Source organism: Vanacampus margaritifer, chromosome 6 (genome assembly GCF_051991255.1).
Source record: "Vanacampus margaritifer isolate UIUO_Vmar chromosome 6, RoL_Vmar_1.0, whole genome shotgun sequence".
NCBI lineage: Eukaryota > Metazoa > Chordata > Actinopteri > Syngnathiformes > Syngnathidae > Vanacampus > Vanacampus margaritifer.
The window spans coordinates 9,114,706-9,235,371 of NC_135437.1; the positions used below are offsets into that span (position 1 = coordinate 9,114,706).

A 120,666-nucleotide genomic window follows, 5' to 3' on the forward strand; every position below is an offset into this window, starting at 1 on the left:
TACCATTTAACAAGGACCAACTACTCCCATTAAGGCCTTATTGATTTTGTTTGATTTTTAGCAAGCTCCTCATTTAGCTTCAGGATTGACTGATGCACAAAGGACTGTTTGAGCTTGACCCTGTTACAGTGTGGCACATGACCGGCGCCCGGATGGGAGAAGCACATATTCATTGCTTGGAGCAGGGCTGGGATCAAAGACATTAAATATCCTTTTTTAGAAATAAAAGCTCTACCATTTTTTATGAACACTTTTAAACTAATGTATTTTAACATAATACCAGATTATAATAATGTAACGACATTTTTACATGATTTTTTAAATTTAGTTTTTATTTCATTGCTGATTGTTGGGAGGAATCGCACAGTAACTACTGCCTTATAATGAAGTGTGAGGTAACATTTAAAGTTACCCAACATGGTATACCTTGTCCTATAAAAGTCAACCACAGAGATTAGTTTTCAGGAATAATAGATTTATCCAATATTCTAATTTTAATATTTTATTTCCAGCCAACTAATCCATCCCAAATGACTATTTTGGTGGAAGTTACCATTCCATGGCTCATATTTTCTCAGAAATGACTACATCACACAATTTCTGAAATGGGCAGGTGCAGCTCTTTACACCAATTCTGCAGTGAAATGTGGTAGGAAGAAGTATAGTGAAAAAGAAAACTCATGAGTCATTTCCATAAGCGCACTAATTCTCATTTACATAGAGATGAACCTAATGCAAATGAGCATGCTCTAAGTGGCACTCTTGTTGTAGCAAGGCAGCAAAACATGGAAATACCAACACCTAAGCATGTCAATCAATTGTCATGAAGCGCAAAACTGGTTGCTCGAATAAGTACTATAATCTTACCGTACTTACTATGAAGCTAATTTCACATTCTGCGAATGCAAACAACCACATACTAAACAACAACAACAAAGCAATAGTTTTATTTCCCTTGGCAACAAACTGCTTTATTTGCATTCTCAGTGGTATGTGTCAATGCCCGGTTGTGTGTTCATTTTGGCGGAATTTACTTCTTAATTGTTTAATAAATAATTGTTTTATACAAATTTCAAAATTTCCCATATGTGTCTGTGACTTATTCTGAATGTTGCTGTATTGCAACGTAACAGTGCACCTAGTTTAGATAATGCCGCCCTTGCACTAAGTTTCTGGCACCTAGACTGGGCAACGATCCGCCATTTTCGAGGATTAAACCGAAACAAATCTTTTTTTCTTTTTCTTTTTGCACTTTAAATAGACTGACTCATTGATTGATATCATGTCAAAGGCAACATCTGAGCACTATTAGCTAAGTTTACACAGGCTGGGCAATTTGAATGCTGGAGGGGGGCACACATTTTCGGCAGTGCTACTGGAGGGCACGTAGGACCACATTCTTCGTAACCAGATGTTTGACAAAAATGCTACTTTAAATATGGACAAAATACATTTTTAATATATTTCATCTTTGACACACTTGCATTGTATTGCATGTATAAAAGACCCATTATTGTAACCAACCCAATAAGAAAGGGTTTAAAGCAAACAACAAAATATTTTTCTCGCAAATGTGCGAGTGCATTTGTCTTAAATTTGTGAATTTCTTTCTCTTTAAAATTGCCCACTTTAAAAAGTCACAAATGTGCGACTTCAATTCATGTAAATTTGTGATTTTTTCTTGCAAATTTTCCACTTTATAATTTCACAAATTTGTGAGTTTATTTCTCATAAATTTGTGAGTTTTCGCTTGCAAATTTGCGACTTTATAATGTCGCAAATATTCAAGCTTTTTTCTCATAAATTTGTGAGATTTTTCTCAGAATATTACACCCTCTCTAAAAAAATTAATAAATATTTATACGTGACCCTAATACGCCGTCGTATTTTTGTACTCTCTTGCTTGTGGAAATAAATACAGTTTTTCCAGTATATAATTCTTCATATCAAAGCATTTACTTTATGTAAAAAAAAGGTTATATATTGTGACACTATTTTCCTTATGTGAAAAAGTGCAAATGTTTACATCCAATTAAATAAAAATGTCAACATTCTGCATGACATTTTGGAGACAGGCTTTGCAGGCTGAAGCATAACAAATAGGATGGAATTATATGTTGAAATTAATCAGGATTTATTTTGTGCAAAGACTACCATGAAGTAAATCGTATTAAGGGGAAAAAAGAGAGAATCTCAAATGAGGTTATAACAGGGCTTATTGTGATTACCGGGACGCAGATTTTTGCTGACTTGTACATACTGCAAGATGAATTATATTGAGTAGAAATATCAGTATTTTATAAATATAAGTATTTGCTTTTGCTGCTTTCACCAAAATACGTTTTTTTTTTAAACTCCTATTCAACTGTGATACAACAAATTGAGGAAAAAAGATTTATGTGAGGAAGAACTGATAAGTAGGGAGTAATCTTTTCCATAATCTGCAAGCATGGCATCACTGAAAGATTGGACAACATCTGTCTTTGTGTTTGCACTTACACACACATTCTCGAATCATTTTCATTTTGCTGTGTGACCTCCAGATAATGCAAAACTATAAAACTGCACTTGCTATAGATGAATACATCTGAGTTTGTATAGATAGCTCAAAGCTCAGTTCTATACTTGTAAGATGTAATGAAATGTCAAGCAGAAATATTTGGAGTTAATAAATAAGGCAAGACTTCAGGCAAATATTTGCAATTTAGTCATACTTTTTTTTTTTAGCTGAGGAATGTGTTGTTCTCTTTCTTGACTACAACTTCTGTCTTTCTTGAGGAACAAACCCAAAGGCCCTGACCTCATGTTTGTACCCCTGATTTGAACAGTCAGGCTTTGTGCCAGCTCTCCCAGCACACCAGCGCCTGGATGTCCGACCCACAATGTGAAAGCCCCTCTCGTCGTTGCCCCAGCCCCCCAATGATTGACCCTTTATGGACGGTATCCACTCAGCTGTGACTAAGTGACTCTCCTCCTATGTGCTGTGTTTTATAATGAAATTATTCAGCCATGCGCAGGAAGTCCCCTGCACTATGTAGCCTTGAAAGAATGCCAGTTACGTCTATCCACTCACACATGGTAAGTCCACTGAGGTGGGGAGACACCCCTTAGATAGTCACTTATTTCATGGCAAAATTCCTACACAGTCTTTGCCTATCCTTTTAATTTTGTAATTTTAATTTTGCTGGTTATTATCAAAGGGGAAGTCAACCCAACCCAATACCTTTCTTTTGCACCCCCTTAAGTCGAAACATGGCATTCTAATTAATATTGTTTTTGTGGAATATGAATTAGGCAGCAGAATCCACCTGTTTTGATCCATCTCAGGAGGCAGCCATTTTGCCACTTGCTGTCGACCGAAAATTATATCATAGTTGCTCAGGGCTCAGGTAACGACCAATCACGACTCAGCTTAAGAATGTCCCATAACCAAACTTAGAAAACAGGTGAGCCGTGAATGGTCGTTACCCGAGTGCTGAGCAACTGTGATGTCATTTTCAATCGACAGCAAATGGCAAAATCGTCGCCCGCCTGAGATAGAGAAAAATGGGTGTATTCTGCTACTTAAATGGGAATCCAACCCAAGCATTTTGTTTACAATAATATGTTGCACGTGCCCCCACTTTCTTATATTCAGGATAATATTGTGTTTATGGAATTAACCAGAAAAATCCACCTGTTTTTATGCATCTCAGAGGCGGCCATTTTGCCCCTTGAGCACTGTCGACTGAAAATGACATCACAGTGGATCAAGGCTCAGGTAACGTACTACTGACCAATCAGGGCCCACCTGTTTTCTAAAGCTGAGCTAGAATTGTAATACTTGAGCCCTGAGCAACTGTGACATCATTTTCAGTTGTCATCAAGTGACAAAATGGGCTGACATGGATAAAAACGGGTGGATTTTGCTGCTTATAACTCACAATACACAAACACAATACTAATCAGAATACCATGCTTAGACTAGTGGAGCTGCATAGAGCATGTTACTGTGTTACTGTAAAGACAATTTTGGGGTTGACTTCCCCTTTAAGTCATATTCCACAAATGCATTATTAATCAGAGTGCCGTTTTTAGACCCGAGCGGGCACATAGAACTTACTATTGTCGAGAAAATTGGGGAGTTGATGTCTCTTTTATTGTTAAAAAATAAAGTGTTATAAAAAATAATATCCAAATGAATCATTGCATTATGGTGGCAGTTATAAAAAGTGAGAGGAAAAAGTAATCAGGGTTCAAACCTTCAACATTAAAGACAGTCTGTGTACACAGCTGGTTCCTGTTTCATTTTCCTGTTGGAGAAATCGCTGCTTGCGTGTCCATGGAGATGATCCTCCCTCTGCTCCTCTGGAATGTTTGCAATGTGCACAAATAAGAGGAAGATGAGTTGAAGTACCTGCAGATCTGTGCTGCGGGTCTCAAGCTGCGTGACCGTCGGAGCCGGCGGCTCTTTGTACACACACACAAAAGTACCACATATGAAGAGAACCACGGCACACAAGCATTTCGGAGGGTGCAATTAAGTACCACATACTGCTTTAGTGCCATGAGCTATAGGAAAAGTTTCATTCATTGCAGTGTTACAGGATTTTTTTTCTGCCTGTGGAAGAGAATAAATTGGGTGTAGACCTGAAAAATCCTTAGGCATCGTTAACTAAAACAAACCAAGCAGAAAGTGTGAGCAATGCATAAAAAGTTATAAGGCTAGGCATGATTTATAAAGTGAACACATTTTTTAAAGTCATTGCAAAAACTGAGCTCATTATTTATTTTAGCTAACAAATAAGGAGACGGTGATGTGAACAGTGGAAATAGATGTGAGGCAAATGGTAAAAGGCATAAAAAGCTCGAGGGTTGTGAGTCTGGTTTACACATGCAGACCACAGTTAAACATTGTGTCTGCAAACCATCGTAAATCTCTTTGCAGGGTTCAGCATGAACAGGCATGCTTAGATGGTGCCCAGCTGTATGCACAGGCCACGTAACACCCCCGCCCTCCAATGAAACTCAAGTCGACAGTAGAACTAGCACCCAACCCATTACCGTGACCTCTTTTCCCCACAGTTAGCACACATATTGATCTACTAAGCATCTGAAGCAGGTGGTTGGACTGGGTGAAAGTGTTATACCTGCTTAACCCTGTTCACCGCATCGCTGCCATTGTGACCTAGCAGGCAAAAACACAAATTGCAAGCACGCGCCCCAAGCATAGAAAAACGACGGATAAATCTCATCCCACGAGCTGCACAAATAGCGATGCGCCCTGGAGTTGGCTGGACACACAGAAGTAGTAAAAGAAACCAGCTGCAGAATGGCGAGAGGCTGAAAATACGACTTTCCAAACATATATCATTGGTTTTTGCTCTGAAGATCAGAGAAGTCCAATCTGTTATGGAACTGATAAAGAATAAGCCTTTTTAAAACAGCCAAATAAAAAACACCTGTGGTGTTGTAGTGAAAACCTGTCAGTATTATTTCTTATAATAGTGACCTTCAGGCATTCATGCGCTTTGAATACTTTTCACAGTTCAAATTTAACCTTTGCAAAATGGTAAACAAAACTCTCATCTGAGTGAAAAGCATTAATTAATTAGCCTCTCAGCAGTGTGATCCCCCAAAAGGGGAGATGCTTTTTAACCTTAAATTGAACAGACAAACCTGTTTAATGAAGCCCTTGATTCAGGTAGAAGACAGAGATGAGAACTAATTTCAATTTAGTTAGGAAACAGCAAATCCTTTTGAAAACGTATATCAAATGATGTCACTTGTCTCCTCCTTCATAATTCCTGGTAAGATTATAAAGGATTAGCATTTTCCTGTTGTACCGTGCATTTGGCTGACAGCATGGCTCAGAGGGAACATTCATGCCAGTACCACGCATTTATGTAACACAATGAAAGCACTGTAATAATCAGCACAGCGGCTTGCGCAGGCTGCTAAATGTTTGACGCACCATATAATAACAGTTAAGCAGCACACAGTGTTTTAACATAAATTAGTGTATATTTAAAAAGGGGACAAAATATTTTGGAATGTTACAATGTACATTAAATTAGTGGACCTCTGACTTGCCAAAACAAGTTGGTGAGCAATATTTACAACATGTTACATGTACAGTTGAAATGCTACACTTTTAAGGCTGAATTAAAAAGAAAAATACAATTGCCATGCTGCCTGTATGGCAACTGACTGTGCAAAAAGATTTTCTATAAAAGCGACCAGATGTGAACAGAAACAAAGTATTAAATGTTGTACAGTAAACAGTAAGGCTTGGGAGTTTATCTTATCTAGATTAAAGACCATATGGCAATAATCCAAACACACTGAAAGCATGAGGGGCTATATGTTACCCCACGCAGTCACTATTATAGTCTTTACATGTGATCCTAATCAAGTGAGTGGGATTCATAGTGTGAACTAAATCAGCAGGGATTAAGCTGGCACAAATAGCTATAAAGTAGGCGTCACATTTTATCCGTAAGAGGTAGTTCAGTTGGATATTCCAGACAAAGCTGTCTGCTCATCTTTGGGCCAAAGTCCATCGTGGATGCTCATAGCTGGCCGTACTTCTCTTTGCAGCGTAGAATGTGCCTGTATACTCTGTCTATCCTGTCCTGGAGGACAGCGGCGTGCTCGTCTGAGAGGAAGCCCAGTTTTGCTGACAAAGGCTCGCTGTCCTTATAGAGCTCCAGCAGCCTTGTCTTGGAGTCTCTACGCCGGTGGAGCTCGGCCACGCGCTGCGCGGTCCTCTTCCTGAACACGCACACGGAGCTCAGCACCGTCTGGTGATATTGCTCCCACATGTTCAACACCCGGAAGCCGTGCACTAACCCGGCTTCGTTGTCGATAAAAACGAGGTCCCCGCGGGGCGTTTTCAGGAGATTGTTGGTGTCCCTTTCCATGACGCGCGCGTCCCACTGCAGGCTGAACAGATTGCTGACCAGCCGGTCAAAGTTGGCCGTCATGTAGTCGAATATGATCAGATCGCTCCACTGCATGAGATCCACGAGCTCCGCCGCGGTCTTGTTGAGGAGCTCCGGGTGCAGCCCATCGCTTTCCTGTCGTAGCGGAGCAGGTGTGACCACCCCGCTTAGGTTGGAGACCCACTCGGTGAGAGAAACCACGGCGTGGTCGCTCCATTGTAGTCCGCCGAGGCGCGTCTTCACCGCCCCCCATTGTTCGCTGTAGGTGTTCAGCTGGGACAGTACCAGAGGCGGCACGTTGGTGATGCCCAGCAAACAAGCAAGGTAATAAGTCAAAGTTTCACCTTGCACCTGATCCGGGTTGATCCCGTAGCGCACGCACGCTTTGGAGCCATCCGCGAAAGTGGCGAGCTGATTGGATATCCTGCCGCATCCTGGCTCCAGCCTCACGATCCGCGCTGCCCTCGCCCTCTCTCGCCAAGCCCGGGCGTATTCCTCCGTGAAGCCCACCGGGAGTAGATCCTCCAGCCAGGCGCTCCAAAATATGCCATCCTCCACGGGGGGGTTCAACTTGACCGACCCCCCCTGTGGAGTCGTCTTATTGTCATTCACGTGGTCATGGCGACTCCCCGCTGTGTTCTCACTTAGGTTGTGAGCCTTGAGTTGGGTTCTGTGTGTCGCCGGGACAGCAAGCAGAGTCCGGAAAGTTTTCGCGGAAAGATCCACGGGGAGTTTGGGGTAGAACGACCCACCGCCCGGCACCGTGAAGCCCCGTTTGTGTCGCTCCAAGCGGTCCTCGAGTGAGCTCCACACGTAGAAAACCCCCGCGAATGCGCCCAGGAAGAGAAGGGCGAACAAGTTGGATGTAAGTACCCTCATGGCGACTACACACACTCACACACAAAAAGATCCACTTCTATTCAATCCCCGGCTGAGCTGGGGCGGCCGAAAGCCTGCGCGCCCCCGAGCCCAGCGGCTGCCAGGCAGACTGTTTGAGAACGATGCTCCAAAGCGGTATGCCGCTCATCTCAGATGCTTATCAAAAGCCGGAGACGTTTTGGATGTGTCCTCTACTGAACCCTCTTCATCGCTGCTCTCTGGTGATGGAGTGGCTCTCTGCCCGTGAGCACCTCACTGCTTCTCATCCTCCCCTGGCTCGCTCTTCTCTTCTCTCCCTCTCTTTTTAACGGGTGCTGGGTGAGTTTGATTTGTGGCGGTGTTGGCTCGCTGAGAAGCTAGGCGGTAAGACACGTGACTCCAGTCCCGGGTTGGTGGGAGGGTCGTGTGGAGGAGGGCGCAGGGAGGAGCGGAGCAAGTGCACTAGCGTTGTGTGTGCGCGCGTGTTTCCATATTTCGGTAAATTTTTAATCCTCTCCTTTTAGAGAAGGAGAAAGTGTTTTCAGAAATAGACTCATCACCTAATGTTTTCACCCAGCTAAGCCACAAGTTATATTTTCAGCACCGAGGCTTATTCAACGACTTGATTCACATTTGCACAGAATGAAACAGCATAATGATGCAATTACAAAGGTGGCAAAAGTACTCAAACTTGTCTTTACTTCAGTCAAAATACTTTGGAAGTGTGGCACTGTCAATGTGGAAAAAACATTATTGTCTGGTAAATACAATAGAGTTCAAATGTACTTGCAAATATGTTTAGGCAAAGGTCAAACGCATTTCCAAATACGTTTAACCCTATCAACAAGTACAGCCTTTTTCCCATCAGGTCACGGCTATGCGCATGTGCAAGTCAATAGGGTAACCCATGGCATTATCCGAAAAAATACCAAATAGAAATTGTGCACTGCAGACATAATATAATAAATAATAAAAAATACGAATACTCAATGTTTATTTACTCATTTTTCAAACGTATTCTTATAATGTAGGCCACATATGACAAAAAAAAGTTTTTTTTTTGTTGCGCAAGTCAATGCCCGTAGCATTATGTAGGAAAAAAATGCTACATTTTAGCATTTCAAGTCAAGTCAAGTTTATTTATATAGCTCTTAATCACAAGAGTCTCAAAGGGCCACAGGCCCAGTTGACAAATATTAATGACATCCCTCTGATCAAACCACAAGAGAGCAAGGAAAAACGAAAAAAAAAAACATCAGGGGAAAATTGATAAACCTTGAGAAGGGACCGCAAATGTGCAAGCTAATGATGGCGCTAGACTCTGTGTGTCACCCGTTAAGCCTACAAGTATGTTTGAAGGTACCTGCAATATATGTATTTGCAGATATGTTTAAACGATAAACATACTTGCATGTTTGAGCATGCATGCAAACACAGTCGAACGTATTTTCAAATAAAAAATTAAAGTAAAGGCTCTGAAATGTACTTAACTCATTCACTGGCATTGACGGCTATAGACATAAAAAATTCATTTGAATTATTTCTATTAGTTAAACATTTTTTCCCACTTTTGTTAACAAGAGTGTGAAAACCTAGATTTTTTTTTACTGTACATAGATATAAAATTTGTGATTAATCGTGAGTTAACTAGTGAAGTCATGCGATTAATTACAATTAACATTTTAATCGCCTAACGCCCCTAATTTTTTATAATCTTTTCTCTTTTTTTTAAATCACGTCAGGTGAAATCAATTTTCATTGTAATTAATCACATGACTTCAATAATTAACTCACGATTAATAATCACAAATTTTATATCAGTTGTAAATGTACAATATTTTTTGTAGGTTTTCATACTCTTATTAACTAAAGTGGAAAAAGTGGAAAACTAATAGAAATAGTTCAAATGAATTTTTGACGTCTATAGCCGTCAATGGCAGTGAATGAGTTAATTATAAAGGTACAAATAAAAACGAAATTGTACTGTCAGTAAGTCAAAGTGTCCCAATAGTCAAGACTCCACACTATTGCATTTTCTGTGTCGTTTCAGGTATCAGTCGGACGGACGTGAGGCCATCAACATTTAACAGCTTAAGCTTGGCAGTGTAAGCCTATCATTCCCTTTGCTCACCAAGTGACACTGGAGCATCATTACAAAATTGCAGCCTGGCACCAAATACTTGGAACGTAACGCCTTTAGGTTGTTGAACATGATAATCTTCTGCTTGAAGCGTTTGAATAAAGAGAAGTTGGCACATGTTAGACTTTATCATTCACAGAAGCAATCCGCAGGATCAAGCTTTTGTTGATGCCTTGATTCAGTGCAGCCATACGGGCAAATTGTCCCTGACTTTGCATGAATGCCATCCTTAGGAGATTAGCGTTTTCGTCAGTGGACGTAGACCCTTCCGATGTATATTTTGTTAAAATACAAGTTTGAGCAGTGTGACAGTTAAAAAGCTTTTAAAACTGGCACTTAACCGAAAACGTCTTGGTCAGGCAGCAATTTTACAACACTTCTCCAATGTCAATGGGCAAGCCGGGGCAAAAGTGTGATAGGCTTATAAAAATTGCAGAGGTGAAGCTGTCAAATGCTGTCGGCTTCACATTCAAATGATACCTAGAACAAAATAGTGTATAGTTACTTTTGAGACACTATATGGTGTCTCTGCACACAAAATAGTTTTCCTCTTTTATTGACTTTCAAGGAAAAAGGCAAGCTAATGATGGCGCTAGACTCTGTGTGTCTCCAAAAATACCCAAACCCAGTCTAGCCTGCCCCTGTACAGATTTATAACTTGCCTCATGCTAGACTTGCAGTGGATGCACAAAATAGAGCCTCTGATGTTGTCTAATGGTACACTAATGTGCCGCCATCGCAGAGGGTTGGGAATTAAGAATGGGCATATCGATACTGTGGTATTGGTATAGTGACACTTTTATGCAATTCATATGGCATTGATTTCTTCACACTAATAATACAGTACATATTGATGTAAACTCGCAAGTAATAATTGGGGCGCATGGATCACTTTTGACTGTTTTAGATCACTATCTTCAATTACTATGTTTCGATTCACCTCCATTCATGTCAGTGTGTTGCACTGGTCCGCCCAACAACAACATTTGTGACGTGATGCCAAACGTGCGGCTTGTCTTCAACACAACCAGCATGGATGCGGACAGACATAGCTAAAAAAAAAAAAGAAAAAAGAAAAAAAGAGATATACAATTATACAAATATACAAAAAGGCAGTAGAATCCTTTATCGACCTGTCAATATGTTTAAAATAATTTTAAATGGTTTGTAATGACTACACGGGTAGCTCTCCCAAGATACAAAAGACACACATCAAACTTATTAACTCATACTATTAATAATCACAATTGGCCAAAATTGCTCATTATATAGTATTCTGATTTCTTCAAGTCCTAAACACAACGCTGCCTCACAGATCATTGTGTGTGCGTGTATGTGCGTGTTGGAGCAGAAGGCGAGGGATTGGGAGGATAGCCGTCAAGCAGGAAAAGTTTCAAAGGTGAAAGAGTTGGTGCGTGAAATCGCACTGAGCTTTTGTTTGTTTTTGTTGCTGTGTCTTAGGCTGGTAAGAGTTTCCAAGGAGAGACAATAATGTGTTTCCAACCATGCTCCACAGATTAGCCCTCTGCCAACCAACACATATATTATTTCTAATGCATAATATACTGTATATTTAAAAAAAGTTCCATATTACTGATTTATTCATTTATTTATAGAGTACTACTTTTGTATCACTGCCTGATTTTTTTTGTGCATACCTTTGTACCCTTGTATCTCTCTTCCACTTTCTGTTTCTTGGTTGAACTTCCTGGGTCACACTTGCCAAAACAATTAATTTTAATAACATGTTAGAATTTTTAAATGTCTACTTAATTTGAAAATACCAAGTGTAAACCTTATTTATATTTCGGATGTTTTTTGTTTGTTTTTTACTACAATGCCCTAATTTACTAGAATTAGAGGTGCACCGATCACAATTTTCTGGCCGATCACCGATATCTGATTTTTTAAAAAGTCTGAGCTGCCAATCCCGATTTTTGCCAATCTCAATTTTTTCATAACAAGCAACATACACCTTCAGAGTTCCAATCTTATTTTATTGGAAAACATTGAACAATATCTAATAAATAATAATACAATAATACAAACGGGTTGTTTTAACTGCAAATTAAGTAGTTCTCTGAAATAAAAATGAAAAGCCTATTAGTAATCCCGGCAGAAGAGGACATGAGCTGAATTTTTCAGACCCCTGAGGAGGGACATGAGATCGGTGGAAAAGATCGGCCGATCAGCGATCCCCCAAAACTAAGGAAATTGGGGCTGATAAATCGCCCGGCTGATCGGTGCACTCTTAACTACAATGCCATAATGTCAGGAGCACAGTGCATTCAAGGTTAGCATATCGGCTTCAGAGTTCTACGGGTCCATGTTTGGGTGGATTTTCTCCAGACAATCTGGCTTCCATTTGCAATTGCAAAAACTTGCATATTCGGTTAACAGATATGTGTGCGTGTGTGAATGGTGACTTATTTAACTTATTAAAGACGCATGTACCACAATTAACATGTTCTTGTTTCCATATGTGGTGTTATGATTGGTAAAATGTCTGGTTGATCATTTTATTTGAATAGGTTATTGTTATGGGAAAATCTATTGTGTGATGGGTTTTGTTTATTATTAATAACAAATGTGTTAGCTATATTAAATTAATAGCTTCGTTGGTACAAGGGAAGTTAATAATTTACTATGGCCAACAATTTACTGATATAAATAGCAAATACGTTTATTGTGCAAGTAATGTGTGTTGTATATGTATCACATTATACGTACGTAGGTAATAATTTATTACCCATGATTGTATGTCTGATTATTTATCAATTAAAAAATATGTTTTTTTTATACATGTTTGAAATAAACATAAACATCGGTCCTGTGATTGACTGGCGACCAATCCAGGGTGTACGCTGCCTTTCGCCCAAAGTCAGCTGAGGTAGTCTCTAGCTCACATGTGATCCTGGATAATAATAACTACAGGCATAGAAAACAATCTGATGTAGGGAGCCGTTTCAACCAAATTAGTCTGCAATGTGTCCCAGATAAGTAGATAGCAAGGCTCTTTAAAAGACGATCTAAATAACTGGCACAGACAAGGTCACTAAAATACTTGAAGCCATGCACATTGTATCTGAGCACATGACATGCTTTTTGTGTGTCTGCCGTCCAAAATCCTGCTGCACGTTGGCTCAGTTGCTTTCCTTTCACTGTGGAACTAAATAAGTAGCTAAATAACAGCAACAGTCTCCTGGGGTCTAGACACGGGAAATGAATGAGGCTTAAGTACATTGCTGGAATTCCGTCGGATGTGTGTTGGCTTTTCGGAGTATTCATGTATGGACGGGATCAGCGTGCAGAAGCAGCCCAGATTCTGGTGTCTCCTTCCCTCAGTGCAAGTGCGGGCATGTTCACATATCAAAGCGATCTGTTTCTTGCCATGTGTTATCTTGCAGGTCAGCAAACCTCGGAGCAACCGTCCCTCCTGCCGCATTCCTCCCCCATGCTTCCTCATAAAAACCCACAGCGCTCCCCAGAGGGCCGTAACACCGGGCTGGCCTTTCTCCACTAGTCGTGGTCAAGCGCTGCAGTGACACAAGAGAACCCAGGCCGTCTGTCATTCTGTCTGCAAAGACGCAGTGGACCCATCAGCAGCCGTCTGAGTGCGCCACAGCTGTGATGCGGTCTCGGGTTCTCTGCGTGGTGCCGCTCGGCCTGCGCAGATGGCCAGAAGAGGGGACATAAGACATATTGGGGGTCAGGACAGAGGAAGAGAGAGTGCACTGGACCTGTGTGGCTTCCTTTATAGTCTAAGGTTAGTTCACACACAGCAATAAGTCATAAGTCCCCTGACACTTTGCAGCACTTTATCTTCAGGACTGAATAATGAATGTGCAAGTTTCCCATTAGCGTTGAAAGCTACAATTATTTCACAGGGCTTGACAATTACTCATGCTCTGGGATTAAGGACAGGGGGGATCTATCGGGAGGAATTCATCGTCTTGAAGTTTTTATGGTTGTTGAAAAATTTGTTTCACTGTGTACGAAGTGCTTTTGCATCTCTTTTGCAAGTTTGAATGCAGGCTCTAAAAATTAAGACAGGATCGCTAAAAACCAAAACCAAAAAAGTAACCGGTTAGTGGGTGCGTTTCCATTAGTCTCAGTTTTGTGCAAGCTGGTAATGGAAACACAGGATTTTCGGAAAAAAACTCAAATATTGCAAAAAAAGGTTTTTGCACTCTCATGAGTTGGTTTTTGAGACATGTCGAAAAAGAAGTATTTCGCAAAAATGTAATGGAAACACTTTTTGCGCATTTCCTGTAGTCATGTGAAGGGAAAATAACCATGGTTTGATATGTCCTCATGTAACCTCTTATATAAGGATATGTTGTTGTCCTGAACTGTTGTACGAATCCAGGTGCCCAACAGTTTGTAAATAAAGGGCGGAATCAGCCTGGGAGTGAATGCCTTGTTTATACTACTGTACAGTCCTCCCTGCTTCGCAAACATGTTTTCGAGGGTGCCTGGGACAGGGCTTGGCCAGCCCGGTTTCTCACGCTCACAACTTTTTGTTAATGAATAAAAGACGGAGCGGCACACGGTCCGGGCAGAGTCAGCTGTGGAATACGTACGATTGCCCAGCCGTTTTGCAGCTCGTTCTACCCGGATCGTCCGCTCCACGGTCTAGTGTCAAGGTTAGCGCTGATGATGATCATATTATGCTGCTTAAAGTTGAAGTGTGTTGATTGCTGTTTGCGGGGAATAAAAGGTACAATTATTCTAGCACAGAACAGGTGTTGATTGCTGTTTGCGGGGAATAAAAGGCACAATTATTCTAGCAAAGTGAGGTGTGTTTATTGCTGTTTGCGGGGAATAAAAGGTACAATTATTCTAGCACAGTACAGGTGTTGATTGCTGTTTGCGGGGAATAAAAGGCACAATTATTCTAGCACAGTATATCAGTCTCTGTGTATTCATTGTTACCGCCGATCACTCACGATCTTGCATAAAAATATAAAAATCAAGTAGTGTTTTCCACAAAACATCATGTGACCCCCGCCCGGTCATGGAGTAAAGGAAATAGAAAGTACGGGGACATTTCTTGTCTGAACTGCCTCCCGAGGGGATAACAAGTCTTTTTAAGCACAAAGCGATTTAGCTATAGAGCCTAGGCCGCCGTTCCGTGCACGCTCCATATCGTTGAATGAGAAATGGCCGTTCCAAACGGGCAACGAGCAATCAAGCAACATACGGTGCACGTCGTCGTTGAAATCCGTTTTATCCTTCCGTAACCATAACATGGATACTAACACCAATGGCCTGAGCCCGCTCGATGAGGGGAGAGAGATAGTTTGAAAGTAATCCTAATAATTTCCGTCTTCCGTAAACATCATGAGCACCTCCTACAGAACTACACAAGATCTCACGAGACGGGACATTACGAGAATTGTGCCTCAGAAGCGAAACGCTCTTCAAGGGAAACACCTACAAGTCGTAATTGCACTTTATCAACATAGTACAATATCGCTTTTATTTTTGTGAAAAACTGTAATGGAATAGCAGCTAGTGTTTGTACCCTACTGGCAAGTATGCTGGAGCACCAAGTGCTCTATATTCGTGCCCAGTGCAAAATTGGCGTATAGGCAGGCTAGAACTTGTTTTAGTATTTTCGCAGTGGCACGCTGCTTGGCACAGATAGAAATGTGCGGTTTTGCCGTTGTGAGCATGAACAAAGCCGACCTGCTTCTCAGCCAACCGAAGCGGCTGCTCTCATTCTCTTTAAAACTGGCATACAAAGTGTGTGCGCCTCTTGCAAAATGAGTGAAAATTTATTTTTTTGTAATGTATTTTGACTAAGGAAAAGATAACTATATTTGTCAACCCTTGTCGTTCCAATGCTGATTAAATAGAAAGTAAAGAATTAAACAATTTGTGCGTCATGTTTAAGTCTTTGCAGTGCCTTCCTGTGTGCACAACTTGGTCACTGGGGGGCAGTATAACGGGCGTGTATGCACAAACGAATAAGTAAGCTAGAGTTATATTAGTTGATTGTCGCAGAAGATAAAGAAAAAATGCCTGTCGCTGTATTATTACATTGTCTGTCTACATGTTTTGCTGCACTGTCCATCCATCCAACCAACCATCTATCCATCCATCCAACCAACCAACCATCCATCCATCCATTTTACAAACATTGCTTAAAGCATGTTAACACCACCACAATAATGCAATTCTTCAACCCATCTATGACATGACCCAATATGTTGAATGCTAAGCTAGGCTAGTGGACAAAGTTATGTGGTTGTAATAAACAGACAGTGTTGTAATTCGTTTTGTTTTATGCTTAGAAGAAAGAAAAAAACTTTAACAGGTGGTGGCAATTAACAGCTTGAAGCCTCTTTTTGAAGAAGTGTTCTATCTGGCAAAACTGCTGATTGTTTTAAGTTGAGTTAGGGCTAGGATACACTACTCTTATATGAAATTGCTGCTCACAAGTCAAAACAAAAACATCAGTCAGAAGAGGGATCATACTTCGAAAAACCTAAGTTGGGTCACTCGTGTCTCTCGGCTCCCATGTATTTTAGTTTAATTCAGTTTTAAGGTGACATATTTTGGACTAATATTGCATCCTGTCTGTTTTTATTCACATTTATGTGAACCAATGTTTCATTTTAGTCTCTTGGCCTGTGACTTTCGGGTGTGTTTTATGTTTTGTCCCTCCCTTGTGATTGATTTTGACACACCTGGTCTAGCTCAACCCTAAAATGGAAAATTCATGAAATCGCATAATCATTCCTTTGTGTTTATGCCATGCAGTATGAATTTAAACATTTATTTTCGATTCACATTTGCTGTAGTTGGTTTGGCTGGTGTATACTGTGACCTCTGAGTGATCTGTACGTCTGCAGCCTTTAAATTCATGTTCCATCCCCATGTACATAAATTATCAGTCTAAACTAGGGAGGGTGGTACTGAATTCCTAGACAGAGGCCCAACTGATATAAGATAAGGACAACCTTGAAGGGCGAGTGTCTGTTTTCACAGGTGATTAATTAGAACACAATGCACGGCAATGTTTAAGAATAGTATAAGACTCGCCCCTTGACTCTTTTCCATTGTCAGATGGCTGCAGACTACACGCCACTGTGTACCCTTCAATTAGTTAATTATGTGGTATCTCTTTTCATCTCAGCAAATACTGAAAACTACATTGTTCGAAATTGGCAGAGAAATACATTCACAATTTTCAAAGTTTATTGTGCAGTTGTTGAATTCTCAATGCAGCGCTTGATGCGATCGTAAAACCAGCCTCCTGTCTGCTGTTATCTAGGTAGAAGCTCAAGTCTGAGCCACTGAGCAGAATGGGCAGGCAGCCCTACACAACGAATCAAACTATTTTGCCTTGCAGGGACATGAGCTTGGCATATAGCCAACAGAAACTTTCCCATTTTTTTCCTCTATTCAGTGCAATTTCAGTGCCCTGTCTTTGCCAATGTTCTCAAACTGAAGCTTAATGACCAATCAATTAAAGCTTGCTAATGAAAATTGAGATGTCACTCAATGCTGCATTACTCTCATACTCATGGAGGAAGACGAAGCATGCATTTGGTTGTCTTGTTGTGGCAGTAAGAACACGTTGGCGAGTGATGGTAATAACCAGCTGAAGAGTGAACGATTGTCATTCTGATGCACATGGGGGTTTCTAGCATGTGTGAGAAATCAGGAGAGCGTGTAGTATCCTGCCGCTTGATTAAAGAATCAGTGTCCAATCTCCTGGATTTCACCTCCTGACCTGAATGACAAAGCCCCTATTAAATAAATCAGTGAATTGTTCTACTTTACCATTCCTGTTAAATGACTTATTGACTCAAGTGCGCTTAGTGTGTTGTGCCAGTTCTCGTGTTTAAATGACTGTAGCGTTTTAAAGCATGCTTGTTAACATTTTATTTTATTTTTTTGTATTTAATGCATTGATGATTTTTACAGATAAAATGGCACAATGTCATACATATCGCTACAACTGTGTCTGCCGGCTCTCCAAGGGTTAGGCGGTCAGGAAGAATTTGAGATGGTGGTTTCATGTCCTAACATTTCAGCAATAATGTCACAGCTGGAACCTTAAAGGGTGAGCAGCATGAACTGCTTGCTCTCATCAGATAACACCGGAATGAATCTTTGGCATGTGCCATGTGCCATACGTATTCTTTTGTTACTCTTGCCGTCTGTAGATGTCAAACCAAGCGGCTATCGCAATAAATTGCGCTGAGAGCAGAAGGAGATCAGGCACTAAAGTATGATTTGCTAAATACAGAAGTATACTGTATGCAGACAGGTTGGATTTGTTGAGCAGTGCCAGAAGGACCATAGACACAGACATAAGAGGTAAAAACGTGTCTATTTACATATCAGTTGCTATCCTGGTTCATCGAGGTTCGGGTATGTATAATAATGTAAAAATTGCCCAATCTGTCACTATAAAATGAAAATATCTATTTGAACATGCCCAGTTTTCCGTTTTCTTTCTAAATCAATTTTTTGACTAGTTATTTTTAACTCATTCACTGCCATTGATGGCTATAGATGTCAAAAATTAATTTTAACTATTTCTATTAGTAATTTTTTTTCCACTTTTGTTAACAAGAGTATGAAAACCTAGGATTTTTTTACTGTACATTTAGAACAGATATAAAATTTGTGATTAATCGTGAGTTAACTATTTAAGTCATGCAATTAATTACGATGCCTGACGCGATTAAAAAATTATTATTTTTTAAAAATTAGGGGCGTCGTTAATCGTAATTAATCGCATGACTTTACTAGTTAACTCACAATTAGTCACAATTTTTTTAGATCTGTTCTAAATGTACAATAAAAAAAATTCTAGGTTTGCATACTCTTGTCAACAAAAGTGGGAAAAGACTAATTAATTAATTTGTTAAACTAATCCAAATAGTTAAAATGAATTTTTGACGTCTATAGCCGTCAATGGCAGTGAATGAGTTAAATTTATCTCCAATCTGGTACATTTCTTTATCACAAATGTAAGATTTAATATTTTGATCGTTTGTGGGAGATTAAAAAAAAAGATGCTTTTATGAGATTCTTCTGCTGCTCTCTCACAGCTTTATCTTCTCCATCTTCAAAATGGGTCGAACTGATAACCCCTTTAGCTCTGGAAACAAAAGGGGACAAAAAGTGTGTGTGTGGGGGGGGGCAAGAGGGAGCCAAGTCAGTTGACTAAGGAGGTTGTTCCAGCACTGCGATGTTTGGCAAGGAACATTTGGGGCATTTTGAGCCGGTGCGTTGTCATTGTGAAGCAGTCACAAGTTGTCTCACCTCTTCTTGCAAAAGTCACTGCTTGACATCTTGTTGTAAATGTGTTGGATGATGGTCTGCCCAACATGAAAGGAACAATTTGTAGTCAAAGTTTGAAATGTATTGTGACACCAACCATAGAACTTTCCCAAAAGACCAAGGTGTACCACACCTCTTGCTCACTGTCAGCTGGAATAGGTCACATGCAACCCTAATGAGGAGAAGTGGTTATCTATAATGGATGGATGTTAAATATAGACACAAATACTGTAACTCCATATTAGCCACTATTGTGACAAAATGGCTGCTTTGAAAAAGTGAATCTAAAATAGCACGTATAAAGCAACTAACCTAAAATGATAAAATACTTGAACAAGCATGTCATTATTATTAAGTGAGCAATGCGTGCCATTGGAATGATCGTAGGTAAAAACATCAATTAATATTGGGTTGGATTTATAATACAGTGCAAATACATTACATTCTAATGAAAGGTAATATAGACGTAAAAGTGCTCTGTTTTTATCATTTATCATTGCCGTCCTAATGATTGAGGAAGTAAGATGCCATATGTAAGGAACGCAAACATAACCTCTTTGACCCAAAAGGTGGACTGTGTTGACAACACCCTGCTGGGGTGACGGCTAGGCAAACAAATAAAAAAGCACATGGAAAAGTATTTTGTGTAACCAAATCAATCTGTTCAGTCTTGATAAGTTTAAGTGTAGTACAACGTGATTGAAGCTGTTTTCGTAAAATAAATATTTGCTCCCGAGCAGGAATTCATATTTCAGATTATTAAACTAGATCCGTCTGAAATATGCTGCCTGGTTGACATTCCTCTTTCCTTGCTAAATCGGACAAATTCATAAAACAGCATGTAAAACGTGTTTTCGTATTGCCACATGAGGTTGCTGAACAATTGGACTCAGCTTTATTTCACTCAAGGTGGGCGGTAGCTTTATGTCACTCATGGTGTCTGCCTTGTGGAACAAGCCTTAGCTATATGTAGGAGTTACACTTATTCTACCTCCATGTGCTTCTCTTGCGCCTGGAGTCTCACTTGTGATCGATTTCTGCCCCTCTGGACAAGTTTGTGTCACTGTTGGCTGTCACAACATAGATTAGGCCTGTTTAAGAAAGAGTGATTACTTCGATTAACAGCAAAGCAGGTTGAATTGAATAAATGGAAAGTTGTGGGTAGAATCAGTATACCGTATGGCGCTTTACTGATAAAAGGAGGGCGGAGAGACCAAACAGTCAGCCCACTAAGACAGAAGAGAATAAAAGTTGAAATAATGAAATCAAAGCTATTAGATATGCTACCTTAATTTCTCACTAGCTGGGATTGTAAACTCTTGTTTGCGCTTTCCTACTCTTATTGGCAATTTGATGTTGCGTAACAGATGGGAGAAAGAGAGAAAATATCAACAGTGATGTGCCATTGTATAATGGTTTTTTTCTTGATAGCTTTGATCAGTGAATGTTTTTATGGGTGAATAAAAGTCAAGGCATGGATTCCAGATTCTTTACTATCCAAGGCTATTTAGGATTCAGCTCATGTTCCCTTGAAGGCCGTTTTATAGATTTATAGTCTCTGACTCCCTCTAGAGGGAGAGGGGGAGAGTCAAACAACATAAAAATCTTGGATAGTGCTCATGAGAACGTTTTCATTGCTGCATGTTGCTGATTAAACATGACCTTTAATTAACGTTAGCGGAAAACTCAGTGTTCACCCATGGCTATTTGAAAAAATAAGTCTTTGTGGTCTCTTTAGTGAAAATATCAATACATTTCAAAGAGTCAATAGTTAGATTGGTCTCATTTTCTATGAGCAGGACTCGTTGTTCATTCATGCAACTTAAGCTACTACTTTTTATATGGAGTTGTGCTTGGACAACCTTGTGACAAATGGCCTTTTATTGCTGAGGGGAAGAGAACAGAGTGCATAAAAAGTGCATGTAAAGGCACCAAAATGACTCTGCAGCATGTTGCACTGCTGACAGTTTATGCGTAAGAAGAGCATGACGTAACAATTCTGTAAATGCAAATTAGAGAGGGAAATACATCAGCAGCGCTGTCAGGGAATTCCGTTTTGTTCCTCGAGAGCATGTAGTACTGCTATTTCTGGCAAATATCTTCAGCACTTGGAAATATCTCAGTTTGATCCAATAGCAGATTTTTTTTCAAGCACACTTTTTTTGTGTTTCTGAATGATTTGTAAAGGGGGTAAAGATTAAGCCTTTTGTTTTGGAAACTTTTGCATAGTATACACATTTAAATTCAACATGTACAAAGAGATATAAACAACACCCTTTGAAATTAGTAACTTGTGCAGAAAATATGTCTCAACCAGATATAAATATGCAATGCCATCCAATCCATTTAAAAATATGTAGCACTTGGCAATAATATTGCAGTTGCGTGTTGTTTGTTTAATTTGTAAGGTCAACACTTTGGCCCACTTTTCCAAACATGCGTGTTTCCATGTTTTGCCACAAGAGTCTGCTCTACTTCAGATAATTACATGAGTCTCTAAGGAGACGCTGATACTTAAAACAATCATTAGTTTTCACCAAGAATAAATTATTGAAAAAGAAAAAAAGGTATGTATTAAAAAGCCTGCATAACTTCAAAAACATATTGGCTACACATGGATATTTAAGTGGTATTATAATTACATGATTATCAATTACAGTGGTGTAGAAAAGAACACCAAGACGGTTACAATACAATTACATACTTTGTGATGATACTGTTTTACAACAAAGCAAACTACACCCATACTACTACTACTACTACTAATACTAATAATAATAACAACAACAACACTACTACTACTACTACTACTACTACTACTACTACTACTACTAATACTACTAATAATAATAATACAATCCCCTCCAGAAGTATCAATTCCTTTGTTGTTTGTTGTAAACTGAAGACATTTGGGTTTCAGATCAAAAGATGAATATGAGACAAAAAAATTCAAAATTACAGCTTTTATTTCATGGTACACTGTAAACCTGAACGCTCAAAATAATCAAATAGATTAAGTGCACAATACTCAAAGTTGTATGAAAACAACTACTAACTTAACTTTTTTAATTTGGTGTATTTTTGTATGCTTTTATGAGTAATTTGTACTAAATTGAACTATGCTAGTTTTTGGGTAACTTAAAAACATAAATTAGCTGATATTTCATAATTTACTTTACTTATTAATTTGTAATTTTATTTTAGCCCTATAGTTGACATTGTAAATGATCATTTGTTCTCAGTTTCCTATCTGGTTTAAAAAAAATGAATACTAATTTATGTTAGATTATATGCCCAGAGCAGGCGGCATGGCGGCCACTTGGTTAACATTTCTGCCTCCTAGTCCAGAGGTTGTGAGATCGAAACCGGCCCTCTGGCCTTCCTGGCTGGAGGTTGCACGTTCTCTACGTTCCTGCATGTTTTTTTTCGGGGTACTCCAGTTTCCACCCACATTCCCAAAAATATGCATGGTATGTTAATTGAACACTGACTTGTCGCTAGGTTGTCTGTGTGTGCCTTGCGATTGGCTGGCAACCAGTTCAGGGTGTACCCCGCCTACTTCCCGAAGACAGCTGGGATAGGCTCCAGCATTCCCGGGATTCTCGTGAGGACACACAGTGTACTTATGGTTTGGACTTCTGTTAACTTAATCCAGTGGTTTTATAACATTTATAAGTTAGTAACTGAGAATAATTGAGTTGCGGTAACAGAAAGCTTCTAAGTAACTATGTATCCAAAAAATGTAAAATGGTGTAATCAAACCATTCAAGTTCTGCAAAACTTGAACTTTTGAGTTGATCAACTCAAAAAAAGTGAGGCAACCGATCACTTCTCTTTTTTTGAGTTTTGCTAACTTATTCGGGTTAACAGTATAGTTACATCTACATATAATAAACTAAATTAAATAACAGGCATTATTTAATGAACTTAACGTGATAACATTTAGTATTAGTTACCAACCCATCCCTACTTAACAAGAGTCTATTTGCTTTGTTCTGTGCACCCACATTATGTTATCATTTGAGATGCCAGAGATTAAAGAATCATTTTTACTAATCAATAACTGTATACTGTACAATTTATCTTGCTAATCTAAAAACAGATATTTTATTTTCATTATTGAATTTTTGTGCCTTTTAAGGTGACCCAACTGGGAGTGAGTGCAGTGTCCTAGCAGAATGAAAATATTTCTGATGATGGATACAAAAATGATCATTAGTTTCTTTTCTGATTAGTCTCTGACACGGATATTGTAGCTGTGGTATTATTGTTAGCCACTAAGATCTAAAGGAATGATGTCTCTTCAATAACCATGTTGACGGTAAAAACGTGTCACGCATATCTGCTGGGTGTTTACCATATTAATGGTGGCTGCACAGTGAGTTGTAAAATACTTTGTCAGGCACTAAAAAAGTGATTTAAGAGAGTTGGTGCACACTTAATATTGAGGTTGCAGGCTGAAATCTCCTGTCTATAAAGTCACACACTAAACTTGCATCAAATGATTGGGTTACAGTATTACCTACGCCAGATCACTCATGAATGTAATGTCTTATAACCGGATTTTGGATGCGTCTGTATGAAATTAATGATCCTTTAGTTTTTGGTATCATCATCATTTATTTTATTTTCTTTCATTTTATTATATCATCGAGGCACTAGAAAGATCCGCCCCTGCACCCATTGTTGTTATTGTGGCGCGGGAGCAACAAAACCCTTCCATAAAATGATAAAAAGTTCTGGGGCACACCCCGTAGGATGAGACACACTCCTGTTTGTTTTCCAAAGTCTTGTTGAGTAGCTTCTTCTCGATCAGAGTGTGCTTTTTATTTTGAGTCAAGCGTAGCTCACACAACTCTTGAATTACAGAGAAGTGGTTGAGATCAGTGGCTCCTGTCTGTACACTCAAGAATTACAGGACAATAGAATGTTCTTATGTGAAGTCTGGAATGAGGAGGTGGATGTGCTGTAAAGTACGGAGTTTTTCTTCATGGACATTGAGAGTGTTTTTTTTCAATTTTATAGTCCAGTTCTGGTCCTTATTGACCTCAACTGCCCATTTCTCTATCTGTACCTCATTCTCTCTCATTTGTCTTTCTCCACACGTAACACGCTTTCCAACACGATACAGGAATGATGGCCTGATGGCTGATGGTGGAGGCAGGAAGAGTTAAAAAAAAATAGAAACCCACTTCAAACAGCTGGTTGTCATGGTTCACAAACAACACATTGTCATTGTGGGATACAGTAGCGGTCTGTTATTATTTGCCCCAATCACCCAGCAACCGTGGGTTTATGATAAACAAAGGCAAATGGAAGGAAGTGTGTATGTGATAAACAACAAGCCGAGGTCTGGATGTGTCTCTTATCAGAGACCTCACGCTCCGGGTTGCAGCCTGAGGGTGGACCTGGAAATGATCCTCCTCAGTGACATTCCCTTCTGCTTTAGTCTGAAATAGCCATTATAAGAATGACATCTTTCTTATTCTTCCTGTGTGTTGACATCATTCAAGCAGGGAGCTTAGTCAGCAATCCAAGGATTTGCAGTTATACTCATAAAACGCAGAAGCACAGAGCACAGCAGAATCTAAAGTCATCTTATAAACATGACTTCTTCAAGATTTACAGCCTTTAATTTGGTAAAAGGAGATGAGAATATAACCTTGGTGAAACGTTGTTTTTTTTTCTATAGAAGATGCTTACTGGGGGAATTGACTCTACTAAAATTATACACTATGTAGCCTACTATTAATTTGATATAAATAAGTACTTTACAAAATTGATGAGAACTTGCTCTGAAGGCAGGCTAGTGATGTCCAAATGAAATCATTGAGCTACTTATGAATCTTCCTACACTTTCGAGGCAAGCCCGTGTCTTTTCTCATTTATCCGTAGTTTTTGCATTGCCCATAAAATCCACAATACTGTGGCAATTGTGTTTTGATATTTTTTAAGTTGACATTGAAGATATATATAAATATGTATTTTAAAAAATTGTCCTTATACTAAATAATAAAACATACTTGTACAAGAAAGCTAAATATAAATAGTAAATGATGAAAAAGAGCAGATTATGCAAATTTTCTCTCCACTGCAGTCTGCTTGTTTAGTTAATTTAGTGTCGTAACTCATATAATAGTGACTACTAGAGTGATAACTAAACCAACATCTCTTTTTCTTCCAATTCATGCTCCTTGGCACTAAAATTGTAAATTTTAAAGAGTGAGTCATGATTCATATTGAAAGTGTTTGTATTTAAAAAACACTAATTAAAAAAAAGGACTCTAATTTTTCGCAGCGCATACTGCATCTAATTCTGCCTCTTTTTTTTCTTCTTCTTTTAGCTATAGACACGGCTCACTGCTGGAAAACAATATGACTGGTGTGGCAAACAGCCTACTGCAGGCTTTCGTCTTTCATGTCACCTGACTAAAGAGTTCCACCAATCTAATGGTGTTAGCAGGTTGAGCTGTAAGAATACAGTGGGGGAAGGTCTACTGTTTATCCTTTGTCAGTTGCATTGCCATAGAGACAGGAGAGATGTGATGATGTGATTATTTTCCTGGACATTAAAACCACTCTGTCATTTATTCTGTTTTTCTTGGAAACCTGGGCCACCAAGAGCAAAATACGTTTTAAAAATTTGGAAAATTATCAGCGGAAAACGTTGTCAAAAGCACACACATCTTGGGTATACAGATATTCTTTAAAATTTGTGGGATTTCTGCTTTGATGACAACAACAGCAATGTTTTCTGAAAGTGTGAGAATTGTAGTCAATAGCTTGCTGGATGAAAATCAATGTAATTATAATGCTGGGAAGCCAAACTTTTGTTGAGATAGGTCTGATATCTGCATTTCACAAATTTTTAGGTGCGTTATCCAAAATTTTACTCAGTTTTTCTCTATCATGTCAGGTTTTTGGATCTCTATTTTGTATGCAATGGTTACAATTTACAAGCTTTAAAATAATACTGAGGATTAATAACGTTCAAATTGAACGGGTTTATGAAAAAAAAAATCTGTGTCTGATTCTTGACAACAAAATCTGCTAGAAAGCCCATATAAAACATGTTAGGGCCAGACACATATTAAATGAGAAAACAATGTATATTTTTTATTGTTCATTAATATTACCATAATTGAATTACTGTGTAGAAATTTGGGGTAATTCCTACAAAACCACAATACAGTCATTATACACACTGCAATAAAAAAAAAAGCATACCTTGAAAACACCAATAAACTTTATTTTTATTTTTATTATGCACACTAAAGTTTAGGAATCTGGTGGATTTTAAAACTGTACGAAAAATGTATAAGGCAAATAATAAAATGCTGCCCGGCAACATACAAAAAATATTTACAGAGGGGGAGTTATTATTTGAGTGGGGAATTGAAATTTGAACAACTTTATGCTCGCACAAAACTCAAAAGTATGTGCATTTCAATCTGTGGAGCGGTTTTGTGGAATGGTCTTGAGGAAAACATCTACAGAAGTACAAGTATTTGTCAAATACTGTAAATGTAATTTCTGTGCTTTGATGATATCATGAGCTTTGTGAAACCATTTTATTTTACCTGGCAACACATTATTTCAACCTGAGATCAACATAAATTCACAAATATTGGTTTGTCATTGTCAGTATTATGGTAAAATATCTGTTTCAACACATTCAAGATCCATTGATGGCTGAGAAAAGACAGATTTATTTTTCGGGTGCTAAAGCTGTCTTATATAATTAATAATAAGTCATTGGTAGTAGTGTAATGAAAGGCATCACTTTATATTGGCTCTGGGAAATAAAGAATATGAAGAATAAGCTTTTTCAGCTGCGATAAGCAAAATAAGAAACCCAGCAACTGACACTGATGCCCAAAGTGCACCTTTGTCCATTTATTTATTTAATATAAAAATAGTTTGTAGTTAGTTTGTAGTTTGAAAGTAGTTTTTTTGCCTTTTAAAACAAAAATTCAACAACATAATTTACATAAAACAAATTATTATTACGTTATCCTTGGATGACGTCATATTACTAGACGAGCGCCCCATTCTGCCAGGTCGAGCGCCACTACACCTGCGGTCTCACAGTAAACAAAAGCCAAGGCCATAGAATGCAGAAAACTCAAGCAAAACCAATGCCTTTATTTTGATAGATCTAGTAGCCATGATCACAGAGCATGCTGCTTGCGTGCTAGCCTAGCTTCAATTGAAATGTTGTGACACATGACATGTGACAATGAGCCTCGCAACTACGAGGAAGTCTGACATTTGGGCGCAGTTGGCTCTGAGGACGCCAGGAAGATGTCCCCCTCCGTTTTATAAAGACCATGATCCTTCCCATCCACTTTCAGCAAAAATCTCAGGTAAAGCTAACGTTACTCTTCCATTGGGACAAAGCATGGAGCTTGTGTCGGGTGTACAGCTTCTGCTCTTACTACTGAAGTGTTTAAGGTACACAGAATATGTCGGAATTTGTAAATCTCGCTCAGAATTTTGATAAACTCTTCCTGAAAACTCCAACTTGTAGCAGGTACTCAATGATAGCTGAAATATACTTCAAAATATATGTGGAAAGTGCTACATGATCGTTGTTTTTATTTTAACTAACAGCTCGTTTTGGGGTAAGGTCCTAATAAGGAACAGGTAGCAGTGTGTTCAGAAATTAGGGGGACAATAAAGAACCAAAAAAGAGAAGAAGAAAAAACACTATCACAGCGTTTTAGCAAAAACAAACAATGTAGCTTGCTGAGATGTGGCAGTTACAGTAATTGTTGGGTACAGTCCCAATAATAAAATATTAACATTAACACCTGCAGAAAAATAATAAACTGCATTTGTTCTTACCTGAATCAAGCTAAATGTAAAGTAAGACATTTTTTATGCTACTTGCACTATAAGAAAATCCTTATTGTGTTATTTAAAAATGTCAGTTTCATGTACATTTGACATAAGCATTTCTATTTATGTAAATTTGTTGTTCATCAATGGTTTTTCATACACAAATGTCAACAAGTCTTTATGGTGATTGGCAGTGCAGACAAACAACAGTTTCATTATGTGTGATTTATTGTTTAGCCATTATTTCAATTAAAAATTTCACACACACAAACGTACGCATGCACATATCTACATCCACACCCTCTAAAATGTTCTGAGCTATTCACCCCCAATCCCCACACGGCGGCTCGGTGGTGACATGGGTTTGAACCCCGAGTTGGTGGATAGTGCAGGCACGTTATCATGTGCCCCATTTTTGTTGCTTTGAGCACCTGCCCCTCCAAAAGTCCCTGCACGCTCCTGTGGTAGGGGTAAAAGTAGAAGAAAGCCAACTGTTAGCTCATTTGCTAACTGCAAACTTGTCTTCTTGCATTTTTGTTTGTGGTAAATTACTTATGAAACACATTGTGGAAATACTCAACACAACCAGTAGTTTGTTTAAATTGGCTATTATTCCATTTCACATCACACACAGAATTCATTGCGGGGACAAACTCAGTGTCGACCATAAATAGTTCTTGTATATTGAACATGTTTAAATTTTACAATTGTCGGCTCTGAAGATTTTCCGAGTAGATCAGGGAGGATAAAATCAGTCTTGACACACCCTTCTCAAGAAAATATTTCAAAGACGTCCAAGTCATTAGCACAAACAAATGCAAAAGATGTGTAGAAGACTAAGACAACAATTATAAAGAATGTCTATAAGGTACACATACCATCACATAAAATTATTGTTTCACATTAGTGTCATTTCAGTCCACTCAATTTACATATTTTGGCCAAAACACACATACAGTGCAATCAGTCAGAACAATTCTATTCCAACCCCTCTCCTCGGACAATTTGGGCTGCCTCCAAAAGGCTGATTAAACACACCAGGGCCTTGTCAGTAGCAATCATGGGCGTGTTTCCATGACACCGCTGACTCAAACAATGACCTCAGAGAGAGACAATGATCAACAAACAATCCATAATCTTCCGAAGACCAAGATCTTAATGAATTGAATTTTACTAAAGGAATGTAACCAGTCCAGGATGTACCTCACTTCTGGCCCAAAGTCTACTGGGGTGAGCTCCAGCACACCCTAGTGAGGATGAAAACATGGATGGATGAATACATGAATGTGCAGTACGAAATTGGCAAGAATATTTACCAAAAGGAATTGAAATTTAATCATCAGACTATTCCAATTACAACTTCCTTACTTATTTAACAATAAACCTTTTATTTCTAATTAATCATATCAATTTCAAAGACAAGGGTGGGGGGTGCCCCAGGCGATAAACGGATGTTTTTTACACATTTTTACAAGCTTCTTACAGAAATCTACAAGCTTCTTTAGCAGTTAGTCCAAAAATATTTTTAGTTGTTCATTCTTGAATATTTGCATGATTTCTTTCACCAATTGTACAATTTGCAAGGAGTCTGGTGGCCAGTTCAAAAGCAGGGTTGGATCCAGGAGTTTTTCCTCTCTAAACGGGGGTTTGATCGATACATGACTATCCCACACAGTCCCCTGTGTTCTTTTTTTTTCTTTTCTTTATTCCATACATTGGACATGTCATACCATTGTAGCTCTTATATCTTTGCTTAGATATATTGCTGGCAGTGGGCCGAAACTTTGTACTGCCAAAATAGTCACTTCTTAGGAGACCCCCAAACTGGCATGTTTGTTCAACCATTAACTTTGCATCCATTATCAACACTTTAGTTTGGAAAATAATTTGTAAAAATAACACCCACACGTTTGGAATTACCAATAGTATTGATTTTTGAAAAAAAATATTGACTTAAAAAAAATTGTGACTTATGTGGCTTTGGCCCAACGCCAGCAATATGAACCTAAGCGCATTCCAATGTATAGTTGCCATTGTTTGTACATTGCGAAAATTGCTAACTAAATGTTAACTTGTGAAAAATGCTGCGGTCTTACAACTGTTTTCAGGATCAGACCCTTGAAGAAATTTAATTACACTCACGTTAAGTTTTTGGAGAACACTTGAGTAGTCCACCAGACATGAATTCCATCACATCATTTGTTTTACAGTACATAGCAGTTGTTTGCTTAGCTTCATTGTGTGTGTGTGTGGTCTTGTTTTTGTCACATAGTGGGGTCATCATTTCAGGATTTCACCGAGTTGTGGGGCCCACCCGTCCATGCGGGGCCATTTTAGACCTCTTTTTGAGGGTCAAGACTTGGTTTTAGAGTTTAGGTTTGAATTGGGTCATGGTTGAGGTTAGGGTAAGGATTAGGGGTAGGCAATCATTTTTGATGGTCGGGGTAAGGAGAAGCGGCTATGCATTATGTCAATGAGTTGGCCCCACTAGAAATGTAAGCCCAAGACGTGTGAGTGAGTGTGTTTGTGTGTGTGTGTGAGTGAGTAAGAGAATGTCAGACACAATGAGTTTTGCATAAAGGTTAGGGGCTGCGTTCATTCAAGAGTAATGCTTGTCAGTCGGTGTGGAAGGAGTGGAGACCACTGTGAGACCGGACTGTAACTTGAAACCAAGGATAATGAGAGAGAGAGAGAGAGAGAGAGAGAGAGAGAGAGAGAAAGAGAGCAAGAATGAGAATTAGAAAGAGAGCGAGAGAAAGAATTAGAAAGAGAGCGAGAGAGAGAGAGAGCAAGAGAGAGAGAGAATTAGAAAGAGGGGCGGGAAACATTGAAAGAGTTTGAGATGGTGATGTCAGCTGAGATCAGAAAGTAAACAGAGTTCCAGACTGCAGCATGCTGTCTGCGGAACCTGGACTGCAGCTGGGGCAGACCGATGGGGGCTCCCACGCAATTCCCGGGACCAGTGCAATTATCAGTGGGAGGGCAGGCTGGTTCCTTCTCATTTACCTCCTCATCTTTATCTTCGTACCTCAGGGGAGCTCCTGGCCCAACAGTAAGAGACCAAGTTTACTTGTATAGTTCACCCCTTTCTCTCTGTTGTGTTTGTTCTCAAAACATCTTTGTCTTGATCCAGTCTTTCTTTAAATCCGTTAATAGCACAAAAGCAGGACTGAAAAATGAAAGTCTTCAATAAGATTTATGGCACTTTTATTAACACATATGTTTTTGTTATCTATTGTAATAAGGACACAGTATGTTATGTGAGATTGTTTATCTGGTCTTACATAGTCATAATTTAATAAAAGTGCTGTTACAGCACATTCCTTTGTATGTAATTTGTTTCTTAAAATAACTATTTAGGCTTGGTATTCCTTTTGTGTGCAACAATTTCTCTGGAGCAGAAGCACTTGAAATAGTCTCTGCTGTAGTTGCCCTTAATGACTTCAACAGGACGCGGCAAGCAAAGTTCGAATCGATCATGCTGACTGCAGTGATGCGTGCGCCAAAATCTCCCCTGCCCTCCGACTCCACTTTGCAAAACTCCAAGTAGTCAAAACACAATAAAGTCGTGTTGGCCAGTGAACTTGTCTGTGCTGACTGGCAGTGATTAGAAGCGTTCCTTCTTTCATTCTGTGTTGTCAGCTGAGTCATTCTGGAGATGGTTTGTTGCATAATAGTGTGTAATTATCTGATGATTAATCCTTTCAGTGGAGCATCTTTATTGTTGTGTCCTTACCTGATCTGGTGTGTTAGGATCAACAGAGCTAAAACACGACAAAGGTCAATGTGTTTGAGAACAGAGAAATGTCAATTACAGGCAGCATGCACTCCTATGTTGTACCTTTTTTTTAAATGTCGAAATGGATAATAAAATAATATTACACTTAGTGTTTTTTTGTTTTGTTTTTTCTTTTAACAAAGGAAGTTCATTAGAGCGATGTACAGGATGAGCGGTGGGATAAGCCCACACTCAGATCTGCACTGCCCACAATGCTCCCCCGGGAGTTTCCTTGTTCCATGCTAGCTAAATCACACTGACCTCAAAATACCGGGCAGCTGCTGTGGAGACTATGCAAAGGGAACACATACGCACATTTGAAACTTTCCACAGTATGTCATGGTTAAAATAACCAAGATTTTGCCTTGAAAAAATTGTTTAATTGTGTATATATACTGTATAATATGACTGTGTAATGTCATTTACTTGACAAGGAGGTTTTGTACAAGTTTTTGCTCAATATAAATGCTCTCATTCGTGGGGTCATTATGCTTCTCAGCTTCCCATTTGTCTCTTGTGATGGTGAAGTTGTCAGTTGCGATGCGGCCACTCTTCGGTCCTATGTTTTAGGTACTGTATTTGCGACTCTTATTTTGTCATATAAGCCTTTATTCTTTCGTATAGAATTGTGCATTGCCCTAGCGAGAATTACTGAATGACTCTTTTGTCATTATATTGAGGTTCCTTAGCCGAGGTTTTCTCTCAGCATGTTGAGGTTTCCTTTTACTACTTTTCCATGCAAGTTGTACTTCCATGTGTTCGGGGTTGCTTCCATGCATTCAGCCCTGTTCCCTCTATTGAGGTTTCTCCGTCAAGTGTTTTCCTAGAGGCCATCTGAATCCAGCTCTTCTCTCAGTTGTTGTTTGCATTTTTTATATTTTTTTATATTATGTTTGCCAACTCAAGTGTCTTACCTGTGTTTGGGTTCTAATTCCACATCTCACATTATAGATGCTGGCAGTAGATTCATAATAGTAAGATTTACACTGCATTTGCACTTAATATTTAAAAAAAAATATTTGTATGGATACACTTGACAGTATATCAATATGTAATGGTAGTTTATGTGTGAGAGATAACAATTTTCTTGTTAAAAAATATATCGTCTTTTACTTTAGGCTGTCTGAAATAACTATAATTTTGTAAAATATGCAAAATAAGACACGTTGATTCAAGCGGTGAGCAAGAAAATGTCAATGATTGATATCATGTGCGAATGCCACAGATGGTTGGATGCACAGATGCATTTCTGATAACATTTGGGTATCAACATTGAATTATGCAAATTTGCGTACTGTGAGTCTTAATGCAGCTATTTTCCCTAAATGTCATCTGATGTTAAAGTCAATTATTGAAACAGCACAAACAAACTCTTGACTTCAGATTGAATCGTTAGGTTGCTAACTTCAAAATCTGCAGCACGTTGACTGTTTGATCTTTTGTCTAGACTTACTGCATTAGGGGTCAAACTGTGCTGATCCATGGAGCAACGTTTGTAATTTCCATGAGAACTTCTCTGGCTGTGTCAGCAATGATGTCAACGTCTGCATTTACATCAAAGGTGTGCAGCTGAGCGATAGACGCTAACATCTGTCATGTAGCACATGGAGGTCTCCACCAGGCGTTGGAGAGTTTAACAATGAGTGTTATTTCTCCAGTATGGCTTTTTCACATGCTTCTAAAGAGTCTCCAAAATCTGGAGGGGAAAAAAAAGCAAACACCACTTCCCATTTCCAAAAGCCACAGCAACACACACAATCTGCATTCAAGTTGAAGTGGAAACGACCATAATAACTACTTGTGCTAGCCTTCTAGTAGCGTTGGAGACCATGCAAACTCCATATTCAATTCTTGACAAGAAATTGGGACTTCACTGCAACTTAAGAAAATACATTCTGCCTTAAAGTGACTGATCAGTAATAAAAAAATCTCTGCAAAGAAACCAAATAAGAAAACCACAAAAAGAAACAGTGATGGTCCATTAATAATGCAACGTGCATCCCAAAATAATACTATTTTACTGTGTGTAAATATTGCTCTTCTTTCACACTCAGAGGAGGCAGAAGATAATGATCATGTTTCTACTTTCCCATAGAACGGCTTCTTCTTATATAAATCCAGCCATTTAAAAAAAAAAAATATCTATCATGTCCTTATTAGGGATGCATGCTGTTCCTATTAGGCCGACTTTGGGCGGCGTCATCATGTTCTTTGATAGCTTATTTAATAATATTCCGGTAACACTTTCCAATATAACTAGTTAGTAGTTATGAACTGTAAACTGTTTATTAATCAGTTATTAATGACTTGTTAAGTGCTTGTTAAAATTTTAGTCATTTATAATGATGCCTATAAATAGTTAATATATCATTAATAAACTGTTGGTAAATGAGTTATAAATGAGAAATTAACTGTATGTTGATGATTTATAATTATGTCTTAACAATTAGTAATAGATCATGTACAAGCTATTAGTAAATTACTTACTAATGACTTGCTAATTATCAGATAATAGTTTGTATGCAGTATGTTATTGGGACGTTATTATAAAGTTAGTTGCAACTTTAGAATAACGTCCCAATTACATATGTAAACTATTAACTAATACTTAGCAAGCCATTAGTAGGTAATTTACTAATAGTTTGCTTATGATAGTTACTAATTTATAAAGCACGGGAATATATCGTAAACATACAGTTAACAAGTCATTTATAACTTATTAATAGTTTTTGATGATATATTAACTATATATAGGTACCACTTTAAATCCTTTACAAACTGTTATTAAGTCATTAATTTATTAATTAACAGTTTACTAATGATCTATTAACTAGTTATAACGGATGGTTACCAATAGTTCAGTATAGCATTTTATTTGGATCTCTTTAATAACAAGTTTTCAGCAGACCAAAGACTGATCAGATCAACTGGGTCAAGATTTGTTTGTTTTGTTTTGTTTTTTTAACTCACTGATCGGCGATCAGTCCCAAAAATCCTGATCGTGTAAAGCCTACCGGTACTTTTCAGTATCATTTTTTTTCACCGAAAATTATACACCTCATACAACTTTTGGAGTTTTAGAATCAAACTGTCATGGTTTGGTGATTAAGTGCCACCATTATCATCCTCAAGTAAAGTTAATTAAGTCTAATTAACATGAAGAATACGTTTTACTTGAAGAACCCCCCACATTTGACCATGAACAAATGTGAATGTCAAATTGAATGTGTTTATTGGAGCTCAGGTGTGCCTTACTCTCTTTGACTCCCACATCATTCTGAATTTGGGATACGTGAGGCACAGTCGTTGAATCGCATAATTATTCACCTAAAAACAACAAACGAATTGACAGTTTGAATGTTTGCCAAAGATCAGAATATCTTCTGTTGGCCCCCCTGATAATTGACAGCATAGCTAGTTGTCTGACGTTAGCAGTAGAATAGCCTTAGGCATGCAGCTCAACTGTTGGCTTTTATTACATTACAAATGTAAAGGAAGGAATTGTAATAAAGTTCACTAAAATCTGGAACTTAATGTCATTTTCTTTTTGCATCAGTGGTGTGTTTTGTTTTAAATAACTTTCAAAACTCAGAACTCAGTAGACCCCCATGTTGAGTTTGGTTGTCTTTTCCTATGTAAATTGGCAGACTGCTTTCTGATTCATGGAGAATGACGTAAATGTTCGGATTACACGGAAAGGAAAGGCTATTTGCTTTGTGGGGTGGGAGGAATGTTTCAATTGTAAGCCAAATGGCAAAAAGAAAAAGAAAAACCTTGACCAAAGTGGAAATTTGCTTGTTTGTGTTTGTCACTTATTAATTAATATTCTACATTGATTAATGCAGAATGACATAACGTGGACCTCAGATGTTGGAATTTTCTTTTTACATTCTGGGGAAGTTCCTTGATTTACTTTTTCATACATTTTTGCAAAATACATTAATAATTTAATGTGATCCTGCTTAGCACATCAATATAATAAAGTAAAAATGTGACATTTTCAACCTGAAGCAGGGTTTCATTGAAGGCAACCGCGGGTCAGCTCTCTAGAGATACAGCACCATCCCGTCTAATGTCATTACCAGCCTAACTGAGGTCTTTTCATGTTCATGTCCAATATTTCAGGTTTTCAACTCCCATGGTCCAGTGTCCTTTACCGAGTAGGGAGGAAGCAAAGTGTTCTCATGAGAGATGGTGTCTGCATCCTCCATCTCAGACCCGCCCCCCTCAGATCACCATATGGCAGTCATCACACCTTTTAAATAAGTTTTTCATTCTGTGCTGGAAGCCATTGCTGCTGGTTAGAGGTCACAGTAAACAGAGTGAATGGTGACATTCGCCAGTAACTCGCTTGATGATGCGTTTAATCCACGGTGTACAATTGATGGGCAAGATACAAAACATCAGTCAACTGAAGTGTATTTGGTAGCAACCATTTTTTTTATTGTGAGTGAAAGCAGATGAATGTTAATGGTGTCCTTGTGCACAGACGGTTCCTCGATACATCACTTATTCCATTTTGGGGTCACATGCCAGGTAGAAGTTGCAAGGCAGGTTGAAGTATTTTAGTTATCCAGAAGAAGAGTGCAAATGTGTTATGTTTTAAATGACCACAAAAAAAAAAAAGATTTATTTGTGTTGGATGCTATTTTGTTTTGTCTGGTCAACTTTTCTATAAACAAGCCTTGTCCGCCCTTACAGTGCATGTCTGTGGTTCCAACATGGAAATCCCCAAAGGATGACCGTCTGGACATGAAGTGTAAGATGATCTTTTTAGTCAGACAATGCGAAATATAATGAGACAACACAAGGACGACAGTATACAAAAATAAAATTGATGTGTCTGTGAGTTTATATTTGTTGCCACAACAAGAACCTACAACTAGTGGCTGGTATGACAGTCTGAATAGTGTGAGTGCGTGTGTGAAGGGCCTGGTGTGTATGATCAATCATGTATTCTTGAGACCGCAGACAAATGTACTGCAGTCAGAAACTGGTGGAGCTGTCAAGGTTAAAGCACAAATTCAACCAAACCCACGTTGTCAAATAAAAAAACTGACTTCAGCAACTCGCAGTATAAAATAAAACAGCATAAAGCTCCAAGCAGCTTTGTGGAGCAGAAAATCTGCCATTTGAAAACCTGCAGTGAAATTAACCTTCTGGAAATACACTGGCCCAATTCTAGTTGATTGATATCAAATGCGTTGTACCTTTGGTTATGGAGGAAGAATAGCGGAAGATGCCAAGTATCTGCATCAGGCCGATACCAGGACACATTTCACAGACATAAAAAAGTCATTAATTTAAATCAAGCAATTTTAAAGAAATTTGCTATAAGTAGGATATATAGGTCTTTTAAAAAATATATCTGTCATTGTTTTGGGGGAAATATTATTTACGATTGGTATTGGCACTTGGTATCGGTGAGTACTGAAGATTTAAGTATCGTAGCAGTCTAAAAAAAGTAGTATCGAACATCCCTACTCATTTTAGTAGTGTACATTTAAAATGCACTTTTTAAGCACTGTGTAAAGTCAAGGCAAGTCAAGTTATTTAAAAAAAAAAAAAAAAAGTTTGATCAAATTAGGAAACATTAATAGCATTTGAAGTGACTTTGTCTGTTTTTAATATACAAATGACGTGTAATATAGGAATTAAAAGGATGAGCTAACTGTTGGAAGAACACTGTGCCAAGTTTAAAGTGCGGCATCTGTTAATTCTCCTTCTACCACAAGGACATTACCCTGTCTCTTTCCCAAATTAAACACAAAACCTTTACATAACCACACAAAAATGCTCAAAGGACCAAGAATGCTGTCTAATATCAGTCGTGGTGACTTTCATATTATAGCAGCTTGCATGATGTTTGATGTTCTTCACAGCATGCAAACGCACAGACGTGCTAACTCCAAAGAGTAGCTTGAGGCCTCATAGCTGTGGAAAAAGCCAGAGGCCAGTAGGCAGCCACTCGCATAAACACAGCAGCCCTCTGTGGACATTGAAGTCAAGTCTGCTCATGCAAATATCACATTTGACATCCTCCTTACTTTTCAACCACATTTACCGTCCTCTCTATTTTTGTTGGTAAATGAATTCCTTGTGGTTTAAAATAAGGCTTGTTGGTCTAAAGTACTGTATTATCTTATTTAGATTACAGGTATTTGTACAACCACTGCCCAGGTCCGGAGTGGAACGTCATGTGCAGGGGATGTTGCGAGTATGATGTGATCCGCTGCAAATGCCCCCTGCAGGGGACGTCGGTGGGCTACGCTGTGCCCTGCTGCCGCAACGCCCTCAATGAGTGTGACCCCTGCATCATCCATCCAGGTACAACTTTAACTGTAGCTGCCAGACAACTGGCACAAATGTGTAATGTTAGCATTTTGGCATTTGCCAACATGTTCTCAATTCAATTTTACTGCAAATAAACAATTAATTGTTTAACTTCATGCCCAGTATCAAGTCAGCTAATTTTAGAAAGATTTATTAGACAAATATGTCATTATCCAATTTTGCATGTACTTTCCATGATTGCTGGTTTTCTGCAGATTGTCCAGCTTCCTCCCTCATTTCAAAAACATGTATAACCCTATTTTATTTTATTTAGACAGGCATCCATACACTATGGATCTGGCAATTATTTGGAAATAAAAAAAGTAAGCTAGATTTTAAACTCGCTAAAGTCATGTCTAAGTGGTGGTGTAATCCATTTTGGTGGATTTGATCAAGGCACAGGTAGACTGTTGTGGATGTCACTGTGACAGCCGCATGGGATAATCCCCCTGACTCATTCTAGAAATCGATTAATTGAATGAATTATTATCATTATCATCTTAAAAATATTTCTCATTGCACACCACTGACCGCGCAGCACAATTATGGGTGGTGGTGGTTGGTTGGAGCAGGGGTGGTTGTCATACACAATCTCACAATCGCGATCTTCTTGCAATTCCTTTAATTCTGTGCTTCTCAATAATTTTTTGTTGCCCCCAAATTGAAAATGTGAAAATATTTCACACCCCCAAATGTCCGCCTTGGCTATGAATAGTATCATTTGTCTATTAAAGTGTTGTAAGTACACATCTGCAGAATAACTCATATTCCTTGCAAACTGCACTGCCATCTACTGTAGTGGATGTGCAATTACACCCTTTTCTTGTAAGGATACCAAAAAAATAAAATAAAATTCCACCATGGCATCACATGTCGCTTCGATTGGTGGGGAATCAAGTCAGCTGTCTTCAAATTTAAATCTAAATTTTTTCTGTGCTAGTCTGGCAAAATACCAACAGAAAGAAAACTCCACCCATATGCACAATTAAATTGCTGCTTTGTACTAGACTTGTGCTGGGCACAAAAATAAGACACTTTACATGGAATACTTTAAAATGACCTTATGTGTGAATGTGAGTGTGGATGGTTGTTTCTTTATAAGAGTTTCTTTATAACTTTATATCGGCTTGCAGCTACAGCCTTCAAAGTTTTAGCTCATAATCTTCATTTGTCCTCCCCGTTGTGACAAGAAAAGGTACTTCCTGACTTGTGTGTCGTTGAAATAATAGACATGGCTTTCCTTCCCATCTGTGGTATAATCAGGAGCCATACAGAGCCAGTCTATGATACTAAAACAAATTGAGACAGCTGGCTGCTACTCCTACAGGAACTGAAAATGGAAGCTAATACCGCTTCCATTCTTCTGGGTAGAATTTCAACAAGATGTTGTGAGTGTCAGAGTGGGATTTATTGTCCATTCATCCCGAAGAACAAAACAGTCAGACGTCACTTATGTTGGTTCCTAGAAAGAGCCTGGCCCACAATCAAGGTTCCAGCTCCAGAAGCAACCATGCCAAGCCTCTCATTGAGAAATTAATGTTGTATTCATATAGTGGAGATTGTCGAATGTACCCCAACTGTCCCATATTGGCTAATCCAACTCTGGCCACATAGTTTAAAAAACAACAACTTTGCGGCCCTCTTTGTAAAATATCCCCAAACGACTATTTTACTTTTTTTTTGTAATATGTGGATTACGCAACATATTCGCTGGCGACAAGAGCCAATTCATCATGTGAATGTGCTGTTTGACACATGAGTGGCATGCTTTTAGACAAGAAAATAGGAGATTGTGACGCTATGTTGATTTTAGTCAGTCCTGCCTGCCATGTATTTGGCACAACACCAAGAGCTGTCTGCCTCCTTTGGCTTTTACACTGCAGGGAGACAAATAGGTGTGATGGAAAACCTGGAAAACAGTTTAATTATGTCTGATCTTATTTGTTTCCAGGCCAACCTTACATCCAAACATCTCTTGTGAATCAAGACTGTTTTAATGTGACTCAAGCTGTTTATGTTTGTTCTTGCAGGAGCTATACATAATTTTGTGCTGGCAATACTGTACAGTACTGGCCATTTCAGCACACATATTCAGTTTGCTGCTAAGTCAGTTGTTTTCTGAAATGCCATTTTCCTTCAGAAGAATGTCATGTTTTCTACACAGAATGAATGTGCTTTTATAGAGAAAAAACAGATGTTGAGAATTAAAATGGATACAAGTACCTTGTGTTCGGCTGTAAAGCACTAAATGCACTCAAAGGGGCTGTGTACAGTCATAATTGACCATGTGTTCAAATTCATACCTGTCATACTTTGCCTTCCTCCCCCTCCATTTGACCAAGCAGCCACTTAAGTGAAAATCCGTTCGCTCAGGAAACTAAAGGTGTAAAAATGTTTCAGCATCCTTTTGCAGTGAAAGATGAGCGTAATGAGTTTAGCAGAGTTCATGTACGTAAAGGAAATGTAGTGAATCTGCATTACGAGGATGGAGGCCCAGCAGAACAAGCAGATGCTGTGTGGGAGGGGGAGGCATGCGCTAAGGAAGAAGCTATGTATGCCATTTTGATGAGGACATCAAATAGCATTGTAGACTCAAAATGTGTTTTTCCAAGGATACTGTATGCCCGACATGATTCATTCCCTTCCCAATTTTGAGTTGACTACCCCCCCCCCCCCCCCACACACACACACACACACGCACTCACAAAATTATTAGCAGGAAATGATAAAAGAATGTGACAGAAGACTATAGAACATTGTGGTACGACGGCGCCTTGCACGGCTTACAAGTTGTTCGAGATCCGACCCATTATTAAGCCAGTTTTTTGCTTTGACTTAAGAGCAACAAAATTTAGGATATGGGTGCTGTATGGTGGCAGTGAACTTACTTTGCAAATGGCAACATTTGACTGATAGTGAATAAGTCTTCCAAAAAAGTATCAAGCGAGGTTATTTTAGTTAACAAAAACTAATGAAAAAACTAAAACTAAAATTCAAAAAAAAAAATTTGTTAACGAAACAAAATAAAAACGAAAAGGCTTTTTAAAAACGAAACTAAAATTACCAATAATTATAGCAAAAAGGTCCTTTGTTTTAGTCTTTGGTAATTAATTTAATGCATGAACCATTGAGGATAATTAAATGTGATTTAAATGTGATTTTAAGTAGATTTATTTTGACCATTGTGCCTTTTGAATATTGCGCACAAGTAATCCACATTTTTTCTTAAATAAAAAAACAAAAACTAATACTGAAACTAACTAAAACTAAATTAAAGCTAAGTATTTATTAAATAACTAAAGTTAATAAAAACTAACAGAACCATCCTGAAAACTAATTAAAACTAACTAAATTTAAAAAACAAAACTCCAAAAGAAATCAAAACTAACTAAAATGAAAATTCTAAAACTATAATAACCCTTGTATCAAGCTGTTAATTTCCACTAGTTAAAGTTCAGTGCCAAATTAATCAGTGCAAAGACAATTACATGTTGTGACAAAAGTACCTTTCTTTTTAGCATAATGCTAACAAACAATGCAAAATGTCATAGACAAGCTAACAAATAACATTGGTGTCATCACTGGTTATGCAACATATATTTGAACGCTAACAGTATACATACCATGTAGGCAGATAAATACTCACAGGCATATAGTATATTCTTTATCCCTGCAAAGAATGACTAATATTATTAATAATCAATTATATTCATTCATGTGAATACACTGATGATGTTTAGGATTTCTCACAGTAATTAGGAAATAGATCATATACAACGCTTCATTTTCATAAAATCTCTGTCAGTGTTTACAATTTTGAATGATCATTTCCACAACATTCCTCGAGCATGTTGTCTCATCACAGGTGAGCCATTTTTAAAACACTCATTTGCTCCTTGCGGACTACCTTGTGCCCGTGTGCACCACGTTGGTGAATCCCTGTTGTGGGTTGTGAATGATAGCGGGTTTGAGGTTCATCTTTTGGTCCCATTCTACGTTTCTTTCAGGTTGCAGTATTTTTGAAAACTGCAAGCGGTGCAACAACGGGACATGGGGTCCTAAAGATGACTTTTTCATCCGGGGCCAATACTGTGCTCAGTGTCGTCCTGGATGGTCTGGTGGAGACTGCATGAGTAAGTGAGATCATTTTCTTAAGGAACACATGACTATACACGCATGTACATTTCTGTGGCATGAAGTAAATGCTTTTTCCTTCCCTTTGGCCATACTGACATCTGGCATGACTATGCCCTCTTGGAAGAGTGCCCATGCCCAGGAGGGCTTCTTGACAGTCAGAAATCAAGATACTTAAAACCATTTCATATGTAACATTTGGACTCCACAGCTTTACCAGGATAAAAATGTTCCACACAAAATAACAGTGTTTTATTTATTATTTTTTTAAAAAAGAAGAAAAAAACATCTTCATGTTTGTTGTATGATACATTCTCCTTGGTTTATTTATGTGAAGTATATTAGAACTTTGGAATCTTGTAATTTGGCAATACTGAGTCCTGCTAAAATCAGATGCATGTGCAGCCTATAGACCAACATAGTAGTTAGTCCCTCATTAAAAGCTTGTAAAATTTTATTTGCAAGCCACTTTCTGTGCAAGCGCCCAAATACAGTAAGCCCTTTCTGTTGTATTAGAGTGTGGTGGAGTGATCCGCAAACGTCAGGGTCACTTAGTTCTGGAGAGCTACCCCAACAACGCTAGGTGTGACTGGACCATACAGGTGGACCAACCCTTTACAATAGAACTCAGGTAAGGAGGCCGTTCTGTTGTTATGGAGCACACAGAAACCATCTATTTACTAGACAATTATAACTTCTCTCTCTGGATTTTTATGTGTTGTACAAGATTGCAGTTATTAGCCCTGTGGAATAAAAGGACATAAAATAAATAATAATAATAATGAAATGACAGTACAGATCAAGACTTGTCCTGGACTGGCATGAAAGCATTCATTTGAATATGAATTGGCCACCTGTCATAGTGATTAATCGCTGGCAAAATATCAAATGTCTGTTCAGCTCAGATCTTTTTGAAATATGTGTCATTAAGAATGGCAAGTTTAAAGGTTTGGATAACGCAGCAGGCCTGCTCCCTTTAAATACTTTCCAGCTGAATGATTTACAGGCAGTCAATATTCTGTCTGAGGCTAAATTTTTGTTTTTAAAACATTCAAGATAAATTGCTTACATGCGTGAGTAGACTGAGATAACTCCCACATACATATTGCAATCTAAACCGCAACAAATGGATAACATCCTTACACAAAGAGACGTCATTTCCGCTTTTTACTTTCTCCGGTCAATCAAAGACATATATAGTATATAATATATTCATGTCACTCACTACACTGTTAAATAGTCGTTTTCCTCCTTGCTGCAAAAGTGTGGTTCTGTCCTGCGTCGCCATGTTTCACCATTTTTGTTTACCTCTGCTTGTATTTCCGCTGGGTTGCATGCCAGACGCATGGACTCATATGCAGACGTGTGAGACACTGTGGCATTGTCGCCGTAGAGACAGAAAATAACGTGAAACCGCCGCAGAGAAATCAATACCTACTCAATTTCGGCTCATTTAGCGACCGAATAGAGCATGCGCAAAACACAAAAAAAATTCAATTTAAAGGAGGTACGCCGATCCGCGTTTGTATGACCAATATTCGGGTTAGGTAGTTGTAATGCAGGGGTCTTATTGGGGTTTTAAAAAATGTGCATAAGATTACTTGGCCTTTCAAAACCCGAATATTGTAAACGTTCGTCGTTTGAAAGGGTTATTGACGGCATGCAAGCGTAGTCATTGAATGCTTTCTTGTAAGATATGTTTTTTTATCTAAAGGTTAAACTATGTCAAAAGTAATACAGAATGACTTCTCCTTTGAAGATAATATAAGAATTAAAAGTCAGTCTTCACCATTTGCCCCAAGTGATATAGAAAATGGATGGATGTATTATAAATATTAGTTCTGAAGGCTTCTAATGTCGTTCCTACATCACTTGCATCTTTTATACACCCTTGGTGTGTTAAGGCACCGACTTGGTACTAAAATAGTTGATGTTTTTATAAACGTCCAACCAATTAATGGTTGAAGTTTTATAGTCATTTAACAGCTACGGATCAGACATAATTAAGAAGTTTATCCAGGCTAGAGCCATCATGCTGTTTATCAGCAGTAATTATCATCAGTCACACAAATGGAAAAGTATTTATATGTGCATACTTTCTGTTTAACCCTGGAGAACCCAAGAACCCTTTTCTTCTTTGAAAAAGTATGAATTATACATTAAATGACTGCTATAAGTTCACTGAACACCAAATTATATGTTTGTTTTTTTTAACCCTTGTTTTTTGAACTAGTTCAGAGTTGCTAATTTATCAAAAATATATATATAAAACATACTCCTAGGCATTCTGCAACATGATATGAAATAAATTAACAAAAAAAACACAATTTTACCATCTGATGGTTTGCTGAGAAGATGGTTTTGTTTGGATTGATTTCCAGCTCAACAAAACAGCATGTTGCCAGCCATCTTGTCACCACCACCCTGGCTCATGTAAGTGCAATATCTAGGGGTCAGAAGTGTCACTCTGGACTTTTAAAGTTAAATTTGTAAAAAAGAAAAGAAAAAAAAAGGTATTTTTTTATTTAAGTAGCAGAATTTATAGGGGCCAAATTTGACCCCGTGGGTTCTCCAGGGTTAATAGGCGCAAAAGGTGTGTTAATGATAAATATCCTTGTAATGTTAAGGGTGATAAAATTCATTGAGCTTTCCAAAGCAAAAGCCCAATGCAAGGTTTGTAAATTGTTTTCCTAAGAAAGAAATGTGTTGGCACTACATGGATGCTGCGACAAGAAGAGTACAAAAATAAGTAGATTCTTGCATATGTATGAGCAATATAATACATTTAAGTATTAAATTGCACTATGCCAAGTACAATGGAACACGCATTTGACTCACCTTTCACATCAGCAAAGCATGTATTAGCAGTTCCAGTCACTTTCCGCAGCTGTCAGAGTAATTACTGTCATTCATGACTGCGCATTGCCTGTTTTCCTTCTGAGCGCTGTGAAGCATCACAACTGCGGTGGCAGCTGGTGGAGCGCTGCCAGATAACACAGGTGCTCGCATAAGGCGGGAGAGTGCGATCACGGCGGTTGCTAGGGTGTTGGATTGTGTTTGTTTTCTTATTGTATTCATCTTGATGCCAACAGGTTTATGATGCTGAGTTTGGAGGTACATCATTCTTGTCGCTATGACTTCGTGGAGGTCAGAGATGGTGACAGCATCAACTCTCGTGTTATAGGTCGGTTTTGTGGAAGCAACAGACCCGCTCCCATTCTGAGCACGGGCAACAGTCTACACATTCATTTTGAGTCTGATGGTCACAAGAATTTTGATGGCTTCTTTGCTACATTCCAAGAGAGTTCAGGTATGTCTGAAGCAATACTAAACTTGGTAGTTAAGTCGTTAAAAGGAAAATACTGTGAGGAGCACATTTTAAAAGGCACACTCACTAACAAAGTATGGCAGTCCTCCCAAATGACCAAATAACTTCATTCAGAACATGATTTTTAGAAAAATTGGAAAAAGTTTAGTTTTGAGACAAAATGAACAAAATAGCCTTTCATTGCAAATATTTTGGAATGTATGTGATTGGATCGTCTGTTCTGATTTTAGACAACATGATAATGCTGGGTGTAAGCCGAGTGACCAGTTATGATTCCAACATACCTTTTTATGTGAAATGACAGGCATCATATAGAGACAGACAAACTTTCCCACTCATTCACATTCATGCATTCATCGAGTGGGAATTGTACCCATGTTGTCTGCAAGTCAGTGACTCACCTAATTATCACAGACCGATCCTCTTGTCTTCATACGTTTGGGCAGTTTCATTGTCTTGTTGACAATGTGAAGATTTCTGTTTGTCACATGATTTAACTTGGCCTTCAGTTAGTAGCGGTACTACCCACTGGTGCCCACTGCCCACCCAAGTTCTCTTTGATACGGTGAGCCGGCACAATGGAACAAAGAGATGCTGTATGAAAAACCAACGCCTAACAACTATTCAGCTCTCCCAGAAGAATACATTATTACGTAATCAGATTTATGACATCCGCTTCTCAAATTCACTTAAAAGCTTTGTGGTGGCTGTGGTTATATTGTATGTCGAAATTGGTGATGGGAAAATGAAGCTTCATGAAGCAAGTGGTGTTTTTTTTTACTCTTCTAGATGGTGCTCTTGGTTTGAAGAAAAAGGCTAGGGCAATGGAACGTGATTACGTTTCCACTGCTTCTTTAAACCAAGAGTGCTGTCAACATGAGTAAAAAAAAAAAATCACACATGTTCATGAAGCTTCATTTGCACATCACTGGTGGCAACGAACTGAACTCTCACAGGAATACAATTGCAATGATTATCAAACTCAACTAAGTTGTATTTTCTGTGCTTAGGTCTCCTAGCCCACTTAATATCCTCCTCATTCATTTGTAGGACTACAACTGTTTAGTGACATGCTCATTCCCATACATTCAATATCAAATAAAAAACCCTGTTTTCAATATGTTTAAATAAACTCCAAAATTATTTAACAAATAAATATTTACGTGAATTTGTAATGCAACTGTCTCTTGGAGCTTCACTCCAGTTTCACAGAGCTCTGCAAAAATCACGACTGCAGTCGACAGTACTGGTTTCATCGATTTAACCTAATTTTAAAAAGCATCTTTAAGATGCACAACATGCCGGCAATAGCGAAAGACTGACACAACTGTCGACAGTAGTTTTATGTCAGAACATTCATAAAAATAAAAAAAACTGTACTGTTCTCAAAATCAGACACATTTGCTATACAAGCTGCAAAGCCGTATCTCATAAAATGAGCTTTATGTATTTCTCGACATGCCCACACACATTTAGAAATGGAAAGTGAAAATGACACTGAAATGGTGCCAGCTTTGAGTACACCCCCTTCCTCCCACTTCAGACTTTCCAATATGTACACGGTTTCTCCTTTAGATAAATACTTACTTACCTACAATACACACATGTACGCTGATATTATATTTCTTTTATGACAGCTTGCAGCTCCTCTCCTTGCCTACACGACGGGACTTGTATTCTTGACAGCTCTTACACGTATCACTGTGCCTGTCTGGCTGGCTATACAGGCAAGAGGTGTGAAAATGGTAAGTCTCCTGACACTTCATAAAAATGGACCAAACCCACTCACATCTGTTTTTAGTTGTTGCTGGGAGGGTACTGTTGACATTCATGCATGGGTCAAATGAGTCATCATTAGTCAATTGGTATCGCAGGAGCAATCCCTCTCGTCTGGTGTGATGCTACGAAATGGTGCGTGTTGCCTACACTCAGATGCCATTCTCACCATTAAGTACTATTTCCCTTAACTGTTGTCCATTGTTGCTGTTGCTAGTAATAAAACACGGATGTTTTACACCCTAAAAAAAACTCACGGATTTGTTTTCTGGTCTTATAATGACTATTTTTCATATAAATAAACATCAGCAATTTATTTTACTAACTACTCTCGACACTTGATGATACTTAAAAGCAAATTGTACGAATTGGAAAAAGTGATTCTTTTAAAAGTGGAGGAGGCTTTTATTTTGGGCTGGGCGGAGATGAGCTGTCTTGGAATTAAGATTTAAAAATAATCTGCAGTATGTCAAGTACATGCAGGAAGAGGAAAATTATACAGAATGTGTGTTGTTCTGTTAATATCACTAAGTTTTTCCCCAACACAGTGGAAGAAGTGAGTTAGTGCTTCCTCAGAGAGGCGAGAATCGTTTTGGTCCTTCATGGTCTTGCATTAATGGGTGTCTGGAACTTAACTTGTGTTTTTAATACCTTACACATCTCCCAGAAAAACCTGCAAAAACACTTTTGTTGTGGTGTCATTTTCAGGGTTACATTGAAGGCTATAAAATAAATGGTAAAACAAGTCTGCATCTCTCTTCTCTTGAACGAGCTTTCCCATAAAATGCCAAGCTGTTTATTTATCTGTCCTCCATTGGGAGTTCCAGCCTTTCAATTTTATTTCAGAAACATGAGTAATGTTACTATCTAACATTATAGCGAGAAATTGTCTTAAGTTTTATAAGGTAAAAAGACTTAAAGATATTTCATTGCACCGATGATGAATCCGATCTGCTGGAAGCCTGCATGTGTTAGTTAATCTGACATGCTGCCAAGGAAACCCAAAGTAGCTATCATTTTCTTGTAAGTGTTACATTTATAAAATGAAAGTTTTCCACTTGTGAACTGTGGTGGACAAACCTCCGATCTAAGAGACACTCACAACCCTGAAAAGAAGTCAACTGTGGAAATAGCACTACACCACTGGTTAGCCAACAACATTTTCTTCCATCAGGAAGTGAAAGATTAAAAAATTTAATTTGTTGGAAAATCCAAGATTATAGGGGCAAATAATTGGTTTGGATCTTAATAAATACAGCTAATACCACTGACCAGGTCAAACTAAAAGATAACAGCGCATTAAAGTGAGTCAGTGCATTGCAAGATAAACCTTGACTCCATTTGCAACAACAACTTCTGTATAACGTGTTTTCTTTTTGTAGCTATACAGATAATACTGTTTTGAAATATTCCCTAAACTGCTCATTAAATCATATTTTACTGCTCTTAAATGGAACACTTTGCTTAAAATCGTTTTTATTGCACCGACAGTATCTATGTTGGCGTTTACAAGCCATGTGCTCCAATTTGCGCTATAAACTGTTCATACAATTCAATAACGAGTCTGTGAGGTTTCAGCAATTTTGAATTAAGACTAACAAGTCTCACAGTTTTATTTTAAATGTTAACTTGTGGCCTACAAGCAACACAAGTCACACATTGGTGTATTTGTGTGGTCTGTTACAGCTGGGAAGTACACTTAATCAATGCTTGAGGGAGGGTACCGAAGTCTTTTGAAGTCTCCGTACACAATTTAGCATTTTCCTTACAGACAGACCATGTTTAGAAATGAACTGAGCATGCACTTTGTGTTTCTGTGCAGTGGTGGGATGCCGCAGGCCGCCTGTGCCCACCCATGGATCCACACAGGGAGTGTTTCATCACGCGGGGGCACGGATCACTTTCCACTGTGACGCAGGATTCGAATTGCAGGGATTACGGGCTGCCATCTGCTTAAGTGATGGCACCTGGAGTGCACCTGCCCCACAGTGTGGTAAAAAAAACAAAAATGGATTTAGTAGGAAATGATGATAGGAAATCAAAACCTCACCTAATGTATATGTTTTCTCTGTCATTAAGTTCCAGGGGAAAGAGTAGGCCTATGTGCTCTCCCACCAAAGCCAACACACGGAGACCACTTCTTGGTTTATGGCCCCAATGATGTTTTAATTGCTCTCCAGTACCTTTGCTATCAGCCCTATGAACTCAGTGGAGTCTCTCAAAGGACTTGCCTTCCTAATAACACCTGGAGTGGAATTCATCCTGTTTGTACCAAAGGTCAGGCCAAGTCACTGAAATATTGAATTTTCTTTTCCAAATCCTTTATTTATTATATTAGATGAAGTCCTCAAGGGCAAACAAGCGGATTTGCATTGCTAAAATAACTCAATTTCATGGTTCATAGTTTACTCTGCAGAAAGAGTCAAATCTAAGACCATCCTCTGAGTTTTTTTTTTATTATTTTTTTTAGCTTTAGTGGTACATAAAAAGGAAGACTATAATGATCAAGCATTCTCATAAGTTTTGAGAACATAACAAACTCTTAACTTGTACTGAAGGCAAGCGCTTTATTTCCTAAAATGTGTTGTCACTAAGGCTATCCATGTTTTGTATTTTGTTTAAAAAGAAGAAAACCTCCGCTAAACATAAAAGCCACATCTTGATAAAACACATCATCAACGTCAAGCAACAACATAACAGCTGTGATTTCCACATTTCCTAGTCTTTCCACACATTTTTGGAATTCGTTTTTTCTTTTCTTTTTTAAGTCACATCTACATCAAATAGCCTAAATGCCTGCTGTGCAATACACACACATTTGCCTGAGTTTTACCTGATTAACCCAAAATGGTTCAGAAGTTATCAAATTGCCTGTGAACCTTTTCTTTACAAAAAAAATAAAAAATCAGTTGCCACATATTAGCATGATACTGGATGACTTTTAGGCTTCCATTTTGTTGCATTTTTTTTGTTTTTGTTTTTTTGTTATTAACAACACATATTGACCAAGTCTCCAAGATCAATTTGGACCAGAATGTTCTTGTAAACAGTTTCCTTTTGTTCCGACTTCTACATTTCATTATGTGTCATAACCCCAATGATCCCAGATATTAATATTGGATTGCATGCTGCTGCATCATGTTGGATCACTGCCTCTTAGTGGATATTAGGAAAAATGCAGACAGCCTGCTGTACACTCTAAAAAGAGAATTGCTGAACCAACTTAAATAAAAATACATTTCAAATTGAATAGTTGACCAACTTAATAAAATCGCTTCAAGTGTTAACACTACAAGATTGAATTAAGTTAGTCCAAAGTTAATTATTAAGTTTAATTAATTATGAGTTCATTAAAATTAATATATTCACTTAAATTAAATTAATTAAATTAAATTAAATTAAATTAATTCAACAATTCTCTTTTTAGAGTGTAAATGTGTGCTGGAATTTCAAAAATGTCAAAACAAACCAAACATTTTAAGGATTCATACAAACGTGTTCCAGTCGGTGAAAGAGTTTATAATATGATGGCAATATTTGTTGTGAAATACGAAAATGTCCTGCGTGCCAATTTACACAACATTCAACACCAAAATGAAAATGTGCTAGATGAGGAGCAACAAACCTATAATTCTCTAATGAATCTTTTAACGTGTTCTTTGTCTGCAGTGAACAACACACTCACAGAGGCAGAAAGAGAAAATGAAACTGGCCAAGAGACAGCAAAAGGTACAGATAAAGATGAAATAGAAACACACAGTGAGAAAGATATCAGCAAAGCTCAAGAAAAAAGTCAGGAGAACACGGGTATAAAAAAAGAAAGTGATCGCTGGACTACATCACCAGAAGACACAAACATTGGTACTATTCCAGGGAAAACTCTTACTGAGGATTGGAAAGAAGAGGAAAAAAATAATAGCCGGGAGAAAACCACAAGCGGCAGTGAAGATAAAGTGGGTAGTGTCGGCCCAGACAATGGCCTGGACACAGACGAGAATAAAGAACCTGAAACAGTAAAACCTGGGAAGAAAGAAGACAGCCATTCCCCCAAGTCGGAGATGGATATCACTGACATAGTGGTGATAAAAGACAAAGGACAAGGCGAGAAGGAAAGAAAAGAGGAGCAAGTGAATGGAAAAAAAAACTCTGGCAAAGTTGGACCCAACGACACGAAGCCGCGGACGGCCGTCTCAGAGGAAATAAACACAGTAGACATCTCTGAGCAGGAAATGGCAAAGAACAACACAGTCACGGATGATATGACTGCCTTAAGGAAATACAATAACACAATAGCTTTACCAGAGAGGAAAATCATTCCCTCCAGAGTCAATATAACACAGTATACGCTGTACAGGTCAGGAGGTGAGGAAAGTGGCAAACCAAAGGAAGGCTCACCAATTAAAGATGACAAAGCAATGACAAGCCCTACTGAGAAACCAAAGGAACTTGACTTAGATCACAAGGAGAAGGAAGAAGAGAAGGACATAAACCAGAGCTTTATTGGTAAGACAGAATGCTAATGAATAAGTTTCCCCTTGCCCTCATACTCCCCTTGAACATGAAGTGCTCTTCTCCAGAAAGGAGCTGCCCGCCTCTCCCTCGCCTCTACCACGGTTATCACGTGGCGATGCCAGGGACCGAGCCTGAGACTGTGCAGTTCTTCTGCAATCACTCCTACGCTCTGAGTGGAGACGCCCTGCGAAGCTGCCAACCAGATGGTACCTGGAGTGGAAAACAGCCCCTGTGTGTTCGAGGTAACGACCTTGCTTTAGCATTTTTACTGGACGTAACTTACAGAGATGATGTAGAACTTTTGTTACGGATGCATGGGAGATTTTTACTTCATGTAAAATGAAGGTTAAGTCATTTCAACAACAAAAAATACAAATTTCTAGTACTCAATATACAAAATATTACATCAGCGTTAAGTAAGGGTGGGTGAGTGGTATCGGGCCGATACCCGGTCCTCTTTCAAGGTATCGATACCAGTATCCGCCAAACTCATGTGGTCGTTTTACGATCAGGCACAAGAAATTATACTCAACAAAAATATAAATGCAACACTTTTGTTTTTGCTCCCATTTTTATAAGATGAACTCAAAGATCTAATACTTCTTCCGCATACTAATAACACATACATATTAAGATATATGGTGCAATGTTTTGTACATACTCATGTGTGTGTATATATATATTTAGAGTGTGTATGTGTGTGTGTATATGGGTGTGTGCAATGTACTTCTCTACACATGTATACTTCGTGGAAGACTTCTGGGAAGTCTTCTACTTATTGCTGCACTTCTTATTTATTTAATTTTAATTTTATCTCTTTCTATTCTGTTGTTTTCTCTTTACTGTAAACTGCAGCTGGACGGAGTCCAGGAAAAAGTTCCCCACGGGGAAAATAAAAGTATATCGTATCGTATCGTATCGTATACACAATATCACCATTTCTCTCAAATATTGTTCACAAACCAGTCTAAACCTGTGATAGTGAGCACTTCTCCATTGCAGAGATAATCCATCCCACCATATCAAGATTATGTTTAGACACCATTATTAGTGCACAGGTGTGCCTTAGACTGCCCACAATAAAAGGGCACCCAGATCTCCCCCCTCCACCCCATCCAATTTTTAGATCTTTTGAGTTCATCTCATAAAAAATGGGAGCAAAAACAAAACAATGTGTTGCATTTATATTTTTGTTGGGTGTAAAAAGATACACATTTGGCATTAATTTCATGCAATTTTAAGGGAAAATACTATAGTGGTATATACAGGTCGTTCTGTTTTTTTGTGGGAATTTTTTTGGTAGGTTGCCCACTTATGTAAACTACAGTCTTGCTCACAATTATTGGCACCCATGAAGGTAAAGTACATAATGTGGAATATCTTCTGAAAAAAATGAATCAAGTAATTCATTTTATATTTTTATAGAGAACTTGTATTTCACCTGAAAGACCAAGTGATTAAAAAACTATTTAAAACAAAAATAGAATGGGCGGAAAAAATTGAGAAAACTTAAAATGTGCTCTTTCACCGGTAATGGCACCCTTCCCTGTAAATCAGTATGGAAACGCATTGTGACTCACCTTTGGTAAATCACAAATGAGAATTCCCTGTTCTAAATTGTCTGTGCCCAATTGACATGATTTAATCAATGAATGATGACCTTGATGTTATAAAAAAGCCACCTGTTATCCCCTTTTCCTTTGTTAAAATCGTGAAAACAAAAGGAGCTGTCTGAGGACGTCAGCAGTGCGATTATTCACACACACAAGACTTCCAAATGGTATAGAGCCATCTCCAAAGATTTTGGTAGCCCTGTTTCAGCAATGCGTAATCTTGTTAAGAAGTTTGACGAGCATTGAACTGTTAAGAACCTCCATGGACGTGGGGGGGAAAGAGAAATTGATCACAGAAGTCTTCAACGGTTGGTACGAATGCTGGAAAAAACACCACGTTAAAAATCCAAAGACTTGAAAGACAACCTGGAACAGTCTGGGATCATGGTTTTAAGAAGTACTATACGCCACACACTGAACCAAAAATAGGGCTAGAGTACCTGATCAAACCACAATTCTTTTGGGAATGTCCTGTGGACGGATGAACCAAAAATAGAGCTTTTCAGCAATGCACGCCAACAGTTTGTTTACAGACAGCGCAATGAAGCTTCCAAGGAAAATAACATCCTCCCTACAGTTAAGCATGGTGGAGGATCCATAATTATGTGGGTCTGCTTTGCTACATGTGATACTGGAGGCCTTGATCGTATCACAGGAATCATGAAATCAGAGAATAATCAACACATTCTAGGGGGACATGTCCTATCAATTGTTAAACAACTTGGGTGGAGTCGAAGGTCATGGGTCCTCCATTAAGACATAGACCCAAAGCACACATCCAAAAACACACATGAATGGTTAAAAAGGAAAAAAAAAATACTGTTTTAAAATGGCCAGCTATGACTCCTGATCTCAATCCTATTGAAAATCTTTGATATGAGCTGAAATTTGCCATTGAGAAAAGAAACCTGCCAACATTCAAGAGCTTGAACAATTTGCAAAGGAAGAATGGGGGGAAATACCAACGGATTAGTTTGTGGTTAAGAATTGGACAATGCCATGTAATGACTTATGAAAAAAAAACTAGCTTCATACTGAGATGTATTTTTGTAATTCAGCAGATTTATAGGAATATGTCTGTATGCTTCTTGATCAACAAATCTATTGGCCTGTCCTATATGAGCACCCCTTTTAAATTGAACCACTGAAATGAACATTTCCAATTTATTGAGATGTGTCTGCATGTACATGTGTGTTGCAGCATGTCGGGAGCCCAAAGTTTCAGAACTGGTCAGACAGAGAATTCTGCCCCCTCAAGCACCATTCAGGTTTGTATTTTGTTGTTGGTATTGTTGTTTAAAGTGTAGTTTAAATTGAATTAAAAAAACAAGAAGCCCCCCCCCCCCACCCACACCCCTGTAGATTATAAAACACAGTCCCACACTACGGAAGCGTATTGCATTCACTTAAAAAATAAAATATTTTTTTTCTGTTTTACTGAATTTTTTTTTCTGTCAAAAAAAAATCAGAAAAACAGGCAAAAAAAAGAAAAAAGAAAAAATGACATAAAATAATTCTGAAAAACAGAAAAATAATTATTTTATATAACAGGGAAAATTTACTCAGAAAAACTGAAAAAAATATTCAGAAAAACAGAGGAAAATATATTTTTTGAACAGAAAAAAAATACTCCGAAAAAAAAAACAGGGGAAAAAATTCAACAAAACAGAAAAAAAAAATACTCAAAAAAACAAAGCTCCCCCCAAAAATTAGTCAGAAAAACAGGAAGGACTTTTTTTCTTCAAGTGAATACAATACGCTTCCATACCACACAACAGCAAAAATAAAAAAAAAATAAAAAAAAAAATACTTCAATACATTTTCGTTGTTCACATTCAAAAGAAGAATACATGTGATCAAATGCTCTGCACGGGTGTATCTCTTGTTCTTGGCCTTCAGAAAGACTCCAGTGCACAAACTGTACTCTGTTGTGGGCCGGCACATCCAGTCTGACGGCCCCACCAAAGGGCCACCACTACCTTCGCAGTTGGCTCCTGGTTTCCATCACCTTTACACACACATCGAGTATGACTGTGTGTCTCCCTTCTACCAGCACAATGGCAGCCCTCGTCGTACTTGCCTCAAGACAGGCAAATGGAGTGGGCGCCATGTATCTTGTTCACCAGGTGAGGGCGGCAGAGGTCCATAATGTTATTGGGGTACGAGAAGCCATCATGTAACACTTGAAGCTACATTTCTGGTATTTGGACAATTTTGACCATTATTATTACTCAGGCTAAAGTCGGAAATGTGAGTAAATTTCTACATTTAGATACCAAGATGCAAGGAGACCATAATATACAAACAAGCACAATGGCAAAAAAGAAATTGACAATGTTAAGCACACAAAAACTTTTTAATGTTAATGTACTGCTAGGTGAAGTGGGTAGACCCCTGGGTGGTATTGTGACCTGTTTTGGGCTTTTTGATGCTTCTGACCAGGCAATTTCAAAATAAAATACCACCCACGGGTTAAAAGGTTATAATCTAATCTAGGAAAGGTTAATAAAACTTTGGTGAGATCAGCAATGTTGTTTGGTCTGGAGACAGTGCCACTGAGGAAAAGACAGGAGGCAGAGCTGGAGGTGGCAGAGATGAAGATGATGAGGTTCTCTCTGGGAGTGACCAGGATGGATAGAAAACGGAATGAGTACATCAGAGGGACAGCACAGGTTAGAGGTTTTGGAGATAAAGTCAGAGAGGCCAGACTGGGATTGTTTGGTCACAAGGAAGCTGAGTTTCCAAATGCCAGGCAGAAGGTCTAGAGGAAGACGAAAGAGGAGGTTTATGGGTGTAGTTAAAGAGGACATGAAGGCAGTTGGTGTGAGAGCAGAGGATGCAGAGAACAGGGTTAGATGGAGGCAACTGATTCGCTGTGGCGACCCCTGAAGGGAAAAGCCCAAAGGAAAAGAAGAATATGCCAACTCACCCGTATGGTAGAACAAATCTTTTTTAAAAATGTTTATGTTTGATCACACTTTTGTTATTGTGGAACTTTAAGAAACTTCAAGGAACTTCAGTTTCACCCAACAAAAATTAGATTTTTTTGTGTTTTTTGTTTTGCAATATATTACTGTATTGGTAGGTTCAAAATGCAATGAAATAATCCAAAGCAATCAAAAAATACAGTGAAATCTGTGTACATCTTTAAAAAGGTCACTTGTCTTTCTGTTTTTCCATTACATTATTATTATTATTATTATTATTAGTAGTAGTAGTAGTAGTATTTATGTATTAATTTACACCATCTAATGACATCTCAACCATTTTGGTGCAAGCATGTATTTTTGAAAATATAGATAAAAAAAATGTTCAAAGAAAATATAAAATGTAAATGTTTTTGAATTGGTTGTTTGAATTGCTTCACCATATCAAAAATATTATCCCTTAGCTGAATTTATGTACTTTAACAACATCTGCTGTAATAAAGTACTGTATAAGAAAAACAATTATAATAATACAATTAGAAATAACTATGGATGGATGGATAAACAAAATGTTCTGCACTATAAAAAGAGAAATGTTGACCAACTTAACAAAATTGCTTTAAGTAGTAACACACAATTCAATCCAAAGTGAATATATTAAGTTTAATGAACTCATAATTAATTAAACTTAATAATGTTATATTCACTTGGGATTAACTTAATTAACTAAATATATCACTTTGGATTAACTTAATTCAGTCGTGTGTTACCACTTGAAGCAAGTTTAAATTGGTCAACAACTCTCTGTTTAATCTTAAATTGGTTCAAAAATTCTCTTTCTAGAGTGTACTTGAATCACCATAACGCCGCTCACATTGGTACTTAGTACGAGAACATATTCTTCCTTCTTTATATTGAGAAACAGCCAGTGCCTCTGTGATATTAAACATTTATTTTATGAGAGACATAGGCTACATAATTTTGTGATTGATGAAATGTCTAAACAAGAACTACATTAAATTTTGTTATAGTAAAAGACATTCAGAAGTGAACTGAAAGAAGGTTCGACACTTTTGCGCCACATTTAACCTGTCCCCCCTCTTCATCATGGTCTTCCCTTTCTATCCTCTCTTCCTGTCACCTCCTCTTTGGCAGTATGTGGGAAGCATCCAACCTTTGACCCCGATAGGCCGGAAGAGGCTCATTGGCCTTGGCTAGTGGCCATCTACCGTCGCTCCACCAATGGTGCAGAGACCAAGTTGACCAAGGCAGATAGCCACACTGGATCTGTGAAGAAGAATGGCAGCGCTAGGTCTAGCAACCATATCCGGGCTTCTGACTGGCAGCTGGTGTGCAGTGGGGCTCTAGTGAATCAAAGGAGCGTTGTAGTTGCAGGCCATTGCATGACACAGCTGGGGAAGGTTTATCCTCTGGATGCAGCAAAAATCAAGGTGGTGGTAGGGAAACACTACCGTAGCGATCACAAGGAAAATAAAGGTCTCCAACACCTGAGGGTAAGCGCTCCAGAGATTCACCGGAGATCAACTTTTGTACCTTTGTGATTTCACTAACAATTACATTCCGTCTTTCTCCCAAAGGTGGCCAGCATCATTATTCACCCAAATTACGACCCCCATATTCTTGACTCGGACATAGCTGTCGTCAAGTTACTGGACAAAGCCAAGATTGGTGAGAAAGTGCAACCCCTCTGCCTGTCAGACATTCACAACGAGAGCGAGATGTCAGGAGAAGGGCTTGTGACAGGCTGGTCTCCGCTTCCTGACCCGGGTTTGGGTGCAGATGAAAAAGCACGAGTTGGCACTGTTCACCTCGCTGACATCGTCCCATGCGAGCAGCAATACGCCCGTAACGGGGTGCCAGTCAGTGTTACTGACAACATGCTGTGTGCAAGCCAGAAGCCAAACTACGGACCCTCGAACATATGTCCCTCTGACACTGGGGGAATCCTTATCCTCCCTGCACTCACTGACAACAAGGAGAATCCTTCCGTTGGCTTTACTCAAAAGGGAAGCAAAAGACTTTGGAGACTTCTGGGACTAGTAAGCTTCGGCTATGACCAAGGGGAGTGTGATCCTGAGCTCTATACAGTCTACACTCATGTTGCAAACTTCAAAGACTGGATAGAGAGTAGTATGAAATAGGCCTCTAATGCTACGTTCAGACTGAACCGAAAATGTCGCGATGCTACGCTGAACTGGCGTGTGTCTGTTCGCGGGGTTCTCAATGGATTTTTTTTTTTCGCTCAGCGCTGCAACAGGGGAATAGGAGGGATTTACGCTTTGGTAGGTGGCGCTAACTTTAGTGTAGCATTGCTAGCTTGTTTCACACTTCGACAATTAAACAAACAAACTCACCAGATAAGCCGACCTCCACATTTCTTCCTCCAAGCAATCTCCTTTTTGGCCCGGTCCTGGTACACGTAGATCGCCGTGTCGTACGGCTCCGGGTGCCTGCAAACCGCGATTGTCAAACTATCCTCTACACTACCGCTTCCTGTGTTTTGTATGCTGTGTGACGTATTTGGTGACATGGACTATCTCAACAGCGGCAAAAGTTCAATTCAGCCAACGCCGACGAAATGGGCGAAGTGGCAAAACGCTCGCCGGAAACGTCCCAAACGAAGTCAATTGACTACAAAGAAATTGCGCCGCCGAAAACGCCAGACCCACTTTTGGTCTGAACGTAGCATTAGTGTTTGACTCAAGGTTTTTCTGTACCATGTATCTTTCAGTCGTGTTACTTTTGTTTGCTTCATCTCATCTTAATGTCTTGCACAAGGGCAGCACTGGAGGACTGTTCAAGTGAAGAGATGCTCGCACATTAAATGTCTTTTGATCAGAAGACGTCTCGTTCCTCAGTCTAAGGTTTCACACTTGAAAATGACTAAAAGTTCATCCTTAAAATGAGGGTGTAATGTATTATATGCACATCGGTATGTACTGTATATACAGCATATTGTAATGTATTGACTTTTCTATTAACTAATATGACTGAAAGTGTTGTACATATTGTATTGAAAGACAGAAAAACAGGATGCTTTTAATTAAAGAAAGGAGGTGAGGTCTGGTCTGTTTGATTCTTTGTGTCAGTGTAAAATGCAATGCATGTACTCAACTATTCATAGGTCATCAAAGAGTGAATTACATGGATGCTAGGAGTAGAAAAACAAAACAAAACCCTGCTCGCTCTGTGAAGCACACTGTCTGTGTTATGAAGCAAATGAATCCAGGTCAGAGCAGCACCATTTCCACAACCATAAACGGAGCATATTATTCACATATCATTTAACTCCTCCGTGCTCAAATTAAATCAATTACTTCCAACCTGACCCGCTTCCATTATTCAGTTTGCGTATTGCAAGAGAGGCAATAAAAGTACATTTCCATTCTATGTTCAGGGACTGCTTGGTGATTTAAGGGATGCGTTCAAATTGCGAACTTCGGGAAAAATGTGTCATTAACTCTTTCACATCATCATACCTGCCTATTCCATTAAGGACAAACACCCATCCGTCATTGTTAAGAAAAAATACATTTTGTGGCCCCTGGACAGCAAAGTGGGGCCTGAGGTTGGCTTCACAATGAAAAAGGATCTGGTCTTGTATAGCTCTGTACTTTCTATGTTGAGTTTAAATGTTATCGCTTTGCTTGTGTTGAGTCAGTTGCGATTGATTGGTGGTCAGTCAAATTTACTTGCATCTCACCCCAAACTAAGCTGAGACAGCATTCACTGGCAACCCTGGACAGAATAAGGAAATGGATGATCGATCGCTGGTGGCACAACAGGCAAACTATAACATAGAGGTATACATTATGATCTTAGAACAAAACTATAATATTAACTTGGGAAGTGTCATATGCATATGAATGTGGTGGTGCATTCGGCGTTAATGTTATCCAAAATATTGCATGTTTTGTTCTTAAATTTTCAGACTATGATTATCACATGTTCACACATGAACATTTTAGTGACAATCAGTCACGTTTTTTTGGGACATAAAGTGATGTGTCTACAAGTCAGTGTGATAGCCAAACGTGAGTAGAATTAAGAAAAATAATGTGAGTTTTGCTCTAATATTTTCACACTATGAGTATTACGCCTACATTTTTTTGACAACTACAAATGTGCGTGTGTCGTAATATCCAGTCAAAACAAGCGACATGTATATGGTCTTGTCAGCGTTTAATCGCAAAACCTGTTTCCTTTGCCAAAATTCTCATTTTCCTTTTTTCGATTCAAAATCGAAAATCAAAATCAAATTCAAAATCAATTCAAAATCCATACCTTCCAAGCGTAAAATCTTTTTTGCGACTTTTGGTCCCTTTTTTGAATTTCTACCGTTTCCATTCAGTTTAATTTTTGCATTTCTTGAAAATCCGAATAAAAAATGGGTGGATGGAAACCCCACAAATCATATCTCAACAAGTTTTATCATGTCCACCAGTGCTGTCATCCTGGTCCCTCGTGCCATCCAATCAGCTCCCTCAGCCACTTATGTCTTGTCCAGGTGTCTCTTGTTGTCTCATTAGTATGTTTTCTGCTTTCTTTCAGCCCTTGTCGATGTCATGTCCATGTCCCATTGTGCTGTTTGCCGCCTCGAGTATTTGTTGGTTGGTTTATTACTTTGACTTTTGTTCTTGGACTTTGTTGATTTTGTGTTGGATAACTGTACCTGGTTTTCCGTTTTTGTTGTTTAATTAAAATACTTATTTTGAGCATACCTGCCTCTCCTCCCTGCTTCCCTGCATTTGGGTCCTCAACCCCACCTAAATGTGACAAATTGGCGCTCATCTCAACACACAATATGCTATTTTCTATCTTCTCAGACAGGACACAACCTTATAGGAAGCAAGCAAGAATTCCATTTTTTTTGTTGCGCCCTCTGGTGGAGAAGATAATTGTAATGTGACAACAAGCCCCGGGTCTCCCCTAATATAATATGTAACAAAATTAGAAACTGTTGAGCAAAAATCCTTCATATGGGGCTCTTTTTCATGAAGCGGCATCAATTCATACTTTGATTAACCATTTGAAAACGAAAAACCTGAATTACTCATATCTGCAGTATAGGGATGATTTGGCATGCAGAAAATGTTTGTTTCTTATTGTGTGATATTTTTCTATCCATCCATTTTACATACTGCTTCTTGTCACTAGGGTCATGGGTGAATTGGAGCCTCTGCCAGCTGACTATGGGCGAGAGCTACACCCTGAGCTGGTCACGAGTCAGTCAAAGGGCACATACTGTATAGATGCAAAATGAAAAAAACAAACATGATCACTTTTGAGTTATTAATTACGATAAGAAACATGTTTTAGACTTTGGAAGGAAACCAGAGTACACAGACAAAAGCCTTGGAAGTGTTGGGGTTGTGTAGTAGTTTTATGCTATTAAAAAAATCTTCTTGCTGTTGTTTTATGGATACATAATTGTTGTAAATCACAATATGAAATAACATATTATATACAAAACATCATAACATTAATGCAGCAGTGATTCTATGCTCCAGTTTTCTCATGGACAGCATCTTTAAAAGAGTTTCTGTCTTTCCTGAATCCATTTACTGAAGTGGTAAAATAGCCCAACATATTCCCATGATTCCCTGAGAAGAGTCCTGTCCACTTGGGCTGTTCACAGGCCCTTGTTGGCTCGCACAGCTTCTTCAGTAGAACTATGGGCTACAATTAGCCTACACAAAATGTGGCTGGCCTGGGAACTGGGATGAGCCCGGAGCAAAATGCCTTGATGATAATGAGCTGAATGAAATAGTTGCACACATAAGAAACGGAGGTGCAAAATACTTAACCTAAAATCTTTACATTTTAATGCAATTCCCTCCCCTGGCCTTGCTTACCATGTGAAATGTGATCTTAAGTATTATCTAATTATTTGTCTTTTTTGTGCTTAACAATGGTGGGATTACCATCCACCTATTTTTATTAGAATTTTCAAGAATTGTGAAAAAGAAAAAGAAACTGAATGGAAACACAACATTTGCACATACAAAAATTACGCTTGGAGGGGGTGGATTTTGAAGCGTATTGAAAAAAATAAAATGCACATTTTCGCTATGGAAACAGCTTTGGCCAATAAGCGACTAGAAGACCGATATATGTTATGTTATATTTAAATGGCGGATGATAAAGTAAGATATGTTTGGGAGACGAAGAAACACAATTCTTTTTTAAATTAATTAAAGAAAGAAACGCTACTGTTTATCAACAGTTACAAAACCAAATGATGGCGAAAGGTTTTGACAAGCCGCGGACAATACTCAGAAGCAAGTGGAAAAGTCTCAAACAGATATACATGGCTGAGAAGCGTCAGTATAGATCTATGATATATGATCAGACTCTTATATAACGTCATCTCACGGCGCAGTCTCCTCTCACTATTCACAAGCGAAGAACGGCTGGAAACGGGCACAAGCCGCATGTCCGTTTTGCACATTTTCACAAAATTCGCTTAAAATTTTCAAAACATTTGGATGAAGACCCCAGCCGCCCTCTAGCATTTGACAGACCAATCCCACTCTCTTTAGGTCAGCAATTTGATCACTTTCTGGAAGTTGGCACATTTTGGAATCTTTTCATCGATGTTTGTTGAAGTCTGTTGGACCGTGGCATTTTTCAACAGATTCCATACAACATTGAAATATGTGACGCAGTGACAGTATTAATTCAATAAAAAGTTGACATTCTTTTAGTGGGTGTCCCAGAGCTTGTGTGGCTAATCAAATAAATGGGTAAAATAGGATAGACCAGTCACATTTTAAATTGGCACAGAAAAGAAAGAAGAAGAAAAAGCAACATTGTTAAAATTGATGTATACCTGAAAACAGCATGTTGTGATTTAAGTCTTTCACTGCATGTCATAACCCAGTCCAGGTTGTCCAGACATTCTTGCCCCAAGTCAGCTTCTTTCACCTAGGATTAGGATAAGTGGTAAAAAAAAAAAAAAAATGAATGGATGGATCGACAGTATATCATAGACCAGGGATGTGTAACTTCAAGCCTGTGACTTCAGTGACACTTTGAATAAAAAATACAAATGAAATATAAAAATAAAAAATGTCAGCATGTTTTTACAAACCAGAAAACAAACACTTATAAACATACCATTTACATAAAAAAATACCAGAAAAAAATGAAAAAATCAAATATTAAAAAAATATTTAATACAAAAAAAAAATCAGCGAATGTGCGAATTCGCCAGTACTGATCTGCATAGATGCATTGACTATATTTTTAAGTTGTAGTATCACTATTCACCACTAGATGGCAGACATGGCTTAGTTGCACTTATTTTGATTATCGTTTTGGCGTAAGAAATTTCCTTTACCTATCCTATTTGAGTGAAATGCCATTGAAAATCTTGGTGGACAGGATCGTTCAAATTCTACAAATGCTTAGGAAAGGTACCTGTATGTAACCTTTAAGCCACCTTTAGCAAAGGTTATTCCTGACCAACCTTTATGAAAGGATTCACACATTTTCAACAGTGCATCTCCACAGCAACAGTGTGGGGTGAAATAAAAAAGCTTTCCATAACTTTTCATCTTAAACATATTAAGATGAAACATGTCAGGTTTAAAGATGATCGGATACATTTTGTAGGAGGAGTTTGTTAACAACCTCTATAAAAGGCCCCAAAAATGGGAACAAATAAAATCAAAGTAAATCAAAATGGCCGACTTGTTTGGTTTAGCATGTGGCTCCAAAAGACTTTTTTTTGTACATCGAGGGCTGTTGCATAGACCTCCAAGTTTTCATGGCTTTTTACAGTATTTAACCGCTATATACACTCATATATACCCATAATGCATTAGTTTTACCCATACAGTTAAAAAAAACAAGATAATGCTGTAATTTTTCACTGCAGATTTTACAAAAACTTGTGTATTTGATTTGACAGTAACTTAGATTCATGCAACTATAGTGCGTGTGTTGGGCTTCAACTTGAAGATATCCTAAAATGGTCATCTAGGACTTTTACTTGAGGACCCCCGACCTGCTGCAAGCGAGCCGCTGTTTATGGTTGGGTTTGTATCAACTTTCAACGGGATGCAAATGTACGCGCGAGTGAGAGAGGTATAGGGTAGGTGGAGAACAGGTAGCCTATAGGCTGCATCTTTCACCAACTGGAGCTGCATCCTCATTAAGAGGACACAAAGAGGAGGGGGCGGGCGCAGGCGAGTGGGGCAGTCAAGCGCCGAGGGGTGAGGTGAGGCATAGCTCATTCCGTGGGCTCGTTTAGCTGCACAGCTCCTCGGATTCTACTGAGACAAAAAGCCTCACCGCGATCTCTCCGTCAAGCGCTCCTGTGGTGGAACCGCAGTGGCTCGCTGTGTTTGCCTCAGCCTCCGTGACGCGGATGCAACAAGACCCTGCAAAGGGGCTGCACCGAAAACTTTCTTCCTTGAGGTTTGGAATCAAGGTAAAATGCTGCTTTTGATCTCTTGAAGGAACACTTTGCGATGCTTAATAGAAACAGCAATTTCAACCCGATTGGAGCGTGCATTAATTGCAATTAATTTTCTTGCTCCTTTTTCTGTACGCGCAGCGCGCATATTAAAGATGTAGAGGCGCGCGACACATTCCATCAGAGCTGCGCTGACTTTCATCCATCTGTGTTCATTCATTTAAAATGATCAGACATGCATGTAGAATTGCAAGCAATTTGTTGCAGATGATTGATGCGCGTTAACCTTTATGTCCATGGAACTATTTAAATTGGACGTGTGTGTGTGTATTATTGGTTGCCACTTTGTTATTGGAGCACTTTGTGCTGGACTTGTTTATTGACTGCTTCATTTTAGACATCAAACCTCATTTTGCGCTATCTTAATAGCAAAGAAAGTTGTTTGTGGTTAATTAATTCAGCCTTTAACCATGAGTAGTATGTTTGTTTTCGTGAAAATACCGTGATTTTGTGGCAATGGGATGATTGATTAATTGAATTAGGCTTCTTTTTTTTTAAGGTGCATCTGCATCGTTTCTGTCAGGTGTTTTCTGATGAGCATTCTGATCATCAACAAGTTGGCTCAATATCTGTTTGTGGTAAAGGCAATTCATCAATGAAAAATGTAACTGCCTTAACAGGAAAATAATAGTGGTTTTAGCCTTCTGTGTATGTAAAACAACAGCGTTTTATTAACACACAAAAGAAGGAAGCACTCCATGCAAAGACAAATAATCCTAACCTTACTAATGTACACCACCCACTTTAGGAGCCAATGGTTACTCCCCATTCACCCTTTCATTTAAAAAACACAGGCACTACAATAGGCATGCGCACACACATACACATCACAGTTTCCTAACAGCAGCACCAGTGTCACCATGGAAACCAACACTCTCAGTTGATCACTCACTCCCTGCTCATCAATTTCGAAAACGTGCACGGGGTGTGTGAGGAGGCTTCTGTCAACAGCACATTGACGGATGCGTCCATGGAGGAGATCAGTGTGGATGTTGGATGATTAACAAGACCTTCTTCCCGGTGAGACATACTGGCTGGACCATGGCCATTTTGTCACAGGGGCGGAATCTGAAGGGAGCTGGCGTTCAGTGTAATTGCCGGGAGAATCCGTATTGAAAAGTGTCCATGCAGCTAATGCGTTTTGTCCTTTTCCCAGAGGCCAAACTACTGTACTGTGGCCTTTTCTGCCTTACATGAACGAGCACAGACATCCAAGGCACATACTGAAAGGCGGGATGAGTCATTTTGATGTATAAATGTCCTATATCTGAGTGTGTGTGTGTGTGTGTGTGTGTGTGTCATCATCAGATCAAAAATCACATCAATGGGACTCAGAGATCATTATGCGCATATATTAAATACCTCTCATTGAGAATAAAGACACTACTCTAAGACAAACTGTTCACTTGTCAAGGTTGCCACTTTAATATTCAATTTACATTTGTTCAAGTTATGATGTGAAGCTTTGCTCATGTCAAATATGAACATTTGAAGTGTTTATAGATTAAACAGACTAACATAAATTAAAGCAAATACACTATATGAACATTTAGCATCTCAAGAATTCCAATTAGACAACGAGAGATGCAGCATTTGTGTGTGGGCATTATACATGCACAAATGCTGATAACAGCAACCATAATAAACAAAGATAATAAAATCAGTATGTATGAACATGTCAACCCTACGGAGCGTCCACATTCATGCCAGCCATCTGGGTAAACAGTGCTTTAATTAGGGGAGACATTGCTCAGGGTAGCTTGTGTGTTTACATGAATGTGTGTGCGTGTGTGCGCGCACACATTTTGTGTGTTTATGTCAAAAGCTGTATAGTAAGACATACAAGAGAAGCTTTGATTGGAGAAAAAAAATATGCAAGTTAATGTCAACAAAAATAGGAAACAAGAACTTAGTGGTGAAGAAATGTAACATGCAAGTACCGATACCAGGTATGAGTATTGGGCTGATACCTGGCTTTATTTCAAGTTATCGGTACTCGCGATGGTGACAAAAGACGGTGACCGATTCCGGTATCGACTGCCCTCTTGTGGTCGTGGTACGATGAAGAACTTGAAACTAGAAAATAGAAGAGTTTTTTTTTTTTATGCCATCAATTTCATGCAATTTTAAGGAAAAATGTATTTTGGGGGTATACAGGTGTTTCTCTAAAATTATCTGAGTTTTTGTGTGTGTTTTTAGTGGTATCCGTACTTGGTAATAGTATCGATTACTACTCAAGACTTGAATACTTGTGCTGGTATTGGTTTGGGGGAAAAAAATGGTATTGAACATCCCTAGTGATATATTTTATGCATCATATAAGATCGTAACTTTACCTCAAATTATTATTTTTATTTATTTTTGCATTTGAATGTATTATTTTTTTTAAATATTTTTTTATATCAACAATTATTTGAGCTATACTGTATAATGTTTAATTTGGCAGCTGAAATAATTGTTTCTTCTGTCTAATGGCTAAGACAGTTTTCTAAAGATTTACTTTAAAATAATAGTCAAACCTTTCGGCAAATAAAGTGAGCTAAGACTTGTTTCTGCCAGATGAACTGAGATGTACGTAGGAGTGCCAGGCGTTTGACCAAGAGTAGGTGACAAAGTGGGTGTGACACAAAAGGTGTGCAAACATTAAAATAAGAATATTTTTAATTTATTTTTATCTAAGTGTGAATGATAAAATAGGGATTTATTGTCAAGATCGTGGAGGCTTCTTCTCCGTGGACATGGAGAGGTAAAAGGGCAGCAAAGGCAGCATGAAGATGCAACATATGTTACCTGCCTGGAGGGAGCCAGCACCTTTTCTCGCTTCTGCTGTCAGGCCGCTTAAAACGAACCAGGAAAATATAAATGAAGCTGGATAAAAAGTGACACGGCATTTGAAATAGTCACAGGAATTCACCATCCATGTAAATGTGGGAGCTTTCCATTCATGGAGTTCCTACTGTCATTGTGTGGCTTCCACTGCTTGTGTAATCCTCCTGGGAACACACGGAGGATGCCAAAGTAGCATCCAACTCTTGTTTCATTCTGTAACATCCTACTGTTTGTCTATACGGATTTGCATTTTCTCATGTCTCTACTAGGGAAATATCTCACTTGTTATCATTTTGTTGCTCTTTTGTTTGATATAATATTAATGACATTTAATTTCTAATTGCATTTCCTGGGGCTTAAAGTCTTTGAATTTATGTTCACTGGATTCCTAGTATGGATCTTCCAATCCACTCTGTGGCCTTTCTTTTTTATTTTGCGAATGTCGTCCTGCCTATAGAATCAGTGTTTTAGTTCTCAGAGGTCTGCACAGAGTGGGGTCTTTCCCATGGGTTGACCAAACAAAGAGCCTGGCTCGCTTCACTTCTGTTTGACTGCACAGGAACAGGACAACACAAGCATTCACCACAGTGCCTGCTGTTCGGCGGCAAAATCATAGCGCTCTTGATGGCCACGGTTAAGGCATTGCTTGAGCGTTGCGACATTGAAATGTCATGTTATTTTCATAACGTCAACACATGAGACATTTCTTTGCCGATAAAAATACCAGTGCAGGATACACACCCCATCTGAAGAACTCAACAAAAATATGCACTACAATAGAGAGGGAGATGGATATGTACAATATTGGACATCCTTTTTCTATAGTGTGCATCCTGTCTAGACTACAGAATGGAGCATATTTTCTGGTTCGAGATGAAAAGCAAATTAAACCCTGGACTGGTTGCCAATCAATTACAGTGTAATGGCGAATGGGGCATAAGTGGGCATTGATCCATTTGCAGCAGCACAAAACACTTGCACCAATAAACGGTCAAAGATATATGAGAACACAAATTATTCCGAAAAAAATTGTTCAGTGGTCAGTAAAAAAAAATCAGCTTGGGGACAATTCACATTCTGACTATATAGAATATTTATATAGCCCACACGGAAACCTGAAATTATTCACACTGGCCAAATGGTGAATCAAAGGAACTTTCATTTGCTGAAAGGATATTTCTGGCTAGAAAACATTTGATTAAAAAAAAAGGACTCAGAGCATAAATAATTGTCAAAATAATGAAAATAGCTCAGAGACTTTTACATTAACACGTCTTTCCTGCATCATTACAAACCACCAAATTCACTTTTACTAGAAATCTGGCAAATTTCCAAATGATCAACATGAGTGAGTCACTCACAAATTTAGACACTGGGTGGGATGTTTTTCTCTCTACTAACACCAAAGGCCAAGCTCCTAATAACAATCTACACATTGCGCTGGAATCAAGAATCGTAATTGAAGGTCAGTCATTGATTTGTTCAAAACAAAAGGAAGACTTGAACTTTTACAGGTGTTGTCCACATGTTTGTCTTGAGTATAGACTTCAATGGCATTTCTGAACAATAGTTAGGATGTTGCAAAATTCATTCAGATATATGGTAATTGATCATACCAGAATTCAGAATATTTACACTATAGAGATTCTGTAATCCAAGGATATGAGTGCGTTTTCACTTAGAAATTTTACAATTTGTTCTTTTCACCAATAGATTGTGCCCTAATAGGAAAACTGTGCTCCACATGTTTGTCTTGACTACACTTTTGAGCCATTTTCGATTTTAGGGTCATGTGAAAGAAACTATCCAATATTATGAACTGTCAATTCGAAAGGTACGCTTTTGGTCATTGCAAAAACAACAACAAAAAACTTTAAAGAGTTTTTCACGGCCTCACTAGCCCTTCTTTCCTCATCCACCTTTCCTTCGCCCCTTTACTCTTTCCCAAATCCTCAATTAAGTGTGCAAAAGAGCTCTGAGGAAGGTTTGTGTGCTTCTTTGTTCACTGCGGGTGCATCGGCAGGCATTAATGTTCCTCTTGAGCATGTAAATGGCCTTGAGCTCTGGGAGCAGAGAGCCGAGCTGCCACTTGTCTGCTCGGATGCGGGAGTGCTTCATCACTTGTGGACCTTTTCGGAAGCCAACGGGGTCTCATGCATGAGAACTACAGCGACGAGCACAATGACCACACTCGGAGGAGAGACCCCAGCGTCCATGCACCCCCACTTCTTCCGGAATAACCACCTTTTTTTTTTTACGCTCTCTCTCAGGAGTCTTTAGCGTCACCCTTTATACCCCACCAATCTTCCCCTCCTCCCCCATCACCATGCACCCCCCCCCCCTTACCCCACGCTGCTTAACCAATCATCATTTGCCTTGTGTGTAGCTCCCCACCGCTTAGCCTATCACCGTCCCCGCAAGCCCAGCTGATAGAGCGTACTGTCTAGTTTGTTTACCTCACCCACTTGTGCAACGGAACACACAACAATCCCCTTCATTGCCTGTTTGTCTGAACCCCCTTTCAGGACCGAAAGGGGGTGAGAAGAAAAAGGGGTGGAGGGGCCTGCAAAAACAAAAAAGAAGGAAACAATTAAATCACCCCTCCTCCCAATGAACCCCGAGCTTGCGGTTTCCCAGCTCGATATTCTGTGAACTAACTTGGAGGCCTGTAAAGTGGCCCATTATTCGGGTAGGGATGGCGTGTTCCAAGAGCGCTCTGCCTCAATGGCTGATTAACACAGAGGGCTTTTTGTTTGTAGCTTTTGGCTCACTGCATTATACACTGCTTAATTAGGACTAGCATCTATCTATCTATCTATCTATCTATCTATCTATCTATCTATCTATCTATCTATCTATCTATCTATCTATCTATCTATCTATCTATCTATCTATCTATCTATCTATCTATCTATCTATCTATCCATCCATCCATTTGGCAAGTAAATATACCCCATCCTTGTTTTTAACCATTCTGATGAAAATGGGCCGCTACACTCTAAAAATGAAAAAAAAAAAAAAGTAATCTAGGAGGTTGAGCTCATATTGGCTGGATTAACCAATAAATTGGTCAGTCATTGACCATTCCGGGTGGTTACGGGCATACCAATTTTTTGGGTTAGCCAAACAACCAATGAAATTGGCTACAATAGAAAGTAAATCTAGATAGATCACTTGGAAATATATTTATTGCATCAAATTAATTAATTATTATAAGTGATTACAATATATTATATAATATAGTGTTTAAAAATGGAATCGTGTATCTAGATAGATCACAAGGTGTGACCAGCTCAGTGGCCTACTGGTAGAGTGCCTTCCCTGAGACCGGGAGGTTGTGGGTTCAATCCCTTTCTGGGTCCTTCCAAAGACTATAAAAATGGGGACCGCTTGACAGTCAATATTATGGTTTGGAATTGGGGGGTTAGATCATCAAATGATTCCCAAGCGCGGCCACTGCTGCTGATCACCGCTCCCTCAATGTGGAGAATGAATTTCGCTCCATTTAAGTGGGTGTGACAATCAGTGGTGCTTTTTTTGAAAAAAAGTCAGCCTAACCAATATCTTGGTCAGAAAGACCAATTTGTATCAGTTGGCCCAATCACCAATATATATTGGTGGAAAACGCATACCATTCTAGAGCGGTTGTTTTAACCAAAAGATCTGTCGGACACATAACAACAAACCTGTGTTTTTTTTTGTAAATTTGCCCAATTTGTTTTTATGATTTACAAAGAAGTCACAATTACTTTTTTATTAATTTACAAATTATCTTTTAGGTTAGGGGTAATTCATTGCGACGTCACAGAAAATCCTGGTTTGTCACTGCGATGATTCAGCCAGGATTTCGTGGAATTTATGTTGTAAGCTTCCACTGAAGGGGCTTTACCATCTGAGTAGGTTAAGGCAAGCGAGCTCTGGGGATTTAGCCGTGACGGAGATGAGCGGAACAGGGAGAATATGCTGAGGAATGCTTTTCATGGATTTAGCTAATTAATTCCAGTGACTTGAGTTTTGAGAGCTACTTCTCGACAGCGTAGCTGCACTTAAACGTAAAAACAATGGCGTATCTTGATTTCCGTGCCAGTGCAAGCCTTGCTTAAGTCTGGAAACCGGACTCATTGCTGTAACCAGCGGATGAGTCCGGTCACTGTTGGCATCCAGCGCATTTCTGAGGCGGGGCAAACTTTCCCAAATAGATAGTGAAAAGATCCAATCAGCGAAGAATGGACGTGATGGCATAGAAGCGGGATGTGTGGAAGAGTAGTAAACACATGGACGTACATATGACATATATAATATGCATATGTAAGTCTGTGAATACATTCAACATGGCTACTCAAAGAGAGACAGTAGTGAATGGCTGATGTCGTTGTTGCGGCAAAAACCTGAAGACACGTGTGAGGATAGACTTCCGGGGCCGAAGAGGACGTTGCTCACGACGAATGCCTCACAGTAAATAAACAAATTTGATTGCACGGTTTGTTTTGAGCCTGGCTGAAATCGCTTTCAATGACCGAGGGACCAGACCCACTTTTTTTTGTTCAAAAAAGTGGATGTGGCTTGCCAGGCTTGCCTTGTTAAGGAATTTTTTCGAAGTTTTGGGAATTTGGCAAAGGATGTTTCCTTTGACGCATCCCCGGTGGACCTGGCAATTGGTGGGTTTAAGTAGGCTAAACCAGGTCTAAGAAATGGCACAGGTAGTGTAGCGTGATTTTGGTGAATGTGATTGAGGTGCAGACAGAAAGATTCTAAGCTCCACGGTATGCGTGAATGTCATCATGTTTCATTTATAAATATGACAACAGCCTCTGAATTATTGTACAAATCAATTCATTGAGCAAATTATTATTATTTTTATTTATTTTTTTTTTTTCTGGGAAGGAAAAAAAAAGCAAATTATTATTATTATTATCAAGGATGTTTGATAACACTTTTTTCAGACTGATACTGGTTTGAGTAGTCACTGATACCAAGTACTGATACCACTAGTAGTTTTCACACAGGAAAAACAATACTGGCGTTGGCCGCTGTCGCGAGCACCGACACTTTTTTTTTAAATAAAGCCTGGTATCAGCCCAATACCTATACCTGGTATTGGTGCTCTCCCATCTCTAATCATTATCTTATTTATTAAATTTTTGTTCAAATCGTCCCATTGGCCTCCAAGTGCCCGCTTCACAGCAGTGTACTGCAATCACCCTTGGCAAACTCCACTGTCCATCATCTACCCGTGAAGGTCTGCTCACAGTTTCTTATATACGTGCTTTGCATGTGTCGATATCTTTCCACTGTGTTCACACCCACAACGGTTAAAACTACAATTTCTAAATATGCCCACCCATTCGCACAATTCGACCACGCTACGCGCCAGAGTTCAAGACTTAATGATACAGCTTTGGTGGTGGAAAATTATGGACCTGAGGAGTCTCACAGGAAACAGAAACAGTAGATGATTGAATATTATTTGTGGCTATTCCAGTGAATATGTTCATCGTGTTTTAATTGAGTTTGTCATGTTCAAACAAGGTGTGTGTGAGCTCCATGGGGATCGCAGTCTTAAGTGACCGATGTGATGATGTGTGTGTCGGAATGCTCTTTGTGTGGGTTAGTGTAAGGAGAGGCTGGCATTGCTACTGCTGCTGGCGCTGCTCACTCCCAACAGACTTTGCTGTTTAATCAGTGAGAGAACATCCATTCTCCTTAGTCTTCTTATTGGCAAATCCCAAATGACGCCGAGACCTCGCACCCCTGCCTCGGAGCTAGGACCGCCGAAGATTTATGACAATGGCCGACTGTGTTGTTTTTGTGTGCGACTGCCTGCAATTACACGTTAATGTGCAGGAAATTTGTGAGACAGTGCGTGTAAAGGCATGTGATGTTTCCGTGTGTCTATTTTTGCTATCGGCAGGTGAGCCTATCGATGTATGAAATGTGATTTGCGCAGTAATGCCATTTCACAGGCGGAGCTGCCCAACACAGCTGTCAGCTCTTTACGTAGTCGACAGATTACCTGATAACAAAGACTCTCTCCATGAAATGTGCATACGAGATACTTCTAGTGATTGCTTCCATCTGACGTCACTTATGGCTGTTACAAGCAGCCACACCTTCTGCCCTCCCCGCTTTATTAGTCCCTTTCCTCCATGCACGGCTGCTCATCTATCTTTATATTTTATCCTGCCTACCGTTCCCTCTCTCTACTATACACCTCTCCCTCATCCTCTGCCATTCCCCTCTCAGCTATGCGGTGGATAATATTGGTGCTGTAGCAGGGGGTGGGGTGGTCCTGCCTTACGAGCTGATTTAATGAGCTCCTGTGGGGAATGGGCCGAAGCCATCAGAAGCTGCGTGCTGCCATCTATCCAGACCTGTTTAACAGATGTGCCTTTTGCTAATGATAGCAACGCTGCTTTGTATTTGCATGATCAGCCGCATAGCTTTAAGGAAGAGATGAGAGATGAGGACGCCGGCAGTAGGTGCGGAAGCCCTCCACAGTGTTGAGAGAAAGTAACCATGAATATGGATGATCTTCGTTTCTCCACTGGCCTTTCATCTGTGCTGCAGTTGGAGATTGATGGTAGTTCGGATTGGGAGGGAGTCAGATGGGGGGACACGTTTTCGAAGAACATCCTGTAAAAACATGCCTATTACAAGTGGAATTCTACTTCAACAAGAACCACAATAAAAGAGAGTGTAAGAAATGCAATGTGCAGTAAAGGGATGTGCGGACAATCATTGGAAATCACTTAACCGTCGAAACAGTAGTGAAGAGGGCCGTGGTTGGATTACATTTCAAACTGTAGTATCTCTGCTACTTCATGGAGATGAATGGGAATTATCCAATTCAGTCTATCCCGAACCCTCTCCAGCATAATAGGCCGTTAGCACGTAATTAGAGCTGAACTGGTCACATCTGAGAGACCTTATACAGACTACAACACGAGCCTCAGGATTCCCAGAGGCTCCGTCACTAATGACTGCCTCATTATCAACACAAAGGGAAACAAAGAGAAAACTTAGAGGATGCTGACAGGCAGAGAAATACTGATCAGTCGTACGTCGCCAGCATGAGACGCAGCCTGATTGGGGGATTGGATGGTAAAAATGGAATGAAAGTAATGAAACATGGTTATGTAATGTTCAGTCATGACAAATTGGAAGTTTCTGCATTTGATGATTGTGGCTTGAACAAGGAGTCTGTGCTCGAAATCTTTGGCTTCTTTTGTTTTCCTCAAGACAGATGGTGAGCTCCTTCAGCACTAGGTGGTCACTGACCATGGTACTGAATTCTTGCCCCTGCTCAAAATCTTAAAAGAAGTCACAAGTGGTAGTTTGTCATGACAGTGGAATGGTAGACACTGATCACAGGCAGGATGACGACAATATTATAAAGACAATATTGGTGGACATCCGTCATTTTGTCATCTGTTTAAATAAGCCTTGGTTGAGGAAAAAATAATGTTCTGTGTTCTTGCCATCCTCTCTTTTTCATTTGAAAGTGACATCTATCTGTCCACTATGAGTAGAATTTCATAAGTCTGGAATTGCCCTAGAGATACTACAGTGTTGTCTCGCTACTTCGCAATACATGTACGGATTTTCATTTGTGAAATTTGTAACCTGTTTTCTGGTTAAAGTCAACTATTTTAAGATTTAAAATAAAAACTAGCTATTAAGCTAAAGTTCCGTTGTCCTCATTTGCTGCCGGGTAAACGGAGTGTGCAGCCGCTCACATTAATTTATGTAAGCAGCTTATAATCAGCAACTTGGTATTTGTTATACATTTCACATTTCAAAAGTTTAATTTAGAACGGTGCAAGCGTTTTTAAAAGAACCGAAAATCCCAAATTTCAACCCTTGCCATGTTGGGCGAGGTTTGGAACGTTTCACCAGTCAAAAAGTGAGGGAACACTGCGGTCGAAAATGGAAGAATATTGAAAATGATCATCTTATTGTCAAATTCCAATGTAACTGTTTCTATGGCCACACTTGAAGTAACAAGGACAAAAACAGGCTATGAAACACTTTAAGGTGACAATGCTGCTTATGGAGTCATAGTCAACTTTACAGTTTGTAAAGTACAACCAATGTTTTTTTTAAACAAGCATAAAATGATTTCAATACAAAAACGTCCCACTTTGTACCTCCAAAATCATTCCCATGAGTTACTAGTTTGAGGGTGACGTATGCAAAGTATACTGTGGATTGTTAGCAAAAAAAACAACAACACTGTTTATTACTGTAGTTGTATTTTAGCAGCATATTAGAAATGGTGTAATCAGTGTGCACTGTAAACAATCCCAATAATAAGAATACTGTATTCCTTAATTAATACAGTTATGATGATCCAGATTACTGTTATATTTGCGTAAGAAGAACTCTTTCTTATTGGTTTCATACACAGTATATATTAAGTGCCGATCGAAATGACTCACAGCTGCAAATGGAATCAACCAGACTTTCAAAACTAAAGCTACTTTTCACCATGTTGACTGGAAAACATATTTGAGTAGGAAGTGTAATTAAAAGACATAACGACAAAGCCTCTCTTTCTTCAAACGTTGGAATTCATCTCCCACTTCCTATGCAGCGCACAGCCCGAAGTGTTTGCTGAGGGCTTCATTTTTCTTTTTCACAGCTCCCAGGCAGCCAGAATGCGTGAGCCCGTTTCTTCCCACTACATAACAAAGTAGCTGTGAGGCCCAATGGGGCCAGATATATCCGGAGCCTGGCCCGGCTCCAGTTGTCTTTACCTCACATTATATTGTGATGCTCCAGTCATGAGAACGGCCATTGGGCCCCAGAGACGCAAGTGGGAAATGTGTATTGTCATTTACATCTTCTGCTTGTTTTTCAGAAGCGTTTTTGACAATTGACACACACACTCGCACAACCTAACTTTAATGCAAACATATTAGTCAGTTATGTAATCAAAGATTTTTGCGATAACATATAACAGACATATTTATAATCTAATTAATCTTTTATATGAATGCAATTTGCTATCGCGTTATGTTGTACCCCATCCTTAGATCGTGGCCCCGGTGGCGTATGCTAATGTTTGTGAGCTGTGTGTATTTGTGTGGCTGAGAGCGTCCTCCTTCCCCTTCATCCCCTTCTTTCTAAGCTGCAAAGTGTTGCCAGGACAACCCCTTGTGGTCCTGGCTGCATCGCAGCAGCCCTCAAAGCCAGCACTCAGGGAACCTCCACTCACTGGGAAGGCAGCATAAAATCGGGATAATCGCCGTCGATTACGGCTCACAATGAGCCGCGGCTTCTGAAAGATTCATTCATCTTGGCAAAAAAAAAAAAAGTTTGTGGAGGAAGAGAAAGGGGTGTCTTGGTCCCGCCGCTGCTCTCCCACGGTGGGCACAGCAATGACATCAGCCGCCTGAAAGAACCAGCATGCCCGTTGCCCTCCCCTCTCGCTATATTCTTATATTCCAATTTGAACCCCGCCCCCCTCCCTCTGTTTTTTTCTCAGCCCTGCCAGTTTGGATGCAGTGCTTGGCCGGGCAACTTGGGGCCACTTCCACTGTTTGCTTGCGAAACAAAGCCCCTCAAAAGGAAGCGAGAGGAAACAGAGAGCTTCACATGGTAGCAGCCAAGAGCAAGGATGGCCGCCTCCGCCTGCCCCTCTCAGGCCCCTCTTTTGGCTGAGAGGAGGTGGTGGGATCACAGTAACCCCTTCCTCTCTCTACCCCGACTCTCATATAAAAAATGCTACATTTTTTCTGAGAGAGCCTTTTAAATAGGTATGACATGTCACTGGATTAAGGATGAGTGATTTCTCACGATACAACATTTGCCGACAAGGATGAAATTCCACTGGCTTTTGTTGCGCAGCCGGCCATTTGTTTGAAGAGGAAATAGTTTTCCAACACATTTCCCTAATTAGAATAATGTGATACTGTTGAATGCTTTGCGACGTCCCATGCTGCTGGGAGACGAGAAAGAAATCAGCTTGACTCCGTCCGTCCTCAGATGAATCATGATGGTCATTTGTGCTCTGGGGCTACTTACAAAGACATGATTTGATGGTTTACCTTCAAGTGCCGTAATCTTTTTATAACCTTTATATTAGGGGTGTGCATCGCTCCACAAAAGATGATTTGATATGGTTTTCGGTATGTGCGGTGTGAAAAACGTTTCAAGGATGATTCGATTTGAAAGTGGAACGTTTCGATTCGGTTCAATATGGTACTGCTCAGTTCAAGACATTTATATTTAAATGAAATTGCCAGTACAGTAAATGTGCAATTTCCTTCAGAGATATTCCCCTAAATCAAAGATGATTTGATACGTATTTCAATATATTTCGAAGTGTAACGATTCATTTGATTCCACTCAGTAGGACAACGACTCGATATGGTGCGGCTGTGTTTCAGAGGGTATGACGCAATGACTTTTTTGTGGTCTTTTTACATACATTTGAATTAAATTGTCAGTACAGTAAATATGCCATTTCCTTCTAAGATATATTTCTTCAATTAAAGACGATTTGAGATGTATCTCGATATACCTCACTGATTTTAATCCATTCAAAAACATTTCAATACATATCTTGCTATATTTCAAAGTGGAACGATTCAATCAGTTCGACACAGTAGGACAACGATTTGATTCGATATAGTGTGGCTCTGTTCGAGAGGGTATGACGCAATGACTTCTTTGTGGTCTTTTTACATACATTTGGATTAAATTGTCAGTACTGTAAATGTGCCATTTCCTTCTAAGATATATCTCTTCAATAAAAGACGATTTGATATGCATCTCGATATACTTCACTTCAATGCACTCAAATCTTTTAAATAAAAAATAAAAAACTATTTTCCATTTTAGAATGTTTTTTACACCCCTACAATATATATATTTTGCCTTACACCGTACATACATAACATTGCATATAGTTGCATAACCACTGAGAACTATAAGCACGAACACCCATCTGCCGTCCAACACCGCTGATGTTAAATCGTCCTTTCCCAGCAAAACGTCTATTTGTAAAGCTCTGCATATTGAGCCATTAGTGGGCATCATTATTGCCATTTTCCACAGAGGTGGATCAGACTGGGAGTGGGGATTACAGAGTCCGGGGAATGGAGGGTCCCAGGGATTGTACTCGTAAGCTTGGATATTAATTTCTATCCTCCACATTTTTATTTTTTATTTATTTTATGTGTGTGTGTGTGTGTTTGGCATGCAGTGCTGGTAGTGGAGTCAGGAGGTGGGGGCTTAGCTTCGGGGTGGGTGGGTGTCTGCAGACGTCAGGATGGCCAATTCAGGTGGTCCCTTGCAGTGGCTTGTTCTGTGATCTGATCCAAGTGGACTTGTGCTCTGTGGATGCTCAGGAGTTGCCGGTGGACAGCTGAGAGCCACCAGCACATCTATGCTGGCCGCAGCCAACAGCCATACTTGGGACCCTATCATCTGCCGCACTACTTTTCTTCCATGCATGGAGCACTCGTGATTTTACAGAGAGTGATTGGCTATTTTGAATACCAAAGCTGGAGAAGTGACCCTGGTCAATGTATATAGTCTTACTGCAACTCCACCTGAAATGAAGTAAGTCCATTTGGTATTTACACATTCAGAAAGGTCAGGGGTGAGTTGGTGCTGTCGTTTTGAGCTTTAATGATGAGGAGCTTTCAAAGCATTGTAGCTGCTTGATTCAGATCACTATTAATTCATTCTTGGCTTCATTACCGTGTACAATTAATCTGACTAAGATCTCAGCCAAGATTAATTGATTTACCCACCTGAGACAGTCAATCCCCCCGCCCCCTCACTCCCCATGTGTGTGTGTGTGTGTTTCTGTGTGTGTGCGCACCTGTGCATAACATAACTGATTTATGAGGTTCTGTGAATGGCTAATAATACCCATGACAGATTTATTTACCACATCAAGTTAAACGATTGTCTCAGGACTTTACTGATCTAGACTTTATTGTTTAGAAAGTGTGTCACGATAATCAAATATATAAACCTCCCATAACCTTGTTTAAGTTTTTCAGATTTGTCGAACTAACATTTGCCGACTCTTTTCAACTCAACTCAACTGGATTTGATTTATAAAGCACTTTAAAACAACCATTGCTGCACACAATGTGCTGTATGTACATGGAATAAAAATCTCTAATGCAATAACCAAAGGAAGGTAGAACTAAAATGTATCACAAAAAATAAATTAATAAATATTATAGTAAGTAAAATAAATATCAAATTAATGACAAATAGAGCAGGCAATATTTTAAAAAAAAACATTCTGATACAGTATTTATTGCCTAATATACAGTATACTCTATATTGTATGAACTGTCCAAAATGAATCATAACGTCCAATATTTGTAGTAGTAATACTACTACTACTACTACTACTACTACTACTACAACTACTACAACTACTACTACTACTACTACTACTACTACTACTACTAATAATGTCTAGGAAGAAATGGCACAAAGATGGGCCACAAGATATTGAATGGAGTACAAATGTCTGTTTTTCATTTTGACCCAAAATCGTTATATACTTACACTTCAGTGCTAAATTCAGAGGTAATTAGAAAGGTTAAGAATGTGCCAAACTCAAGGCCCAGGGGACAGCTCTTGCTTGCCGCAAATGAAGTCAACTTTTGTGAAGTTTGCTAAAATCTGTACCAAAATTTCCAATTGTGATGCATGATAAATAATGACGTTGAGATATTACAAGCATTTTCTTGTTACCAAATTCCATTTTACAGTAATTTCAAAAATAGTTGAGCAAACTCTTATCCTTCACTTCTGGTTTAAAAACTAGTTATTAATTTGTGGTGTATATGTATATCACCATAATATGATGAGGGAAAGCATGTGTGTGGCTCACGACAATTAGTTTGAATATGCCAAAATATGGTACAAAGGATTGAATTTCACAAAACTGTTAGATCCATTGCATGACTTATATTCAATTTATATAAAAACTAAACAAAAACAAAAAACAACAAGATATTTTCCATCACAACCAACATATTTCAGCTATATGATGCCCATTCAACAAATCTATTTTTTTTTTAATTTTTAAAGAAGCAACAACTACTCAAAATGTGCCTAAGTTATAAATTATGTTTTCAATGTGCATACTTTTTTGCAAGTTCATGTGTCTTGGTGAAAAGGGTTCTAATGAGTCTCATGACAGAATAATATCCGACCTCCATGACATTTAACATGTGCTTCCTCTCTCCTCAGTGCTAAAAATAATGTGGCCGGGAGACAAGTGTGAAACAATTTAATTAACTCCTCATCACTCTTGTGGACAGGGATTCTGCAGTACTGCTTGCTCATTTTTCAACTCATTTTCCAACAATTTTTTGGTACTTTCACTAATTCAGCTTTCATTGTCTGATGTATGAAAAAAAAAAAAAGCCGAGGTGGAGTCTAATGGGAATGCTTTGCCGTCTGTTTGCATGTTCATTCTGTATTTCACACTTCACTTTGAAGTTAATAAGAGGAGATCGCAACGTCCATCTGTGTGCCTGCAAGCTGCCCAGGTGGTCTTCCTATAGTCAATCTCACAGAAATACACAAAGCTTGAGGAGATGTGTGTGTTTGTGTGTTATAATTAGTAACTACAGTACAGACGCCTCCATGAGTTGCGGAGAAGGAACAAGCAAAACATAGCCATAACCCGAATAGCGAATTTCTGTGAATAATTGGTGCTCACATTAATGGGATTATCATAACAAACATCACAAACTATGATACTATACACACTTTGGTTGCATTTAAAATCCAAACATTTCCAAACATTGCTTCAATTTAAAAAATACAACTTAGCTTTCCCTGAAGCATACTGAATGAAGCAAACGTCACGTTTTTGTTGGCTTCCCAACACCATCTTTTGTTTTTGTTTTTCCTGCTGCGATTATTTGTATGTAGAATTCAGAGCCTACTGTATTCTGTATGAAGGAGCTTATATTTCACAACTCCAGGCAGTGCAGGCCTTTTCATGGGCACCATGAGGGCAACATTGGTGCAAAAGTTACGGGACACGCAAAGATTACATAACATGACTGTGAAAATGTTTTTTGTCTTTTCAACATTGAAAAAGCTCACTTCCTGTACCATAGCTTTTTTTTAATTAAAAAAATATATATATTTTGCCTTCCACAGGCAGTTCTATCACTTCTGAAAAATATCCGGCAAGCTTTTTAAGAACTGCGGCCGAGCAGATGAAGTAGCCGTTAGCTGCCGTAACCAAGGTGGATAACATATGGGCAGGCTACATGCTAAGCTAAAGGTGTGCAGACATTCAGGTGATGGAGAAATTGTGCTCAACGAATATTGAAAGGCTAATGGTGAAGTGCAGACCTTTTTTATCGACCAAGTGTTGTGTTCATGCTCATGCGAGAGCGCAAATACTGATGACATCATAGATAAACACAAGACCGCACACCTGACAACATGTTTGTTACAGCGACGCATGAAGGAAAATCACAGATAGGAACGTTTTTCCACACATAACAGTGTGACAAGGGTGCAAAAAGAAAACTGTGAATTTGTGAATGTTTTATCGAGAATATGGAGGAGATCACTGTAGTTTGGCAAAAAATATAGACCATAAAAATCCTTTTGAACAGCCCCCACAATGAAAAGGAAAATTTGACAGGATCGTAGTTTATAAGTCTTTCATTTCACAGATGAAGATATGACACAACACAGTCAGCCGCTGGGGGTGGGTACAAGGACAACAAAATAATACTGAGACATTCATTTCAGCCCTGAACCCCAGCGATCAGGTCAAATGTCAGTGTCACATAATTCCTTCTCAACAGTCGGTCCCTGCTAAAATTGAGATGAGATTATTGCAGATGAATGGCAACATTTGGGGACCCTATTTTTTGGAGACAGGTGCAATTTTGTGTCAAGGCAAGTCTAGTTTACTGTGTTTGAAAATTTAGCAGAATGCGCTGCGCCTCGCTAGGCAATCCAGCAGACAGCGAGCGTTTTTATTAAATGGCCCTAGCGCACCTGGCAATTTGGTGGCAGAAAGTAGGTGACACTTTAGACCAAATGAAACCAGGTCTAACTTGTGGCGCAGGTGGTGTGACGCAATTTTGGAGTATTTGGCAGATACAGACAGACGTTGGCTGGGTGATTGCCACACAAAGACGCATGATCAGGGGTTGAAGGTGTGAGAGCCACTTTGCAGTGGCCAACATCATCCGTAAGAGAAGATCTTCTTGCAGTTCCTTATAAAAGCTCAGTATCCACCGACAAATCTTGTCTCTTGGCTCTACTCTACTAGGTTTTTTTTGCGCCCTACTCCTTTGTGGTTCTAAAACAAGTCATCCAGTTCTAAAATGTGATGTGAATGATTTGAATGATTCGTCATCAATGTGCTTCGCAAACCACCACCCCGAGAAAACAGCCACCATTAACAACAAACGATGAAGAGAGGAAAAAGAATGGCATCCAAGCAGATCAATACCTCGACTTTTCAGGAGGTCCAAACCTTTTTAATATTAACAACAAACACCAGGTACAACAATCCATCTGCACTCTGCATTGTTTTTGTCAGTGTGTACAGTGGACGCTATCAACGGTCGCTGTAACATGACGTCACTGGCGAGGTGAGGAGGGGCTCTCGGGTTGTGGCAGTAGAGACACCCTGTTTTTGGTGTAGAGCCGAGTAGAATAGAATAAAATAAAATAAAATAAAATAAAATAAAATAAAATAAAATAAAATAAAATAAAATAAAATAAAATAAAATAATAACCATTCCCATTATGCTTCAACCATGTAGACCGCACACCTCAAGTTACAGAATTTACTCCCACGCAAACGCATATTATAATTGCACCCATCTACAAAAAAAACTCCACCCTACAAAAGGGGGGGCATGGCTCTGTGGTAGAGTGGTAGTCTTGCAAGCCAGAGGCTGTGGGTTTGATCCCATCCCACACCGAAGTACGCTGCAAAAAGGACAGTAGAAAATTTAAGAAAAAAAATATAGTAAAATAAGAAAAGTAGCACTTCAAATAAGCAAAATTATCTGCCAACAGGACAATATTTTTTTACTTTAATTTACCTGTAAGATTTAGAAAAATGATATAATAATACTACTACAACCACAACGGTCTTGAAAATAGTATTTTTAGACAAAAAATAAATTATTGATTTTTTTCATGCTTTAATATATAGAAATATTTTCTTAATTTGCATACATCTTCATTCACAGTTGGCCAACCTAGTCGGAGTGTCAAGCAGGGAGGTAACAAGTTCTATTTTTATTGTCTTTGGCATGACCCAGCCAGGGATTGAACCCACAAAGTCCCAGTCTCCCAGGCAGACACTCAACCACTAGACCACGGAGATTGTAGTGCAAACTAAACTGAGTTTTACGAGGAAAAAATGCTTACAATAAAGAGCTATATTGTACTTTTGTCTGATTGTTTTCATTTTTCCATTTATTTTATTACTAAATTATGCAAATTATTAAAATAAGACAATTCAACTTATGAAACCCCTTTGTTGTTGGTTAGCCATCATAAAATGTGTAAAATGTTTGTTTTAAGCCTCAATGTACTTAAAACTGGCTATTAACACTCAATGCCAAGACTGCTTCATCAAATAAAATAAGTAATATATATCTTAAAATAAGCAGAATTATTTTGTCTGACAATTTTATTTTAAGTGAAAATAACTTGTCAAAGCAAAATAAGCAAATTTAGGTTAAATTTAAGAAATGATATCTTACTTAAGGATATATCTTTGAGCAAGATACTGAACCCCCCAGTTGCTCCTGGTGCTGTGGCATCAGTAGGTGAATGAGTAGTTAAATGTAAAACGCTTTGAAGGCCTTGTAAGGTGAAAAAGCGCTATATAAATGAAGTACCATTTACCATTTGAACTAGAAAAGCTCTGGGCAGGAAAGTAGGGCCAAAAGACATTTCCATCTCCTGTCAGAACAATCCTTTCCGTCTCTTTCTTTCTTTGAAAAAAAAAGTAGCAATACACTTGCACTCTTATTATCACATTCACACAATGAAAGTGCAGGAAGATATTCTGCGCTGCCTCCGGAAATTATTTCTCATTTAATGAATACGCTTGCGTGACTAATTTCCCTCATTGTGCAATTGTATGGAAATTGTATGGGAAAAGAAAGAGTAGTCTACTTTGAGTCTGACTTCTCATCACTAAATCCATGTGACAGCCACAATTTTGTGTTATTCACCCAAGGATAATTGTCCCAACACTGTAAACTCACATTGCCTTTAAATAACGAAAAGCGCACATCGTGAAGTGCATTGTTGATTCAAATATAGAGAACATATTTTGTATTATGTTTGTATTGCAAAACTTGCAGATGAGGCCTGTTTTTTCCCCAAACCAACTACATTGAATACAGTGTCCTACCCATCACGAAAAGCTACACTAGAGAGCATTAGGAATCTGCTTTTAATAAATTGGCTCAAGTGTTTAAAGCATCATCTCAAGAGACTGCAACTTTACAGGCAGCAGATTGTCGTCAGCTTCCATCTGCTGGCTGCCATAGCAACCATGACGGGTAATATGGGAATGACAGTTCCACATCACACTTGGTTGGCTTAACAGTTGCTGTTTTCTCTCTAAATGTATCGAGATTTGTATTAGAGTTCTTCACAAAAGGCAAATGATTTGATTTCTGCTTTACTTCACAAAGTGAAGTGATATGACAAACTTGCAATTAATAATTACTGATGCTGTAAGTGTAAGGTGAGCGTTTTTTAGTTCAAGGATGGTGCACTTTAATTGTCTTGTGTATCTGTGTTTCACAGTGCCAACAGTATGCCGAAACAAGTGGAGGTGAGGATGCATGAGAGTCACCTGGAGCCAATAGAGGCCCGGCCTCAGTCCAAATGTGCCAGAATCTGCTCCAAGCTGTTCAAGAACCTTCTGCTCACACTCACCGTCCTTGGTCAGTATTGAAGACGTCTTTTCCTCCTGTTTTTGTTTCGTGCTGATCATCTCTCTATTCCGGTAGCTATATGAAATGGGAGCAGCCATCTGCTCTGTTTCGATGCACCAGACAGTGAGATGACTGGCTGTTCTGACCTTTCTCCCATCCTTGCCACCTGTTGCAATTATAAGTGCTCTAAAACATCCGCCCAGTCACCCAAACAGTCTCTGGTGGTGCATAACAACTATTGTGATTACAAAGGCTCACTGCAACAAGGATTTGTCTTGACACTAGGAAAGGGCAGCGATGCAAGAATGTAAGGCCTGGAGACACACATGGCATTTGCATTATTGTGTTTGACAACTATGTTGGCTGTCCCACGCCACCTTCATGTATACGTGAACATACTCCAGGTTGTAAATGCATGGTTGCATAATGTGATTATTTGTGCACGCATGTGTACATTCATCCCAGTTTGGACAAACAGGTGGAAGTCATAAGTCTCAAGGTACTGGAGGAAAAATATCAAACAACTTTTCACACTAATCGAATTAAGTCATGGCATCTCACATACAGTATATCACGTGGTAAGAATTTTTTTTTTTCAGTGCTCATAGTACAAAAAAAAAGTATATTTATACCTATAAAAGTAAAATGAGCAACCGAGAGTTGTATATTATATATATATATATACTGTATATATATATATATATATATATTTTTAATTCCCCATATGATAAAAAATTATATTAAAAACATTTGGCCTGCAAATATTAGTAGGCTATTTTAACTGATTACATAAAAAAAAAAAAAAAAAGACAAGGTGGTCATAATTAAACTTTTGTCAAAGCTGAACTATAGCACAGGGAGGTGATTCAAGAAATTGTAGTTGACACCTGTTCTTGTTGTGACCTTCTCCTCTTTTTTATAATTATGTTGTGCTTTGTTGTTTTATTTGTATTGGAATGTATGTGCTCTGTTTGGGCTTCTTGTCCAGGTCATGTTTGTAAATTAGAATTATTTCTCAAACATTTTACTTGGTTAAATAAAGGTTAAATAAAAATAAAAATACATTTCCTTGAGCATCCAAAAGACTAGCTATGGCCCTGGACTGAGCCAGTTGAAGTGCAGTCATTAGCGGCTTATGCATTTAGACAAAGGCAGCCAGGAACTGCGAGTGCGATTGTGAATTGCACCACACGTTGGCCATCAACACTTCATACATACGTCGCGGTAATATTCATCAGTCACGCAAAGACATTCTCGCTCAGTCTGTTATGAAAGGATTGGCGATGTGACGAGTGGAAAGCACCAATTGGATATCTGCCATTTTTGTTAATTTTCAACCTGTATGTGCCATCAGACTTGCGATTTTTTTAATTTATTTTTATTTTTTTTAATATCTAGAACAATCTGGACGTAACAAGTTATCATATACTATACCAGCAGGGGTCACCAACTGCAGTTCTCAAGGGCACCTTTACAGTGACAGGGCAGGCGGTTCTCACAGAAAACAAAGTTCTGTTTTTTGGTGTGGGCAAAAAATGTTTCTCTAAAAAATGAAAAACTATTTTCATGTTATAAATGATGATTGTCAGCTATAAGCAGGCAAGACTCAGTTCTACTCGATTTCTACTCCAGGTTTAAGTCAAGTCGAGTCTTTCAGAAGTTTTCAATTGGGCTCAAATCATGTGACTCGAGTGCCCCGCCACTGCTTGGCAGTACGCTCACAAAAGGAGTGAGATCGCTGCATCACTGATAATCTCGTCACGAGGCGCTTAAAAGCCTGAATGGGGATCTTGCAAATGTGCCAAAAAGAAAGCAGAAAGCACAGGAAATCAAGTGCCATCCAAAAACACTTGCATGTCAGGAGTCCACAGGACGCCGCTACACTGGAAGATGGATTGAGGACAGCTTACAAAAGATGGGAGGCTTTTCTTTCCAGTGTGTTATAAAACATCCACTTGGGCAGTGTGATCTTTGCCAGGAGAGGTTGAAGAGGAGGAAGTGCGGCACTGGGTTAGTGGGGGCTATAGAGGGCGGCTTCTGTCATGGTGAGATAGGACGACCCGAAAGCCAAACCCCATAGCTGACAGAGTGAACACGTACAAATTTCACTATTTTCAAGGTAGTAATAAATAATAGTAAATAATGGAGGTAAAAAAAATAATAATAATAAACTATACAAATGATTAAAATGGATTTTATATATGTATTTATATATATATATCATACTAAACGAACTCAACCAACCACCAAGCACACCGAAAATGACTTGTGTTTTATTGCTTTGCCACTTGACATCCCAGGCTGCAGTTACTGAGGTAACAGTGTTGCGTATGTGCCATTATACTCGCCAGTCAGTCAACATAATTCTCCCTTCAGAAGAACCGCCAACAATGCCGTTCGTGTAACTCCAGCCTGTCAGTGTGTTCCTTTCAGCCCCCCATTGTGTGCTCATCGGTGCTTGTCACTTCCTTTGTGACGGTAGCATGACAATGACTTGTGCAGATTATACTTTATGCAGGAAAATATTGATAATTTTAATATGGCTTTTTTTCTCACAAATATTTCTTTGTCTGTCTACTTCAGGTGTAATCTTAGGAGCAGTGTCAGGGATGTTGCTCCGTGTTGCCTCCCCAATTCACCCAGACATAGTCATGGTCATTGCCTTTCCTGGAGATATCCTCATGAGAATGCTGAAGATGTTAATCCTGCCTCTTATTATCTCCAGTTTAATCACAGGTATGCCAAATATGAAATATAGTGCACTGTTGAAATTTTAATACATATTGTACATGATCTATTGTAAATGGTTGTATGACTGATTTATCAGTTGTCAGGCACTTTACTTCAATACTTCAATAGATGTACAGCAACCTCACTAATTGATAAGGCCCAATATTGTTGTGTTGGAAATTCTACCTTTACAAAAATAGAAGTGCTCAGTTTTGACTTGTCAGATCATGTGCTATTTATAACCTTTTGTGTTTACAATCTACTAGTGCACTGTATCAGGTAAGATTATGCGATACAGTTAAAATTTAGGATCAAATTAAAGTATGCATATGCACATACAGCTGTGGCTGGTGATATGCTATTTGATGAAATGAAAATGAAGAAATATAGACTCTTTATGTGCACAACAAGTCAAAAGCGATTCAGCATTCATATTTTAGGAATGAAAAGGTGAGCACACATACTGTCTTTGTCCGACTGCAGGACTGGCTGGTTTGGATGCCAAATCGAGTGGTCGTCTCGGGACCAGAGCAATGGTCTACTACATGACCACCACTATTATCGCTGCCATTTTGGGAGTCATCCTAGTGTTGGTCATCCACCCTGGAAACCCCAAACTGAAGGAGAATCTTGGACAGGGAGAGAGGAATGATGATGTGTCTAGCTTGGATGCCTTCTTTGATCTGATCAGGAACCTGTTCCCAGAGAACCTGGTGCAGGCGTGTTTCCAGCAGGTAAGGCAATAATGTCGGGAGGCAAAAACATCCATCCATATGTGTTTTCTCCCGCTAATTCTGTCCTGTGATGTGGGTGAGCTGGAGCGTACCCCAGCTGACCTACAAACACAAACATTAGTGCTGATATTGGATTGGCTTACTATGAGTTTCTTCAGAGGGAAAACCACAAAATTATAAAGATATCGATTAGAACAGTCATGGGGAAGCCACTTTCTCAGTAAATAGAGCATCCTCTGAAACAGTAGTAGAAAAAAAAAAACTGTGCAATTTTTATTATGAAAAAAACAACAACCACATACATAGGTAGGCTAGAAAATAGGAGAACTACAGAACTTTCTCCCTCTCTTGCTCTCTAATGTTATTTTCTTCCAATTTCAGAAGCTTATTAATAGCCAACAAAAAAAAAACATTCATGATTCTTGTCAACTGAAATTGTAGCTTTTAGGCTTTTACATGATCAGGAGTTTGGGGGCCATCACCAATCAGCGAGTTAAAAATAAATAAATAAATAAATACCGAACATTCATCCGATCACAAGATGGAGCAATATGTCTATTTAAATAACCTATTTACGATTTATTAAAAAGAAAAAAAAAGGCTTTACTCAATCGGGATTTTTGGGGTCAATCAGCAATCAGCTAGTTTGGAAAAAAACAAAAAACAATACTCGATCATCAATTCAATCAGAAAATGGACTATGGAAAATGGTTAGTTCAAACAACATGCCTGCCTGCTGGTTGAATCTGTGATTGGCAGTATGTGCGTGGCTTGAAATTGAGGAAAACTATTTTGAATTAAAGTGATGTTAAATAATAAATAATATTAACACACATACTGAAGCTAGTTCTTTTATTTGATGTATATAATATGGTTTTCAGAATTTTTACCAGTAAAAAAACAAAACAAAAAAATAAACGATATTACTTTGTGATCGGATGGTCGAGGGCTATCAAGAGTCACGTTTTTGCTTCCGCTTTGCCAGGGAGATTTCATGCCTGCCAGTCATGACGACAGCTCTGTGCACCTGCACAGATAACTGCCAAAGGAAGTTACACTAAAGGAATTAGTCCTTATAAGGAGGCTTTAAAATTAAACCAAAAAGTTACCTTTAGTCATGCAAAATTGGCAGTGGACGGAGAATGAGATCAATAAATGTGAGAGTGAGAATATATATGTACTGTGTGTACATTTCTCATACAGTAGCAATCATCCAGATAATCACTGAACGTTGAATTTCCACCTCAGATCCAGACGGTGACCAAAAAGGTGGAGGTGGTTATCGAGGAAGATGTCAATGCCACCACAATGGAGGGCCTGTTGGCAAATATTACCAAGGAGCCTCAGTTTGTCACGAAAAAGTCCCTGCAGTTCAAGAGTGGAATGAATGTCCTGGGTCTGTATTAACTTACAAAGTCTGATAGTGATAACATGCTTGTGTCTGATTCCAATTCCCTCTCCTGTCCACATTCATTGTCAAACTCTGACAGCTGTGTGACTTTCCCTAACAGGTCTGATTGGCTTCTTTATTGCGTTTGGCATCTGCATGGGCAAGATGGGAGAGAGGGCCAGACTGATGATTGAATTCTTCAACATTCTCAATGAGATTGTGATGAAACTTGTCATCATGATCATGTGGTTAGTATTGCAGAAAAAAAAGGCTGATTTTAAAATATTTTGGTGCTTATCTTCCATTGTATTTTGTTTAAAATGCGTTGAAACTATTTTTGGTGTGTCATCTAAGCCTCGTTTGCTTTTGCCAGGTATTCTCCCTTTGGTATCGCCTGCCTGATCTGTGGTAAGATCATCTCCATAAAGGACTTGGAAGTGGTGGCCAGGCAACTGGGAATGTACATGGTCACTGTGATTGTTGGCCTCATCATTCATGGAGCAATCTTCCTGCCTAGTATCTATTTTATCATCGTCAGGAAAAATCCTTTCAAATTCTTCTTGGGTATTTTCCAGGCCTGGATCACTGCTCTTGGCACTGCATCAAGGTCAGGATTAAAGCTCATTGACTTTTGAATACTTACGTGTTTGAATATCCAAACTGATAACCTAAACATATCATGTTTTTACTCTCAGCGCCGGCACATTGCCTGTTACTTTCCGCTGTCTGGAGGAGAATTTGGGAATTGACAAAAGAGTCACTCGTTTCGTGCTCCCAGTTGGTGCCACCATCAACATGGACGGAACTGCTCTGTATGAGGCTGTGGCTGCCATTTTCATTGCCCAGATGAACGGCGTGCACCTGGACCCCGGTCAGATTGTGACTGTTAGGTCAGAAACCACGCACTGCTATTCAATACATCTAGTATTTGAAAAAAAAAAAAAAGATCTGAAAATAAAATCTCTCCATGTAGGAACTAGAGATGCATAATTTCTTATCATGCTCATCATGACAAAAATGCTAAAAGAAAGGTAAACACAAAAAAATCTCTTTCTCCATATTTTAAAATGTAATTGGCACTTGGTCTTTAGTGAGAGTCAAGGCTGGGTGACCTTCCGCTTGAGAGTTGAGAATTCATAATCACATCACTCAACCCACTTGTAATGGAAGCCTTTCATTTTTCATACGTTTAAGTTGAAGCACCCACTTTGGTACCTTTTAGTTGCTGCTATTCATACAAGAGGTTTTTTTTTGGGCGGCGGGGGTTGTCATTCTCTCTATCAGGCTTGTACACAATTGATTATTGCTCAGATGTTTGACTTTTTCTTTTATGGTGTCTTCATCCAGTCTCACAGCAACTCTGGCCAGTGTTGGAGCTGCCAGTATTCCCAGTGCTGGGCTGGTGACCATGCTCTTGATCCTGACTGCTGTGGGGCTGCCAACCCAGGACATCAGTCTGCTAGTTGCTGTTGACTGGCTTCTGTGAGTTCATTTTTAGTGCTTACGTTGAAACTGTAAGTTTGCTCAGTGGCAAGGAAATTGACAGTAAAAAAAAAAGAAGGGCTAATTAAATATTCATTGTATTAAAAGACAGAATTTCAAAAATATTTTAAAAACAAAATATAAAAGTTATAAAATGTCATACATTTTGCTGAGTGAAATATGTATTGGTGAAGAAACCCTTATTGGCTTGGCTTCTTTGTGTATAATACCCCCCTCCTCCCAAAATCACCCTTAAAAGGCAGTTTTTCTCCCCTCTGGAGTTGTGTATAATACGCTTCCCTGAATTGCGGTATCCTTTAAACATGCTAATAAAGAGTAAATGCCCAGTTAAGAACTATGCTATTTATTTATTTATTTTTACCAGGGGCAGACAGGCCATCGGAAATGCATTGATTTTGTAACTTTAATCATGGCTGCCTAATAGCTCAATTATAAAAAAATAAATAAAAAAATTGGCATATGCCAGACTAGCTCAGTAAGACAAACTTGGATAAGTCACCTGTACTAAAATCAATGCTAGTTATGTTTATGTATGCAAACTATCCACTGGAAGTTCATAATTAAATCCTTGCGCTAGATGAAATGTATATATACACATTAGGGCTGTCAGGCAATTAAATTAATCACATTACTTCAATAGTTAACTCATGATTAATCACAAATAGTATACCTGATGTACAATAAAATGTACAGTAAAAAATGTTTTTTTAAGTTTTCATACTCTTTTTAACGTAAAAGTGGGAAAAATGTTAAACTAATAGAAATATGGCTGCCTCTTTTAGTCATTGATGTCATAATAATTCATAAAATTTAGTTAAAATTAAAAAGATGTACTGTACTGTAAAAAACGAGTGTGATATTGATTAGGGCTGAGGTAATTTTTCTGTCACTAGATGGCCTAATTGCATTTGTAAGACGTTGGTGACGGCTCAGTGCATTTTTCTTTTCATATTAAAAGCTATCTAATCTTTTACATGAAGTAACTTGTGAAATTCTGCACATTTTTAAAATTGTAAAATGCTACTTGACCTCAGTCTCCACAAATATATGTATTATTATTAAATGCATTACTGCTAAATTTTAACGTGGATGAGTCTGCTGCTGCGTTGCGACCAGCTTTCCAAGTAAGGGGCGGTCATAAATCGCGCATTAAAAAAAATTGTGGCATTAAAGGAACTTTAAATTACCTAAAAATTAACACTAATTTTGAGATCCCTAATCTACATAATCAAAAAGAATGAACGTCTATGCAATCTGGTGGGGAGCTGCCCACTATCTCATCTTTAACTGCAGCGTTGCCACAATAACAATAACTCAAACCCTGCTTTTTCTTCTTATGCAAATTGTCTCCTCAGGGACCGGTTCAGAACCTCTGTGAATGTGGTCGGGGACTCGTACGGTGCAGGCATCGTGTACCACATGTCCAAGGCGGAGCTTGAAGAGCTGGATGCGCACATGGCTAAATCGGACGACATTGAAATGACAAAGACCCCGTCGTATTACGACGACATGAAGAACCACCACGAAAACAATTCCAACCAGTGCGTCTTAACGCCTACCGCAAATGCTAACAATTCTGTCGTAGTAGATGAGTGCAAGGTACAACTAATGCTTACTGATCTAGAGACTTGTATATAACCATCTCTCGTGTTGCATGCTCACACTACATGGCTTTCTTTCAATTCACTGCACCTTTGTATGATACAACTGAAATGCATGAGCACAATGCATGTTTGTACTTCTTTTGGAACTGCAGCTTTTGGGTTATGAATGTATAGAAATCTAACAACCCATCCAATACAAACCGTCAAGCTTGATGAGCCTGTAGCTTGTTGCGGATTGGCTGGCTAGACCATTTTGGATCATTATTCAGCAGACCTCAAATCTATCAAAAGTTCCCTCTTCATCCATTTTTAAAGCCCATCGTAATGACATATTGTTCCCCTGATTTGTCTGAGTTGCTGCAGACACTTTTTCCCAGTGCTCAGTGTCCCACGTGGATCTTCCATTCATCTAATTATAGCTTATTTTAATTATTAACAGATTTCCAATGGGTCACCTTTTAAAATCCAAACATGGAAAATGTTGCAGATAATTAGGAGCTCAAATATTCCCGAGACACACCTACCACACACTCATTATTACCACACAGGGGTTAGTATTTTAGACAAAAGCTATTTCTGCCCTATCGTGACGGCTGTCTAATATGAAATCAGTGCACATTCAGCCCTCTAGTTTATTATGTTAACAATACAGGAAACATGAATTTCATGTATGTATATACACACCAACATCACATGCATATGCCCTATTCATTTATTAAAGGATGGAAGGTGTTGCCTGGTAACACTGGCACTAGAAATCTGTTCCGAGTGATCATTTACATCGTCCTCCCAACAGGCCACAGGCTTGCTGTTTCCACTCTCTTCTTTGTCTAGTTTGGTTATTTTGTTATCTACTAATAGCATGACTCACTTTCAATGTGAACATGATAGAGTGGCTCTGCAAAATATTCAAAACGCATCCATTCAGTGTGTTTGTGTCACTTTTGTGCCACTAATTTGCATGCAAACTTTTTATCTTTTTTATGTCGTTTTAATTTTTGGTCATCATCAATGTTTGGTCTGTCCCCAGGTCACTCCACTCATAAGAGCACTATATGCATGTTCATCAGCCGTCCTCTGGGAGTTCCAGTACCAGTCGTAGCATTTACATATTTAGTTGCTGCTATTTTGTCAAAGTATTCCAGTGCATAGTACACATGAACCAAAATGAAAAATATGATGTTGAAACACTATTTTGGCTTCATCAGAAGATCATTAGTGCATTTGCCGAAATATTGCTTTCATGTATTATCATAATATCTCAATTACAGTGGAACCTCTAAGGTTGAACACAATCTTCTCTTGAGGTGCTTGTCATTCTCGGATTGGTTTGGATTTTAAATAATTTGTTGAAATTGTCAATCTTTTGCCATAATGTATTTATTTAAACATACTTTGAAAAATACATTGATAATTGTTTATATGAAAATGTAATGTAAAATTAAGTAAACACTTCATTTCATCAAAATTTTTACCATTGTCACACAACTGTAAAAATGTTCACCGTTGTAAAACGTAAAAATATGCTTAATCAACATTATTAACGCATGATGACTCGTATGTTGACACAGCTAATTTGAATGCGAGCACAGTCAAGATAAACCCTTGGTCAATATACTGACAACTTTAATTTGTACAGTTTCTGGATATTTCAATTTTAGATGTTCCACAGTAGTGGCATTTCCAAAATATGAATGAATGCTAACTGCCTCTAAGCAATGCAAACCCGTGGCGCCTAATTGATAAATGTGTAATTCCTGCGTGGATGTAAGAGTGTTGTGTCTTAGATTTGCGTGCTAACTGCTTGCAGGTAACCTCAGCCACAAACGGCTCTGCTGCGGAGTGCACGCTTGTTGAGGAGGAACCATGGAAACATGAATAATGGCTGCGCAGAGATCCTCCCCGCTCCTGGCCTCCACAAGCTTTCCTTTCTGGTGATGGAAAAAAAAAAAGAGTGAATGAAAAAAATGTCATATGAACAGAACTACTAATGTTTATTATGTAATCTAGTTTTGTTTATTATTAGTCCCTTTAAGATTCTTTTTGTAATTGTCTCTCTGACTGCTAAATACTACTAATTCACTTAACTGTGAAGAGACAACAGCGGTACACGCTTCCTGTTAGAGCACAATTATGTCCTTACTAGCAGACTCTTGCACAACATACTTCAAGGTTGACGGAGGAAAGGAAGAAAAAAAAACATTAAATGCAACACACTATTTTTAGCAATACATTCCACTTCCTTTTGAAGCATCTCAGAGGTGAGTGATTACACTGGGGGACACCATTTTCGTTGACTTAGGTCTGAGAGGTGTTTTTAACTAATTTTGGGAGCGGAATCAAAAAATTAGCCAAATTTTTCTTTATCTCATCAAGTTTTTGAACCATGGATATCTGTTTTCTTTAAAAAAAAATTGACAGATATGTGGTTGTTCTAAAATGTTCAAATATTGACATACAATGAAATATGAAAGAAGCCTATTAATTCGTAGTATGCTTCTGATTCCAAAATATTGAGCACCTACTTGTCACCTGCCACTCAATTGTGCAAGCACAAGTAATTTTCCACGTTTCTGTAGATGAGTCCAATCGTATAATCAACTCTTTTTACTAGCCAATCAGTGGAATTTTGCTTATCTGGAGGGTAAGCTGTGGAGAAAAAACTTACTAGAAAAAAAAATGACTGCAATTTTGGAATCAGCATGGCAATTTTAGTTTCTAATCAGCAAGCAAATCTAACTCAACAGATATTTGTTTTCAAATTGTCCCCCAGTGTTATTGTAACAAGTGGAAGTCGTCATGGCGACCACTTTGTCGCTTTACTTCCTTTTTAGTGCCATCATAAGCACACCTGCTAAGATCATGTTTATTGTTAGTCTCAGAATGCACCTGGCTACTGTTTCCAATTATTTGCCAGAATTGATGATAGGGATGAGGGCAGGTTATGCTGAGCCTTATAGCACAAGATCTACTATTCACATTAAAGCACAAATCGTACCATGAAGACAAATGTTAAGCCACTATGTGTTTCCTTTGTAATTCACTATAATTTAGTAAAGGGACATTTTTCTCAAGTCTTCAATGTAAAACGCCTGTGCGTGTGTGTGTATGTGTGTGTGTACTTGTGGGAACGTGTGTTAGTGTTTGGGTCTGCATTCTGAATAATGGCATATGACTAAGACAGTTCCTGGGACCAAACAGTAGCATATTTTATTTAAATATGCTACAAAAGTATTAAAACTGCCACAATCATATCAGAGATGAGTATTCATGTATATTGACATTGACATAATCTGTAATTCCAGTGAAATTACCCATTTAAAACCCAGCATGTCACTGCCTAAAATGATTGAGTTGCACCAATGATACTGAAACAAAATTTGTAGTGAAACACCAATGAAGAATTGGCTTGTCTATAAATCCGTTATGGCACAAATGATAGATGATGTAAAGCACAAAGAACATGGCACAAAAAAAGCTAATGAGCCATCGACTTCAATAGCCGGTAAGCGGCACGTTCAAAATTATGCAAATACTGTACCGTGATTCCACGAGATGACTGGAGATTCTCAGGCCTTTATGTTTACTACAAAGAAGAAAATTGCAGGAATCCTAATGTTTACTTCCCCACATGAGCTTGTCCCATTAAGAAACGGTGGCTTAATAGCACAACAGTTCCAAATTTTGACTATGACAATGTGCAAAGGCGAATGTTTTTACCGACATTCTGCTGGTTGACGGGATCCTCTACCTGTGCTAAGGGCCAAATTAGTTTTGATGAAACAAACCAAGACGAGAGAAAGCACAGCCAATGGTTGTCAGATGGGAATGTTGACATGCACAAACAGAGACAGACCAGAAATATTTATACTCATCCTTGAGGAGCCTCGGAAGATTCTTGTTTTGCTGCATGTTCTAAGGCAAACAATTGCATTTTTTTAGCCACCTGAGCCCAAGACTGTTTCTAAAAAAACCTAGAATGCTGCACTTGTGTGCTCATATCCATGATTTCACTCAACACAACAGCGGACCCATATTCTGTCACTTTTGACCCGAATCAGGTAACGCTCATTTATCTTCTCGCAAACAAGAGCGTGAGTCTTATACGGTATGAGTGAGATTACGTTCTCAGTGTTGTGTCGTTCTCTCCTGTCTTGTTTCTCGTCATTTGTGCTTGGCGACAACCCGGCCTTGAAGATGTCTGCATCACGCTGATCAAAAAGACACACGATGCGTGTTGAAGTAACGATAGAAACGCTAACAAAAGATATAGTGCAGCTCTCAGTAGAGCAGCGTTCCTGAAGCACACGCTCACAAGCCATCGCCGTGAGCTTTCATACTTCACAATTCACATTTGTGGTACACAATTGCATTTGAACACACTCACACAAAGCGCCAAGGTGACACGTTATTGAAGAGCACAGCACTGACACCTTAACAGGCCCTTCCACTTTGACCTTATGGTCTTGTTACCTTCAGGAACAAAATGTCTCCGTTAAAGGAGAGGTCAACCTCAAAATTTTCTTTGCAATCAGATTTTATATGCACCCCCACTAACTAAACGTGGCCTTCTGATTAATAGTGCGTTTGTGGAATATTAGTTAAAGTGGAAGTCAACCTTAAACATTTCTTGACAATAATATGTTATATGTGACCTCACTAGTCTAAACACGACATTCTGATTAATAATACATTTGTGGAATATGAGTTATGAAGCTAAATCCAGCTCAGGGGGTGGCCATTTTGCCACTTGCTGTCGACTGAAGAGGACATCACAGTTGCTCAGGGCTCAGGCAACGACCAATCCTAGCTGACCTGTTTTCTGAAGCTGAGCTGTGATTGGTTGTTACCTGAAGCCTGAGTAACATTTATGTCATCTTCAGTCGACAACTGACAAAATAGCCGGCCCTGAGATGGATAAAAATGACTGGATTTAGCTGCTTAGCTCATATTCCACTAACGCAATATTAACCAGAATACTATATTTAGACCAGTGGGGCTGCATAGAACATATGATTGTCAAAAAAAATAATAATTGGGGTTGACTTCCCTTTAAGCAGCAAAAATCCACCCCTTTGTATATGAATGGACAAACAATGCAACTTGCTTGCCTTCGGAAGAAGTGAAGCCGCCGCCGGCAATCTTACGGTGTCACTCGGTAAGCCCTTCTTGGTTGTACGAAAAGTCTAAGAGAACCACTAAATGCACATTTCACCGCTAAGAATATGGTTTTTAATTTTCTCTAATATGGTACAAATGTGAGTGCTAATTAAAGATTCGTCTTCTCATGCTGTCAGAACCATCAACAATCAAATGAACGCAAATGCCCTTTTTGGATTTTAGTGTATAACACACACTGATAACAGTGTTTTCAGCAGGGGGGTATTAAGTTGCCACTAAGAGTTGCGACGTAAGATGGCTACCCTCAAGCTTCAGCCACAGCGTTCCAATCGGCTCTTTGCACAAATCCACTACTTCCTGAACTCAATAACACAAAACAAACTGATTAATCCAGGTGTGTCTGACCTCAGTAACCACGACAACAATGGCCAGACACACCTGGATTAATCAATTTGTGTTGTGGTATTGAGTTTAGGAAGTAGTGGATTTGTGTAAAGAGCCCATTGATAGTCCAGTCATACATAAGTTCATGATCTCAGGTGGCGGCCAGTTTGCCACATGCTGTCGACCCAAAATGACATCACAGTTGCTCAGGTTTCAGGTGACGACCAATCATGGCTCAGCTTCGGAAAACAGGTGAGTCGTGGTTGGTCGTTGCCTGAGCCCTGAGCAATTGTGATGCCATCTTCAGCCACCCCTTGAGATGGATCAAAAATCCTGCTTAACTCATATTCCACAAACGGAACATTTATCGGAATACTGTGTTCAGACTAGTGGGCGCGCATAGAACGTATTATTGTAAAGACAATTTTGGGGTTGACTTCCCTTTCAAGGCAGCCATGAACACGATCATGATGAGAGTTGGACCACGTTTATGTTCAAACTATTTTAGAAGCATGAATAAAATGAAATGATTATTTTTTGCACCACTATCTTAAAAGCATGATATTTGAAGTGCCTCCTTGCACTTTTGTGTATATATTGTAGTTAACAGTGTTTTGTTGTTGGTGTTGTTGTTTGTTTTCATCTTTTTGCCCCTTTGGGAAATGATGAAATGGTTTGTAGGAACATAGTTTTATTGCTGTTACATTATAAATGTAATCCTCTAGAAAATATATCATCTATGTCCTGAGTAGAACTAGATTAGACAAAATGTATGGGCAGGAAATTGTGTATTAAATTGCTTATTTGTCCTTTTTTTATTCTCTAATAATTAGGTGCTTTACTTATCTGTCACTCAACAATATAAAGTATAAATATCTTTTTTTGTATCTAATGTAAGCCTTTTGAATGTCTGTTCCATGACAATATAAGCAGTGTTCATTCATTGTCATTGTACATAAATAGATATATAAATGTCCTGACCCGTGGCAATGCAGAATATCCTGAAGCAACATTTGCATGAGGAGACAAAAAACAAAGAGGATGTGAACAAAAGTAAGCGAGAGAAAGAGAAGACGTTTGTTAAACGGGGCCAACATGATTTTATTTGGTGGAGACTGTGAGAAAAGTTGCAGAAAAGAAGGTCAAATGTTGTCTGTAGGTAGGCTAGAGTGAATAATCAAATGGAGCCGAACAAATATCACATTTGCAAATATCACTTTGTAATATTGAGCATCATTCCTCAGGTGACTCATTGTGTCTGTTTACTGGCGAGGACTGGCCTTTTCCCATATACTGTATCGGCATCATGTTTGAGCTGATGCTTTGTAGTAGCATATCATTGATCTCTAGACTGCTTTCAGTTTTTTTTGTCAAAGTGCCACACATGCAACCGAGAGTCAGACCGTCACGCCAATGCCAACAAATCCCATAGTCAACCTGCCTTTACCCGCTTGCCTTTTTTCACTTTCTACGCAATGCACAATATGCACACACACACACAAACACTTGGAACTTGCTGAGCTTAAAAAGGAAACAATGTCAGGCCCTTAACTACATCTCCACTCTTTTCTACTGAATTGTGTCTTTTTCGAAAGAAACAGCCCCGAAATTATAACTTCGTCAACAGGAAGTTGCCTTCCTAACATAGTATTACTTTTTTAGGCCTTCCCTTCTTTGTAAAGCTTTTGCTTTTATTTTGATGTAAAGGCAGAAAGTACATGTGAGGGCGATATTGAGAAAAAGACAAAAAAAAAAGTACATAATTCTTTCCTTGATCTTATGCTATACATAAAAAAAAAATCTGTTTCTACATATCTAAATGTGCTGTACCTTTGGTGTACATATACAAATATAACTAATAAATGTTGATTCATAACTAATATTGACTGTCGTTTGTTGTTATTTTTGAACTTTTCTTCATCATTCAACTATACAAGACAATTCCTGCAATTCAACTGACAAACATTTGCATTCAATTCAAATACATTATACACACACGGGAAACAATACAAACTTGCTACTTGCCACAAAGCCATCTGGGATAGTTCTGCTCACCCACGACCTGATAAGGACACGTACCAATCGAAAATGGACGTCACTCCTTGACAAAAAGTTGTCTCGCATCTTGACACAGGATAAAATTTTATATTCCTTTCAGACAATATTACCGGTAATCTTTCTTTTATTCTTGATTGCCTGTGCAAGCATGTTCTGGCATCGCCTCCACGTTGCCATGGAAACCTGGCTACCTCTTTCTCTTACAGCAACTGTCTTGTGACTGACTTATCACTTTTTTTCTCCACTTTCAGCTTTGTTTGTGTTTTGTTTTTATTGTCTTGATGTCAACTTTGCATATGATCCGTCAAATAAACCTAAAAGGAAATCGGCACATTGTTTTCTTCAAAGGGGATTCAAACCAGAAAAGTGGCCACTATTATGGAATGGACATTTTAAGCTAAATTGTTAAAAATAATAATAATATTAATTAATAACAATTTTACACATAAAGACCAACAAAAATAGCACAAATCAAAAAGGTGACATCTCCAGCTGTCTTGAAAAACTGAAAACACCTAATTAGTTCAGAGGAAAGCAAAATTAGCAAATAAAAAAACAACAATGTAACAATATAAAAGATTGTTTTGCTCATATTTTATATGACACTTTTTTTTTTAAAATTCAGTGTCATTCAGGCATTTCACCATTTTGCCTGATGTGCGTTTTACGCTCGCTTCTGAAAAATAAAAATCCCAACCAATGACTTCATTGATCAATTCATTCCAACCCACCAGTACTTTTTTCACCACCCACCCCCTTTGTTATAAAATCACATAACACATGCACAAAAACAGGCACACTACACACTCGCACACTGTTATGCATGCTTCCCATCCCCCTCCTCACTAATATGGCACACCGGACAAACAATATGCAAGACCCTGCAGCCTTGCTCCAGTACAGTGCCGCCTTTATGTTTCTACATGACACACACAACTATGTGCTAACACCCACTCAATGTCCATCCAGTGCTGACCACCAAAGCAGTTTAGAATACCCCCCCCCACCCCACCCCCACCCCACAACCTCTCTTCCTCTGCCTCTGCCTGCTCCCTCACGCCTCTTTATCAGGCGTCTCCTCTAGCGTGATGGCAGTGAACTCTTCAGGGTTGCCGTTCTCCTGGATCTTCTCCTTGTTCATGAGGGTCACCATTTCCTGCTCCCTCTCTTGGGCCTGGGAACTGGTGGCTACAACTCCAGCTGCTCCGTTCCCCTCGCTCTCTTTGGAGGTGATCATCAGGGTTTGTTTCTTACCGCACCAGCTGCGAGAACACATCACATGTTGCCTTGTCTGTCGTGTGTCCAAAAGGCACTGGAATTCCATGTGCTTACCTCTTTCTTTTGGCAACAGCCACACACACAAAGAGGATTGCGGCAACTGCTATAAGTACCCCAATGATGACAAGCCAGTCTGCAAGTGAGAAGAATTGTTGTCATTGATTTTAGGCACAAATCAAAGCGCTATTTGACTTTTTACAAATGACTTGACGGAAACTGCTCACTTGATGAATTACTGCGATCCCGTTGTTCCGGCTGTGGCTCAACCGCATTCATCCTTTTCTTGCCGTGTGGGGGTTGTTCAGTAGCTTCAGGTTGTTTAAAAAAAAAAAAAAAAAGTACCAATTTAATTCAGCTCTTACTCAAAAGTAATTCGTAATCAATCACTCAACAAAAAATATTATAGTAATTAGTAATAGCATAGTATTATTAGGGATGTAACGATAACGACTATATTGCGATATTAAAACTGGCACAATATCGTCATCGTCATGTCACGCAGCACATCTGTTAAAAAAGTCAGGTTGATTTCCATTTGTGTAGTTCTAGCACCCTCTGGTGGCTAGTTTTTTTTGTGCAGTTTAATTTTCACAAGGCATGTTTTGTCCCTTCTATAATTAAAATCCACGCTAATGGTCAGAAGAAGGGGAACATAATATGCTTGTGAAGCGAGTCAATATGTGGAGGAACTCAATGTGTGCGTGTATTAAAAAGTAAGTGCCTCAATATTAAGTGTTATTAGAGATTGTAGGTTGTTTATATGCATTGCTGTTATGTACAAAAGCACATATAATAATAATATACAATATTGTGGTAATATCGTATCGTGATGTTTGGATATCATTACATCCCTAGGTATTATAGTCACAGCAATATATATATATATATATATATATATATATATATATATATATATATATATATATCATGGTAGTATATTCATTCATTCATGGCAATATATTCATTAATTCATTATATATTCATAGTAAAATAGTAATTAGTAGTAATTAGTAATCACTCTCAACCGCTTTTATGCTCATCTCATAAATATATGTTTAAATGTTTACAAATAGGCCTACTGTGCATAAATTATTAAAAAATCAAACCATCTTAAAAGTTTATTTTTATTTTTTATTATTAGAACTCCTTTATCATAATCACCAAACTCAGACTGGAAATAAGGAAATATTATGGAAATATTTAGAATGCCATACAACACAGCATATATTTTCCGTACTTGATAACCTTTAACAGTTTCTTTAAGTCTTTAGAAAGAGTTAAATATGATTATTAAACAAATTAGAAATGTTGCAAGACAGTATTGTAAAGTTAATGTGAACAGTTTATTTCATTATATTGGACTTCAGGCAAATAAGATATTTATGTGTTTCATTCAATTTAAACAATCTATATCAAAGATCAAAAGTATTGTTAAAAACAAAGTCAGTTAAAGTATGCCTGCAGAAGGAATTTAACTACCAGTTTGTCTAGTCAGTTTGAGTTGAGTAAGGAATTAGTGTATAAAAAAAAGTCAAACACCAGAGGGCACCGTGTCTTATTAAAAGTTCAGTGATGAAGTTGCGGCATCTATGACTTTTCTTTTCAAATCTGAACCAACAGTTTAAATACACGGCCCGCTCTTCATATGTAATAGTTGAATAGTCAGGTGAGTGATAAACTGCGATTGCTGTCGTACTTACCCGCTGTTGTATCAACCTCATGTTCAGTCTGCAATTTCACATCCTCCTGCGTGTCATCTGGAAGGGGCTGAGTGACAGGGGCGAGGGTCGACTGAGTGTCCTCTTCAGAGACGGGTGGCTGTAGCCCAGATCCGGTGGGCTGATCAAAGTCTCCGGCGGTAAACGAGAGCAGGATGCTGTCATTGGTGCCCCATCCAAGCGAACTATCTTCCACTGTATTTTGTTCTGTGGATTCCTCTGACACGGAAGGTAGGGCCATAACAGTTACCCCAACGGGTTCTGCTGGGGTGGACACCTGCAGGCCAGGCTCTACGGAACTAATTGCTGACAAAGGAGAAGAAAAGTTGATGCAACCTCATTGGCATGTTTCTAAATACATTATACATGTTTGAAGATTATCGCTGAAAATTTTGACTGACTAAGAGCTCTGTAGTACTGAATTGTAGCAATATAGCGTTAAACAGCGTTCCAGATTTTTTCGGCATGGCTAAAACAGCTCCTTGTGACACACTTAGTCATCTGGCATGTGCCCTTCCTCCTCCGCCATGAAAGAAATGGAGTCGCATCAGTGGTTTTTCAATCAATCGTTAGTTAATTATCATTACTGGGCCCATTTGTACCACTGCAGTGTACAGTTAGCAAGACTGCACGCCAAAAAAGCCACAATTTGAATTTACAGAACAGTGTCGGTGTCGTTATTTAAATTCCTAAACAAAGAGGTGACACCGCAGCTAAGCCTACATATCGAGCAGCCGAGAGGAGTCCTGTTTTGAGCTAGCTGCAGTTAGCGCCTATAGCTACACAGTGGAAAGCCCCGCAACGATTGTAGCCACCAGAGGCTTTATGCGGATATTTTTGTGGCTCAAACATGTAGCGATGCGGAGGAACAAGAAAGATAGTAGATAAAGTAGACTCCATTTTTGTGCACTGCGTGATTTCACTAATCAGCTGACAGCTTGTGGGAGTGGAGACAATAGCAAGACAAGACGAGCCTTTTTTTTTTAATCAATCCAAATTGTCAGGGTTGTTAACAACACTCTTCTCGGTGGTGTGCAAAATTTAGAAGACATACATTTTCATTTTACAGATACTAATTGAGTTTTTATCCAAAGCCCAAACTTAAACCCTACAGAGCATTCATTCATTCATTCATTCACACACACACACACACACACACACCACCCAAAAGAGAACAATAAAATTACAACATTTACTAAAAAATAATAATATAGATGGAAACTGTATTAAAAACTTTCCATTTAAAATTGCATATCCGTTTTACTGTTAGGCTCCCAGCAGTTTAAAAACTACACAATAATAGCATCACTATAGATGACACTTACTGCAGATATGTTTTATAAGTTATGTGATTTAACTACATTTAATTTTTAGCCACATATGAAGGCACTTCCGATACAGAGCAAGATGTGGTTCAATCTTGCCCAAAGACGCACGCGAGCATTTCTTTTTCAATGGAAGGTTTCAGCCTTCCCAGTGCTAAATCCAAGTAGCTCAACTATTGGCGCCCCCGTTAATCTTTGAGACAAAACAATACTGAGATAAGGTCATAATTGCATAACTGGGCCAGACAAGTTAAAACAAAACATGAGACTGTTAACACTGATATCAAATTATTCTCCCACGTGCCTGTGAAATGTAATCTCACACTGGATTTTCCACTAGGGAAAAGGTGGGTCAATCCAGAATCATTTGGATGGTACACAAGATGGTAGATTGACATGTTGTTTATTGTTTTACCGCTAATAATATTATGAAAGCATGCATAGATAAATGTTCTTACCTTGTCGATTTCCTTCAAATGCCATGCTACAGTTTATCTCAGGCCCAGCTAGTACATGGACAAAATAGAAGAGATAAAAACTGAGACGTAAATAAAAGGTCATCAGTCAGATACAGTGTATGAATATGCAAAACATTCTAAGTGTGTTATGGGAAAAATCTTTGCACTGCCCCAAAACGAACCTGTTTCATCAAAGCAGTAAGCATCAAAACCTTCATTTGGGTCATCACGAGAATTAGTGATTAAACCGGTCATGTTCAGTGCGCAGTTCTCATGGTGTGTGTGTCTGAGGATGGCGTAGCTCATGTTGCTGGTCCAGCCGTTCCTGACAAGACAAAACATTTGACATTGACTTGGTTATTTTTCCAGAGGTCAATTATGAATTGGACAAAGGGGACAGAACGACTGTGATTGTGGCCAAAACATTATATTTACAAACGTCACAGTATTTGTATGATCTATTTCAGAAAATCTGAAGTCATTTAAACTTTAAAATACTTATTTGGCTGCTTTACCAAGATACACACAGATCATACTCATCAGAGATCCTGTTCAACACGTAGATATTGAAATCGGATTGGATAAAAATAATCCAACATCCACATACTACTGAAAGCAGTGCAGCAAAGCGATATGGTGTGAAATGAAGAGAATAGACTGTTGGGTATAACATTAATATAATTTCATGTAACAAATAGTACACAGTGTTTAGAACAGCACTGAAGGCCTTCCTGGTCATGACCAGGCCAATGTTATAATCTGATAATAATGTGGTGCCTGTCAGAAAGAGAAAATTATAGTTTCCCAAATTTGTATAATAAATCAGGTATCTACAATGTAGTACATTATTGTCAGAATTGAAATTGGAGTACACCACAGTATTCCTGAAATGTTTTTTTATTTACAATTATATGTTCTGATTACTATTGAATTTGTGGAATATAAATAAAGCACAAAAATCTCGCCCGTTTTTATCCATCTCAGGGTACGGGTGAAGGCAGGAGAAACACTTACAAATAAAAAAAAAACACAAAAGAACAGTAGGCGAAACAAAAAGCAGGCATCAACACAATATCAACAGACAAGATGCCAATAGGGAATGAGCAGCAACAGAGGACTTAAAGGGGCACTTGATTTATTGAGCCATTTTTAGCAGTAATATATATATATATATTTATTTATTTTTTCTTCCAGAATGAATTCGATAACCTCATTCTTCTTCATATACAATTAATATCTTCAAAAACGTATATTTATACTTGCTGTCGATTGAAGATGACATCACCTGTGCAGAGGAAGTAGGTATCGACCAATCTTAGCTCAGTTTGCTGACCAAACCCAGAAAACAGGTGAGCCATCATTGGTCGCTACCTACTTCCTTGGTGATGTCATATTCAGTCGACAGCAAGTTGAAAAATTAGTTTTTATAGGTATTAATGGTTCATGGAAAATAATAAAGTTATCAAATTCATTCTTGACAAAATATTAACTTACTGCTGAAAATGGCTCAATGGGTCAAGTGACCCTTTAAATACAAGCAGACTAATGTGAAGAAAGGAGCTGATTAGGTGAGAGAAATGAAAAGTTTGTGCTTTCACCTGCAGGTTTCCATGTTTTTGTCAAAGGCTTGTTGGACTTGTTCTAGATATGCCATTGTAGTCTGTAGCATCTCGCACACCTTTAGAGCCTTTTCAAAGGTCAGAGAGTGACGACCTTCACCCTCGACAATAAACACTCCGGCATAGCTGCAGCTGCGAGAACTGACTGTGGAAAGAATAAAACAGAACAGGATTTGTAGTTAAAAATGAATAAATAATAAAGTAGGGTTAGAACAACTATGATCTCCAAATCTTCCAATTTTCTCCGTCGTCACTGTTTTTTTTTGTTTTTTAAAGATCATTATCATTATATTAAACCTATAGCATCACGTGCATGGCAGCAAAATCATAGTATGGCTGTGTTCCAGCCTCTTTCATTGAGACCCCGTCATGGATCACGAGACCCTTTTCGCAGACATTCAGTGGCAGATAAGCAGATAAGTGATTTGACACGGGAATGGCGTGTTCCATGGACATACGCATGTGTTCAACATGAGACAATGATTGGCTGAGGCAAAAAACAGAAGCATCTTATGTCTGCAGTGTGGGGCCTTGGGCAAAGACACCACATGCGCACAGACAAAGTCATCAAAATAACATTAAAAAATGATTTCATTTATGTCATGTTTTAGCACTAGTAGATTGAATGCTATGATAAAAGTCTAAACCTCGTCTCACCAGACGTAAGCTGAACAACAAAGGGAAATGACTTAGTAGTCAAGCAAAAGGCAGCAGCAAGCAGCCAGGGGGGGTTTCCTGATACAGGCAGGTGAACATTTGCATCCACGCTGAAAGTGAGAGAGGCCACTTTCACAACCATATAGTGACACATTTTGTCATGTCCCTGATAATGTTTGTGGCTGAACACTGGAAGATTTTTTTAAAGTACCTAATTAGAATTCAGAGATAACACTAAAACCTTTATCCCACTTAGGGTTGAACGTTTGCAACACTAGCGAATGTTGATCTCACGACAGGGTTCGTTCAAGGTTACAACGATTCCTAAACATTCTCAAATCGTCTTAATCGTTAACTAAAGATTTTGAACATGTTCAAAATATCCTTGTGAAAAGAAAGAGCATTAAGACTATTTGGGAAGCCATTAAAACAGTTTAAAGAACGTTTAGAAAACGCTGCGACCTTGAACGGCATCTGCATTGCAAATGTTCGCCCCTCTATGGGATACGGGCTTAAAAGTCCCTGGTTGTAGCTAATATATATATACAGTCACACACATTCATTTTTTTATTAATTGTCACCGGCAGATGACCCTTTAGCTTGACGTTGGATGGTTATTTGTATTATATATTTATATTTATATTATAGTATATATATATTGTATATTTGATATGGTTGTTTGAGCAATAAACATAACAACATCTTCCTGGTGGCACAAATATGTTTTTTAAAATTACTGTCCAAAGTATTTTGATGTAAATATTGACAAAAGTCGAAATTCGGGTTACATTGCCAGCATAGGAACGGCACTCAAGGACTTCCTGTAACAGGTGCCCTTCAAATTTGGCGGGCAATAAATGTTGAGAAAAAGCCTTTTTAATTAAGTGAATTAAGTAAAATTCTAAGATGTGCTTAATCGGATTAAAAAATAACCGCTCTGATATATAATATATGGTGGGTTCACTGTCATAGTATACACTATTATAACTAGCACATACTGTAGTTGCATTGCAGTACCAATTGTGATGACGCAATGGAAACTTATAATCAACAATCATTACACCGTCAGTTTGGGGACAATATTGTGGACTGTTGTAACCATGGCAACATGTACATAACAAGAGTACAGATTGTTATTGCTCAGCTTTGAAAACAAAAAAAACCTGTAGTTTTCAAAAAATTTAAAGAATGAAATTGATCATTTAATTGAGCAGACCTGTTTTTTGTTAACTTCACAACTCTCATTGTATTACATCAGGTATTCACATATATTACCACAAGCTGCAGCACAAAAGGTAACGTGTTCCCGTGGCAGAGTGTAAAAAAAGGGAAGTACATTGTTGAGGAAATAACCGTTTCATAAATTTGATCTTGGATTGCAACATGTATGCAAAGAAAACAAGTGAAAGCAAATTCATTGTCATTTACCTAAGCTTCATCAATATTTATTTTTTTTCTCTTTTGAAGATACATTTAGTGTGTAAGATTTACATTTAATCTTTATTTTCTTTTTTTTTCTTGGAGAGCTCAGTATTGTTCATTTGGTTTGACATGTCATCATTGCTCTCCTTTTTTAATTTATTATTATTATTTTATATATATATATATATATATATATATATATATATATATATATATATTTTTTTATTTTTTTTTTTTGTATGTGGGTGAGTATGTGTATGTGCGTGTGTGTGTGTGTGTGCATGCGTGCGAGCGTGTGTGTGTGTATTCATTAGTTCACCTAAAACCTATTAAAAAAATCCCATACTAATAATATAATATAATAATAAATTGCCAAATGCAGAAACATCAATGTAAGTTATCACGATGTGGTGGCTCTCGCTAACAGGCAGAATTAAGTAACCAGAATTAGGTTAAAAAATTCTATTATACGTAGACCATGTTTCTATAAATTTTGATATTTGGTTTTTATTTGAGGCAGATATTTTTTCCATTAAAATGTGATTTATGAGGAGGTTAGACCATTGGTCGATATTCAGAGTTTGTTTATTTTTCCAGTTAACAAGAATTGTTTTTTTTGCGATAGTAAGGGCTACAAGTGTAGATTGACATTGTTTATGTGGTAAGTCAGTTGTTGTTAGGTCACCTAGCAAACACAAGTTTGGAGATAAAGGTATCCTACAGTTTTACATTTAATCTGATTTGTTATTGGTGAACGGTTTACATCAGTGGAGCTTTCTGCTGTTAGAGGCAGTTGAGCAACAAGAGTCTGTGCCAATAATGTCTTGAACGGCAGCCGCCCCCTCCCACCCACACTTCACACATACACGCACACACACGTGTAAGTTTATTTTACTATCTTTGTGGGGCCATCTCATTGATATGATACATTTCCTAGCCTCTTTCCCTAACCCCAACCGTCAAAAATGATTGCCTACCCCATTCCTTACCCTAACCTCAACCATAACCCAATTCAAACCTAAACTCTGAAACCAAGTCTTGACCCTCAAAAAGAGGTCTGGACTTGAACCACCAAAATGTCCCCACAATTTCAAGTTGGTCCCCACAATGGTTGTTAAACCTGGAAAAACTCGCGTGTATGGGCCCCACAATGTAGCAAAGACAAAGGCACCTGACAGAACCTTAACACATGCTGCCACATGGCAGAGTTTCCCAAAAAGTTAGCCTGAAAAACAACACTAGTTGTGCCCTTGCAAAATGAGCCAGCAAGATCAAAAGACAGCAAAAACTGTAAGAGAAGGGATTCATTAGTATGCAGAGGGAGCAGTCATGGGGGTCTTTGTGCAGCCCAAAGCCTGCCATCCTGAGGTAGTGACCACCCCAAAGCTTCCTTTGTAACATCATCAAGTTGAAAGCAAGGACGCGGATCATTCCTGGTACCTCGAGCCACAGGAAAAGGAATCTACTGTACAGTAACTTAATGTAGAAGAAATATACAAGCTCAACTCTCCATTCATGTTGTCTCCCTCTACTTTCTGATCCATTTTCCTGTTGGGTTTGTTTAATGATCTGTTTGTCTTCTGCATGCTAATAAAGTCCAAATTAGCCCAAGCCGCACAGCCGCACAGCTGCACAAACACTATTATACTCATCCAGACAACTAATGAATCGTTATCAACGATATTTAGTCATCATAACGCATGGAGACAACCAACCAGCATACCACATATACCCTCATATCTCCATCAACAAGACTTGTTTTTTTTTTCTCCAGAAAAAAAAAGACTTGTTGTTTTCACTTATCATCCTGAGTCTTTCAGAGTCACATTTTATTCATAACTTCAGAATGCAGCAAGATGTCACCCTCAAACAGACAAATTCTTGCTCAGCCTAACATCAGATTTCATCAGCTGATTTCATCCCTTATTTGTTGGAATTTAGATGTTTCTGGGGTTGGTGAAAGATTCTGGTTGGTAACCCGGTGGGTAGTTGGTGATGTCTGGTCGGTGCTGGATGTCACTTTCCTTTCTTTTCTTTGATCCTTCCTCGGGTCTCCTGACAACCTCACGACTCTCGCTAGATTCTGAAGTATTCGGTTTAGGTGAACGGTATGGATTTTTATTAGGTTTTAGGTGAATTAATGAATACACACTCACACGCACGCACATACAAAAAAAGGAAAAAAAAGATTTCATCAGCTGGTTTCGAAGCAGGCCTCATGGCTTTATCAGCTCTCCAGCAAGGCGCCACCATGTTGCATCATCACATGACCGTCGGCACCTCAATGAATTGCTCTGTCAGCAGTCGAGTCCTAACTCTCACAACAAAGTGTGGCAGGTGAAATGTGAGATCTCACTGAAAAATAGGTTTGGTGTACACACACATTCTTGCAACAATAGTGGAAGGTTACATGAAGGACGGCCAGTCCATCTGTTCCATACCCATTTAATGTGTTCAGAACACTGTAGGACCTACAGTGTAGGTGATGGTACATAAGGGAGCAAACTGAAATGAAGATAAATGTATAGCAGTAACACAAAATGGTGTCAAACCACATACTTCCTTGATTAGGCCACTACCCAAATTTGCAGTTAGTGATTGTGGTTTGTGGGTAATCTTGTTGAAAAGCAAAGGAAGCTGCAAATTTCCAATGGGTGGTGAAACATTTTCCATTGACATAAAGAATTATTTTCTTTCCTATCTGGTTTGTACATGATTTCATCATCATGTCTTGATTTCTCCCTTTACCTACAACAACTCAAAATTAAAATGGCTTTTGAATCATTTTTGGGCTTCCCAATGAGTCTTGTTAGCCAATCCTTCAAAATGTAAAATACTCTGACTGGTATAGCATTAGTTGATAAAAAGTCTGATGAAATCCAACACAGTATAATTTCACACAATTTTTCATAGTTATCAGCCAACAACAGGCCAGATTTGTCACGGTTGTGTCACGGTTGTGTCACGGAGCGGCGTGGTGTCTGTCGAAGTGAGGCGTAGAGGACCCGAAATGCAGGGAGGCAGGAGAACCACGGCAGGAGTGCGGGTTAGACAGTTGTACTTTATTTGTACAACTCAAAATCAAACTGACAACACAAACTCCGGGTGTGACCGTAACAAATGGCAATGATCCCACAAGGACTGATCACCACCCGGGAACTAAATACCCACACAAATTAGGTTGATTAGTCACACCTGAGGCCAGGCACAAGTGGCTGAGAGCCCGGACCGGCCAGCCCGCGGAAGGGCAGGAATCCACCCAGGACCAATCGGGACCCCCAACCAAAACCCGATCCTCCCAGACATGACAAGATTATGTTAGACTAAACTCAAGGCACTCACATCTCACATCTTATCCAGACTTGTATTTATTTTAAATTATTGGAAGTGACTTCAATTTATTTCTTAAAAAGTTGTTTTTAAAAAGTATACGCTATGTCAAAGAGCTTCATGTTACCTGAAGGAAGCCCTACAGAAAGAACAGATAAGAGGTACTAAGGCATAGACTACACGCTGTCTTCTGCCGCCTGGGGAAGGAGGCAAACACGTGGTGAAGTGGAAGAAGAAGTCAGTAGAGGTAAAAGGCTTCTTGATTCGGACCAATGACTTGGCATTACTGTACAATTGTCATTGTGTATCATAATTATTGCAATACTGGTCACTTTATTTTTCCTTGATGACTCCCTGCATCTTTTGCACAGTTGTCATTTGTTTGGTACTGCAGCATTAATGGTACACAAACATTACGTAAAGACTGTCTGTTCTTATGTGTTATGTCCTAAATGTCCCTATTGTTATAGTTGCTTAAATTAACATAGGCAAATTTCTTGTGTGTTTTATATACTTGGTCAATAAAGATTATTCTGATTCTAATTTTAGGGGCCCTGACCACACCACACATCGACACATGATAAATCTGAATATGAGACAATATATTTTGGTTAGGTGGGTAAGAGAAGTAGTTTGTAAACGACATAAAGGTGTGGTCTACTTGGTTGACAGTCACTTCCTCTTTTCGCCAACATCCTAAAATTTTGAGATTACAACACTTTGCATTTCTTCTTAGCTTGAAAACCAGACGTCATAATACTCTGGTCAGCAATAGGGTTGCACTCATGAACTCTAAGCATTCAATACAAGAAAAGCTACTGTTAAATGTCACTGGTTAACAGATGTTATTGTAAAATCCTTCCATGAATCTAATTTAAGATTACAAGATGGGTTAGCCTGGAAACAGGATCCCACTGCCTGACCTTAATGATATGCTTGCGCCCACGGAGTTAATGTTCAAAGACTTTGTCCTGGGCCATGATGAACACTCTGACATTTAAAAAAAAAAAAAAAAAAAAGGAAGAAAAAACAACACAATATCTTCCCTCCTCTGCTCACAAGAAGCCTTGAAAGGAACAAACATGTTCAAGTCCTCCCACAACCATAGAGGCTGTCTGGAAGTAAACTCTTATTTGCCTTTCAATGAGGACTCATTTAGAGGCTGTAATGCTCAGCGCCGCGGTGCCGGAGGGATTCTTTGTGAACAACCTGACAACCATCTCCTGTGGGACCAAGCTAGATGCACCCCAGACCTGTTTGATTCAGCACCTCCATAGATGTATCGCTCGGGGCAACAGATCCAATCAAAACCTGACTTTGAGAGCACATGTGAGAGGAAAAAGGAATGACATTTGCACAGAGGGGCGGTGCTGAACATCCTTTGTGGTAGAGTGTAAAGCATTAAAATGTGTGATTCGTGCTATAAAGATTTTAAAAACGGGTTCCTGTTGCCTCTGGATGCTGTGCTTGATGTTCAGAATCAATAAAATGGTTCTGCTGCCTGGCACTTGGACGTGTGTTAGACACAGACACAGCGAAAAAGCATTTTCTTTGTGTCTGTCAGGAGTCTCAGACTGCCAGACAGGGGCTGCCTGCGCTGGTGTGGAGCATGCACAATCACTCATGACAGCACCCGCTCATTTATTTATTTTCTCTTAATTTTACGTACTATATATTCTCATTAAGATTCTGAAAATTTTATTCTCGTGTGCAAACAAAGGCGAGTACATGAAGCAGAAATAAGCCGGAAGAAACAGCTCATTTGAAACAAAGAGCAGTGGAAGAAGGCATGGTCTGCTCACCTTGAAGTTGCTCTGACTGACAGGAAGCCAGATGTCCTAAGGTGAACCCCAAGAGAAGAGTCCACATCCTGGATGAGACCTAGTCTGGATGTCTGGCAGAGTATCTGAAGGTAAAGGTGAGTCTGAAGCCACTAGTAGTCCTGTTTCCCCTTCAACCAGGATGGCAAGTGAGTGTGTGTAAAAAAACAGCAACCAGTGAATGAATTAAAAAGCACTTAAAAAAAAAAGAATCTTCCACTATGAATGAGAGTTGCTGTGTGTGTGTGTTGGCAGCTGGAGAAAACTAAGACTTTGCCCAACTTTTCTCTTCTGTGTCTGCAAACCACAGCAGCTGTATGCAGCCACGCAAGAAAAGAAGAGGAAGAGCGCCTCGTGTGAGCCACACACTCACTTGCCCCACCTCTCTGTCTCCGCCGCTAGTCCTCCACCGTTTGGAATGGGTAAAGGCGAAGGTGATCTCTAACTCTCATCTGGCTCCGTGTCTACCTCCTCCCTCTCCGTCTCCTGCTTCCCTCCTTCCTCTTTTCAAACAGCAACAGTTTCAGTGTGCCCATCTGTTCTTTTGTTCACTCCTCACTTCATTTTCAATTCAACCAATTTTCTTGTCTCTGCTCTCTTTCACTGGGTTTGTGCGTCTCACAGTGTGATCTGATTGCAGCAATGGGAGCCGGTCACATCCATATAACAGACACATGTATCATTTAAAAAAAAAAAACGAAGGTTAGAAATACAAAATGGGAGGAAGCTGGAAAACAACCAAAGGACATGCACAAAGTATTGGGACACATGTATGGTATCTAATCAATCAATTATACACCTTCAAACTTCAGTGCACCAAGCTCGGTGGATAAATACATGGTTAGAAAAGCCAAACATATTATTTACAAAGACAATCACCAAAAAACTGATGATTTGTTTAAATCTTATGGCTACCGCATGATGGAGAAAATGAAGGGAATAATCATGCTATCATTCTGTTAAGGTGTTAGCTACTGACTTTTCTTTATGACGTAATTCGGTGTAGCTTTTGCCAAGCTTGATAAGCGGTTCAGATGGATGGACGATCTCCAGGACATTATAATACAATTCACCATCCATCCATCTTCTTAACCGCTTGCCTCACAAGGATCGCAGGTGGGGGCGCTGGAGCCTATCCCAGCTGGCTTCGGGCAGTAGGCGGGGTACACCCTGAACTGGTTGCCAGCCAATCGCAGGGCACACAGAGAAAAACAACCATCCACAATCACACCCATGGACAATTTGGAGTGTTCAATTAACCTGCCACTCATGTCTTTGGAACGTGGGAGGAAACCGGAGCATCCGGAGAAAAACCACGCAGGCACGGGGAGAACATGCAAACTCCACCCAGGAAGGCTGAAGCCCGGACTCGATCTCACGTCGTCTGCACTGGGAGGCGGACGTGCTAACCAATAAGTCACCGTGCCGCCCACAATTCACCAATAAATAGAAGTATAAATTTCTGAAAATTTACGGTTTTCATTATTTTTCACTGGACCAATTACCATGTGTTGAATTTGACTGATGCTTTTTGCTCGACAAATGGGAGGTGGAGTGCACAGTGTTGTTGCTGTGATTGGACTGCTCCCAAATCGATGCCGAGAGGTGTAGGGAAAAAACATAGGCGGGTTTTTGTGTGTGCGTGTTGGTATTATTATAAATTTGTTAAAAAAAAAAAAGGTGGACAGCTTTTCGCATACCTCACATCCTGAGCATTCAAATGAGGTGTTAAGGTGTTTCAGCAGCCCAAAGTTTTAGCTCACTGGTAGCGCTCTGCGCTCCCAAAATGTGGTCACGTGGGTTTGACCCTGTCTACCCAGGTTAATCGTGGGAGGTTTGCTGCTTGAAAAGTAGATCTTGGGGCAAAAAAGGTTGCACATTATTTATTCATTGGTCAAGTAAACCCATACAGAGGAGGCGTACATTAAAATAGTTATAATGTATGGCAAAATATGAATATCATATAATAAGTATCTCGAGGCCGGACCGAGTGTCCTCCTTTCTGGAAATCAAAATATGGCCACCCTATTGTTTACTGTATGTCTGCTATGCTATTACTGTAACCATGACACTGTTCTCAACAACTGATGGACACAGCAGAGCTCACAACACACTCATTGTGGAAGCACTCACATAAACACACGTGGTGACGAAGCATGACTACTTCTGTGACTTCCAAATAAACCATCGCTGAAGGATGTCTAATGTCGCAGCACGAGCGGTAACTTGTCAGTGACTCATCATGGGATCCTAACAAAACTTTGTCCTGTTTCTTGCTCGTTCAGTTAAATAGAACCAAATTTACTTGAAAAAATAAGAGAAGAAAAGATACAATTGTATATGCTGGTTATGATGGGCAACGCTGACTTGTATTTATGATCTACCTGTAAATCATTAGGAATAACAGTTTGAAAGTCCACATTATCCAAGTTCTAATCAGTCATAATGGAAAACGAACTAAATACTTTCAAGGCAACTTCCTCTAACCTTTACTAACATCCACTTTGGGCAAAATTTTGTACTGTACTCGGTTACATAAAAGATGACTTAAAAAAAAAGAAGTTAGATACAGTAGTGACTGAATTAATTTGCATTGACTTCTCTTTACTCGGGAGATAACGGTCAAAGAACCACCATATAGTCACAGCCATTTCCCAAGCAGTGGTTACTATAGTGAGATACAAACAACTCAACAAGCAGTCTTGCACCAGAATAAAGTTAGGCTGGAGTTTCCTCTTTCTCAAGTCAACCAACTGTACATCTTTTTTTTTTTTCTGTGAATGAAATGTGAGAAGCGTAAGCTAATGATTATACAGGCAAAGTTGGTTTCTCTGCCAGCACAATGTCTGTCCTAGTTTCTCTCACTGGAAAATCATTGACACAAAACTAAGAGATGATGACGAGAGCATCAGTGTGTAACACTGGCTGTGGTTGATAAATCCACTTTAAAACAGCTGAGCATACACAAGGTCCCATATAGGTCACCTTTAAAGCACACATACCTATAGACAAAACCAGTAAGTGGTATAATGTTCAATCATCGTCACATTCAGGCAAAGCAACACATTTTAAACTGAGTTCATTTCAAGTAGTCAACAGTCTCTTTTCACATTACAAAACACTACCCAGAGTGTAGATAGTTATCTAATCTTTTTTTTGTTGCTATGATGTCATGGGAGGAAAAGAAAAAACAGTAGCTGAGGTGACGGGCAATGCCTGAGCCCTAAATTAAACATTAGACTGCTGACTCAGCCAATACAGCAAAGAAAACATTTCCATGATGGCGAGTCAGTAACATACACATACTCTCTCTCATCAGACGTCCCTGCGGTCAGAAATCTGCGTAATGACTAAATAATGGAACCTTTTCAGCATTCCGTTTATGGATCATGCCTTTTTCCCTCCGGTAGAGCTAAACTACCACAAAGTGACATGCACAAATCAGATTTTAGGCATGCAACAGCATATTTAAACAACTAGTTGCAGTGCAATCATAATCAAGTCAGAAAAGCGGAATGTTTGTCTATAATATTGGCTGGCGGAAAATTCAATGTTGCAAATTAAGAGAATCACCAAGAAACTCACAAACTTTCCTTTTGCTCTCAAACCGTTTTTCTTGATGCCATCAAATCTTGAACATGTCCAAAATTTCTTTGCGGCAAGAAAAACGGTATAGTGATTATGAACAGACGGACAGATATGTCATGTGACAAACATGTGCTGAGTTTGTGCTTGATGAACTTGCCTCTCTTGACCTGCTGACCACAAGTAGCCTACAGCAAGGCTAAGGCGTGAAAAATCCATGCAGTCTTTTGAAATTAGTCACAGAGTCCTCTGGAATATCCTTATGCATGTATAGAAGTGTCAAGAGACGTAACAATATTATTTCTGCTTCATTTCATGGACACAGCTGCAACAGTGTCTTGGTCTGGCTGAGCATGACTGGACCGAGGCTAAAATTTGAACAATGACAACAAAGCAAGAGCCTGGTTTGGCTTTGACTGCACAGCAGACCAAGTACGTTTGGACTGTGTCCTATAGTCAACAGGAATGCTCTGCGTCATATAAGCCCCCGGCCCCCAATTTCGGTCACTCTGAATCAGCACAGGCAGTTAAAACCTTGATCATTTGATTCATACAAGAATACAAATGACATCTCAAGGAGGAATGTGTGAAATGAAAATGCTGCATACACACACAAAAAAAGGTGTGTTGCTTGTGAGAGGAAAATGGGCTAAATGAGGAAATCCTGTCAACAATGGTTGAACAAACTTTGCGCGTGAGATCATGCGCATGAGGGAAAGCCTCCCACCAGTCCTGGGGCATATAGTCGTAGTGATCAGTCACAAAGCCTCATCAGAGAGGGACGATACTGGGCAAACACATACTAAGGTCTCAGGATGATTGCGTGCACCGCACACCAAAATACATTTACACCTATCAAAATGCCGGCTGAAATATTTTTGAATAACATTTTTCAGTTGATGGACAGTCAAGAATCATCATTAGGATCTCCTTGGATTTGGTAAATCCTCACTTGAGTTGAAACAAATCCAAGTTGGCACAGCAGTCGTGCACACTTGCCACTTATCGTTGCCAAAGTAACTGCTTCCATACTGCTGCATGCTGTGTGACCATGAGTGTGACCTACACTGCTCGCTGAGCCCTACAATATCTTCGCAACCTTGTGTATGGTTCATCAAAAATATCAGTCGGAACAAAAATGGTCTAGTTCCTCTTTAATTTTTTATCCAGATCTCCTTCTGCAACACATAAATGTCAGAATTCTCTCAAGCAGATTTATCCATTCAGTAACAGATATTCGTTTTAAAGAGAAAATGTGTAAAATTACTACACAAAGATTCTTTGTTTCAACACAAATGCCTCATTAGTCACAGCGTAGACCATGTGATTTTTATTAGCTGCTGGTAGCTACAGGCTGTAGCTTCATCATATTTTGATGACGTGTTGTTCTGTCCCAAGTTCTTTTATTTGGTTGTTAAGCGTGTCGTGTCATAATGTACAAGTAAAGATGATTATCGCAGAATTGAGTTTTGAATTACATTGCCTCTATCTTGGTGTTAAATAAGGTAGACTAAGATATGTGCAACATCTTTCAGTATGATATATGACTAATCGTAACATGACTTATAGTGTGTAGAATTTTAGTGCCATCTAGTGGTAAGCTATTAGAATGCAATGATTTTTATATATTTTTTCTCCTGGAGAGCTCAGTCTTGTATATAAGCAATGATTTTGAAGCAAGCACACAACGGTGCCTACAGATCACACTTCACAAGCCTAGCACAAATTACTACCCATTATTATTATATTTGTGAGCGAGCGAGAGTGAGCAATCCCGCGAGCAGGAGCTAGCGTCAGCGGTGAACAAGAGTGGATAGCAAGAACTAGCTGAAGCGGCTAACAAGAGTGGCTTGTAGGAGAACCTAGTAAAAGAGATAAGCGGCGGGAGCCCCAATCACCGGACTCAGCAATGACCATCTGCAGTTCCCTGGCAGCGGTGGAAGATAAAGCGGTGGTCGACCCATTGGGTCCAACATGAGCACCAGAGTCCAACGACGTTCGCAAAGTTCTCCTCCTTTGGGTATCTATAGCAGAAAGGTGGCAGCAAAACACGTCAACCTCCTGCAATGCACAGCACAACCTAATAGAATTAGCGCTAGACCTACGTTTGTATATTTAAAAAAATGTACGCTGATATAAAAGAACATAATTTTTTTGCATACTATTGAAATGAATAAGTGGATTTTTAAAATGGAT

The 120,666-nt window shown here is 38.9% G+C and overlaps 4 protein-coding genes across 6 annotated transcripts; 2 read left to right on the plus strand and 2 right to left on the minus strand.

Annotated features, from left to right (window-relative positions):
- Positions 1 to 4,208: 4,208 nt before the first annotated feature.
- Positions 4,209 to 8,147, minus strand: fjx1 (four-jointed box kinase 1). Its single transcript, XM_077569284.1, has one exon. The coding sequence runs from the start codon at positions 7,800 to 7,802 to the stop codon at positions 6,552 to 6,554; it is 1,251 nt and encodes a 416-aa protein (XP_077425410.1). The 5' UTR covers positions 7,803 to 8,147; the 3' UTR covers positions 4,209 to 6,551.
- A 5,493-nt stretch (positions 8,148 to 13,640) lies between these two features.
- Positions 13,641 to 59,537, plus strand: pamr1b (peptidase domain containing associated with muscle regeneration 1b). The gene is made up of 14 exons (XM_077569283.1): positions 13,641 to 13,687; positions 37,997 to 38,173; positions 42,187 to 42,312; positions 42,830 to 42,944; positions 45,406 to 45,623; positions 47,279 to 47,386; positions 49,240 to 49,410; positions 49,497 to 49,694; positions 51,087 to 51,920; positions 51,995 to 52,171; positions 54,744 to 54,810; positions 55,442 to 55,668; positions 57,625 to 57,983; positions 58,068 to 59,537. The coding sequence occupies exons 2-14, from the start codon at positions 38,044 to 38,046 to the stop codon at positions 58,629 to 58,631; spliced, it is 3,294 nt and encodes a 1,097-aa protein (XP_077425409.1). The 5' UTR covers positions 13,641 to 13,687; positions 37,997 to 38,043; the 3' UTR covers positions 58,632 to 59,537.
- A 5,160-nt stretch (positions 59,538 to 64,697) lies between these two features.
- Positions 64,698 to 101,080, plus strand: LOC144053275 (excitatory amino acid transporter 2-like). Of its 3 annotated transcripts, none has more exons than XM_077567566.1 (11): positions 64,698 to 64,927; positions 85,604 to 85,743; positions 88,318 to 88,470; positions 88,948 to 89,198; positions 90,447 to 90,594; positions 90,710 to 90,836; positions 90,962 to 91,195; positions 91,284 to 91,478; positions 91,936 to 92,070; positions 93,447 to 93,690; positions 95,506 to 101,080. In XM_077567566.1, exons 2-11 carry the CDS (start codon positions 85,614 to 85,616, stop codon positions 95,575 to 95,577), a joined length of 1,689 nt encoding a protein of 562 aa, XP_077423692.1. In that variant the 5' UTR covers positions 64,698 to 64,927; positions 85,604 to 85,613; the 3' UTR covers positions 95,578 to 101,080. The 3 variants fall into 3 exon arrangements, with proteins under 3 accessions (XP_077423692.1, XP_077423691.1, XP_077423693.1); XM_077567565.1 differs by lacking the exon at positions 64,698 to 64,927 and adding an exon at positions 79,108 to 79,369; XM_077567567.1 differs by lacking the exon at positions 64,698 to 64,927 and adding an exon at positions 79,109 to 79,369 and having other exon boundaries at positions 93,447 to 93,632.
- A 1,178-nt stretch (positions 101,081 to 102,258) lies between these two features.
- On the minus strand, positions 102,259 to 115,501 carry LOC144053276 (CD44 antigen-like). Its single transcript, XM_077567568.1, has 8 exons — positions 114,868 to 115,501; positions 107,636 to 107,801; positions 106,220 to 106,362; positions 106,038 to 106,085; positions 104,237 to 104,560; positions 102,761 to 102,844; positions 102,591 to 102,669; positions 102,259 to 102,520 (listed from the first exon to the last, which is right to left on the minus strand). The coding sequence occupies exons 1-8, from the start codon at positions 114,932 to 114,934 to the stop codon at positions 102,313 to 102,315; spliced, it is 1,119 nt and encodes a 372-aa protein (XP_077423694.1). The 5' UTR covers positions 114,935 to 115,501; the 3' UTR covers positions 102,259 to 102,312.
- Positions 115,502 to 120,666: the final 5,165 nt, after the last annotated feature.

Excerpts from the sequence above, each read along its gene's own strand:
- LOC144053276 (XM_077567568.1), bottom strand. The coding sequence starts at position 114,934 with ATGTGGACTCTTCTCTTGGGGTTCACCTTAGGACATCTGGCTTCCTGT. Across the intron at positions 106,363-107,635 it reads AAAAACATGGAAACCTGCAG|GAACGGCTGGACCAGCAACA; the intron begins GTGAAAGCACAA and ends TTGTCTTGTCAG. Across the intron at positions 102,845-104,236 it reads TGAGGTTGATACAACAGCGG|CTACTGAACAACCCCCACAC; the intron begins GTAAGTACGACA and ends AACAACCTGAAG.
- LOC144053275 (XM_077567565.1), top strand. Across the intron at positions 90,837-90,961 it reads CTTGTCATCATGATCATGTG|GTATTCTCCCTTTGGTATCG; the intron begins GTTAGTATTGCA and ends TGCTTTTGCCAG. Across the intron at positions 92,071-93,446 it reads GTTGCTGTTGACTGGCTTCT|GGACCGGTTCAGAACCTCTG; the intron begins GTGAGTTCATTT and ends TTGTCTCCTCAG.
- pamr1b (XM_077569283.1), top strand. The coding sequence starts at position 38,044 with ATGTGCAGGGGATGTTGCGAGTATGATGTGATCCGCTGCAAATGCCCC. Across the intron at positions 38,174-42,186 it reads CCCCTGCATCATCCATCCAG|GTTGCAGTATTTTTGAAAAC; the intron begins GTACAACTTTAA and ends CGTTTCTTTCAG. Across the intron at positions 49,695-51,086 it reads TCATCCTGTTTGTACCAAAG|TGAACAACACACTCACAGAG; the intron begins GTCAGGCCAAGT and ends CTTTGTCTGCAG.
- fjx1 (XM_077569284.1), bottom strand. The coding sequence starts at position 7,802 with ATGAGGGTACTTACATCCAACTTGTTCGCCCTTCTCTTCCTGGGCGCA.